A 144,179-nucleotide genomic window follows, 5' to 3' on the forward strand; every position below is an offset into this window, starting at 1 on the left:
CATCTTGGATGTGAAGACCAGTTTCATGAAAAGGAGAGGTCTTGATCATTCCACTTCACACGGTCAGCAACTTTGGTGTCTTTGCAGTTTTCAAGTCTATAGAGCCTTGGAAACCTATCTTTTAGAATTTGAGAATCACACCAGCGATCAGTCCGGAAATGAGTAGCCGCACCATTGCCTATAACCTTGACAAACGAGTTAGAGAAATCGCACCCTAACTTATTTAGGGTGGGTCCGATTTTAAAAATATAAGTTCTATCGTTGGGATGTTTAATGGGTTTTGCTTGATTCAAATTGTTTGGGGAAAGACCAGCATTATGACCATATATACTTTTTATAACACGTACCCAAAAGGAATTAGGGTCATTTAAAAAATGCCACCACCATTTACCTAATAGGGCCAAATTTTTAGCTTTTAAATAGCCGACATTTAGACCGTCTAATTTATATGATGAAAGTAATTTTTTGCATTTTACCCAAGCCATTTTTGTATGATCCGAAGAGCCACTCCAAATACATGCTATTTGTTGTTGTATTGAGCTTGTATAAATACCCTAGTGACTAGCTTAGTTCTTAAGCTAAGCCATTACAAAAACACTTAACCCTTGCATCATTTGTAATCAACACTTACACCTTCACCCTCACACACCTAACCAATTCATTCTCACTTGTAACCTTTCACCTAATGAATCTTGACACATTGTTGTTCTAAATTATGTATTTATATTCATGATAACAACAGCTTAACAATTCATCTTCATCATTATCATATACAGAATATACATACACGCATACATTCATCATCATACAAACTGCAAAACACGAATTAAAGATGAAATGTAACACCCTAATTTCGGGCATAGGTGGAAATGATCAAATTGCCCTTGTATGGTGTTAATAAGTGATTTAGATTATTATATGTTTATGATTATTTGATTGTTTAGTTGAGACCAGTTCGTGACGAGAGTCACATAACAGGTTCATTTGTCTGATTTGGACTCTGTTAGGGCCACTTAACGAAGTACGAAAGATATCTGAAAAACAGGCAAAAACCCGTGTGTTGTGGGGTTTAGGTTTTTAACCCATTAAGCATATCTATCTGTTTCATTTCTTGAGTCTTCCAGACTATTCACACACTAACAACCGTACCTAAAACATAATACCTTGAAACCCTAATCATCCAATCTCGTTTTTGGAGATTGATTTGTGTTAAAAATCAGTTCTAATAGTGTTTATAACTCGATCAAGGTATAAATCGTTCATTTTCATGTCTTAAATCTAAGAATTTGGTGTTTTAAGTTAAGTTTTGTCAAAAGTGCAATTTTGGTGTCAAATGGTGTGATTTGTTGTTGTTTTGATGTAATACTTGTGGGTTTATGTCCCAACTGGTTTTATAAACAAGTTGTGTTCAATTTTGAGGTAATAATCGAGTCCACGATTGAGATTTAGTGAATTTTAACTTAAACCCGTGAGTTTATTGCTGCTACTGCAGCTGAAGAACACAGTCGGCCGACTGTCTAGACAGTCGACCGTCGAAGTGTATCAACCGACCGTCGGACTATGACAGTCGACCGTTTGTGTTTGTAGAGACATTCGACCGTCAGACTAAGAAAGTAGACCGTCGGACTAGAGACAGTCGACCGACTGTCTATGATAGACTACCGATAGTGTGATTTTAAGAAAATTTATGCTAAGTGTTAGTTTTTAGTCGTTATGCTGCCCATGTGTCTAATTTTGATTAGAGCACTTTACTAACTTGGTTTATGTTATTCTCAGGTGATAAGAACAAGGAAAACGATCAGTAAATAGACATCTGAGCTATTGCCGGTAATCGTTGAGTGTGACTGTCTCCGGGTGTAGTATATAGTAGCAAGTTATGCTACTAGGATTTACTATTGTTAGTTGTCTTATGTAGTATTTGTATTGCTGTAGAATTACTGATTATTGCTGTATATTGTAGGGTTGCCTTGCGTTAGCCATAGTAGTTAAGTTGATTGTGTCTGTAGCCTAGTTGTGATCTCTGTTGTTAGAACCTCGATTGGCCAGGTTCCGCTCAAGAGGTGAATCTCGATTGGCTGGGTTCAACTCAAGGAGGTCAACCTCGATTGGTTAGCTTGGGTCCTGTGGACTACTTTCTGTTGAGTATAGTTCGGAATGACGTATTCGTTGCGTGAGGATGACTATTGTGGAGATTCAGTGGTTAGGACTATCGGTAGACCCTGACCTTATCAGCTAGTGCTCGAACGCCCGTACAAGTCGCCCGTCCTCTTGTTTGAGCATCATTGTTGTTGTTGTCTGTTGTATGCTGTTGCTAGTTGTCGTTGTTTGGTACACGTTGGTATTGTATGCTAGACCTTTTAAGTAATTCCATTCACTTAGCTTCGTGCTAATTCCCCTCACCTCCTCCCTTGCAAGTTTTAGATTTTTGGTGCATGCTAGATAAAAGGGAGGGAACTTGTTGAAGATATGTTTGACAGAGGCAACTCTGATGTCTAGTATTTTATAACTGTAATCGGATACTAATGTAACACATGTTGTTTGTAATAATGTAAATGATTGTGATAATTATGTTTATATGTATGAGGAGTACGTTTTGTAAATATGTCTTTCACTATGTTTTAAAAAAAGTACAGTGTTACATGAAATCATACCTTTTCACTTAATACCGACTTTATTAGCATTAATCGAAGATAGTTTTCTAGCTTTCCAATTCGAGAGACGTTTGTTGAACTTGTCTAAAATGGGTGACCAATTTTGATGTTTTTTCATGTTAGTAGTGGTGTAAATAAGTTGAGTCACCCGCAATTTATTCGAGTTCAACTCTCTAAACACGCGATATTGGTCGGGTCTAAATGATCTCGAGACAAAAAATTGAGTATATATTGAAGATCGTTTAATAAACGAGTTTGAGCCTCTTATATCGATCTCAAACAAGCTTCATCTATATGCAATTTTTTATACTCGTAATAATATATTACTGTAATTTATTTAGTAAATACTAGTAACTAGTATTGTACTATTATATATTATATACTTATAAACAAAACAAACTTAAATCAAGCTTAAACTTATATAATATCAAACGAGTCAAACTAAGGATTGATATATTAAGCTTGAAATGACCCGACTCGTTTTCACCCCATAATTATTATTATTTTAATTAGCAAAAGACGTGAATTTAAATAGAATAAATTCAACGATATGATTCATGTGATACAGACCATGACCATTCTAATTATATATATGAGATACGATCTAATAGAATTTTCTGACTAATATATATTGAAGAAATTTTAACAATCAATGAAATCAGAACATACAACAATTACCACCATTAAAACAAACAATCCCTCACTTATTCAAACATTTTGAACCAAGAACTTCACCAAAAACTAGCTGAAACCGAACATTAGAAATAATCCTATAAATAAGAACCCGCAAGAAAATTTCAATATGCATGAGAAACACCCCAAAGATAAAATAGATTACGACAACCAGGATCCACATAAAAATGGCACAAACCCACAAGAGGATTGGATGCACCCTTATAATTTAGTACAGTACTACCTAATTGTTGCATCACTTCCCTGTACCAGCAGTGATGACATACAACATGACCAAATACACCTATTAAGAAGAGTCAAAACAAATTCAGTGCCATCATTGAAAATAGGTAGTCCCTCCGTTTGAATCCATTTAAATTTTATTTTCCCAACAAAATATACGCGGTTTAAAAAATATTATTTTTTTTTTTTTGAACAGCAAAATAAAATTTATTAAGAAGCTAGCAAGACGCTAGAAAAAATTACAAAGAGAATAAAGGATTTTGGAGCCACAAAGACCAATCAATCACAGTCTTATTGTTCCGAAACGAGCACCATTCAAAAGAACAAAGAATAATGAAATCTATAAGGTGTCCTTTCTTAAAAGCCGAGTCTTGGAAGATAATGCTATTTCGTAATTTCCATAAACTCCATAAAGCAGCTAAGATTATACATTCTACTACAATCTTCTTAGTACCCGTTAAACCATTTGTTGAGAACCAAACTTTAATATTCGGCACCTCGTTCCATTGTGGCAGATTATAATCAATCCATCGAGCTAAATGACTCCAAACTTGACGAGCAGTTTCACAATGCAAAAAAATATGTGCATTATCTTCCAAATAGGTGTTACAAGAGGCGCAAATCAAACTCGGCACATCTATATCTCGTTTAGCTAAATTGTGTTTGGTTGGGAGACGGTTTTGAAATAATCTCCACGCAAAAATATTGACCCGACTAGGAACCTTTTTGAACCAAAGGAAAGGAGTATTACCTGGTATGGAGTTAACGTTCTGTATTAATTTCCGAGCACTACTGACTGAAAAAATATTGGAACTATCAGCATTCCATTTCCAGTAGTCAGGTACATTAGTTGGAAGAGTGTTTTGCAAACATGTCAGGAGGTTAACAAGCTGAGAAGTTTCTACACCGCTTCTTGGGGAACGTCTCCACTGCCATACCCAATTATCATTATAGAATCTAGAAGCAACATTGCATGATTTGTCCAACTCAAGAGCAAAAAGTCTAGGAAACCTTTCTTGGAGGGTGGTATTGTCGATCCATATATCGAGCCAAAATCTGATCATGTTGCCGTTCCCAAGAATAAGACTCATGGTCGACTGAGGTATTGTCATATTGAGATGGAGTGAGTTGATATTATGGTTAATGGCAGCCCACACTCCTCCATATTGGGGTTTTATCAGAGGGTGTACCCCGTCGTGTTGAACATTGTGAATCGCTTGTAGAACTTTGACCCAAAGGGAATCTCTATTATGCACGTAACGCCAACGCCATTTATATATAAAAGCAGTGTTCAAGGATGAGATACTAGTGACCCCGAGTCCTCCTTGATATTTCGGTTTAATCACATCATCCCATTTAGACCAATGGATTTTACGGTCGTCGCTATTACCACCCCAAAAGAAGTTGGCGCGCAAGGATTCGATGGTTTTGATCACTTTCATCGGGGCTTTGAAGATAGACATGTAATAGTTACCTAGAGACCCTAAAACAGATTTAATTAGGGTGAATCGACCTCCAAATGAAAGAATATTCGCTTTCCAAGTTGTGAGCTTTTTGCGAACTTTATGAACAACAGGATTCCAACTGTCCGTAAGGTGCATATTAAGCCCAACCGGGAGGCCAAGATAAGTAAACGGGAGGGAGGATGAAGTACATCCTGTGAGTTGCGCTATTCAGGAAACCTCTTCCTGCTGAATTCCAATCCCAAAGAGATTGGATTTGTGGATGTTGATCTGAAGGCCCGACACGGCAAAAAAACAACCAAGAAGGGTTAAAAGGTTAACAACATTAATATCATCCCATTCACCAACGAAGAGAGCATCATCCGCGTAAAGACAATGAGACATAGTAATTTGGCAATTGCCATATCCCACGTTCAGACTTTTGTAAATGCCCGAGTCAATTGAATCCTGAATAGCCACGTGAAGACCTTCCATTCCAATAATGAAAAGAAAAGGGGAGAGGGGGTCTCCCTGTCTTAAACCACGACCAATCTTGAATTCGGAAGTGGGGCTGCCATTAACCAAAACCGAAGAGAAGGAAGATGTGAGGCAAGCCTTTATCCAACGAATCCATCTAGCCCCGAACCCAAGAAAAGAAAGCATCGAGAATATGTAGTCCCAATTTATCGAGTCAAAGGCTTTTTCGAAATCAACCTTGAACATCATTGCTTTTTTCTTCTCTTTCTTACACCATTCGACAATTTCATTAATCATTAGGGGGCCATCGATGATTTGACGGCCCTTAATGAAAGCTGATTGTTCGGGACTTATGATATCATCAATAACGGAAGCTAGGCGGTTAGCAAGAGTCTTTGCCAGTAATTTATATTGAATGCCTATCAAACTAATCGGGCGATAATCTTTAACTTCCAACGGGTTTTCTATTTTCGAAATGAGCGTGATAAAAGATGAGTTACATCCTCTTGGGATGAAACAAGAATCATGGAAGTCATATATGAACGCTAGAATATCATTTTTAACAAGCTCCCAAAAATGTTTCATAAAACGAAAAGTGAAGCCATCCGGTCCGGGGGATTTGTCTGATGCACAAGACCAAATGGCGTTTCTGACTTCATTTTCACTAAAAGGAGATTCAAGAAAAGTGACCTGACGGGCGGTGAGAGATTTTAGGTGCGAGCTTGGGTTCAAGATTTTGACACAATCTGTTGGAGTAAACTTCTGTTGGAAATAACTGAAAAAACAATCCTTAACTTGGAAGGGGTCCGAATGCCAAAGACCATTAGAAGAGATTCCAGGAATAGCCATTTTCCTCCTTTTACGATTTATAAAAGAGTGAAAAAAACTCGAATTTTCATCTCCCAGACTAGTCCACAACTTCTTATTTTTTTGCGCCATGTCCAAGGAATCCATATGATCGATAGCCGAGATATCTTTAAGAATAGAATTGCGCGCAGGTGCCAGGTGAGAAGGATCAGTGCCATTATTAAGGTTTAAATAAATCGCCTCAAGATCCTTCAGAAGTTTTTTTTGGCGATGCTTCTGTCTGCTACATTCTGAGTCTTCCAGGCTTTTAGGCGTGTTTTTACATGCTTGAGTTTATTTTTGAAATCAATGAAAGGATTAATGTCAAGACCTCCATTATATTCATTCCATGCCTCATGAACAATAGCTTCGAAACCGTCTATCTTGAACCATGAATTGAATAGCTTAAAAGGATGCGGGCCGTAGTCGAAGGACTCATTTGTAAGCATGATCGGGCAATGGTCCGACCAAAGGTTTGGGAGAATCAGACCATGGATATTCGGGAACAAATCGAGGGCACCATTGTTAACCAATAGGCGGTCTAGTTTTGACATACTAGTACAAGTCTTATTCATACGAGTATATCTTCGACCACCCAACGGAATATCAAATAACTCACAGTCAGAAATGAAATTATTTAAATCACTTGCAACCCGAGAACAGAACATGGTTCCTAAATGGTCATGCGCATACCTCGTAGCATTAAAATCGCCAAAAAGAAGATAATTCCCGCTGTTAGCTGACATGAAAGACTTAATGAAATGCCAAAGTTGTACCTTTTGAGATCTACCTTGAGGAGCGTAAATATTCACAAGATAACAGTTAGAAGAAGTAGCCAGCCAAATACCTTCCACGATCAGAACGTTATCCATTGAAATAATCCTAATTTTTTTGAAAGAACTAGGGTCCCAAATGGTGAGTAATCCTCCCGAACGACCACGGGCACTTGAAATAGCGACATCAAATTGCATATTGCCCCACAAAGACTTCACCACGAATAAATCAAGACGAGTAAGTTTCGTTTCTTGAATACCGAGGACAGAGATATTATTATCATTGCAAATCCCGCGGATCCATTTTTGCTTTTGAATGAACTTCACCCCTCCTCCAATATTGATGGATACTAGATTCATTAAATCATCTTGAATCCACCCATACTAATAACAACCTTTTGTAAGTCTTTGGAACAATTCTGCATATCGTAACCCAAAGTAGCTCCCAAAGTGTTAAATTTATCGAAGCCTTTAAAAACAGATTCACATGATGATTGTGGATTAGCATAGTTGGAGAATGTTTTATGGTTTTGATTCACATCGTGTGTTGAAATCTCCACATGTTCACTACTGGGAATAGGCGAGTGGAATCTCACACCATTAAAGCCAGGTGCTTTAGAATACGATTGAGTTGATATCTTTGTTTCAGAAGTAGGTGGAATGATATTCTCCTTAGGGGGAGAACCAAGATTGTTGCTGATGTTGTGTTGAAAAGAAGCGTGTAAATCAGACTTAGGCGACTCTTGAAGACGATCAAAGTTACACTCCCCGTAAACAAAAGCTTCATCAGGAAAATCCTTTTTGGGAGTCTCATCAAACGAAGAGTTTGAGATAAAAGTATCACTTGAATCCTCTGAATAAGAATCCTCTAATACACATAGTATTGATGGACTCCAATTAGCAAATTCCTTTACCAAGATCGGATAGTCACAGTTCTTTATATTCACAAACACCCTATCAAAAGGGGGTTGGTAAGATTTGTATTCTGACTAAAAAAAAATATTATTATTATAGTGTACACCCTCCGTCCCATATCTATTGTCCATTATTTCTTTTCTAGATGTTCTAAATTAACAGTTCACTTTTATAAATGCAAAAGAATAATATGATAGAGTTCTTTTGTGCCCCTAATATATACATGTAAGACAAAATGATAGGTAAAAGGTAAAGGATAAAATTGAAAAGTTAACATAAAAGTGCATGTGTCATGTACTTTTTCTTAAATTGTGTGTTTTTGGTTTGGAGACAATAGATTTGGGACGGAGAGAGTCTTTTATTTACGTTTCAGTTTTACACCTTACTTTTTACATATATTTTTTTTTCTCATGACATACTAAAAGGATATAAAAGGATTTCACTTCTTTATTTTTATCTATTTATTATGAAACTAGACAATTAATTTGTGACTTTTCCATAAGAGAGATTAAGGGTTTTACTCCCACGTATTGCAAAAAATATTTCTGTTGTGATTACCCGCCCATTTCATGGGCCTCAGAGGTTTCGAATGTTTATGCGTTTAAGCCTCATCGGAGAGGATTTTATCAACCTGATGCCATATGTGTAGAGACCCGTCCTAATCCATCTGGACGAAGTCTTTAACATTTGGTCTCATTGTGAGGTACTGACTTAAATATGCCATGAACGACTCCGTGTAATATGAGCAAATGCACAGCGGAAGATTTCTTTCATACCTGAGAATAAACATGCTCGTAGAGGACCCGAGTTCACCTGAGAGCGTGAAGATCAAATGAAGAAGAAATATCCGCATCTATTTCTAGAAGATTCGTCAACACCTTCAACAGCTTAAAATTTCGGGACGAAATTTATTTATTGGGTAGGTACTGTAGTGACCCGAAATTTTCCATGTTTATATATATTAATTGAGATTGATATTTACATGACTAAATATTTCTAACGTGTTAAGCAATCAAACTTGTTAAGACTTGATTAAATGAAATAAGTTTCATATAGACAATTGATCACCCAAGTTGACCGGCGATTCACGAACGTTACAAATTTGTAAAAACTACATGTTGTGGTATATATAGACATATATATATAGTTGACATGAGATTATGATGAGTAAGTATCTCACTAAGTATATTAACAATGTGTGATATACATAAGAAATGAGATTACTAAGTTAAGAAACTCGAAAGGATATATATAACGATTATCGCTATGATAACGTCTACTAAATACATATGTATCATATTAAGATATTGATACACTATATTTAACATGATAAAATGATATTTAAATATATCTTTAAGTGTGTTAACAATGAACTACATATGTAAAAACAAGACTACTAACTCAAGAATTACGAAACGAGACTTATATGTAACGATTATCGTTGTAACGATATTTTAATGTATATATCATATTAAGAGATATTAATACATCATAATATCATGATAACATAATAATTTAACATCTCATTTGATATAATAAACATTGGGTTAACAACATTAATTGTGATCGTTAACTTAAAGGTTTCAAAACAACACTTACATGTAACGACTAACGAAGACTTAACGACTCCATTAGAATGTATATACATGTTGTGTTTTGATATGTATTCTTACACTTTTGAAAGACTTCAAGACACATATCAAAGTACTTCTACTTAACAAAAATGCTTACAATTACATCCTCGTTCAGTTTCATCAACAATTCTACTCGTAAGCACCCGTATTCGTACTCGTACAATACACAGCTTTTAGATGTATGTACTATTGGTATATACACTCCAATGATCAGCTCTTAGTAGCCCATGTGAGTCACCTAACACATGTGGGAACCATCATTTGGCAACTAGCATGAAATATCTCATAAAATTACAAAAATATTAGTAATCATTCATGACTTATTTACATGAAAACAAAATTACATATCCTTTATATCTAATCCATATACCAACGACCAAAAACACCTACAAACACTTTCATTCTTCAATTTTCTTCATCTAATTGATCTCTCTCAAGTTCCATCTTCAAGTTCTAAGTGTTCTTCATAAATTCCATAAGTATAGTTTCATAAAAATCAAGAATACTTTCAAGTTTGCAAGTCTACTTCCAAGCTTTCTAATCCATTTCAATTAATCATCTAAGATCAAGGAACCTTTGTTATTTATAGTAGGTTATCTTTCTAATTCAAGGTAATATTCATATTCAAACTTTGATTAAATTTCTACAACTATAACAATCTTATTTCGAGTAAAAATCTTACTTGAACTGTTTTCGTGTCATGATTCTGCTTCAAGAACTTTCAACCCATCCAAGGATCCTTTGAAGCTAGATCCATTTTTATCATTTCCAGTAGTTTTATCCAAAAAACTTGAGGTAGTAATGATGTTCATAACATCATTCGATTCATACATATAAAGCTATCTTATTCGAAGGTTTAAACTTGTAATAACTAGAACATAGTTTAGTTAATTCTAAACTTGTTCACAAACAAAAGTTAATCCTTCTAATTTGACTATTAAAATCAACTAAACACATGTTCTATATCTATATGATATGCTAACTTAATGATTTAAAACCTGGAAACACGATGAACACCATAAAATCGGATATACGCCGTCGTAGTGAAACCGGGGGCTGTTTTGGTTTGGATAATTAAAAACTATGATAAACTTTGATTTACAAGTTGTTCCTTTGAGAAAATGATTTTTCATATGAGCATGAAACTATATCCAAAAATCTTGGTTAAACTCAAAGTGAAAGTATGTTTTTCAAAATGGTCATCAAGATGTCGTTCTTTCGACGGAAATGACTACCTCTTTAGTAATTGACATGTAACTTAAATTTCTGACTATAAACCTATACTTTTTCTGTGTGGATTCTTAAATTAGAGGTCAATATGAAACCATAGTAATTTGATTCACTCAAAACGGATTTAAAATGAAGAAGTTATGGGTAAAACAAGATTGAATATTTTTGATCTTTTTAGCTATGGGAAATGTTTAACAAATCTATAAAAATCATATCCTAGCTAACTTATATTGTATTATATATGTATTCTAATATATTATGTAATCTTGGGATACCATAGACACGTATGCAAATGTTTTGACATATCATATCGACCCATGTATATATATTATTTGGAACAACCATAGACACTCTATATGCAGTAATGTTGGAGTTAGCTATACAGGGTTGAGGTTGATTCCAAAAATATATATACTTTGAGTTGTGATTTATCCTGAGACGTGTATACACTGGGTCGTGGATTGATTCAAGATAATATATATCGATTTATTTCTGTACATTTAACTGTGAACAACTAGTTGTAGGTTATTAATGTAACATCCCGCCTTTTTCCGTTTACTTTTCCATTTAATGATTTAAATTCTGTTATATATTTATAACATCCCTCGTTAATACGCGTTTTAAAAATATCTCGTTTAGGTAATTCACGCACCCGCAACCAAACTCGAGGGACTAGTTTCGCCAAAGTGCCAAAGAGGTGACTAGCTTTTGACTAGTCAACCCCACCTCCCATCCTTTTCATTTCATTTCTCTTTTCTTTCATTACTTTCTTATTTTCTTTCGAATCTCCATTACAAGAATCATCATCTAATTCCAATCGAGCAAGCTTCAATCAAAACAAATTACATATTTGTAATCCTTGCAACTTCCTCTTCGATTCCATACCGATTTCATTACATTTGGTTAACTTTCTAAAATTACTAGATTTTGTGTTCTTGATGTTTTTAACTTATAAATTTTTTAATTAGTGTCTATGGCTCAAGTCTAACATGAATATATGATTTATATGTTCGATCTTGTTATTTTGGTAACTAGCATGAACTTGAAACTTTGGTGTGTTTGATTTGGTGATTTGGTTGTTTGAATGATGTTAAATGTTATAAATGCATGTATTAAATGTGTTCCTAACATCACTAGCTTCAATTTGATGAGTAGGTTGCTTTAGAAAACTCCATAAACTTGATTAGTGATTATGGCGAATTTGAGTTAGGGTTTTGATGAACTTGAAATGCATTTTTGATGAATTGAATGCCATAATTTGTTGTTGGTAAATGGTTAGTTAGATTGTATGCTTGATTACCTACGAAACGGCGTGTCATATGTATGCATTTAATTCCCGAATCATAAATGTGCATTTATAGATTTAAAGCATTAATGGTGTGCATTGATTGATCATTTAACTTAGAAACTCGGTTATTGCAAATGATGTTTTTGGTTGGTGAAATGTATTTAGTTGTGTTCTTTGTCAAATTACCTTTCTAACGATATAAGATGCGAGTTCTAAGTATTTGCGGTTTGCGTTTTATGCATAAAAAGGTTTGGGTTGAGACTTAGAAAACTGAAACTGGCCAGGTACCAGCTCGCGTGTAATGCCGCGGCGCGACCAGCCTTTGTCGCGGCGCGACAATAGGCGTAGTTTGATTCTGACCTTCTTGTCCAAAATACAAAAAATGTTTGGCACGCTATGGACCTCCGATTCACATGAGACTTGTTCTAACATGCTTATATATGAATAAAAACCTCAGAAAAATAGTTCGGGACCCGACCCGAACGTGTTGACTTTTTCGTTGACTTTGACTCGACCAAAGTTTGACCTTTTGTCAAACTTAACCAAATGATTATGCAACCTTCCTAACTTGTTTCTATACTTGTATCTTGCATGAAACTTGACAATTTGATTCACATGCTACATAATCGAGTCATAACGAGCCATAGGACTAATTGAACTTCTTTGATCAAACATGATTACCAATATTGATACAACCTATTTGTTTAGGTCAAGACTAGCATTGTTCTTTGTTCACGTTACTTGTCGAAGTACTTATTACACGTGCACTCAAGGTGAGATCATAGTCCCACTTTTACTCTTTTGAACTTACACTTGGGATGAGAAAACATAAACGTTTCTTTTTACTAAGTGAACACAAGTACAGGAAAACAAACATTCTACATACGAGTTTGAACAAAAATCCTCAATTCGATTATCATTAGTTACACTTGCCGGGTGTAAGCGAGAACTTATGTTATATGGCCATATGGGTTTGACAAACCCTCATTCAAACGGTTCGCTACCGTTTACGAATGAAATATATTTTCGAGAAATAGTGTATGTTCTAACACTATTGTGATGGGGTTCCATGGAAGGAATGTTAAGCATTGATAATTGGGTGCTCGTGAAACAAACTTTTGGAATGTATTACTATTATATCAATGTTACAAATCTTGTGGTTCACTTGTACTTACTTACTTAAACCTATGATTTCACCAACGTTTTCGTTGACAGATTTCTATGTTTTTTTCAGGTCCTTGAACGTTTTGTGATACATGCTTCCGCTCATTACTTTTGATACTTGCTTGGATGTCGAGTATATACATGCATACATGGAGCATCTTTTGGCTACTTTTAAATCGTGTCGCATAGATTTCAATTGTACTTATAACTTTGTAACGTAACTTTTGGATGAACGATTCTTGTAAACTTGGGAACAAATCTTAACTTTTGAAATGAATGCGACATATTTTCGGTCAAACGTTATTTTAAAGACTTATGACCACGTAATGGGACCTAAGTAGTCGGCGTATTAAATGACGATTTTGTCGGGTCACTACAATTAACGAGGATCTTTAACGAGGATCTTTAACGAGGATCTGACTTAATACACTCAAATCTTTAAAACATAATAAAAATAGTTGTATTTATATTTTGATCATACTTTGATATATATGTACATATTTGTATAGGTTCGTGAATCGATCCGTGGCCAAGTCTTATTTCCAAGGAAGGAAATATCTGTGAAAGTGAGTTATAGTTCCACTTTTAAAATCTAATATTTTTGGGGTGAGAATACATGCAGGTTTTATAAATGATTTACAAAATAGACACAAGTACGTGAAACTACATTCTATGGTTGAATTATCGAAATCGAATATGCCCCTTTTATTAAGTCTGGTAATCTAAGAATTAGGGAACAGACACCCTAATTGACGCGAATCCTAAAGATAGATCTATTGGGCCTAACAAATCCCATCCAAAGTACCGGATGCTTTAGTACTTCGAAATTTATATCATATCCGAAGGGTGTCCCGGAATGATGGGGATATTCTTATATATGCATCTTGTTAATGTCGGTTACCAGGTGTTCACCATATGAATGATTTTTATCTCTATTTATGGGATGTGTATTGAAATATGAAATCTTGTGGTCTATTGTTACGATTTGATATATATATATATATATAGGTTAAACCTATAACTCACCAATATTTTTGTTGACGTTTAAAGCATGTTTATTCTCAGGTGAATACTAAGAGCTTCCGCTGTTGCATACTAAAATAAGGACAAGATTTGGAGTCCATGTTTGTATGATATTGTGTAAAAACTGCATTCAAGAAACATATGTCGATGTAATATATTTCTATTGTAAACCCATTATGTAATGGTCATGTGTAAACAGTATATTTTAGATTATCATTATTTGATAATCTACGTAATGCTTTTAAAACCTTTATTGATAAAATAAAGGTTATGGTTGTTTTAAAAATGAATGCAGTCTTTGAAAAACGTCTCATATAGAGGTCAAAACCTCGCAACGAAATCAATTAATATGGAACATTTATAATCAATATGAACGGGACATTTCACACGACAATAAGTGGGTTTGCGTTTGATCGGTCCAAAACAGAAAAACAGTAAACGAATGGGTCGTTGAAGGTTGGGTCTTGGTGGTTTGATGATCTTTAGTAAAAGATGATTTCGGTTTAGTCTAACGAAAACAACAACAAAAAAATAACATAAACTTAGCTGCAGCGTGGGGTGATGGTTCGCTGTCAAACAGGAACGATAAAATAGAAACAGATAGAAGGTATTCGCGTACAGAGGTATGAAGCAACAACAAGATTGCATGGTGTTCGAATAAATGAAGCAAAAACAGAAGATGGATTAAGATGGTATGGTGGTGGGTGTTGTTTCTAAATCGAAGGTGGTGGCGGGTGTAGCGTTGGTGTCAGTTGATGATGGAAGTGGCGGGTTTAAGGAGGGTGGTGGGTTTGTTCATGGGGTGGTGTAGGCTGTTGGGTGTCTTTGGTCTGCAAAGTAAAACGAAGGAAGGGTGTTGTGCATTACATGTAAGTATATGTGTACTATATATAAGTTTCATTGTTAAAGAGATAGACATGAATAATTGATTGTTACTAGTACTAAACGTGCCACAATATAAATCATTAAAATATTATTAGCAGCTGGTTGTTTTAGATTTATATGTGTCGACATGAATATATATATATATATATATATTATATTCTTGTGCATAGTTGACTTGTAATTTAGCTCTGATGACTTGTACGTTGTCACTAGACTAATGTCCCGGTTCCGGTTTTTCGAACGACGTTTCGTACGCTTAGAAAACTAGTACCTTATGTTTCGTGTAATGTACCTTTATCAATAACAAGACTCAAATCAAAGAAAAACTATCCCACTCAAAGTGTAAATTATTCATTTGAGTGTTTTGGTCATTTGCTTCTATAAATCATCGTTTCGTTATATATATATATATATATATATATATATATATATATATATATATATATATATATATATATATATATATATATATATATATATATATATATATATATATATATATATAGTATTATTTTAAATCGAAACGTTTTATATCAAGGTTAATATTATATTTTTATCATTTTGTAAAATATATATATATATATATATATATATATATATATATATATATATATATATATATATATATATATTCATTTAGAAATATAAATTTATATATATTAGAAATATTTATTTAATAATATAATATTTAGTTTTTCAGAACTAATTATATTTCAAAGTATAATTTAAGATCGTTTACATAATAGAAAATATTATATCATATCTCGTTTTCATTTTAAAACTTAAATAGATATAGTTCATTTATGTACTAACGTTTATTTTAACTTCTTAAACATTCTAGTTAACTTATTTAAATATTAATCGAATCAATAAACAAATGTTACTATCGTTTACAAAACATTCAAATTCTATTGAATCGAAAAACGTTTCCGCACATTTGAAAATAGATCAGTCGAATATGATGAAATTCAATTCTCCACTAACTTTTGTCTAACCTTCGTTAATTGACATATTTGATCTTACTTGTAAATCACTTTACCATTTATTCCGAATACCGTTAAAAAGGAACGATTTCTCAAATCAACGTGGACCTCACAACCGAGACCCCTAATCATATCACAATGTATCCGATAAATCAATCATTTGATATAATCTTTTAATTTCGTCGATAAATATATTAAACATATATCGAAACAAATACGGTCATGTAAAGTATTATACATCTAATACTTTGTTAACGTTTTTAAATTAATATAACTATATATAATATATATACATATCTACATACACATAAATGTTCGTGAATCGTTTAGCACAGTCAAATGGTGATTGATTACATGAACATAGTTCAAAAATTTTGAGATTCAACTTTACAGACTTTGCTTATCGTGTCGGAAACATGTAAAGATTAAGTTTAAATTTGGTCAAAAATTTCCGGGTCGTCACAATATGAATTCGTTGTGGGCATTTTCTCATCATAGGCGACATGACCTATGGTTTATACCTGAGAAATGATCGGGTGAGTGAGTTTCGATATTGTGTTCGAGCCTGTCAGTGAATCTTAACCGTCGTTCAAAAGTAATCTGTGACATTTCAAAATTCAATATGAGTAGTTGATAATATGTAACATGGAGAGTAAACTTACCTTTTATCTTAGATTTTTCAAAATAAAATATACTAATTATTAATTTTAATTAATTCCTCAAAAATAAATGGATATTTCCATGTATTCTTATTTGTTGAGCCCGAATTAATTTCTTTTAGTATATTTATACATGTCTGAATAATACATACTCTCCCCGTCTCAAAAAAATAGTCTCGTTTGACTTTTTGTTGAATTTAAGATATAATAATAAATTGTCTAATTTGTCCTTCATTGAATGTAGTTATAAAGAGTAACTAATAAATTGATTGATATATTTAAAGCTAAATTTCTAAAATTAAAATGGACATAATTGGAACTTTAATGATATTTAATGGTTATTTAGATAAAGGTGCAATAATTTTGTGATAAATAAAGATAGAAAGATGGACAGTTTTTTTAAAACGGAGGAATATTATTTTTTTTTTAGTAATATTGGTGATAGTGTATGTTTTACTCTGTAGTACTATTTGTTATCCTTATATCTACCAAGACAACTCACAATTATCAAAAGTAAATAACAATTTTTAAATTATCACAAACTGTCACATTAACGTCACGTTAACATTTACTTCTATCACAAAAATAATTAAAAGATTCACTCTCATCATGTATTAAGACCTACTATATTAATTAATTATACCAACGTATATATTAGAAGGTTGAGGGTACAGCCCATTTTTACTAGTCATCTTGTGATCTTTCTGAGGGCATATGCTTAAAAATCATGAATGAAAAATAACTTGATAAGTACACATGTTTATTTGAAAGAATAATACCTAATTGGAATTGGGAAAGAATAAATATTTTTAACCCATTAATTATAATTTCTCTTTTAATTACTTGTTTTATGTTTTTTATTTAAACCTCATAAAATTTAAGTTTTTTTTATTTAAAGTTTTTTAATTAGTTATAACTTAGTTTTTAATTATAAAACCAACTCTAAGAAGTATTTGTTTTTAATTACAATCTCCCGTAGAAAAAATCTTACTTGTCCTAACTAATTTAAGGTAATTAGGTCAATTTTTATTGATATTTCGACGCCCATCACTTATGTGATACTTCTTATCATCTTTCAATTGTGCCAACGACTTATGATACATTATGCATGATTGAATCTTTTTTTGTTTTGTCAAATATAAGTATACGTTTTTATGTAATTTAATGAAGGATTAAGGCTATCAAAGATACTTTTATTATTTTTTAATGTTGGCTATATAGTTAGAAAAATACCGGTGTACGGTACATACTTTCAAAAAGTGTTTAAATGTAGGCTATTTGTGACTGACCTACGTGTGCAGTCTCTGGAGCTAACAGACGTTAACAATAAGCATTCATAGATCGAATTGATTAGACTTTCAGGAACCTTATTACAATTTCAAGCTTCGTGTTGCATCAGATCGTGTTAAATTTCAACTCTGGACAGTAGATCGAAAAGTCAAAGTTTATGAGATTTTGGTAAATAATTCAATTGGATCGTTCCTCGAATTTCAAGTCTTTGTTTTAGTCCACAAGTGTTGGATGATGGAATTAAAACAACTTTCATAAAGAAATCGTATCCTAAAAACGCCTAAATCTCAAATTTGTTAACGTCCATTAACTTCAGGGACTGCACACGCAGGTAACCGATCACCAATAGCCTTCATCACAAGTTGGAACAATTTGGTACAAATTTATTCCTCGTAAAGTTAATATTTTTTTTGGCGTTTTCGTTTAGACATTATTCCTGTTCGTTGGAACCTATCCGCGAAAGGGTTAGATGTTAGTTCTATTGTTTGCCCGCCTTGCAATAATGGGGTGGAGACGAGAGACCACATATTTTTTGATTGTGTAGTTGCTAAAGAGTTGTGGCAGAACGTTCGAGTGTGGTTCGATTGTGGATTGCCTATTTGTTCATCTTGGGACACGTTTATAACTTGGTTAGAAGGAGTACGATTACAACATAATTCCAAGTGTCGGATCGTTGCGGTTTTTGTTACTACTCTTTGGACGTTATGGCGCTTCCTGAACGACATTGTTTTTCATGATTCGTTTTGTAGCAAAAGTAGTTTATTTGATTTTATTCGTTTGATTACTTTTCGTTGGATTAAAAATAGAGGTCATGTTAATTCTAATTGGAATACTTGGTTATTTATTTCTTTGTAATTACCTTTAACGTCTTGCTAGGGTTCGTTTATCAATAAAATTGTTATTCTTTGGCCGTTAAAAAAAAGAATATTATTTGAAAGTATGTAACAAAAATAAAAGTATTATGCTATTTGGTAGTCTTACTCTTAACTCATTAGTTGCTTGAGTATTGCGGATATTAAATTGCATTTATTAATATTTAATATTTTTATGTATGTATTAATATTTTTTGGAAATTGATATATCCACCTTTTATTTTGATACATCCAACATTATTTCATGAAACTCCCTAAAATACCCTTCATTATCATTTTTATCTTTTACTTTATTCGTCTCTCTCACCTCTACTTTACTCTTTCTCTTTCATCTTTCCTAAAAACTAAAACCCCCATTAAACTTTAAATGTCAATTTCTACAAGATTATGGAGAAGTAAATCACGACACAACCACCATTAAACTCGTTTGTTTCACGGGAACACACGCATACAGGTTTTCATCACCTTTGGACATCGAACGCGCCGTCACGCGTCAAAATGAACTCCGGCGTTTTGATGGTTTTCCGGCAACTTATCGAGATTTTCTAGGCATTTTACGCCTTCTAGCGACCTGTAGTGTTACTCACGCACCCTTTTCAATTCAAAATTTGCTTCTGGCAGTTACCTACTGCCGTCATCCGCTGCTAACAGCCGCCGGACACCTCCTCTTGACCGGAATTCTTTGTTCTCTGTCAGTTTTCTTTTCTTTGCATTATAAAGCATTGAAGACAAAAGTTTAATTGCGATACAGTGCAGCAGCAGGTTTTGAAAGATATTAATTCAAAAAAGTAAAAGAAAGCTCACTAATACTTTTTGTTAAGATATATTGAAGAGCATATAGAAATTATTTGAGAAATTCATGCAAAAGTACATATCTGGAAGTTCATAATCGAGTATTAAAAAAGGAGTTTTCATAAAAGTACAAGAGTTAGTTAAAATTGAGTATGAACAAAATTATTGGAGATGGAAAAAATGAAAAAAAAAAGAGTGTGAGAAGAAAGAGGTGTAATTGTGGGGCTAACCAAAAAAGAGGATAACAAGAATTACTATAATATTACTCGTACTATGATATAAGGGTATTTTGGGTATTTTCACAAAATAATGGTGGATGAATAAAAAAGAGTGTTGGATATATCATCTCCCTTTTTATTTTTATATCACAAGAGTAAATTGCACTTGTTAATATTTAATATTTTTATGTATGTATTAATATTTTTATATCAGAAGAGTATACGTTAATAAAATCTTCTAATACTGTAAACAATTTATTTTACACTTAATATGAAACGGTCGGGGTACATTTAAACAAACTCGATGGGTGTGTTTGACACACCATAAGTTGAGAGCTTATGAGAGCATATAGAAGCTTGAACTTATGATTTTAATAAGCTTCAAGTCATAAGCTTCGTGTGGTAGAGATAAAAAGTATAGTTTATGAAAATCATAAGCTTCAGTTCCAGCTATAAATTCCAGCTTCATCTATAAGCTTCGAATTAAGTTAGTTTAATCCAAACACACTTGTAAAAGAAAGAAAAAAAAAGTTGTAGTGGTATTATCCTCGATTAGAGTAGATGAAGTTAGCTATGATGAGTGGTTAGAAATGAGAAATATGGCAGAAGCAGTGGCACAAACTTCAACGTTTCAGAAACGGAATCCATATTCGTAAGACACGACAATATTTACTATTTGTATTACGACACTCATTAATGCTATCATTCTGGGTTTTCCCCACTTCAAGGAACATGTTCCATTACACCCTGCAACCCAACATTTCCATATTTCATCTCATTATAACTTTTAATTTTCTGTTTTGAATTGTGTTTAAGTATTCTATTCTAAAAATCAACAAAACATTTTATAAATATATTACTGTATTTAATTGATAAAGAAACATGTAAGACCACTTTCTATTTTAACACAACTAAATGGTTCTCGTCTATATCACCGTCACATCAACACTAAAAACTTTGACATCCTTTAACTAATACCTCCATATCTTATACACTCACCAGAAACTTTAACCAATTTAAATTAAATTTTAAATTCACTAAATAAACAAAAAACAAAATAATTAACTAAATAAAAATAAAACATTACATTAATTTATATATTACATAACGTCCTGAAAAATTACAACAATTTAAAGTCCTGAAAAATAAAAAAATTACAATAATAAAAAACGTCTTAAAAGTTAATAATACGATTACATAGATAATTAATTTATCGAGTCCTGTCTCACGTATCCTGATTCATTACTACTCTCGTTATCGTAATTAGATTGGGAAAATATAATTTTTAGATACAACTCAATTCGTTTCGAGCGTATTTTGATTTTCCCGATTATTTCGTACCATTTTTTTCCTTCATAAAAAGCGTACATACTTATGAGTCCTCATCATAATAAAACGACCAATGCCTCAAAATCAACGTTTTCTCTTAAAACGTCGATAAGTGCACTAAATTAAAGCCGCTAACTTCAATATCCTCCAACGATCGTTTCAACCCACCGTATAATGTAATTTGGTCGTCATCAAGATTTCCAACATAAAACACATCGAATGCAACGATGCACTGAGCCATGAAAACAAATGAGAATTTGTAGTGTAAAATTTAATAAGAGAGAAATAGAGGTCGTGTGTGTAAAATTGAAAGATATAGTAGTAAAATTGAATGAAATGGTATTGTATTTATAGTTGAGTAATAATTAATTTAAACAAAATAAATTTTAAATTCAACGGCATGTTACTGTCTAAAGTTTTTTTTTTTTTTTTAATAAAACTAAATGATAGTAGATTTTAGAAAAAAAAAATCCGATCGCACATGTATTCGTTTTGGTTTGTCATGGGAGTGGTTGGTGAGCCACTTGACGGGTTGTTGCCTATCTGAACCAAATGTTAACGAGCTTGGCGGTTGGCTAACTACCGTAGATAGGATACTATCTAAGCAGGTAAAGTAATACGATTTATTTTTGTTCAGACTTCAGACTACTCAAAGAAATAATTATATGCGGACTTTTCTGAGTATTTTTCATAGACACTCAAAGATACCCTTGATCATGAAATCAATTATAAGTACTTTAAACAAGGGATTAACTTCCTTCTTGGGCTTTTTTGATTTATTATTTAAAATTATAGTTTTTTTTTAACAACAGTTTGAGATCATTCACGGACTGAACTCATGATCTCTAACAAAGAGTGTCAGACCATTACCACTTGAACTACAACACAAAATGATTATTTTAAAAAATAGTATAGTACCCTTGGCATAAGAGTTTAATACTTGTTGTAAATGATTGATTGTTAATAATTAATGATTAATGATAATAGTAATGAGATAATCTTTTCGCAAGATGATTGATTTTACAATTTTCTCTAATAACAAATATTTTTTTTGTTTTAAAATGAAATGAAATACTCTCAATGTCATATTATCAGTGTTCATTCAATTTTTTATATAGTTTAAAAAATTATACTAACTTAATTATTCACCAATAAAATATCTCCACTCTTCACTCTAACGTATTCTAATTGGTTGAAATATAAAGTTGACACTTGAAATCATAATTTTCAAAATAATAATGTGAACACTTAATTGGAAGAGGGGAGTACTCCATTACTTTGTCACATATCAATAATCTTGTTTTGACTGTATAAATTTTTACGATTCAACTTAAACTTTAAATTATTTTTTATGTGTTATATAATACGTGATAAATGTTATATCGGTAAAAATATATTTAAAAATTGATTCATTAACATAAATTTTATCGAATAATATTTAATTCAAACATAATTATTTAAAGTTAAAGTAAAAGTAAAAAAAAAAAAAAAAAACTCTAAAAGTCAAAAATGATCATTAATATGTGACGGATGAAGCATCATTTATCAAGATGTACTTGAAGGTTTGCTATATAATTGTGAATCTAAAACAAGCCACATAGTTGATAGGGATAAATGCTTATCTTGTGTACCATATATAGCCACCTTCTTCACCAATTGGTGTTGCACATCATGCACTTCTTACGTCCTAGTTATATATGGAATAATTATATATATTTCGCTTACATTATTATACATATATACACTTCTAGGATGGAATTTCACAAATTTGAAAAGACGTTTTATATATGCATTTTATTGAACCAATACAATACATTCAAGAAATAATCATAAGTCTGCATTAATAATTCTGATTTTATAATGTAAAGAAGAGTCTTTTGCAATTTTCAAAACAAATAGAAGAAAAAACAACATTTTAGGCCCATTTGGCTATAGCTTTTCTCATGTGCCAAAGGTTATTTTTAGTTCATGATGTTTGAGCTTACGTGTAAGTAGTGGGCTTTTCTTTGGCTAAGATACATAAACAAAGTTACTAACTACATTCCATTAAAAATAATTTGCTTCTATATTGAGTCATTATGTTTATATTTATTAGACCACGGATAATGGTGACGCCTACGTGGAGTGAAAGAGTGGTACTTTTTGGGTATGACGCTGACATGGCCATGACGGGGGAATGAAGGAGTTGTAATGGGGGCTTTTGTAAGGGCGTTTGTGGGTGATGTGTAAAAATATAATTGGAGGTTGGATTAAAAAGTGGTGAAAAAGGTAGGAAAAAAATTAAAATAAAAATAAAAAATCACAAACGCGCACGAATTCTTCCGTGCTTTCTTGACAAACGCTCTCTTGACAACTCACGGGCATTTGGGGGGTATGCAGCCCCATTATGGTCATAATCATAATATATACGGAGATATTATATTTAGTAGGAGTATATAAAGTTTTGGGTGCACTAAAAGAATATGCAGCTGACCAATCAAGTGTTAAATAAAAATATTTATTTTTACTTTTTTAACTTCTGATATTAATTTTCAAATGCTTAATTTTTAGGCTTTTTCACCAAAACCTATTTCCCCATATAAAAATATTGTTTTTACCCCATTAAAAAGTTGTGTTTTATGGAATAATATCATATTAAAGTCTAACCATCATTACACGTATCTCATTTTCTTCTTTTTTCTTCAAAAGTTTACCCGAGGTTGGTGTCACCATTGACTAATACAAAATCACTTGATTGCATATTTGAATGCTCATTCAAAGTTTTATTTGATTAATTTAGAACTCACTATATATAGTTATATGATATGATACGATGTTTAGCAAAGTCACATCATCACATACCATGCACATCTTAATCATCGTACAGTGATTAGCTCAACTTATCTTGAGGATCATAAGACAGAACACATCGTCCTAATCTTGTTAATCTATCAACTAATCTTCATTTGCAGTTAACAATGATTAGCTCAAACGATCTTTATATCTAAAACAATCAAAAATGGTCATGAAAACACTCTTCCTCCTTAAATAACTTTAAAAAATCCTACTAAGTTGTATCTTAAATAATACTCCCTCCGTCCCATATTTATTGTCACCAGACAAAAAACACATAGTTTTAGAAAATCCCACTAACTTTATTTCTCCACCAATGAAATTTCTTCTCTCTTCAGATCCACCAATGAAATATCTTCTTTCCTTTCTATTTATGAAAGTGAACAATTAATTTGGGACGTCTCAAAATGGAATAGTGGACAATAATATAGGGACGGAGGAGTATAAAAGTACTCATTAGAAATATAAACTTAAAATGTCAAAAGTTTAATTCAACATTCCACTCAACCTCCCTACCTATTAAAACATGTCTCCTATAAAGACACAAAGACAAACCTAAAATCATATCATATATACTATATTTGCACCATCATTATCAAATGAAACACAACATTATTTATATTTAAAAGTTAACAAATTATCAAAACACACATTTACACTCTCACTACCAACTTTATAGTAAGGAGTCTTTATAGTAATACTTTCTGTTACATTACCTAATGATCATAACCATTTATATAACTTACTTCTATATAAACACTTCATATATAGACTCAAAACTATCATGACAAATATCATTTTGAGATTTCCACTTTTTCTCTCTACATCAATGTCACAAAAAACCACCACCACCATGAAGTTTTCCGACTGTCTACCACCACCATCGCCACCGCACCAACCACCACCACCCGAAAACATTCCTACACTTACACAAGCAATCCATGAAGCTAAATCTCTCTTTAAACTCTCATCACCAATAGGCCTCACGGCTCTAATCCTCTACACGCGGTCCATCGTATCTATGTTGTTCCTCGGCCACCTAAGCAACACTAATACCGAGCTAGCCGCTGGCTCATTAGCCATTGCTTTCGCTAACATAACCGGCTATTCTGTTTTATCCGGCTTGGCTCTTGGTATGGAGCCACTTTGTTCACAAGCTTTTGGGGCCCACAAACGTAAACTTATATCTATTACGTTACATCGAACCGTTATTTTCCTACTTGTTGTCTCCATACCTATAACATTTCTATGGCTAAATTCGTCACGCATTTTAATTTATTTACATCAAGATCCCAACATTACACGTTTGTCCCAAACTTATTTGATATTTTCCATACCCGATTTATTGTCCAACTCATTTATCCACCCGACCCGGATTTATCTTCGGGCTCAAGGTATCACGTACCCCGTAACGATAGCCACACTAATCGGTACTGCGGTCCAATTACCTTTAAACTACATGTTGGTTTTGCGTCTCCGTTTTGGCGTGGCGGGTGTAGCCACTGCGTCCTCGGTGTCAAACTTTGTTGTTTTGGTTGTGTTGGTGGTTTACGTGTGGTGGGCCGGGTTGCATTTGCCTACATGGGCTAACCCGACCCAAGAGTGTTTAACCGGGTGGCAATCCATGATTCGTTTGGCATTACCGAGTTGCGTTTCGGTTTGTCTCGAATGGTGGTACTATGAAATCATGATTTTGCTATGTGGGCTCCTTGTTGACCCGAAATCCTCAGAGGCGTCTATGGGCGTATTGATCCAAACCACTTCGTTTTTGTATGTTTTTCCATCATCGCTTGGGTTTGCAGTTTCGACCCGTGTAGGAAACGAGATTGGGGCTAATAGGCCCGATAAGGCCCGTATCTCTGCGTTAGTATCCTTATTGTTGGCAGGGCTAATGGGCTTATCCGCAATAATATTCACTACATTAATGAAAAGAACATGGGCCCAAATGTTCACAAATGATCTAAATATACTACTGTTAACGTCTAATGCACTACCGATTATCGGGCTATGTGAGCTAGGGAACTGTCTACAGACCGTTGGATGCGGGGTTTTGCGTGGAGTAGCCCGGCCCGCTACCGCAGCTAATGTGAACCTTGGGGCATTTTACATTATTGGAATGCCTGTTGCCGTTGGTCTAGGGTTTGGGCTTAGGATTGGGTTTGTTGGGCTTTGGGATGGGCTTCTTGCAGCCCAGGTTTGTTGTGCTGGGCTTATGTTGTATGTGGTTGGGAACATAAATTGGGAACAAGAAGTAATGAAAGCAGAGATATTAACATGCAAGAATGGTACAATTGGGGAAATTGATATTGCACCTTGTGTTTTAGATTGTAACAATGAAAATGAGCCACCGATATGTATAACTGTCTCCTAACAATGACGATTTAGTTATTTGGTTGACTTTTTAAGTAGTTATAAAGTGTAACGGTACTTAGTTGAATGTAATTAAAATAATTGTATTACGTTAAACAGTGGCATGATTTACACCGTTATTAATTAGGTCAAATGATTACTTTAGTGTACTCATCTCAAAACGGTTTTAATTACACTATTTAATCTAGAAACTTAATTGGAGTAGGTTTTTCTTGAAACATGAGTATTTTTATTTACATATGTGGTCCAATTCAATTATTTCGTAACCGATTCGGACTCTTTATTATCTATTATCTACTCACCTAAAATAAAAACTCTTATGAAAATATCAAGACGTCAATCAATGAATCTTGTTATAGATTTATTCTAATAACTTATATGGTTACACAGAATAGATCAATTATACTGAATTCAACTCTCACAATAATGATCATCATAAATTAAAGTTTTGTGGGTAACCATGTTACAAAAGACGATAGAAGCTATATAACTCCAAAAAATTTATAATAACTATAAATCATACATATAAGTTAGTCTTAATTAATCTTGTTATAATGTTAAGTTAAATTAAATAATGTTAAATTGTTAATCATGTCAAAAGTTAAGATATTGTTTTATAATGTATTAATAAAAAGATGCAAGTAGGGAGACAAACACATGAAAATCACCACCTTATATTGTTGTTCCAAAACATATGTTTCGGCAGGGATATGCAAGCCCTGAAATCAATTTTTATGTTGACTTTGTCAACCCATCCAGCGGTCCCCCGTAGCCCACTGGAGCCTGGCGAAACACCTTCACCCATAAATCACCACAATATGCCAGCGCCCAGATTCGAGCCTGCGTGAAGTCATTGTTCCAACACTTACATATATGGGATCGATGGGATCACAAGGGCCGGGTACCGTTGAAGCAATGCTTCGTTGCTTCACCACCTTATATTAGTGTATATAACTATATAGGATCATCATCGAGGGAATCACTTTTTCTAGAAAAAGTGGGGGAAAGTAATTTTTAAAAAAGAAGAAAATTTAAACATTAAGATCACATGAAAATGAACATTAAAAAAGATACTTTGTAATAAATGTCATTATTTTAATAAAAAAACGCTCGAAGAAATAAATGATAACAGGTAATGTTTTAATTATAGTTTTTTTCATCGTTTATTATTTCATCTTATGTGAAGTTATTTTTTCAATATTTAACCCGATTTAGATGTTTAGGATTTAAGGTTTAGGGTTTAGTGTTTTTGGTTTAGTCCCTAAACTCAAAACCCTAAACTCGTGTTTTGAGTTTAGTCCCTAAACCCAAAACTCTAAACCGCTCGTGTTAAAAATTTAATCTAAACCCTAAACCCTAATTTATAAACCCTAAACCCTACTTTCTAAACCCTTAAAAAACAAACTTTAATTAAAACATTTTATGTTATGTATATTATCATTTATTTTTTCGAGCATTTTTTCGCCAAAAATAAAAAATATTTATTACAAAGTGTCTTTTTAAAATGTTTATATTTTCATGTGATCTTAATGTTTGAAAAAAAATCTCAAAAAAATGAAAGAAAAAAAAACTTACTTTCTCCCACTTCCTCCCAAAAAAGTACTTCCCTCTTGATTAAAACACACTATATGTATATATATATATATATATATATATATATATATATATATATATATATATATATATATATATATATATATACATATATATATGAGAGTAATCAAGAAAGAAGCACTTTTTTGGGGGAAAAAGAGAAGTAAAATTTTTTATCGTTTTTTTTAATTTTTCCACAAATATTAATATTAGGTGAAAATATCAACACTTAAAAAAAATACTTTGTGATAAATGTTATTATCTTAGCGGGAAAAATGCTTAAAGAAATAACTGATAACATACATCATTCATCGTGATGAATGTTATTCTTGGAGCTTTTTTTTTTCATCTTATGTAAAGTTTTTTTTCAAAATTTAACCAGATTTAGAGTTTAGGAATTAGGGTTTTGGGTGAATCCCGTTTAGAGAAAATATGAACATTTAACAAAGACACATTGTGATAAATGTTGTTATTTTAGCAGGAAAACGCTTGAAAAATAACTAATAACATACATCATGAGTAATTATTCCTGATAACATTCATCGTGATGAATGTTATTCTTGGAGCTTTTTTAGCATCTTATGTGAAGTTTTTTTTTCAAAATTTAGCCCGATTTAGAGTTTAGGGTTAGGGTAAGGTTTAGTGTTTTGCGTTTAGGGTTTATGGCACGGGCCCGAAACTCGATAATGCGAAACATAAATTTACAACATTTGTGCAACGCACGAGTTCATAAGTAATAATTTGATAGAAATTCAAAACGTGTTGAAAAAATAATGGAACACACGGGCTCAAAAATCTACCATATCAGTTAGAGAACCAAGTAAGTTTGAATGGTTTTATTTAACAACTATGCAACAGGCGGTCTCAAAAATCTACCATATCACATTTTTGACACATTTCTATCTATAAGTCATAACAATAATTGTTTGATAAACTCAATTAATTCTGTAAGGTTGTTTTAAATTTATATAACCTTTATTATTACACTTTTAACACCCTAACGAGCAACAAAACCCGATCAGAGCTAGTATTTTAGGTTATCGTCCCAAGAGAGCATAGATGCGTTATAAGTTGTTTATAACTTAGCTCTTATTAAAGAACTAAGGATATTTTTATGTCTTTTATTGGATAGATTCTTATCTCTTAGGAAAGAGATGATTTGAGATAAACACAATAACAAAATAAAACAAGAAAGTAAAGATTCAAATTAAACAATTATAAATAAAAGCAGCTACATGAACGATTAACTCATACGAGAATCATATTAGGAAAGTTTCATAACTTATATTAACACAAATCAAGATAACAATCATAGACCAATTATTATCCCTAAGCAGGTTAAGACAAGTGTTGCATATCATTTAATAAGCAGGACTTAAAGCATATACTAGACATGTGATGTGCATGACTAATCAACCTTATGATGCGGATTAACATGCAAATAGACTGACAAATTATATAAGCTATTAAACATCAAGTAGATCAGCTCAAGTTACTAGCTGAAAGTCAATTACTACTTAGTTTTCATGCAATCATTAATTAAACACGTCCAAACAGAGGATCTTCGTCTAAGCCTAACAATATCAAACTCTATTATATAAGTGTAATTCCAACTAAACAAGTTTATCACTATTATGCTATTTAACTTAGTTACATGCAATTCAATTTAACAAGTTTGATGGACTAGATCTAAACAAGTAGCATGAATCGGATAATAGATCGTTGGATCAAGTACTAATCAACCCTAAAATCATGTTATCTAATCATTAAGCATGACAAACAAGTATATTTAAACAAAACAGATTCGAAACAGTTCAAATATCATCACAGAAACTCGACCATACAGATCTGGGAAAGAACCATAAACTGTACGGATGAAGCACTGATGTGACGACCCGGGAATTTCCAAGTAAATTTAAACTTAATCTTTATTTGATTTCGACACGATAAGCAAAGTCTGTAATGTTGAGTCTCGAAAATTTTGAAAACTATATTCAATTATTCAAATTACCCTTTGACTATTTCCGACGATTCACGAACAACTATTTATAAATAGGTATGTATATATTTAAATAAATATATATATGATCTGAAATATAATTTATGATGTAATTGTTAGAAATTAATTATGTAAAAATAATAATTATTATTTAAAACATATCTATATACAAATAAAGTATATTAAAAATAAATATTAAATAATTGTAATACTCATTGATGTTCCGATTGATATTAAACAAGTTAAATTCAAACTGATATTATTTTAAAATAAACGGTGATCCGAATATAAGTTCTATAAATTTTAAGCTCATTAAAGATACATTTAGGAACCATTTGTTGAATTTTAAAACTTTTCATATTTTACTTGGGATTGGGAGAGAATAATTAATGTAATTTTTATTTAATAATTAATGCACGAATTTTATATCATAATGACCAAAATAAATAAATATAGTTAATTTAAAATTTTGAGATTTTTTTTGAAGACTGTTATCCGCCACTAAATTAATCAACGGGACACGATATCGCACTCCGACTAAACTGTCGGCAGCAATAATACAAAATGGTAGCTGGACACTCGAGATATTTATTCCTCCACTTCACTGTTCGTGTATGATTGAAATTACACAGTTTTCATTTGCATCTTTAAAAACTTATAGGTATATATATATTATCATATAGCATGTAGACTATAAACCACTCCATCTTCACTTACACCATTATCACCTTGACTCATCCACCGACAACCACACTTCGAGCCACACGACACCACCACACTCACCAGACCACCATCATCTTCGGTTCACCACCACCTGCAACCGACCACACCACCACGAACAAACATCATCTTTCTTTCTCTCTCTCTTGTTACAACCGCCACACCTCAAATCATCACCATCGTTATCCTTGCTATTTTCTAACCGAAGTTATCATCATCAAAACCACATTTACATACATATAACATTAAAATCGGTACGTACTCTGTCTCTTGTTTTTACTCGACCCAAGATCATAGTCATAACCATGACCACTTCCACCTATAACCGACATCAACCATCGGGAACAATCACCAATTTACAATACTCACCACTTCAAACCCGTTTAAAACATATCAACCATCACCACCACATCGAACCTGAATCACATGTTCGATATATTTATTTTCTCTCCTGTTTTGATTCAACAAAAAAACACCACCACCACTTAACTTATCAACTGCCATACTATTGTTTGTGTCTTGTTCAACCAACCATCGAGTAGCCGGACCACCACCATAACCACCTTGAGCAACCATATCTCTCTCTCTCTCGTTAATTTTCTCTCACTTCTTCGTGAAACACCATAAACAACCAAACCCATTTGAACATTTTTTTATCTGCTATCGTTTTCTGTCACAATCAAACACTTTCATTTGCTTCTGCATGATTATTTTTCATAATCCGAAGCTTGTTAAATTACTACTGCAGCAACTTTCGTTTATTTCCTTCATAACCGTCACCAATCACTACCTTACAACTACTTTGGCTACTGCATCACGTCTCTGTTTCAACTTATATTCAACCATCGATGAAAGAAGATAAAACATGTAGGAATGAAAAGAAACTGATGCAACAAGTTGATTATATTCATAGTTAAAGATTATCAAGTGGGATGTATTAAATATGGTCTCTATTAAAAAGCTTGTCAACATGCTTATTTATAATATTAAAGCATACATGTGGAGCTATATGAGACTTGATGGCCGATAAGAAGAATTACTTAAAAGATGTTAACTGCTGTACTCTTTTTTATTTCTCGTCGAGATTCAGGAAAAATCGAACAGGCCACGAATTTACATATTTGGGCTGTCAGGTATTGGGCCGATTCCTTTTATGAACATTCACTTGGACTTTTGATGTTCTTGAGCCACTAAATACCACTCGGGCTCCTAATGTTCTTGGGCCATTACCGTTGGGATGCTATTGAGTCATCAATAACCATCGTTTTTTTTTTAATTTCATTGTTCGAACTAAACCTGGCAAACTAACTTATTCAACACCAACCCACTTCCTAGTACGATTTCATGATCATGTTGAATGATGTTAGACGATTATGATGATGAAACCGTAAACATGAAATTATGAATGGTGATGATACAATGATTCGAGAATGAAAATAAGATGACGGTGCATAATGATATTTATGATGATAAGTAGTGATGATTAAGATGATGGTAATGTATGTTGATGATGAAGTGGTTATGATTATCGAGTATCATTTGCTCGATTAGTTTTAAGAAGAATAAGGTGAAAACAGAAAATAATTTAAAAATAAAAATAAAATCCTCATAATAACAGAAATGAAATCGCAGATGAATGGTGAGGAGTGTTTGTGTTATACGAGAGGTCGGGGGTTCGAGCCCTGTCTGAGGCATTCTTTTTAGGAAAAAGCTTTTAAAGGTAGTTTCTAGTATTATTATTTTTATTGTTATTATTACTATTAATTGTTGTTGTTATTAAGTTAATTATTATTATCACTAATATTAGTAATATGATTATTAGTATAATTAATAGTATTATCATTAAGTATTATTATTATTATTATTATTATTATTATTATTATTATTATTATTATTATTATTATTATTATTATTATAGTTATTATTACTATTAGTATTATTATTATTATTAGTATTAACATGATCTTAAAATTTTTATTATTATTATTAACATTAGTATTAGTATTATCATTAAAGAACATTATTAGTAGTATCATTATTATTAAAACTATCATTATTATTATCATTATTACTACCTTTATTATTATTTTCATTAACCTGATTTTTATATAATTTAATCCACATTACTTTTATTATCAATATTATTATCATTAATATTATTATTATTATTATTATTACAGTATTATTATCACTACAAACAAAACGGCTATTATTATCAAAATTATTATTTTCATTATCACTCTTAAGATTATTATTATTAATTTACTAAATAATTATGGTATATATAAGAAAAATATATTACATAACTATATTTATATTTATTTTTTTAGAGTTAATTAAGTTATTAATGAAACACATAAGTTACTAAAATAACAAGTAGATCACTAATAATATATAATTTTATTCGATTACAATTATGTGTGTTAATATATATATATATATATATATATATATATATATATATATATATATATATATATATATATATATATATATATATATATATATATATATATATATAAATGATATAGGTTCGTGAATCCAAGGCCAACCCTACACTTGTTCAATATCGTCATATGTATTTTTACTACAAAATACAGTATTGTGAGTTTTATTACTCCCTTTTTAAATGCTTTTGCAATATATATTTTTGGGACTGAGAATACATGCGCTGCTTTTATAAATGTTTTACGAAATAGACACAAGTAATTGAAACTATATGGGTGAATGATCGAAGCCGAATATACCCCTTTTGCTTGGTAACCTAAGAATTAGTAAACCGATCTACTAATTGACGCGAATCCTAAAGATAGATCTATTGGCCTAACGAACCCCATCCAAAGTAACAGATGCTTTAGTACTTTGAATTCATTTTTATCATGTCCAAAGGATTTCCCGGAATGATAGGAGATATTCTTATATGCATTTTGTTAATGTCGGTTAGCAGGTGTTCACCATATGAATGATTATTTTTTTCTCTATGCATTGGACGTATATTTATGAGAAATGGAAATGAAAATCTTGTGGTCTATTAAAATGATGAAAATGATTGATTATGATAAACTAATGAACTCACCAACCTTGATTGACACTTGAAAGCATGTTTATTCTCAGGTATGAAAGAAATCTTCCACTGTGCATTTGATCATTTTAGAGATATTATTTGGAGTCGATCATGACATATTTCAAAAGACGTTGCATTCGAGTCGTTGAGTTTATCAAGATTATTATTAAGTCAATTATAGATGGATATATTATGAAATGGTATGCATGCCGTCAACTTTCGATGAAATGAAAGTTTGTCTTTTAAAAACGAATGCAATGTTTGTAAAATTGTATCATATAGAGGTCAAGCACCTCGTGATGTAATCAACTATTATGAATCATTTATAATCAATATGAACGGGGCATTTCAGTTGGTATCAGAGCGGTGGTCTTAGCGAACCAGGTCTTGCATTAGTGTGTCTAACTGATAGTTGTTTAGATACATTAGTGGGTCTGGACTTCGACCGTGTCTTCATGTCAAAAGTTTTGCTTATCATTTCGTGTCGAAAATTGCCTGCTTATCATTCTTAGAGAATCACTTGCTTATCATTCTTAATCTAGACATATCTTACTGCCTGGATTGCATGAATAGTGTATAGACAAAATTCATATCTTAGCGTATCTGTTACTGTAAACTTTGCCTGATATATTCCATAAATTCCTCCGTAATCTACGCAATCTTTTGTTCTATATATATAGATATTCTATGTAATTAGAATACTATCTGATACCCGAAAGTCATTTCATATCGAAAAATCCTTCATTCAATTGAAACGAAATGGAATTCGCCACTAGTTCAAGTCCCTCGAATTTCGATATGGAGTTTCACCTAAGCTCCGAAAGCAGTGTCACCAGAATGAATCAACCAATTCATCTGATGGGTTCGTAGCCGACTTAATCAATGGAGAAGCGAAGAAGACGATCCCTTCCACCAACCAAATTCACCTCTTGGTGAAAAACCTGAAGCACTTATCGACGAACCTGTCTGAAACACCATATTCACCCTCATTTCCAGGATATCTCGCAATGATTATATGATATCCAAAAATTCTCAACCTTATTCATCCGCTTGTTACAACCGTCAATCATCCCGGAGTAATCGGAGAAGTCAACGAGCTTCGCATCTGAGTAATCAATTTGGAAAACATGGTGCAAAACCTACCAGCTTCAGCAATAGCACCGGAAACACCAGTACCACCAACAGCAACATCCGCAATACAAGCCTCAACATTGCACGCCTCAAACTCACAGTCTGTACCTCCAGCATAATCATCATACTACATGATGACCTACATCGACAATCTTCGTTCTACATGACGTTCTACATCATTTATCTTCGTTCGACATGACGATTATGTAATCTCTAATGTTTTAGAGATTATATATTCTAGTTCTAACGATAAATCAAATGAGATTAAAATCATATTAACTCATTAAATCCATGATTACATCTGAAGAAAATATATATATATATATATATATATATATATATATATATATATATATATATATATATATATATATATAAAGATTGTAATTAAAAATTCTTTTGTACAAACTGTTAATGGTGAAAATATTTTAATGGGTAGGTAATACCCGAGGAATATTTAGAGTTCACATTAATAAGTTACACTGTACATTCTTCGAATCTGATTCAACAGTCATTTACTATCCTACTTACAACCACATAAGTACGAATCCGTTCATCACAGAATAACCATTTTCATTCAATTTCATATTTGGATTTTGACCTATCAGAATCCAACAAGTGGTATAATGAAGAAAACATTGGACAAAATAAAATTTGTTAGAAACAAACAAATTAACTATGAGAAATTCTGTTAAGAATCCACGCTAACAAAGTCCTAGCTAACTGTTCCTATCTAACTGTTAATTCCTTATTACATTTAATTATTGCAGTTTAATTATCGCAATTTATTTATCGCAATTTAAATTCTCTTAATTTTATTTTTTGTTATTTAATTTCTGTTATTTATTTTACGCACTTTAAATATCGGGACACGTATACAAAGTTTTGACATATCATATTGACGCATCTATATATATTATTTGGAATAACCATAGACACTCTATATGCAGTAATGATCGAGTTAGCTATACAGGGTTGAGGTTGATTCTATAATAATATATATACTTTGAGTTGTGATCGAGTCTGAGACATGTACACGGGTCACGATACGTATTAATTAATTCGAATATTATATATTAAACTATATATGAATTATTGGACTGTTAACTGTGGACTATCGACTGTGGACTAATAACATTGGACAATTAAAATGAATTAAAATATTGATTATATACATATGAAACTAAACATTTTTCAAGTTTGCCATTTGATTTCATCTTAAACCTCATTTGTATCTTGACGATTACAATCTGCGTTCAAACCTTTCATGATTCTTGAAAACATCTCAATCAAGAGGATAAACCAACCGCACTTCATCTACAGAAGAAAAGATTGATGCATATAGTTATGCACCTAAAAACACTCGGAACCTGAGTAAACGTTTAACACGTGTCTGTGCTAGCTCCTTTGGCATTGTTATTACCGAAAATAACATTGTAACTCTTTTTCAAATTAGCCAAGTTTGCCTGTCATCATCGTTACCGGGGAACCGTTTATATTCCACCACATTAGCAGTAAAACTTACCAACAACTTCAATGAATTTGGACTTTCCAAAAAAAAAAATAAATAAAAAAATAAAATAAAAATCATTATATTCATTGAAACCTTATTCATATACTCATCCACATCTTGTAACGAGAATTGTCATACTGATGTCGTAGGGGAGTGATATAAAATAGTTATTAATTTTAGCAGAAAATACTATTAAATACGATACAATTTTTACACAAGATATTTATTTATTTAGAGAACGAATATACTTAAACCTTGCTACAACATTATAGGCAGTGTACCTAATCGTACAGTAGTGTAGTTTTTAGTAAGTCCGGTTCGTTCCACAGGGAATCTTTTTAAACAAAGCTTAACGCTATATTAGTTTACTTTTATAAAAATACAAATATATATATAAGTAATATTATTATTATAAAGGGGGGTTTTTACCGTTTAATGACCGGTTTGTCGATTTTAAAACTTTAGTCGCAGTTAAAACCAAATGTAAAATATTAAAAATAAATTCAAGACTTAAATTAAAGCATGAAGTAAATAACGATAAATGAAATTGCGAATAATAAAAGTGCGATAAAATAAACTTGCGATAATTAAAAAGTACGATAATTAAAAGTGCAATTAAATACAATAACAATAAAAATGCGATAATTAGAAGTGCAATTAAATATAAAATAAAGGAAATTAAATATGAAATAAAAGAATTATGCTTATTTAAACTTCCGTAATCATGATGTTTGACGTGTTGATTTTAGTTTTATGCCCATGGGTTAATTGTCCTTTGTCCTGGATTATTTAATATGTCCGTCTGGTTTTTGTCCATAACAGTCCATCAGTCATAAATATAAAGTGCGAGTGTCCTCGTCAAATTATCCTTATACCCGAAGTTAAATATTCCAACTAATTGGGGACTTAAACTGTAACAAGATTTTAATACTTTGTTTAATAATTACACTAGGATGTCGACTGAGTGTAACCCAAGGTTTTAATATTTTGTTATCAATTATACCAAGTGTCCTTTGTACATAATTTCACCCCTGTTTTAATTATTCTAGTGGCTATTAATCCATTCCCGTGTCCGGTTAAATGAACGATTATTCGTACATATAAATACCCCGCCCATCGTGTCCGATTGAGTGTATATGGTAATTTATAGGGACGCCCAATTGTAAATCTTTATATTAACATTAACAAACTATCATTTAGTTAAACAAATATAAAGCCCATTAATAGCCCATAGTCTAATTTCCACAAGTGTCGTTCTTTTGTCCAAGCCCCAATTATGGTACAAAGCCCAATTACCCAATTTTAGTAATTAGCCCAACATCATGATTACTTCGTTTTAAATAAGCATAATAATAACTTAGCTACGAGACATTAATATAAAAAAGTTGAACATAACTTACAATGATTAAAAATAGCGTAGCGTTACACGGACAGAATTTCGACTTACACCCTTACAATATTCGCTAACATACCCTTATTATTAGAATTATAATTAAAATTAAAATTAAAATATAAATTATAAATATAAATATATCGTATGAATGAGGAGAAAAAAGATGATGAAAATGATCAGATTTCGGTTTGCTTTATAGGGAGTTTTAAAACTGGGGGCTCCGCGACTCGCGGCCATTTTGGCCTTCAAACTCTGCGAGTCGCGGAGAATGAAATTACAGCTCACAACTTTGGAGTCTTTCTCTGCCGACGGTTTTTATTTATAAATATAATATATATATAATTAATATAATTAATTATATATTATATTATATTTATATACATAGTTAACTTGTAATTTTTAGTCCGTTGCGTCGAGCGTTAAGAGTTGACTCTGGTCCCGGTTCCGGATTTTCGAACGTCCTTGCGTACAATTTAATATCTTGTACTTTGTGTTTTGAATCTTGTACTCTTGTAATTTCGAGACGTTTCTTATCAATAATTGGAACCTTTTTGATTGTCTTTTGTACTTTTGAGCTTTTTGGTCATTTGCGTCTTCAATTCGTCGAATCTGTCTTTTGTCTTCACCTTTTATTATTTAAACGAATATCACTTGTAAATAGAACAGTTGCAATTAAAAGCTTGTCTTTCTTGAGGAATAATGCTATGAAATATATGTTCGTTTTTAGCATTATCAAATATTCCCACACTTGAGCGTTGCTTGTCCTCAAGCAATATCGTCTTGAAATACTAGAATCACTTCTTTATTCTTCACACTTTGTACATCAGTGATTTCTATACGGTGATATAAACAATGGTAGTAATGATATGGTTTACAGTCCCACATGACTATAAAAATTTAGATCCATTAAGGAAATTGGATCTTTATGAAAACATTTGATCTTTTGAAAATTAAATCTAGTTTTTACCCTAGATAAGTTTTCCGGGATAACCCTTTACCGGTGTTTGCAAAATATTTTTGTGGGTTTGGTGGGTTTCAGATTTGAAAATTTTAGCTCAAAACTTATGGTTTTGTGTCACCCACTTGCTAACCTTGTATTTGGAAAGCAACACGTCCAGTTTACTTGTCCCGTATATTACCTTTCGGTAAACTACCGTCCGGTTGTAAAGGAAAGCGTTGAACAAGCAACTGTTAAGGCAATGTCCCCTGACATGCTTTTAATTATGGTCTATAACGTGTCGGACGCAATTACTATCCTTGGTAGGAGCAATAGTAAAGCTCACCCTTATAATTTTTCGATCTGGCACAAGGTCCTGTCTTTGACCATGCTATGCAACCACCGTTCTTACGGTTGACACCCAATTTAGTTCAGGTGACCTAATGAATTCCAGGTGAATTCCTAGGATTTAACGTTCAATGGTAATGAACGCATTGAAAATAGGGTTTTCAGAAAACAAATCGGTTTGTAATTTTGATCAAAATATTTTCTCGTTCAAGCTCGAGTTTAGATATCATTGAATTCCATGAGTTTGTAATTCTCAATCTTTAAGGTCAATCTCTAGGATTGAATAATATCAGTCTTAAAAGCTGATTTTTAATTTTTAAGGAGATTATCCTTTCTGGGGATCTGATTCATTAGTCTTATCCAGCTAATTTGCATGGTGCCCCCCCATTGTACGAGATAAATCCTTCTCATGGTTAGGATAAATCTGACCACTTGGCGACCCTGTTTGATGCTGAGGTCCGTGGATTTCCTGCTGATTTTAGTGATGACTTTTCTGGATTTTTCGTCAACCTACAGCTGGCCTGGACGACAACTTCATGACCTAGATCAAGAAGCGCGTTTCTTTTTCGGAAGACTTTACTTTCTTTTAATGATGGAATTGATTCATCGTGTAGATCCATCTCTTCTTTTCTTTCATCGGGTAAAACAGTTTAGTTTAGTCCAAAGCAAAAGTATTTTCAGTTATTTGTTACAGATATATGTGACATATGTTTAAGATAACTTGGTAAATTTTCCCACACTTGGCTTTTATTTTCCTTTTTATCGTCCTCTATTCCATTTTAAATGAATTTTAACATTTTAGTTTGTTTCTCAATTTATGTCCTTTCCGAGGTAACAATAATTTCGGTGTTAAAACCTAGTTTTATCGTTCATAAGTATGTATAAACATGAATTTGAGTTCATTTAATTGAAATTTTTTTTTTTAAAATTTTACTAGAATTGGGTAGTCAGTATATAAGACTAGGGCTGTTCTTTATTATCAGAGAGCACTAGATTCTAATACAACTACTACTTTACTAGTATTTTTAATGGTAACCAAGTGTATAAAGTAAAAAATTTTAAAATCCGAAAGAATTTAACCCCTTCCCACACTTAAGATCTTGCAATGCCCTCATTTGCAAGAAATCAGTAATTATTTAAATTATTGAGGGTGATTTGTGTGAAAATGATTAAATTTTTACCAAAGTTTCCAAATATATTGGCATTTGTTTGCTGAATGATAAATGGTGCACATCATTGGTTCATTCCGTCTTGTTGTTATTTCACATATATTTTGCATCTTGTCGTCAAAATTAGTTGCTTTTGCTGAACTTAATGCCAGTCTTTGAAAATGCGTTGTTTTACCCTGTTGTGTACATAAGATAAACTGCAAACATATATACATATTTTTGAAGTTTGGTATATTACCCCACATTCAAAAATTATTAAAATCTAAGAATAAAAGTTAGATAATTATAAAAATGATTACAATATTAATAAAAGCATTAAACGTATCAATAATTACAAATTACAAAAAAAAAATAAAAAAATAAAACTAAGTATACTAAGGATGATACTGGTACCAATAGGGGTTCCAGGCATAACCATAGGTGCTATAGAATGCTTCGGCAGGGTTATACGTAGGATATGGTGGCTGCATCTCTATAGACCAAGGAGGGAAGATGGGTTTCGGTGTAGGAATATAGTTTCTACCTATATGTTGGCAATGAGCTATGATTTGGTTCTGATGAACTTGCCAATCTTCAAATGCTCTCTGTCTAGCATTTTCGTATTCCTGAGAAGCTATAAACCTTTGCATTTCTTGCATCTCATTCCCCCCTCCTACATTACCTTGTGATGTCGAGCGAGGTGTATATAAAATACTATTAATTTTACACGAAATACGTTACAAATTACACAAGTTTTAATTATTTATTTACAAAATGGATATACCTAAACCTTGCTACAACACTATAGGCAGTGTACCTAATCGTAGAGTAGTATAGTTTTTAGTAAGTCCGGTTCGTTCCACAGGGAGCGGGCTTATTGCACACTATATTTTTAAACAACTATATTTGTACAAAATATATATAATTATATAAAATAATATATAAAAGGGGGTTTACCGTTTAATGACCGGTTTGTCGATTTATATTTTAAGCGAAGCGTATAGTAAATGATGATATTTAAATAACAATAAAATAAATAACCATAATTAAAATGACAATAAATAAAAGTACGAGGAAATATGAAATAAAATATATTATGCTTATTTAAACTTCCGTAACCATGATGGTTGACGTGTTGATTTTAGTTTTATGCCCATGGGTTAATTGTCCTTTGTCCTGGATTATTTAATATGTCCGTCTGGTTTTCGTCCATAACAGTCCATCAGTCATAAATATAAAGTGCGAGTGTCCTCGTCAAATTATTATTATACCCGAAGTTAAATATTCCAACTAATTGGGGATTCGAATTGTAACAAGGTTTTAATACTTTGTTTAATGAATACACCAGGTTATCGACTGCGTGTAAACCAAGGTTTTACTACTTTGTTAACAATTACACCAATTACCCTTGAATGTAATTTCACCCCTGTTTTAATTATTCTAGTGGCTATTAATCCATTCCCGTGTCCGGTTAAATGAACGATTATTCGTACATATAAATACCCCGCCCATCGTGTCCGATTGAGTGTATATGGTAATTTATAGGGACGCCCAATTGTAGATCTTTATATTAACATTAACAAACTATCATTTAGTTAAACAAATATAAAGCCCATTAATAGCCCATAGTCTAATTTCCACAAGTGTCGTTCTTTTGTCCAAACCCCAATTATGGTACAAAGCCCAATTGCCCAATTTTAGTAATTAGCCCAACATCATGATTACTTCATTTTAAATAAGCATAATAATAACTTAGCTACGAGACATTAATTTAAAAAGGAGAACATAGCTTACATTGATTATTTATCGCGTAGTGTTACACGGACAGAGTTTCGACTTCAAAAACCCGTAAAATAACCTTTACATAACCCGAACTAATCTAATATAACACTAATATATACTATATATATATATATTTATTTATTTATTATCTTATGGAGTATTATTATTATTATTATTATTTATTTATTTTTTATTTTACATGCAGAACTCGAGAGCTTTTATAGCCAGAACTGAAATTCACTGCTCCGCGAGTCGCGGCCATTTTGGCCTTCCAGCTCCGCAAGTCGCGGAGGTTCCAAAACCAGCCCACAAGTTCAAGATCCAAGGCTGCCGACGGTTTTTATTTAAATATATATAATATATAAATAATTTTTATAATTATTTATATATTATATTATATTTATATACATAGTAGACTCGTAATTTTTTTTTCCGTTGCGTCGAGCGTTGAGAGTTGGTTCATGTACCGGTTCCGGATTTTCGAACGTCCTTGCGTACGCTGAGATATTTTGTACTTTGCGTTTCGTAACTTGTACTCTTGTCACTTTTAGACGTTCCTTATCAATAAATTGAACCTTTTTAATTGTATCTTGTACTTTTGAGCTTTTTGGACCTTTGCGTCTTCAATTCGTTGTTTTCGCCTTTTGTCTTCGCACTTATTTAATATAAATGAATATTACATGAAAATGGAACAATTGCAACTGAAATCTTTACATATCGGAGGGATATTGATACTAAATATATGTTCATTTGGAGCACTATCAAATATCCCCACACTTGAACGTTGCTTGTCCTCAAGCAATACAGAACTTGAAATAAAAACATACATGAATTACTTTTTTATTCATCACACTTTGTACATTAGTGATTTTGATATGGTGGTATAAACAATGATAGTAACGATAGAACCATGGTTAAAGGTGGGTGTGTCATCCACAGTTGCCTCGGGTTTAGGTCAACGACACTTGCAATCAAATAGCCGATTTACTTTCGGTTTCCAAAGCAAAGTGCACATTTGAAAGGCGGTTTACAGTCCCACATGACTATAAAAATGTAGATCCTTAAGGAAATTGGATCTTTATGAAAACATTTAATCTTTTGAAAATTCAATCTAGCTTTTACCCTAGACAAGTTTTCTGATTTAATCCATTCTTTGGTGTTGCAAAATATATTTGTGGATCAATATTTTGGCTAAAAACTTTTAGGCTCGTGTAATCCACTGCTATCCCGGTATCGGAAAGCACACATCCAGTTTACTTGTTCCGTATATTACCTTTCGGTAAACTACCGTCCGGTTGTAAAGGAAAGCGATGAACAAGAAACTGTTAAGGCAATGTCTAATGACATGCATTTGTTCATGGTCTAATTACGTGTCGGATGCTAGTACTATCCTTGGTAGGAGCAATAGTAAAGATCATCCTATGATTTTTCGGTCTGGCACAAGGTCCTGTCTCCGACCATGCTATGCAACCACCGTTCTTACGGTTGACACCCGATTTGGTTCAGGTGACCTAATGAATTCTGTTGAATTCCCAGGATTTTACGTTCAATGGTAATGAACGCATTGAAAATGAATTTTCAGAAAACAAATCGGTTTTAATTTTGATCAAAATATTTTCTCGTTCAAGCTCGAGTTTAGATATCATCGAATTCCATGAGTTTGAATTCTCAATCTTTAAGGTCAATCTCAAGGATTGAGTAATATCAGGCTTAAAAGCTGATTTTTGATCTTTAAGGAGATTATCCTTTCTGGGGATCTGATTCATTAGTCTTATCAAGCTAATTTGCACGGTGCCCCCCCATTGTACGAGATAAATCCTTCTCATGGTTAGGATAAATCTGACCACTTGGCGACCCTGTTTGATGCTGAGGTCCGTGGATTTCCTGCTGATTTTAGAGATGACTTTTCTAGATTTTTCGTCAACCTACAGCTGGTCTGGACGACAACTTCATGACCTAAATCAAGAAGCGCGTTTCTTTTTTCGGAAGACTTTACTTCCTTTAAATGATGGAATTGATTCATCGTGTAGATCCATCTTTCATTACAGTAAATCGGGTAAAACAGTTAATTTAGTCCAAAACAAAAGCACTTGCAATAAACTTTACAGAAACATGTGATAGATAGTTTTTAATTGAATAACTTGGTACATTCTCCCCACACTTAGTTTCTTTCTTTGCCTTTTTATTCTCCTTTATTCTATTTTAAATGAATTCAATCGTTTTAGGGTGTTTCTCAATTTATGTCCTTTCCGAGGTAACGATAATTTCGGTATTAACACCTAGTTTTCATCGTTCATAAATATGTATAAACATGATTTTGACTTCATTTAGTTGAAAATTTTTCAAATTTTCACAAAATTTGGCAAATAAACTAAGTGCAAACCCGAGAGAATTTATAACCCTTCCCCACACTTGAGATCATGCAATGCCCTCATTTACATGAAATCAGACTATAATTATAAATTCATGAGGGTGATTAGTGTAGAAAAGTAATTAAAAATACCCAGTTTGTAATTACAAAGCTCGTCGAATGATAGATGGCGCGCCTCATCGTTCATTCCTTCATGTTTTATCACACATATTTTTCTTCAAAAACGGTTGCTTTTCTGAACTGTTTGCTAATCTTTAAAAATACGTCTTTTGCCCTAATTTATTATGCATGTTTATTAACGAGTTATGCACTAACCCGAACCCCTAATTTAACGTTAAGTGGGGTTAAACTTCCCCACACTTAGCTGACGATATGTGAAGTCAGTAGAATAAGTTCCAAGAATTAAAATAGTGAGCCAGTTATTTACATCTCGGGTGGTATATATTATATCAATGGGTTTAAAGTTTAGACCCACCCGATTGTCACTACTTAATTCTTTTTTAAGTGTAGCTTTTAGTAAATGGATATGTCTCTTTTCTGGTTCTTGGTCAAATGGATCGATATACACCGACATACATATTTCTATAGGGTGGACAATTCCTAACATTTCCTTCCTTTTATTCTCAGGATCAAAGTTTTCACCTCTATTACCCAATTGGGTGAAATTCGAGGTGTCATTATCTATTACAGCTCGTAGTTCATTTCCGGTGGATGACTCGTCTATTGAGAATATTGTGTTGGAAGGTTGTGGAATGGTGAAGTTCGGTTTGGCCTCGGGGGTAAAATTTTCAACGTTATCGTATTCCCAAGAGTACCAATTTGTCACCCTTACTTCTTCTTTATCCATTGATGGATCGATGATTTCGTCGGTAGAGGCTAATGGGTCGATATGTTGTGAAATTGGTAAGACTGAATAAAAAGTATCATCGGGATAGTTGGTGATTTCGGAGCTCTCGAATTCATCAAAATTCGATGATATGAGATTTTCTTGCACACGACTCCTCAGATCAAAAGGTGTGTAGTCTGATAGAGTTTCAGCTTGCCGGTTTACAAACTCTCTCATTTGTTCATTTTGAGCATTGAGTTCTTCGAGTTTGATTTTCATATAATCTAAAGAATTTTCAGGCACATAATTTTCCTCGTCTTCTGGTTGTTGAGTTTGGATATATTCTTGGGAATAATCCCAATTTGAATTGTATTCTTCGTAATCGTTCCATTCAGGTTCCGTGGGTGCGTAATTTTCCATAGGAACGTAATAGTAACATTCCCATGTTGAGTGATAATCTCCACAAATTTCACAACCAGTTAGTGTTTCGTCGTTCGTGATCCAAGATTGACCGAATGAATTTTTATCAACACTCGTTTGAGAGTATTGATTTAATTGATTTCGGATATCAAAAAGAGTTTCCATAGCCTTGTTTTCAAAATTTTCCATTTTATTGCGATGGCCAGATTTTAGCTACAATGTGGTGCATTTACTAATTATCCTATTAGTTATAAAAATAGAAAAACTTATATAAGTTGTCCAATTAATAGACTTTTCTGCTTTTGCCCACGTTTCGAATAGCCAAAAGATGCAGCAGGGAGCCAGAACCCTTTAAATCGGAAGCTCACAACTCAGCCACTAACAAATCCAACTATTACTACGAAGCAGAAAATTGTCAACGTCCATTAATTTAACCACTTAAATAATTTTTCTTTCCGTTTGAGATAAGAAATAGAGAAAATTTCTAAGTCCTAAAAACTAAAGCGTTGAGAAATAAGAAAGAAAAAGAATGCGCGTCGAAAAAAAACGTCGAAAAATAAAAATAAGAAAAGAGCGCGTCGAAACTTAAAAGTCTAAAAATTAAATCTAAAAAGTTGCGCTTAAATGTATTAAAGCTTACAGGAATTCTATATCCAAAACGGCAATAACTTAATTAGGCACTAAAATCTAAAAACTGCGTCGCAAAATTCTAAAGCACCTAAATCTTAGTCTAAAGAAAAAGCACTTAAGGGATTTTACGGCAAAGCCTAAAAATCTAAAAATAAAAATAAGCTACGGCAAAATACTAGAACTTAAAACTAGCTACGAACAATAACGATACAAATATTACACAAAAATATTATTTTTTATACAAATAAAAATAAACTTAAAGTTGTAAAAAGTACAATTTTTATAAAAATATTATTTTTATATTTTTATTTTTATATTTTATAAAAGTATTAATTTTTTATATATTAAAATTAAATATAATTAATTATAACTAATTAATTAAAACTTAAAACTAAATTATATTAATAATAAACTAATTAGGTTTAAATAATAATAAATAATAATCCGTAATTAATGCGATTTTAGGGTTTCTGTCAGCTCGTCAGGGCGGCTCCGCGAGTCGCGGTTCCACTTGCCTTACAACTCCGCAAGTCGCGGAGGATGTAAAACGTTTTTTTTTTTTTTTTTTTTTTTAATAAATTTTATATTGTTTTTCTAAAAATATATTTATACAAATATATATTAAAAATATAGCGTTTCACCGAGTCCCCGGCAGCGGCGCCAAAAACTTGATGTCGAGCGAGGTGTATATAAAATACTATTAATTTTACACGAAATACGTTACAAATTACACAAGTTTTAATTATTTATTTACAAAATGGATATACCTAAACCTTGCTACAACACTATAGGCAGTGTACCTAATCGTAGAGTAGTATAGTTTTTAGTAAGTCCGGTTCGTTCCACAGGGAGCGGGCTTATTGCACACTATATTTTTAAACAACTATATTTGTACAAAATATATATAATTATATAAAATAATATATAAAAGGGGGTTTACCGTTTAATGACCGGTTTGTCGATTTATATTTTAAGCGAAGCGTATAGTAAATGATGATATTTAAATAACAATAAAATAAATAACCATAATTAAAATGACAATAAATAAAAGTACGAGGAAATATGAAATAAAATATATTATGCTTATTTAAACTTCCGTAACCATGATGGTTGACGTGTTGATTTTAGTTTTATGCCCATGGGTTAATTGTCCTTTGTCCTGGATTATTTAATATGTCCGTCTGGTTTTCGTCCATAACAGTCCATCAGTCATAAATATAAAGTGCGAGTGTCCTCGTCAAATTATTATTATACCCGAAGTTAAATATTCCAACTAATTGGGGATTCGAATTGTAACAAGGTTTTAATACTTTGTTTAATGAATACACCAGGTTATCGACTGCGTGTAAACCAAGGTTTTACTACTTTGTTAACAATTACACCAATTACCCTTGAATGTAATTTCACCCCTGTTTTAATTATTCTAGTGGCTATTAATCCATTCCCGTGTCCGGTTAAATGAACGATTATTCGTACATATAAATACCCCGCCCATCGTGTCCGATTGAGTGTATATGGTAATTTATAGGGACGCCCAATTGTAGATCTTTATATTAACATTAACAAACTATCATTTAGTTAAACAAATATAAAGCCCATTAATAGCCCATAGTCTAATTTCCACAAGTGTCGTTCTTTTGTCCAAACCCCAATTATGGTACAAAGCCCAATTGCCCAATTTTAGTAATTAGCCCAACATCATGATTACTTCATTTTAAATAAGCATAATAATAACTTAGCTACGAGACATTAATTTAAAAAGGAGAACATAGCTTACATTGATTATTTATCGCGTAGTGTTACACGGACAGAGTTTCGACTTCAAAAACCCGTAAAATAACCTTTACATAACCCGAACTAATCTAATATAACACTAATCTATACTATATATATATATATTTATTTATTTATTATCTTATGGAGTATTATTATTATTATTATTATTTATTTTTTTTTTATTTTACATGCAGAACTCGAGAGCTTTTATAGCCAGAACTGAAATTCACTGCTCCGCGAGTCGCGGCCATTTTGGCCTTCCAGCTCCGCAAGTCGCGGAGGTTCCAAAACCAGCCCACAAGTTCAAGATCCAAGGCTGCCGACGGTTTTTATTTAAATATATATAATATATAAATAATTTTTATAATTATTTATATATTATATTATATTTATATACATAGTAGACTCGTAATTTTTTTTCCGTTGCGTCGAGCGTTGAGAGTTGGTTCATGTACCGGTTCCGGATTTTCGAACGTCCTTGCGTACGCTGAGATATTTTGTACTTTGCGTTTCGTAACTTGTACTCTTGTCATTTTTAGACGTTCCTTATCAATAAATTGAACCTTTTTAATTGTATCTTGTACTTTTGAGCTTTTTGGACCTTTGCGTCTTCAATTCGTTGTTTTCGCCTTTTGTCTTCGCACTTATTTAATATAAATGAATATTACATGAAAATGGAACAATTGCAACTGAAATCTTTACATATCGGAGGGATATTGATACTAAATATATGTTCATTTGGAGCACTATCACCTTGCTGTTGGTTTCTCTCCACCTGTGGATGTCTACCATGGTATCGTACTGCGGCGTTATTTCGCCTCTTCAAAACTTTCGCACCATGGTATACATTTAAACCTATAGTATCGCGGGGTTCTGGTTCTTCTACTAATAATCCCCCCCGACTTATATCCACACCGAGATATTCACCAATCAAAGTAATAAAAATACCATCTCCTATTATGCTATGCGGTCGCATCCCCCGAACCATAGCTGATAAATAATAACCCACACAATACGGTATACTTACAGCGCTTTGTGGGTCTCGAATACACATATGGTAAAACAAATCCTGTTCATTTACTTTTTCCTTGTTCTTACCCCTTTGTGTAATCGAATTAGCTAAAAACCTATGAATCACTCTTAATTCGGCTCTATCTATATCCAAATAAGAGTAATTTCCCCCTTTGAAACGGTGATGGCTTGTCATTTGACTCCACACACCGTGTGTATCAAAATTTTCATCTATCTTTCTACCGTTTAGTATCAACCCTCTACAATCGGCAGATGCTAACTCCTCAGGCGTATATATACGTAAAGCCTGAGTCATGTCCAGTAAAGACATGTGGCGCATCGAACCGCCTAACAAAAATCTAATAAAAGAACGATCGGTTAAACTAGCTACCCGATCATTCAACTCTATACTACACAAAAATTCTTCACACCATACTTTATATTAATTTTTCAAATATTTACAATTTTAAAAATATTGTTTTTACAAAGTTTACAATATTAATTTAAGATTTATATATTAATTTTAAAAACATGGTAAAAATAAAATTAAAAATCTTTTTGTCTTTTTATCCCACTTTAATCAATCAAATATTATCAAAAATATGCGCCCCTCTTTTCGGTAAAGTAATTTCGGTTCCAAGACCTAGTTTAACTCATTACGAATTTTTGAAATATTTTGGGTTGATTGTTTAAAGATATTTATACCTTAAGAATAAACGTTAAATTTCGCAGTGATGTAATAAATTTTTGAATGATATCAATAATTTCGGTCGCCAAACCTAATTTTATTCAATACCAATTTAATACTTTTTAGCGAACAAATTAGCGTTTATTATCAAAAGGTTAAAAATAAAAATAAAAATAAAAACTATACAGACATACCTGTGAAATACATTTCTTAGTTATATGATCTATCCCATTCATAAGATAGTCGGTTTAATTGGTTTTCCATGGCTACATAGGCGTAACCTCGAGCATTCAGTGTCTTTTCTTCTAAACATATGAACGGTCCGTCTCTGCATAAAGTAACAAATTCGGTATTTGAATAGGTTTGATTATTTGAACATTTACCTCCATGTGACCATTTTCCGCATTTGTGACATCTTTCTAGGTGTCGTGCTCTTCTTTTCGCTGCAGATTTTGATTTTCCTTTACCAAATTGTAACTTATTATCTTCGCATCTGGATTCTTTTCTAACTCCGTCCATTCTTTCTCTGATTACTGATACTATTTCACTTGATAGTATGTCATTATTTCTTTTAGTGATCAAAGCGTGTAGCATTAGATCATGGTTTAGTTCACAGGCAGTCTTCATTTTGTAAAAACCTAAAAAAATAAAAATTCAGAATGGGGGGAGAAGACTAGTTCTTTAGGGTCTGCTAGGGAAAGACCATTCGGGTTCCATTTTCGAGAACTACACGAAAACAGACAATCTAACTCTAACAGAAATACATACTATCCTTTAAAGACTTGATTCTCCCCACACTTAGTTAGCTGTGGTGTCGAAATTGTGATTAACTTCGTTGTCGACTTCCATCGGACCATGTATGTAATGTTTAACTCTGTGACCATTAACTTTAAATTCAATCCCATTTGAATTTATTAATTCTATCATTCCGTATGGGAAAACTTTTTTGACTATGAATGGTCCAGACCATCTTGATTTCAATTTTCCAGGAAATAGCTTGAATCGTGAATTGAAAAGAAGAACTCTGTCTCCTTCTTTAAATTCTTTTGAACTTCTGATTCTTTTATCATGCCATTTCTTCGTTCTTTCCTTATAGATTAACGAATTTTCGTATGCTTCATGTCTTAATTCTTCTAATTCGTTTAGTTGACTTAATCGTAGACGTCCGGCTTCATGTAAATCAAGATTACATGTCTTCAAAGCCCAAAATGCTTTGTGTTCAATTTCTACTGGAAGATGACATGCTTTTCCATAAACAAGTCTAAAAGGTGTGGTTCCAATTGGAGTTTTGTAGGCTGTTCTAAAAGCCCAGAGTGCATCCTCCAATTTAATGGACCATTCCTTCGGATTTGATCCTACGGTTTTCTCTAGAATACGTTTTAAAGCTCGGTTGGTATTTTCAACTTGTCCACTTGTTTGTGGATGATATGCGGTGGAGATTTTATGAGTTACTCCATATCTTTTAAGAACTTTCTCAAGTTGATTATTACAGAAATGAGTACCCCGATCACTTATTAAAGCTTTCGGTGTTCCAAACCTTGCAAAAAGACGTTTTAAAAAGTTGACTACAACTCGTGCATCGTTAGTTGGGAGAGCTTGTGCTTCCGCCCATTTAGATACATAATCAATGGCTACGAGTATATATAGATTATTATGAGATTTTGGAAATGGACCCATAAAGTCAATACCCCAAATGTCAAATACTTCACATACTTGGATGATATTTTGTGGCATTTCATCACGTTGACTTATTTTTTCGGCCCTTTGACATACATCACAGGATTTGCAAAGAAGGTGTGCATCTTTGTAAATTGTAGGCCAATAGAATCCAGCATCATAAACTTTTCTTGCTGTTAGTTGAGGCCCATAATGCCCTCCTGTTGGTCCTGTGTGACAATGGTTTAATATTTTACTAGCTTCATCTCCAAATACACATCGGCGTATTATTCCATCGGGATAACTTTTAAACAGATGTGGATCTTCCCAAAAATAGTGTTTTATATCACTGAAGAATTTCTTTCGTCTTTGGTACGATAATCCTTTTTCAAGGAATCCACATACTAAGTAGTTTGCATAGTCTGCAAACCATGGGATTTCATTATAATCTATCTTCAATATATATTCATCAGGAAAGTTGTCTTGTATGGCCGATTCATTTAGAACTTCTAACTCAGGATTTTTAAGACGAGAAAGATGATCAGCGGCGAGATTTTCTGCTCCTCTTTTATCTCGGATTTCAATATCAAACTCTTGTAAGAGTAAGATCCAACGGATTAATCTTGGTTTAGCATCTTGTTTTGAAAATAGGTATCTAAGAGCAGAATGGTCGGTATAGACCACCGTTTTTGCTAGAACGAGATATGATCGAAATTTGTCAAAAGCAAAGACAATAGCAAGGAGTTCTTTTTCAGTAGTTGTATAGTTTGTTTGTGCTCCTTGTAACGTCTTACTAGCATAATATATAGGTTGAAATCGTTTTTCAATCCTTTGTCCTAAAACGGCTCCCATTGCAAAATCACTTGCATCGCACATTAGTTCAAATGGTAGATTCCAATTTGGTGTTATCATGATCGGTGCATTAGTGAGTTTCTCTTTAAGAATATTAAAAGATTTGATACACTCATCTGAAAAGATGAATGGAGCATCCTTTTCTAGGAGTTTATTCATAGGAGTGGCAATTTTAGAAAAATCTTTTATGAAACGTCGGTAAAAACCGGCATGCCCTAGAAAACTCCTAACTCCTCTAACATTGGTGGGATGTGGAAGTTTAGCAATTACATCTACTTTAGCTCTTTCCACTTCAATTCCTTCTTTTGAAATTTTATGTCCAAGAACGATGCCTTCTTTAACCATGAAATGGCATTTCTCCCAATTAAGTACTAGATTTGATTGTTCGCATCTAAGAAGCATTCGTTCAAGATTAGCTAGACATGATTCAAATGTATCACCGAAGACTGAAAAGTCATCCATGAAAACTTCCATGCATTCTTCTATCATGTCGTGAAAAATCGCCATCATGCACCTTTGAAAGGTTGCAGGGGCGTTGCAAAGTCCAAATGGCATGCGTTTGTAAGCAAAAGTACCATAAGGGCACGTGAATGTGGTTTTCTCTTGGTCCTCGGGTGCTATTGGAATTTGAAAATATCCGGAAAATCCATCTAGAAAACAATAGTAACTATTTTCGGCTAATCTTTCCAACATTTGGTCAATGAAAGGTAAAGGAAAGTGATCTTTTCTGGTGGCGTCATTTAATTTTCTATAATCAATACACACACGTCATCCTGTTACAGTTCTAGTAGGAATAAGCTCATTTTTCTCATTTGTAATGACAGTCATGCCACCCTTCTTAGGCACGCATTGAACTGGGCTTACCCATGGACTATCAGAGATTGGATAAATTAAACCTGCATCTAGCAGTTTAATAATCTCTTTCTTAACTACATCTTGCATATTAGGATTTAGTCTTCGTTGGCATTGCACATACGTTTTATGACCTTCTTCCATAAGGATTTTATGTGTGCAATACGAAGGACTTATTTCTTTAATATCATGAATCTTCCATGCAATGGCTGGTTTATGAGCTTTCAACACAGAAATGAGTTGTGATTTCTCATTTTCAGTAATAGAAGACGATATTATTACAGGTAATTCAGATTCACCATGTAAATAAGCGTATTCCAAATGGTTTGGAAGTGGCTTTAACTCTAATTTCGGAGGTTCTTCTATCGATGATTTGTATCGATATCTGTCTTCTTCTTTTAGCATTTGAATTTCTTCTGTTGTTGGTTCATATCCATTAGCTATAAGTGTAGCTAACATTTCAGCTTCATCAATTGGTTCATTACCTTCTCCTAAAGAACATTCTCCTGTTCCTTGTAATTCTGGAAATTCTTCTAATAATTCTGCATGTGCATCTATAGTTTGAATATAATAACATGTATCATCTGCAGATTGTGGTTGTTGCATTGCTCTATCAACTAAAAAGGTAACACTCTCATCCTCTATACTTAGGGTCAGTTTCTTACCGAACACGTCTATCATTGCTTTAGCCGTGTTTAAGAATGGTCTTCCTAATATGAGAGGAACTTGAGAATCTTCTTCCATGTCCAAAACAACAAAATCTACTGGAAATACTAAAGTACCAACTTTAACTAGCATGTTCTCCATTATCCCTCTAGGATATTTTATTGATCTATCGGCTAGTTGTATGCTTATTCTGGTTGGTTTCAATTCTCCAAGGTCTAGTTTAGCGTATAGTGAATACGGCATTAGATTTATACTAGCACCTAAATCTGCCAATGCTTCTATTGAACTAAGACTACCCAGAAAACATGGAATTGTGAAACTTCCTGGATCAGATAATTTTTCTGGTATCTTATTCAACAGCACTGCTGAACAATTAGCATTCATAGTAACAGCCGAGAGTTCTTCCATTTTCTTTCTATTTGAGATTAGATCTTTCAAGAATTTAGCATATCTAGGCATTCCTGAAATCACATCAATGAAAGGAAGATTTACATTTATCTGTTTAAACATATCCAAAAATTTGGATTGCTCGGCTTCAAGTTTCTCTTTCTTCATTTTACTTGGGTAAGGAAGTGGTGGTTGATATAGTTTAACATAAGGTTTATCCTTAACTGTGTTATCTTCATTAACCTTTTCAACTACCGGTTCTTTTTCCTTATCTTGATCAGGTTGTGGTTCTTGTGGAGTAGGAATGGCTTCATCAGAAGTTACAGGTATTTCCGGTGATTTAAGTGTTGTACCACTTCTTGTGGTAATGGCTTTAGCTGTTTCATTCCGGGGGTTAGCATTTGTATCACTAGGTAGACTTCCCGGTTTTCTTTCACCTATTAACCTTGCTAGGTTACTTACTTCTTGTTCCAGATTTTGAATAGAAGCTTGTTGATTTCTAAATGCTTGAGCATTTTGTTCATTGGTTTGTTTCTGAGATGTGAAAAACTGTGTTTGAGTTTCAACTAGCTTTGTCATCATATCTTCTAAATTCGGCTTTTTATCATTGGTTTGTTGTGGTGGTTTGTTTTGAAAATTCGGTCTTTGCTGATTATAAGTATTATTGGATACTTGTTGATTGCTAGGACCTTGTTGGTTGTTGTATGGAATATTTCGGTTATAATTTTGGTTTTGATTGTAAATAGGTCTTGGCGGTTGATAATTATTCTGATAATTATTTCCAGGCCTCTGGTTTATGTATGAAATATTCTCTCTTTGTTCCATTGTTAATTCAATACTGAGACAATCTTTTGTCAAATGTGGTCCTCCACACTGCTCACAACTAATTCGTATTGAGTGAATATCCTTAGTCATCTTTTCCATTCGTCTCTCCACAGCATCTATCTTTGCGGAAATGGAATCTAAGTCATGGCTAGAATCGGCTCTAGCTGCTTTAGATGATCTAATGATATCTTTTTCTTGGTGCCACTCATGTGAGTGGGAAGCAGTGTTATCAATAATTTTGTAAGCATCAGTTTCGGTTTTCTTCATAATAGAACCACCAGCTGCTATATCTATGTCTTTCCTTGTAGTGATGTCGCATCCTTGGTAGAATATTTGTACTATTTGACAGGTGTCTAAACCATGTTGCGGACATCCTCTTAATAACTTTCCATATCTTGTCCACGCCTCATATAGAGTTTCATTCGGTTTCTGTGTGAACGTAACAATTTCTGCTTGAAGTCTTACGGCTTTAGATGCAGGAAAGAATTGTTTAAGAAATTTGTCAACTAAAACATCCCATGTATCAATCGCCCCTTCAGGTAACGATTCCAACCAATCTTTGGCTTCTCCCTTTAAAGTCCAGGGAAATAACATGAGATATATCTGTTCATCCTCCACTTCTCGGATTTTAAATAGTGTGCAGATCCTATTAAAGGTACGTAGATGTTCATTTGGATCTTCCTTCGGCGCACCACTAAATTGACATTGATTAGTCACCATGTGTAGAATTTGTCCTTTGATTTCATAATCTGGCGCATTAATGTCTGGATGAGTAATTGCGTGACCTTGGCCAGTGCGTTTAGCTCTCATTCGGTCTTCCATACTTAAAGGTTCCAGATTCTCCATTATTGAATTTGTTGAATCGGAATCACTAGATGATTCTGATTTAATGGTTCGTTCCTCAACAATCTCTGTTTGAATGATTGGTGGTTCCGGAGGAAAGTTTAATGGTTCAGGATCTACGAACCGTTCCTGAATATTCTCCGGATTCTCAATTGTGAGGTCGGGTTCAAAAAATGGATTATCGGAAATTTGAACTGAAGTACTTGGTTGACTGGATGACGATTCTAAAGAAAAATCAACGGCGGTTATATTTGCTAAATGTCTTGATCTAGTTACAGGTGGTGAACGTACAAAAGGTGGTGAACGTCTTGCTCGGTGCATTCACTGAATATCCTATTAGTTTTAAAAAGGAAAGAAAAATTATAATAAGTTATCCAATTAATAGACTTTTCTGATTTTGCCCACGTTTCGAATAGCCAAAAGATGCAGTAGAGGGGCAGGATTCGTTTGGTCTCAATATAATTGAGGACTGTTTGGCTCCAATAACCCGGTCCACGTACAAATCCAACTATTACTACGAACCAGAAAATTTTGATGTCTATCAATTTAACCACTTAAAATAAATTTTCGTAATTTTAAGAAATTTAGATAAGAAGTAGAATAAAAATCTATGTCCTAAAACTAGAATAGCGAGAAATAAGAAAGAAAAAGAGTTCGTCGAAAAAAAAAGATCGAAAAAGAAAAATGGTTGAAAAATAAAAGGTGACGGAAAAATAAAAGAAACTTATAAAACTTAAAAATACTTGACTAACCTAACCTTATTACTACAACTAACTTAAAATTGTAATCGCAAATTGAAATTACTAATTGGAATGATAATTGATACATAGTAAAAGGTGTCTAAAAATATTAAAGCTTACAGGAAAAACTATATCCCAAATGGAAATAACTTAAAAAGAAACTAAAACTTAAAAAGGCGTCGCAAAATTCTAAAGTACCTAAATCTTAATCTAAAGAAAAAGCACTTAAGGAATTCTACGGCAAAGCCTAAAAATCTAGAAGTAAAAATAACTATGGCAAAAACTAAGTTTAAAATTAAATATGAGCTAAAAATATAAATATTACGCTACAACGATTAAAAAGGGACAAAATATAAAAATATACAAAAAGTTGTAAAAATTACAATTTTTATAAAAATATTATTTTTATATTATTTATTTAATAAAACTACTAATTTTACAATTTAATAAAACTAATTAATACTAAATACATAAATTAAATAAAAAGTAAAAGTTAAAATAAAATTAATTATAATAATAATAATAATTAGGGTTAATAATAATAATAATTATTAAATACCCCGTAATTAATGCTGAATTAGGGTTCTGTTGCGTGTCAGAGTCACTCCGCAAGTTGCGGTATTTAAAACATCAAACCCCGCGAGTCGCGGGGTTCAGAATTTCAACTGACAGGTTTAATCTTCAACGCGTTTTTCTTTATTTATTTATTTATTTTATTTTCTGTTTTTAATTTTTTCCTGTTTTTTTTAAAAAAAATATGTGTATAAATAAAACTTATATTTAAAACTTAAATAAAAATAGAATCACTTTATAATTTTATAAATAAAAATCTTAAAACTAGATTTATATATATATATTTTTTATATTTATATGTTTTTAAATAAAAAACAAAATACTTAAATAAAACTTATGTTTTTATAAAAACAAAGAAACTTTATAAAACTTAAATATTTATCAAACTCCTAAAAATATTTATATTTTTGTTTTTCTTTTTATATTTTCGAATATTTAAAACTTTTTTTTTTCTTTTTTTTTACAAAAACGGATTTTAATAAAAGTAAACTAAAAATCTTTTTTTTTATATTAGCGTTGCGCTTCCGGCTTTTAAGAGAGTTCCCCGGCAGCGGCGCCAAAAATACTTGATGTCGTAGGGGAGTGATATAAAATAGTTATTAATTTTAGCAGAAAATACTATTAAATACGATACAATTTTTACACAAGATATTTATTTATTTAGAGAACGGATATACTTAAACCTTGCTACAACATTATAGGCAGTGTACCTAATCGTACAGTAGTGTAGTTTTTAGTAAGTCCGGTTCGTTCCACAGGGAATCTTTTTAAACAAAGCTTAACGCTATATTAGTTTACTTTTATAAAAATACAAATATATATATAAGTAATATTATTATTATAAAGGGGGGTTTTTACCGTTTAATGACCGGTTTGTCGATTTTAAAACTTTAGTCGCAGTTAAAACCAAATGTAAAATATTAAAAATAAATACAAGACTTAAATTAAAGCATGAAGTAAATAACGATAAATGAAATTGCGAATAATAAAAGTGCGATAAAATAAACTTGCGATAATTAAAAAGTACGATAATTAAAAGTGCAATTAAATACAATAACAATAAAAATGCGATAATTAGAAGTGCAATTAAATATAAAATAAAGGAAATTAAATATGAAATAAAAGAATTATGCTTATTTAAACTTCCGTAATCATGATGTTTGACGTGTTGATTTTAGTTTTATGCCCATGGGTTAATTGTCCTTTGTCCTGGATTATTTAATATGTCCGTCTGGTTTTTGTCCATAACAGTCCATCAGTCATAAATATAAAGTGCGAGTGTCCTCGTCAAATTATCCTTATACCCGAAGTTAAATATTCCAACTAATTGGGGACTTAAACTGTAACAAGATTTTAATACTTTGTTTAATAATTACACTAGGATGTCGACTGAGTGTAACCCAAGGTTTTAATATTTTGTTATCAATTATACCAAGTGTCCTTTGTACATAATTTCACCCCTGTTTTAATTATTCTAGTGGCTATTAATCCATTCCCGTGTCCGGTTAAATGAACGATTATTCGTACATATAAATACCCCGCCCATCGTGTCCGATTGAGTGTATATGGTAATTTATAGGGACGCCCAATTGTAAATCTTTATATTAACATTAACAAACTATCATTTAGTTAAACAAATATAAAGCCCATTAATAGCCCATAGTCTAATTTCCACAAGTGTCGTTCTTTTGTCCAAGCCCCAATTATGGTACAAAGCCCAATTACCCAATTTTAGTAATTAGCCCAACATCATGATTACTTCGTTTTAAATAAGCATAATAATAACTTAGCTACGAGACATTAATATAAAAAGGTTGAACATAACTTACAATGATTAAAAATAGCGTAGCGTTACACGGACAGAATTTCGACTTACACCCTTACAATATTCGCTAACATACCCTTATTATTAGAATTATAATTAAAATTAAAATTAAAATATAAATTATAAATATAAATATATCGTATGAATGAGGAGAAAAAAGATGATGAAAATGATCAGATTTCGGTTTGCTTTATAGGGAGTTTTAAAACTGGGGGCTCCGCGACTCGCGGCCATTTTGGCCTTCAAACTCCGCGAGTCGCGGAGAATGAAATTACAGCTCACAACTTTGGAGTCTTTCTCTGCCGACGGTTTTTATTTATAAATATAATATATATATAATTAATATAATTAATTATATATTATATTATATTTATATACATAGTTAACTTGTAATTTTTAGTCCGTTGCGTCGAGCGTTAAGAGTTGACTCTGGTCCCGGTTCCGGATTTTCGAACGTCCTTGCGTACAATTTAATATCTTGTACTTTGTGTTTTGAATCTTGTACTCTTGTAATTTCGAGACGTTTCTTATCAATAATTGGAACCTTTTTGATTGTCTTTTGTACTTTTGAGCTTTTTGGTCGTTTGCGTCTTCAATTCGTCGAATCTGTCTTTTGTCTTCACCTTTTATTATTTAAACGAATATCACTTGTAAATAGAACAGTTGCAATTAAAAGCTTGTCTTTCTTGAGGAATAATGCTATGAAATATATGTTCGTTTTTAGCATTATCACATACCAATTACCGAGAATCGGCAATCAGTATTTCGAATCTAGTAGCATTTCTACATTAATAGTTATATGTATACATATAACAATTATCTCCTAGAATTACGATCTTCAATTCTGAAATTTTGAAAAGCACCCAGCCTACGAATCAATACATTGAACTTTGAAAAAGCTGAATGAAGTAGCAGAAACTGTAGGCAACCGTAAATGACCTTAATCGCCGGAAGTTTGATGATAAAGAATAGTATATTGGAAAATCTCAAAAAAGTTGGAACTGGAAAACGGATTGAGCTAACCACGAAGAAGACCAAGGACAAATACAAGGACCATACCCTATATTCGAAGAATCCAGGTAATTTTGGATCCGTTGAAATCTTTAGAGAATATCTTGCTCTGAAGTCATGTTAAAATCTTGCGAAAAAATTTTCTTCATCAACCTTCGAACTTGGAAATTCCAAAATATCATCATAAATATCTTCGATATTTCTGAGGATATTTTCCTAAATATTCTCGTCCGAAATTATATACCTCTTCGTGCTTCCTGTGTTTCATTATATTGGAAACTTCTGTAAAATTTAAGTCTAATTTATGAATGAATTCTGGAGAAATGTAAAGAAATTGATGCATGAATTAGTATAATATAATGACACTCGATCAATGTGATTATATTACAGTAAGTCATGTTGAGTTTGCTAATGGAACGTGATGATTCACAGATCATACCGTCATCATGTGCCATGTTACACGACTCTTGTATTCTATTTAACCTCAAAAATATCAAGAAAATATTTTCTTGATGATTCGGTCTTTTTTCGGATATTCTGGTAATTTGACAAATCAAATTGTGCTAATACATTCTTTCTTGTTTAGAACATGATGTTCATTCGAAACTCCATACTTACGAATTCTTGACCATTACTCGCTTTACTGGAGGTAGAGAAGATAATAGAAAGGCAAAGAGCTCCAAAATATAAGAGAAAATGTAAAGCCCAATAACAACACAGAGGTTACAAACCATGGATATTAATACGAATAGCAATATAAAGACACGGTATAATTAAGAATAGTATCACCCAAGGTAATAGTAGAAGTAAACAGATTTTTCTGGTGGAAGATTGAAAAGAAGGATGACAGAAATGATAATTAAAAAAATATCAAGGATTAGAAATGGATTAAGCATTTTCACAATCTTTTGGATGTATGAGCTAAGAAAGAAAGTATAGGAATGGTGAGGATAATGGAACGGAAGAGTTTAATTTATAATGGAAATATCAGACAGAGTAATCGAGGCAGATCACCGTATTTAATTATAGAGATCTTAATTTCCTTATTAGCCGAAGAAGCAAATCTTTTAGATTTAGAAGATTTGCTTTAATCCCTTGAATTCCGAAAATCCACCGTGGCTACGTCAAAAGTTAAATCTCTATCTCGATCTGTTGTAACAGCTTCACTCGAGTAGTCGAATCGTTTTATCTATATTAACCAATAATGATAAAACTCTATTTATCAGCTCATATTCGTCAGAAAAACATTCTTATTGTTAGCCATGACGACCTCACTCAAATTTCGGAACGAAATTTCTTTAACGGGTAGGTACTGTGACGACCCGGGAATTTCCAACTAAATTTAAACTTAATCTTTATTTGATTTCGACACGATAAGAAAAGTCTGTAATGTTGAGTCTCGAAAATTTTGGAAACTATGTTTAATTATTCAAATTACCCTTTGACTATTTCTGACGATTCACGAACAACTATTTGTAAATAGGTATGTATATATTTAAATAAATATATATATGATCTGAAATATAATTTATGATGTAATTGTTAGAAATTAATTATGTAAAAATAATAATTATTATTTAAAACATATCTATATACAAATAAAGTATATTAAAAATAAATATTAAATAATTGTAATACTCATTGATGTTTCGATTGATATTAAACAAGTTAAATTCAAACTGATATTATTTTAAAATAAACGGTGATCCGAATATAAGTTCTATAAATTTTAAGCTCATTAAAGATACATTTAGGAACCATTTGTTGAATTTTAAAACTTTTCATATTTTACTTGGGATTGGGAGTGAATAATTAATGTAATTTTTATTTAATAATTAATGCACGAATTTTATATCATAATGACCAAAATAAATAAATATAGTTAATTTAAAATTTTGAGATTTTTTTTGAAGACTTTTATCCGCCACTAAATTAATCAACGGAACACGATATCGCACTCCGACTAAACTGTCGGCAGCAATAATACAAAATGGCAGCTGGACACTCGAGATATTTATTCCTCCACTTCACTGTTCGTGTATGATTGAAATTACACAGTTTTCATTTGCATCTTTAAAAACTTATAGGTATATATATATTATCATATAGCATGTAGACTATAAACCACTCCATCTTCACTTACACCACTATCACCTTGACTCATCCACCGACAACCACACTTCGAGCCACACGACACCACCATACTCACCAGACCACCATCATCTCCGGTTCACCACCACCTGCAACAGACCACACCACCACGAACAAACATCACCTTTCTTTCTTTCTCTCTTGTTACAACCGCCACCTCTCAAATCATCACCATCGTTATCCTTGCTGTTTTTCTAACCGAAGTTATCATCATCAAAACCACATTTACATACATATAACATTAGAATCGGTACGTACTCTGTCTCTTGTTTTTACTCGACCCAAGATCATAGTCATAACCATGACCACTTCCACCTACAACCGACATCAACCATCGGGAACAATCACCAATTTACAATACTCACCACTTCAAACGCGTTTAGAACATATCAACCATCACCACCACATCGAACCCGAATCACATGTTCGATATATTTATTTTCTCTCTTGTTTTGATTCAACAACAAACACCACCACCACCACTTAACTTATCAACTGCCATACTATTGTTTTTGTCTTGTTCAACCAACCATTGAGTAGCCGGACCACCACCATAACCACCTTGAGCAACCATCTCTCTCTCTCTCTCGTTATTTTCTCTCACTTCTTCGTGAAACACCATGAACAACCAAACCCATTTGAACATTTTTTTCTCTGCTATCATTTTCTGTCACAATCAAACACTTATTCAACAAGAACCATCAGTTTTTTTTTTTTAATTTCATTGTTCGAACTAAACCTGGCAAACTAACTTATTCAGCACCAACCCACTTCCTATTATGATTTCATGATCATGTTGAATGATGTTAGACGATTATGATGATGAAACCGTAAACATGAAATTATGAATGGTGATGATACAATGATTCGAGAATGAAAATAAGATGACGGTGCATAATGATATTTATGATGATAAGTAGTGATGATTAAGATGATGGTGATGTATTGTAGTGACCCGAACTTTTCCGTGTTTATATATATATTAATTGAAATTTTTATTTACATGATTAAGTGTTTTCAACATGTTAAGCAATCAAACTCGTTAGGACTTGATTAATTTAAATAGGTATCATATAGACAATTGACCACCCAAGTTGACCGGTGATTCACGAACGTTAAAGCTTGTAAAAACTATATGATAACATATATATGGTTACATATATATTTAGCATGATATTATGATAAGTAAGTATCTCATTAGGTATTTTAACAATGTGTTATATACATAAAATTGAGTTTATTGAATTAAGAAACTCGAAACGATATATATAACGATTATCGTTATAACAACGTCTTACTAAATACATATGAATCATATTAAGATATTGATACACTATGTTTAATCATGATAAATGATAAGTAAACATGTCATTAAGTGTATTAACAATAAACTACATATGTAAAAACAAGACTACTAACTTAATGATTTTGAAACGAGACATATATGTAACGATTATCGTTGTAACAACATTTAACTGTATATATATCATACTAAGATATATTAATATATCATAATATCATGATAATGTAATAATTTACATCTCTTTAGATATAATAAACAATGGGTTAACAACATTTAACAAGATCGTTAACTTAAAGGTTACAAAACAACATTTACATGTAACGACTAACGATGACTTAACGACTCAGTTAAAATGTATATACATGTAGTGTTTTAATATGTATTCATACACTTTTGAAAGACTTCAAGACACTTATCAAAATATTTCTACTTAACAAAAATGCTTACAATTACATCCTCGTTCAGTTTCATCAACAATTCTACTCGTATGCACCCGTATTCGTACTCATACAATACACAGCTTTTAGATGTATATTGTGACGACCCGGAAATTTTTGACCAAATTTAAACTTTATCTTTATATTAATCCGACACGATAAGCAAAGTTTGTTATGTTAAGTCTTAAGGATTTGAAACTATATTCATATATGCATTTAACCTCGACTAAATTTCAATGATTCACGAACCACTTAATGAACGTATATGATTAGATATGTTTATGTATAAATATATTAACTTGAAAACGTTACGCGTTAAACTATCTTTCTAAGCAAAATAAAAATAAACTTTAAAAAATAAATAGTTTTGAAAAACTAAATGTTATACTATTAAATAAAAGATTTTGGATACAAACTTATATTTCTAAATATGTAACTATATATTTTTACTTAGTCATAAAACGTCCTAATTTAAAATAATATATTTTGGTAAACAACGAGTCACTGATTTATAGAAGCAAATGACCACAACACTCAAATTTTATAAGATACATTTTCACAAAGTAAATTTTTGATAAAAAAGTCAAATTATTATTAAAAGTACACGTCGCATAATGAAAAAGGCTAGTTTTCTAAATGAACGAGAGTGCGCTCAAAAAATCGAAAGTGGTACATGAGTCATGAGACCACGACCGTGTCATTTTTGTAAAAATTATATTTTTACCATGTACGTAAATATAATATAATATTTAATTAATTCTAAAGATTAAATATATTATATATTAAATAATATATATAAAACATTACATTACGTATGTTATATGTGTCAGCAGATAAATTGAGATAAATTGTAGTGCATATGAGCTGTCAGGTGTGCTCATGCATCGCATGAGTTGTTTTGGGAGTTCACATCTATAAAGCTCAATTCGTTCTGGATTTAAAAACACACATACATCCGATATTACTCCCTTTGTTCTTAATTATATATTATTATTATTATTATTATTATTTTTATTTTTATTATTATTATTATTATTATTATTATTATTATTATTATTATTATTATTATTATTATTATTATTATTATTATTATTATTATTATTATTATTATTATTAAAATTAATACTATTATCATTAGTAATAATTATATATAAAATACTACGACAAGGTGCTTTTCAAACAAGTTTTGCGAGTAGGATAGTGTTAAGAAAATTATGGGTTATAGCTATGGAGGTGATGGGTATGGTTCATGGGTATGCTCGTGAGGTCAAACTAGTGTTTAGCATCTCCGTTGCGTGTACGTACCTTTCCTGCAATATTGAACCACAATATTGATACGTGAGTTTTCATATTTTTTTATATTAATAGTGTATACATGTCTAGTGCTCGAGTCTTTATGTGTATGCTTGGTTTTAGTCTCTAATTTGTCCGTTTAAGGTTTTGTTGTTGAATCCCAAATTTTATATGTATGCTACAAAATGAACTTGTTATTTTCATGCTTATGAAATGTTTGTATTTATCTATATACCGATTTCAACTGATGGTAGCTTATTGTGATTTTTTTTTACGTAATCATCACATGCAAATATGTGACTTAGAATACCACATAAACACAAAGTAAATAACTTATAAAACCTCAAATCATTAATACTAATTTTAAATATGTTGTAATTACTTATTGCTAAATTGCTATTGTTATTGTTATTATTGTATTTCCTTTTATCCTTAATAGTTACGGTTGTTATTAGTGTAATTATTATGATCGAACACTATATAGGTATAGTGTATTATATTTGCCTTTATTTAACCTTTAAGCGGGTTAGTTTTTGGTTAAATATTTTTTTTGTTATAGGAAATTTCTAATGACAGCCCTTAGGATTTATATTGAAAATTTGTGACGGGTCCAATATAAATAGACACTATAGAGTAAAACTTGTTTACTTGTATTTTTAAAAAAAAATAATAATTAAATTTGTTCTATTTTTAAGAAAAACTACATGTCTCGTTTTATTATTATTATTATTATTTTTATTTGTTTGATTTTCATTCTAAAATTTAAATTTAAAAATTACTCCTCTTTTAATAACTATTTATTTCTTTTAAATTTATGTAATGTATTAAATATAATGAGTTGGTCCAAAAATAATTGTGGCCAGTTTTAGTGAACGTGACTAGTATGTGGCCCTCTTGTTATTTTATTCACCATCACCTCAATGTACAGATTTCTTATGACGGCCTACTTTTCAAACATATATAAGATTTAATATTCGCTAATTAACATTAGTTCTCACCATTATTATTAAATTTTAATTCGATCAATAATTTGTACTAGGAGATATTGATCAAATAAAATACAAACATTCATGATTAAACTTAGTGAACTATAATCCTACTGCCAACAAATAATTATAATGTGCAATTACATATGAAACCATTAATGTTATTTTGTTTCACATGTCACCTTTTACTTCAACTTTAAATGAGCATGATTAATATTATAAGTTATTATATTATATGTCAGATTCGAGCATTAGGATTGTGATACACTATGACCTGACCTAGATTAATAGACACTTATTGACCAACATATGTTCTCTAGGTTGAGGCCTACGGATTACTTGCATTCCGATTTTCGGTCATATCTCCGTGATTTATTTGTTATGCTACAAATGTGAGTTTCATTTACCTTTTTACCCTTTATATTTTTGGGCTGAGAATACATGCGCAATTTTTATAAATGTTTTTACGAAATGGACACAAGTAATCAAAACTACATTATATGGTTGAATTATCGAAATCGAATATGCCCCTTTTTATTAAGTCTGGTAATCTAAGAATTAGGGAACAGACACCCTAATTGACACGAATCCTAAAGATAGATCTATCGGGCCCAACAAGCCCCATCCAAAGTACCGGATGCTTTAATACTTCAAAATTTATATCATGTCTGAAGGAGGATCCCGGAATGATGGGGATATTCTTATATGCATCTTGTTAATGTCGGTTACCAGGTGTTCAATCCATATGAGTGATATTTTTGTCTCTATGTATGGGACGTATGTTTATGAGAAATGGAAATATGAAATCTTGTGGTCTATTAAAATGATGGAAATGTTTATTTATGTTAAACTAATGAACTCACCAACCTTTTGGTTGACACTTGAAAGCATGTTAATTCTCAGGTACGAAAGAAATCTTCCGCTGTGCATTTGCTCATTTTAGGGATATTACTTGTAGTCATTCATGACATATTTCAAAAGACGTTGCATTCGAGTCGTCGAGTTCATCGAGATTATTACTAAGTCAATTATAGCAAGATATATTATGAAATGGTATGTATGCCTGTCAACATTCGATGAAATGAAAGTTTGTCTTTTAAAAACGAATGCAATGTTTGTAAAATGTATCATATAGAGGTCAAATACCTCGCGATGTAATCATATGTAATGTTCTCGTCTATATGGATTTGGTCGGGGCACTACAGGTGGTATCAGAGCGGTGGTCTTAGCGAACCAGGTCTGCATTAGTGTGTATAACTGATAAGTCGTTAGGATGCATTAGTGAGTCTGGACTTCGACCGTGTCTGCATGTCAAAATTTTGCTTATCATTTTTGTCGAAAATCATCAGTTTATCATCCTTAGGAAATTACCTTCTTATCATTCTTAGTCTAGACACATCTTACTGCAATGATTGCATGAATAGTGTATAGACAAAATTCATATCTTAGCATATCTACTAATCCATATCTTAGCGTATTTGTCACTGTAGACTTTATCTGACACGTTTCCTTAATTTTCTCCGTAATTCATGGGATCTTTGGAAGTATGTATAGATATTCTATATATAATTAGAATATCATTCGATATTCGAAAATCATTTCATATCAAAACCCTTTAACTGATCGTGAGAGATGGATCCTACACCTAGCTTGGATTCCATTAGTTCCGGAAGCGATTTCGAGATGTATATTGAAGCAGACTCAGAAGTCAATGAATCAGAAGTGCCTCAACCATTTAGTTATTTTTCTTTCTGGAGGAGATGGGGGTGGGTCCGAGACTTACTCACTCGATGGATAAATGAAGAAGGCGAGCCCTACCACGAACCAAATTTACCTCCTAACATAGGAGAAAATGATGTACTCACCGGTGAGCCTATGCGCAACACTGTATTCACCCTTCTTGCTAAAGTTTTCCACCTCGAAGGTCGCATTACTGCAATCTCAGAAAATATTCAACCTCTACTTCCGAATACCAATCGAAGGGGAATATTAGAAGAAGTTAGGGAACTTCGAATTGATAATCAAGATCTATCGAATCAGATGAGTGGATGGATAGAAATGATAGAGGGAAGGATAGAAACCCTGACAAGAATGGTGCGTGATCTACAAGCTATACTTACTACACCAACATCATCACCAATCTCAGCACCAACAACACTTGTAGCACCGACAGCAATAGTACCACCATCAGCAGCACCAGTAGCATAACCAATACCGACAACAACATCATCACACGTCTCAACCTCGCAATCTATACCTCAAGCATAATCATCGTTCTACGAATCGTTCTACGAATCGTTCTACACAAACTATTTTCGTCCTTCGTGATGATTATGTAATCTCTAATGTTTTAGAGATTATGTACTCTAGTTCTAGCCGTAAATCTGATGAGTTTAATATCACAATGACTCATTAAATCCATGATTACGTCTGAAGAAAATATATATGTATATATGTTTTCATAAAGATTGTAATTAAAATTTTTATTGTACAAACTATTAATGGTAAAAATATTTTAACGGGTAGGTAATACCCGAGGAATATTTAGATTCCACATTAATGAGGTACACTGTACATTCTTCGAACCTGATTCAGCAGTCATTTACTATTCTACTTACATTCACCGATATACGAATTTATTCACCACAAAATAACCATTTACATTCAATTTCATATTTGGATTTTGATCTATCAGAATCCAACAAGTGGCATAATGAAGAATTAATTGACACAATAAAAATTGATTAGAAACAGACTAATTAAAAATATGAAATTTTGTTAAGAAACCACGCTAACAAGATCCTAGCTAACTGTTCCTAGCTAACTGTTAATTCCGTATTACATATTATTTATCGCATTTTATTTATCGCAATTTTAATTCTCGCAATTTTATTTATCGTTATTTAATTTCTGTTATTTATTTTACACACTTTAAATATCGGGACACGTATACAAGGTTTTGACATATCATATCGACGCATTTATATATATTATTTGGAATAACCATAGACACTCCATATGCAGTAATGAACGAGTTCTCTATACAGGGTTGAGGTTGATTCTACAATAATATATATAGTTTGAGTTGTGATCGAGTCTGAGACATGTACACGGGTCACGATACGTATTAATTAATTCGAATATTGTATATTAAACTATATATGAATTATTGAATTGCTAACTGTGGACTATCAACTGAGCACTACCAACATTGGACAATTAAAATGAATTAAAATATAGATTATAACATATGAAACTAAACAATTCTTCAAGTTTGCCACTTGATTTCATCTTAAACCTCATTTGTATCTTGACGATTCCAATCTGTGTTCAAACATTTCATGATTCTTGAAAAACACATCAATCGAGAGAATGAACCAACCACACTTCATCTACGGGAGAAAAGATTGGTCATATAATTGTATACCTGAAAACACTCGGAACCTGACTAAACATTTAACACGTATCTGTGCTAATTCTTTTAGTGTTATTATTACCCAAAATAACTTGGTGATTCCTTTCAAAGTAGCAAATTTTGTCACAGCTCCAGCAAGTCAACTTCGAATTTTCATTCGAAACAATCTTATTATAACTTTGTTATATATGCGTGCTCTTTATTGTTACCGGGGAACCTTTTATATTCCACCATATTACCAACAGCCGTACCAGTAACCTCATTGCTTCTTGGCTTAAATCTGTCTGATAAATCATTATATTTATTCATTGAAACCCTATCATATACTCATTCGCATCTTGTAACGAGAATTGCCGTACCAAACACCGAGAATCAGCAATCAATATTTTGAAATCTCGCAGCATGTCTACATCAACAGTTATATGTAAACATATAACATTTATCTCTTAGAATTATGATCTTCCATTCTGAAATTCTGAAAAGCACCCAGGCTATAAATCAATACCACAAATTCTGGAGAAAAAAAAAAAGCTGAATACAGCAGCAAAAAAACTGTACACGACCTTAACCGTCGAAAGTTTGATGATAAAGGATGGAGTATTGGAAACATTCAATAGAAAATTTAGTACCGAGAAGCGGATTATGCGAAACTATGAAGGAAGCCGTGGACAAATCACAAAGAATAAGTTTGACTTCAAAGAATTCAAATGATTCAATGTTTGTTAAAGTCTTTAGCGAATATCTTGCTCCTTACTTTAAACCCTTGCGGACGATAGTTTCTATCATCCTCTGATCTTAGATACTCCGAGATATTATCGTATCTTTCATTATAAATATCCTCGATATTTCTGAATATATTTTCATAACTAATCTTATCTGAAATCATTAATCTCTTCGTGCTATCAGTGTTACATCATATAGAAACTGTTAGTTTCTATATTCTGTAAACTTTCGAGCTTAAAATATGAATGTTATTGAAGTAATGTTGGGAATTGATGCATGAGTTAGTATAATATAATGACACTTGATCAACGTGATTATATTACAGTAAGTCATGCTGAGTTTCTAATGGGACGCGATGATTCACAGATCATAACGTCATCATGTGCCATGTTACATAACTCTTTCATTCTGCTTAACTTCTGAACATATCAAGAAAATATATTCTTGATAGTTCTATTCTCAGTGATTCAGGTAATTTGACAAAACAAATCGTGCTACTACCTTTTTCTTTCTACCTTGTATATTATGATAATTCGAAACTCCATACCTATGAATTATGGACCATTACTTGCGAAAAGTAAACAAAAGCATGAAGCTCCAAAATAGAAAGGGGGTATAAATCGCAGTAAATAAGAGAGCGCATTAACTGTGGATGACAATAATTATAGGAGACAGAAGCAGGGACATTGAAATATAAGGGAAGATATAAAATCCAACAACAACGCAGAAATTACAAACCATGGATATTACTACGAATAGCAATATAAAGACACGGTATAATTAAGAATAGTATCACCCCAAGGTAATAGTAGAAGTAAAAAGATTCTTCTGATGGAAGATTGAAAAGAAGGCTGACAGAAATAATAATTAGAAAAATATTAGGGATTAGAGCTGGACAAAGCATTTTCACAATCTTTTGGATGTATGAACTAAGAAAGAAAGTATAGGAATGGTAAGAATAATGGAACGGAAGAGCTCAATTTATAATGGAAATATCAGACAGAGTAATCAACACAGATCACCGTATTTAATTATAGAGATCTTAATTTCCTTACTCGCCGAAGAATCAAATCTTTTAGATTTCGAAGATTTTCTTTAAATCCCTTGAATTCCGGAATTCAACCCTGACTTTGTCAAAAGTTAAGATGAATCTTTACTTTCCCATTTCACTCTTTGGTGATAGCTTCATTCGTACTCTTCGAATAATCGAATTATTTTTATCCATATTACTCAATGATGATAAAACTCAATTTATCAACTCATATTCGTCATGAAAACATTTTCATTGTTAGCCATGACCACCTCACCCAAATTTCGGGACGAAATTTCTTTAACTGGTAGGTACTGTGACGACCCAGCAATTTCCGACCAAATTTAAACTTTATCTTTATATTAATCCGACACGATAAGCAAAGTTTGTTATGTTAAGTCTCAAGGATTTGAAACTATATTCATATATGCATTTAACCTCGACTAAATTTCAATGATTCACGAACCACTTAATGAACGTATATGATTAGATATGTTTATGTATAAATATATTAACTTGAAAACGTTACGTGCTAAACTATCTTTCTAAGAAAAATAAAAATAAACTTTGAAAAATAAATAGTTTTGAAAAACTAAATGTTATACTATTAAATAAAAGATTTTGGATACAAACTTATATTTCTAAATATGTAACTATATATTTTTACTTAGTCATAAAACGTCCTAATTTAAAATAATATATTTTGGTAAACAACGAGTCACTGATTTATAGAAGCAAATGACCACAACACTCAAATTTTATAAGATACATTTTCACAAAGTAATTTTTGATAAAAAAAGTCAAATTATTATTAAAAGTACACGTCGCATAATGAAAAAGGATAGTTTTCTAAATGAACGAGAGTGCGCTCGAAAAACCGAAAGTGGTACATGAGTCGTGAGACCACGACCGTGTCATTTTTGTAAAAATTATATTTTTACCATGCGCGTAAATATAATATAATATTTAATTAATTCTAAAGATTAAATATATTATATATTAAATAATATATATAAAACATTACATTACGTATGTTATATGTGTCGGCAGATAAATTGAGATAAATTGTAGTGCATATGAGCTGTCAGGTGTGCTCATGCATCGCATGACTTGTTTTGGGAGTTCACATCTATAAAGCTCAATTCGTTCTGGATTTAAAAACATACATACATCCGATATTACTCCCTTTGTTCTTAATTATATAATAATATTATTATTATTATTATTATTATTATTATTATTATTATTATTATTATTATTATTATTATGAAAATTAATACTATTATCATTAGTAATAATTATACATAAAATACTACGACAAGGTGCTTTTCAAACAAGTTTTGCGAGTAGGATAGGGTTAAGAAAATTATGGGTTATAGCTATGGAGGTGATGGGTATGGTTTATGGGTATGCTCGTGAGGTCAAACTAGTATTTAGCATCTCCGTTGCGTGTACGTACCTTTCCTGCAATATTGAACCACAATATTGATACGTGAGTTTTCATATTTTTTTATATTAATAGTGTATCCATGTCTAGTGCTCGAGTCTTTATGTGTATGCTTGGTTTTAGTCTCTAATTTGTCCGTTTAAGGTTTTGTTGTTGAATCCCAAATTTTATATGTATGCTACAAAATGAACTTGTTATTTTCATGCTTATGAAATGTTTGTATTTATCTATATACCAATTTCAACTGATGGTAGCTTATTGTGATTTTTTTTACGTAATCATCACATGCAAATATGTGACTTAGAATACCACATAAACACAAAGTAAATAACTTATAAAACCTCAAATCATTAATACTAATTTTAAATATGTTGTAATTACTTATTGCTAAATTGCTATTGTTATTGTTATTATTGTATTTCCTTTTATCCTTAATAGTTACGGTTGTTATTAGTGTAATTATTATGATCGAACACTATATAGGTATAGTGTATTATATTTGCCTTTATTTGACCTTTAAGCGGGTTAGTTTTTGGTTAAATATTTTTTTTGTTATAGGAAATTTCTAATGACAGCCCTTAGGATTTATATTGAAAATTTGTGACGGGTCCAATATAAATAGACACTATAGAGTAAAACTTGTTTACTTGTATTTTAAAAAAAAAATAATAATTAAATTTGTTCTATTTTTAAGAAAAACTACATGTCTCGTTTTATTATTATTATTATTATTTTTATTTGTTTGATTTTCATTCTAAAATTTAAATTTAAAAATTACTCCTCTTTTAATAACTATTTATTTCTTTTAAATTTATGTAATGTATTAAATATAATGAGTTGGTCCAAAAATAATTGTGGCCAGTTTTAGTGAACGTGACTAGTATGTGGCCCTCTTGTTATTTTATTCACCATCACCTCAATGTACAGATTTCTTATGACGGCCTACTTTTCAAACATATATAAGATTTAATATTCGCTAATTAACATTAGTTCTCACCATTATTATTAAATTTTAATTCGATCAATAATTTGTACTAGGAGATATTGATCAAATAAAATACAAACATTCATGATTAAACTTAGTGAACTATAATCCTACTGCCAATAAATAATTATAATGTGCAATTACAAATGAAACCATTAATGTTATTTTGTTTCACATGTCACCTTTTACTTCAACTTTAAATGAGCATGATTAATATTATAAGTTATTATATTATATGTCAGATTCGAGCATTAGGATTGTGATACACTATGACCTGACCTAGATTAATAGACACTTATTGACCAACATATGTTCTCTAGGTTGAGGCCTACGGATTACTTGCATTCCGAGTTTCGGTCATATCTCCGTGATTTATTTGTTATGCTACAAATGTGAGTTTCATTTACCTTTTTACCCTTTATATTTTTGGGCTGAGAATACATGCGCAATTTTTATAAATGTTTTTACGAAATGGACACAAGTAATCAAAACTACATTATATAGTTGAATTATCGAAATCGAATATGCCCCTTTTTATTAAGTCTGGTAATCTAAGAATTAGGGAACAGACACCCTAATTGACGCGAATCCTAAAGATAGATCTATCGGGCCCAACAAGCCCCATCCAAAGTACCGGATGCTTTAATACTTCGAAATTTATATCATGTCCGAAGGAGGATCCCGGAATGATGGGGATATTCTTATATGCATCTTGTTAATGTCGGTTACCAGGTGTTCAATCCATATGAATGATATTTTTGTCTCTATGCATGGGACGTATGTTTATGAGAAATGAAAATATGAAATCTTGTGGTCTATTAAAATGATGGAAATATTTATTTATGTTAAACTAATGAACTCATCAACCTTTTGGTTGACACTTGAAAGCATGTTTATTCTCAGGTACGAAAGAAATCTTCCGCTGTGCATTTGCTCATTTTAGGGATATTACTTGTAGTCATTCATGACATATTTCAAAAGACGTTGCATTCGAGTCGTCGAGTTCATAGAGATTATTACTAAGTCAATTATAGCTAGATATATTATGAAATGGTATGTATGCCTGTCAACATTCGATGAAATGAAAGTTTGTCTTTTAAAAACGAATGCAATGTTTGTAAAATGTATCATATAGAGGTCAAATACCTCGCGATGTAATCATATGTAATGTTCTCGTCCATATGGATTTGGTCGGGGCACTACATATATACTATTGGTATATACACTCCAATGATCAGCTCTTAGCAGCCCATGTGAGTCACCTAACACATGTGAGAACCATCATTTGGTAACTAGCATGAAATATCTCATAAAATTATAAAAATATTAGTAATCATTCATGACTTATTTACATGTAAACAAAATTACACATCCTTTATATCTAATCCATATACCAACGACTAAAAAAACCTATAAACACTTTCATTCTTCAATTTTATTCATCTAATTGATCTTTCTCAAGTTCTATCTTCAAGTTCTAAGTGTTCTTCATAAATTCTATAAGTTCTAGTTTCATAAAATCAAGAATACTTCCAAGTTTGCTAGCTTACTTCCAATCTTGTAAAGTAATCATCCAACCTCAAGAAATCTTTCTTATTTACAGTAAGATATCTTTCTAATATAAGGTAATACTCATATTCAAACTTTAATTCAATTTCTATAACTATAACAATCTTATTTCGAGTGGAAATCTTACTTGAACTTGTTTTCGTGTCATGATTCTGCTTCAAGAACTTTCAAGCCATCCAAGAATCCTTTGAAGCTAGATCTATTTTTCTCATTTCCAGTAGGTTTATCCACAAAACTTGAGGTAGTAATGATGTTCATAACATCATTCGATTCATATATATAAAACTACCTTATTCGAAGGTTTAAACTTGAAATCACTAGAACATAATTTAGTTAATTCTAAACTTGTTCGCAAACAAAAGCTAATCCTTCTAAATTGACTTTTAAAATCAACTAAACACATGTTCTATATCTATATGATATGCTAACTTAATGATTTAAAACCTGGAAACACGAAAAACACCGTAAAACCGGACATACGCCGTCGTAGTAACACCGCGGGCTATTTTGGGTTTGATAATTAAAAACTGTGATAAACTTTGATTTAAAAGTTGTTTTTTTGGGAAAATAATTTTTGTTATGAACATAAAACTATATCCAAAAATCATGGTTAAACTCAAAGTGGAAGTATGTTTTTCAAAATGGTCATCAAGACGTCGTTCTTTCGACTGAAATGACTACCTCTTATAAAAATGACTTGTAATTTATATTTCTGACTATAAACCTATAATTTTTCTGTTTAGATTCATAAAATAGAGTTCAATATGAAACCATAGCAATTTGATTCACTCAAAACGGATTTAAAACGAAGAAGTTATGGGTAAAACAAGATTGGATATTTTTTGATTGTTGTAGCTACGGGAAATATTGTAACAATTCTATACAAATCATATCCTAGCTAACTTATATTGTATTATACATGTATTCTAATATATTATGTAATCTTGGGATACCATAGACACGTATGCAAATGTTTTGACATATCATATCGACCCATATATATATATTATTTGGAACAACCATAGACACTCTATATGCAGTAATGTTAGAGTTAGCTATACAGGGTTGAGGTTGATTCCAAAAATATATATACTTTGAGTTGTGATCTAGCCTGAGACGTGTATACACTGGGTCGTAGATTGGGTCAAGATAATATATATCAATTTATTTCTGTACATCTAACTATGGACAACTAGTTGTAGGTTACTAACGAGGACAGCTGACTGAAAATATTTAAAACATTAAAACGTATTAAAAATGTTGTAAATATATTTTGAACATACTTTGATATATATGTACATATTTGTTATAGGTTCGTGAATCGACCAGTGGCCAAGTCTTACTTCCCGATGAAGTAAAAAAACTGTGAAAGTGAGTTATAGTCCTACTTTTAAAATCTAATATTTTTGGAATGAGAATACATGCAGCTTTATAAATGTTTTACAAAATAGACACAAGTACATGAAACTACTTTCTATGGTTGAATGATCGAAGCCGAATATGCTCCTTTTGCTTGGTAGCCTAAGAATTAGGGAACATATCTAATTTTGAGAATTATTGCACGCTTAATTGACGCGAATCCTAAAGATAGATCTATTAGGCCTAACGAACCCCATCCAAAGTACCGGATGCTTTAGTACTTCGAGTTTTATATCATGTCCGATGGATGTCCCGGAATGATGGGGATATTCTTATATGCATCTTGTTAATGTCGGTTACCAGGTGTTCACCATATGAATGATTTTTATCTCTATGTATGGGATGTATATTGAAATATGAAATCTTGTGGTCTATTATTACGATTTGATAAATATATAGGTTAAACCTATAACTCACCAACATTTTTGTTGACGTTTAAAGCATGTTTATTCTCAGGTGATTATTAAAAGCTTTCGCTGTTGCATGCTAATATATGGACAAGATTTGGAGTCAGCATGCTTGTATAATATTGTTTAAAACTGCAATCGAAATTTACTTTGTTGTAACATATTAATATTGTAAACTAATATGTATTGGTAGTGTGTAAGTGTGATATTTTTTAGATTATCATTTCTGATAATCTAAGTGGTGTCCTTTTTACCTTGTCGATAAAATAAAGGTTATGGTTTGTTTTTAAAAACGAATGCAGTCTTTGAAAAACGTCTCATATAGAGGTCAAAACCTCGCAACGAAATCAATTAATATGGAACGTTTATAATCAATATGAATGGGACATTTCAGTTGGTATCCGAGCTTTGGTCTTAGAGAACCAGAAATTTGCAGTAGTGTGTCTTATCGAGTTTGTTAGGATACATTAGTGAGTCTGGACTTCGACCGTGTTTTCTTTAAAAACGATTGCTTAACACTTTTGTTGGAAACTATATATTATTAACATGTAAATATTATGTGATATATTAACCTCTTAATGTGTTTGATATTGTGTGATAGATGTCTACCACTAGTACAAATCCCATCAACTCACCTAATAATAATGAAGAGTCAAATATACTTTGGGAAGATTCACAAATTTCCGAAGAGGAATCAGAAGAGGAGGAACTGGAAGAGGAAGAATCGAAAGAAGAGGAATCGGAAGAAGAGGAACCGGACGAAGAAGAGGTTCCAGAGGAAGAAATATTGATACCTACAGTAAATCGATTAAATAAAAGAAAATCCTCAACCAACGGACCAACGTTAAAAATGGTCAATGGTGTTTCCGCCAAGGAAGCAAAATATTGGGAAGATTACCAATTTTCCAATGAATCAGATCTCGATGAGGATTCCGATGATGTTATAGAAATTACCTCGACCCAATTTAATAAAACGAAATAAAATAATAAGGGAAAAGGTATAAAAAAAGAGAAACCCGATTCCAACCCCGATGAACTTTATATGTATCGGCAACATCCGTATTTCCTAAAATGTATCAATGACCCGGGAACCTCTAAACCACCAGGTTTTTCTAAACCATTGTGGAAAACGATGGCTCATATTAGAGGAACACCATATATTCCTAGAAAATTAGGAAAACGAACCATATATTCCTAGAAAATTAGGAAAACGAACCAAGTCTGAAGAAGAAGAAACCAGTGATTCAGATTAGAGGGTTGTAATCATGTTGTGTATTATATGTATTGTAGTGTGCTTGTACTTTTATGTTCTATGTAAAAATTGCTTGTATTATTTGTTAATTATCTTTTACGAATCTAATCCTTGTCTATTTTACAGTATAAAAACAAAATGGACGTTAAGGGTAGACAACCGAATATTTTAGAAGATCTACTAGAGGATATGATTGAGGAAATCTTGTCTAGAGTCGGTCAGAATTCATCAACACAATTAATTATGGCAAAATTAACTTGTCAAACATTTGAAAGACTTTTCAGAAATGCCTTAGTTTATAAAAGGCTTTCCTTTGATATGTGGGGTATATCACATTGGGGAGACCGTAAGTTACGCCGTGTTTTCTTTAAAGCGTTAAATGCGGGGAACCCAAATGCAATTTTACGCTACGGGTTAAGAACCTATTTTGACTCAACATATCCCAACATAGGATTTCGTGAATTAGAAAGAGCTTCTAACATGCAACATAAAGAAGCATGTTATGCTTACGGGTTAGTGATGTTCGCTTCTTACCAAAGTGAGAAAAAGAACATCGGATTGCAACTTTTAAATAAAACCTACCCACAAGTGACAGATTCAGTAGTTGGGGTGAGAAACAAGGTTTTTAGATTATTACGGGGCTGTTGGACATTACGAAACCCTCGTCCTTTTAGCGACATTACAACATGCTGCCTAGCCAATGGTCATAACGGTTATTTTCCACAAGACCAAGGATGGGAAGTCGTCTTAGTAAAACCAGAATGCATGACTTGTTTCTGGACTTATGAATTACGTGTCTTTATTTCCTTTGCTGAACAACTTGCGTATTAACTAGATTTATCTTCAAAACTGTCCTGTATCAAAGTGTACTATATGTCATGTTATATGTAATATAGCGATGTTGTAAGTTTGAAGAATATTTGTATGTGATATATTATTATAATCAGTTTTTCATATGGAATTGTAGTAGTTGAATTGTATATTAGCTACTGAGTATGAACTTAACGGGTAGGTAGTACCCGAATTTAAACTTATAAAACGCTAATATGAAGAAAAAGCTTTTATAAATGAGTTCATATTATGCTACGAAATACTATTGACTACTCTTAATATTCTGTATGATTAACTCGATTCAGTTGGCTATTTTGAAGGAAATGGCACCGACTACTCGACACACCATGAATATGAGCGAAGAGGAATTTCGTACCTTTCTTGCTGCAAACATAGCCGCAGTACAGGCTGCGCTACATACTAACAATAACTCTGAATCAAGCAATGCAGCTAACGGTGCAAGAAATCGTATAGGATGCTCCTACAAAGAATTCATTGCCTGCAAACCTTTGGAATGTGATGGAACCGAAGGACCAATTGGATTGAAACAGTGGACTGAGAAAGTCGAATCGGTGTTTGCCATAAGTAAGTGTACTGAAAAGGACAAAGTTAAGTACGCTACGCAATACCTTCACAGTTACTGCGTTAACGTGGTGGAACACCTATCTTGAACAGGTAGGACAAAATGCTGCTTACGCACTACCGTGGTTGGCATTCAAGCAATTGATGAATGAGCAATACCGTCCTAGAAACGAAGTCAGTAAGCTTAAGGTAGAGCTTAGAGAGTTACGAACACAAGGGTTCGACATTACCACGTATGAACGACGATTCACAGAGTTGTGCCTATTTTGTCCAGGAGCATTCAAAGATGAAGAAGAGAAGATTGACGCACTTGTAAAAGGGTTACCAGTAAGGATTCAAGAAGATGTGAGTTCACACGAGCCCGCTTCCATACAAAAGGCAAGTCGAATGGCTCATAAACTCATAAATCAGATTGAGGGAAGAATTAAAGAGCAGGCGGCCGAAGAAGCCAACACGAAACAACTCAAGAGGAAGTGGGAGGAAAACGGTGACAAGAGTCACCAGTACAACAACAATAACAATTACAACCACAATCGAAACAACTATCCCAACAACCGCAACAACAATCGCAACAATAACCGCAATCCTAACAATAACTACAACAAACATCCCAACAACAACAACTACAACAACCATTTCAATAACAATAACAATCTCAACAACAACCTCAATAACAACAACGGCAACAAAAACCAAAAACAGCCATGTCATAGGTGTGAAGAAAATCATCAGGGGTTTTGCACGACATTTTGCAACAGGTGTAAAAGAAATGGTCATAGCGCGATAAAGTGTGAGGTCTACGGACCAAAGTTTAACAGAACTAAAGGAACAAATTGTGTCGGAACAAGTAATGCCGGAACAAATAGTGTCGGAGCAAGTAATACCAACGCTGTTTGTTATAAATGTGGAAAACCAGGCCACATTATTAGAAATTGCCCGAATCAGGGGAATACTGAAGCGTCGCGTTCATATCAAATATAAACGTCACATACTCATTGGTGTCATTGCGAGGTATTGACCTCTATATGTGACATTTTTCAAAATCTGCATACGTTTTTATAATACAAACCATAACCTTTATTATAATTGAAGGTTCAAACAGCATAATAATGATTATCATTTAGTGATAATCTTAGTTTTACAAACTTTACATTTGATAATAACAATACGATTTCCAACATATTTCACATTACAAATCTTCCGATATGCAGTTTTATTTTTGACATAAATATGCATACTCCAAATCTTGCTTAAATTCGGCATAATGCAGCGGAAGCTTTTAATTATCACCTGAGAATAAACATGCTTAAAACGTCAACATAAAGTTGGTGAGATGTAGGTTTAATGCTAGCAGCGTTATAAATATAGACCACAAGATTTCATATACACAAACGTTTTAATAAAAATATTCTAAGTGGTTGAGCACTTGATAACCATACTTAACATTTAATCAACGTCGCATATTCCCTTTATTATGAAATCTCACTACACCGTACCAAGTATAGTTACCGAAATGAAGTACTGTGCAACCGTTGAATACTGGTCGTCCAGTCCGGTTGGGGTTGTCAGGCCCGATAGATCTATCAACAGGATTCGCGTTTACAATACCGCATGTAAATAGTAGTTACCAAGTTACAAGGAAGTATGCCAGTGGTACAACTCAACGTAGAATATATATATATTTTTATCACTTGTGTCCATAACGTAAATCATAAAATGCATGTAATCTCATCCCGAAATATTTAGAGTTTAAAAGTGGGACTATATACTCACTTTTGTCTTGAAGATATACGACTTGGTCTCCGATAGATATCACGAACCTAACCATATATAATATATCAACATGTTTTCTTTTCAAATAATCGTTACATGTATACTTATAATACTTTTAATATCTAATTGTCCGTAGTTAGCAGTCCGATATTAGTGGTCCACAATTAGTTGTTCAATAAAATAAATAAAGACCCCATCGTATTCGTATTGATCGGAATTAATCTCGACCCATGGTACCATGTTTTCAAATGATGTGTTGCGTACATAAAGTACCGTGTTGTCAAATGACGTGTTGCGTACAATCATGAGGTCTTATGATTAATCTTCTCGTGTTGTTTACGGGTGGTCCTGAAATATGTAGAATTAAATCATGAGTAAATATATATGAAATATCATATTAATTAGCAAAGATATGATTAGTTTAGTTTTACTCCAATTAATTTCGTAGCTAAACTAGCTTCGGATACCCAATTTTGTTTTAGCCGTAGTTTCTTCAATATAACTTCGTTTTTGTTGGTTCAACTTGCCACTTTCTTGGATCGAGTCATTATTTATGAATATGAACTGTAAATACCTTAGTTTGTGTGACGACCCGAAAATTTCTGACCAAATTTAAACTTTAATCTTTATATTATTCAGACACGATAAGCAAAGTTTGTTAAGTTAAATCTCAAGAATTTTAAACTGTGTTCATACATTCATTATAACCTCGACCAAATTCTGACGATTCACGAACCGTTATATATAAATAGATATGTATATGTATATATATATTATAACTTGAGAATATTAATAAAGTATTAAACGTATAATACTTTACACGAACGTATTTGTTTCAATATGATTTTCGACGAAAAAAATATATTAAATGATTGAATTATTAGAAACATTGAATTATGATTACAAGTCTCTGTTGAGAGGTCCACTATGATTTGAGAAAATCTATTCCTCTTAACGATATTCAGAATAATTTGTAAAGCTATTTATAAATAAAAATAAAAAGTGTCATTTACGAAAGTTAGACAAAAGTTAGTGGAGAATTGGTTTCCATAATATTCTATTAATCTATTTTCAAACGTACAAAGACGTTTTCAGTTTAAAAAGAACTTTATTATTAAAAGGTATATAACTTTTATAAATATCTAGAATCACTTTTGACAACTCATTACTTAACCAGTATAATAAATATAACGATATTTATATTTTATTTCATTAAATATATATTACGATTTAAATTAATATTATATATATTTATACGCGTATTATACATACATAATTTTTTATACTTTTACTATACTTTAACTTTACCTTTACTTTACTTTTACTTTACTTTAACTTTAATAATTCATACTTTAATAATTCACTTTAATAATTCATACTTTAATAATTCACTTTAATAATTCATACTTTAATAATTCACTTTAATAATTCATACTTTAATAATTCATACTTTAATAATTCACTTTAATAATTCATACTTTAATAATTCACTTTTATAATTCAAAAATCTATTATAAATAGAATTCAATAGGTTTCATTATTTCATAGAAACTTGAAAATATATTTCTCTAAACTCTCTCAATTGATATATATATATATATATATATATATATATATATATATATATATATATATATATATATATATATATATATATATATATATATATATATATATATATATATATATATATATTGCTCTGTATTATTTCAAGATATTATTAGTATACATAAAATATTACGACGGAGTGCTGTCCGAGTGATTTCAAAATAGTTTTTTTTTAATGAGTCGAAGCTAAGGAAATTATGGGTTATAGCTATGGAGGTGATGGGTATGGTTCATGGGTATGCTCGTGAGGTCAATCTAGTGTTTATCATCTCCGTTGCGTCTACGTACTTTCCTGCAATATTGAATCTCAATATTGATACGTTCGTGAATCCGTGGCCAACCTTGCACTTATTAAATGACGCTATATGTATTTTTACTACGAAATACAGTATTGTGAGTTTCATTACTCCCTTTTTATATATATTTTTGGGCTGAGAATACATGCGCTGTTTTATAAATGTTTTACGAAATAGGCACAAGTACTAAAACTAATTCTATGTGGGTTTAAACTAGAAATATACCCTTAGCTTGGTAACATTAAACTACTTGTCTATGTACGGTAGGTGCGAATCCTAAAGATAGATCTATTGGGCCTGACAAACCCCATCCTGACTATGGGATGCTTTCGTACTTCGAAGTTATATTAAACACACCGGGTCTGGTGTACTTCAGAGGGTAAAACATGAACTCTAAGGCTTGTTACCGGGTGCCTACAACTTATAGAATACTTTTATACACTTGCGAGTGTACATATATTTATAAACAGAAATCTTGTGGTCTATTAATATATTGAAATGATTGTTATGATAAACCTGTGAACTCACCAACCTTTTGGTTGACACTTTAAAGCATGTTTATTCTCAGGTATTAAAGAAATCTTCCGCTGTGCATTAGCTCATTTTAAGGATATTACTTGGAGTCATTCATGGCATATTTTGAAAGACGTTGCATTCGAGTCATTGAGTTCATCAATATTATTATTAAGCCAATTATAGTTGGATGTATTATGAAATGGTGTGCATGCCGTCAACTTTCGTTGTAAAGAAAGTTTGTCTTTTAAAAACGAATGCAATGTTTGTAAAATGTATCATATAGAGGTCAAATATCTCGCGATGTAATCAACTATTGTGAATCGTTTATAATGTATATGAACGGGTCCTTTCAGTTGGTATCAGAGTGGTGGTCTTAGCGAACCAGGTCTGCATTAGTGTGTCTAACTGATAGTCGTTAGGATGCATTAGTGAGTCTGGACTTCGACCGTGTCTGCATTTCAAAAGTTTTGCTCATCATTCTTGTCTTAAATTACCTGCTTATCATTCTTAGTCTAGACACATCTTATTGCATTGATTGCATGAATAGTGTATAGACAAAATTCATATCTTAGCGTATCTGCTAATTCATATCTTAGCGTATATGTTACTGTAAACTTTGCCTGACATATTCCGTAAATTCCTCCGTAATCTACGAAACCTTTTGCTCTATATAATTAGAATACCACCCGATAGCCGGAAAATCATTTCATATCAAAAAATTCTTTATTCAATCGTACGAAATGGAATTCGTCATTAGTTCAAGTCCCTCGGATTTCGAAATGAAATCCCACTCAAGTTCCGAAAGTAGTAAGTAACATCACCATCAGCCCGTAGTATGATATTGTCCGCTTTGGACACAAGCCGATCACCGACGAGCTACCCGCGCACGAGTACAACCCCGGATCGCACTTCTACCTCACGGATTTGCTTCTCGGGTAAACACCCTCAAAACGCGTCATGTCAGAGTGCGCAGCACAACTGGTATGATACTGTCCGCTCTGGGCCACAGGCCGATCACCGACAGGCCAACTTGCCCCGGATCGCACCTACCCGCACGGCTTTAAACGCGTCTTACCAGAAGAGGTATCCACACCCTTATAAGGAGTGCTTTGTTTTCCTCTCCCACCGATGTGGGACGAGTCTGTTACAACTCTCCCCCCCTTCGGGACACTGCGTCCCTGCAGTGCACATCGATGCGGGCCCCAGCTCTGATACCATAAGTAACATCACCATCAGCCCGTAGTATGATATTGTCCGCTTTGGACACAAGCCGATCACCGACGAGCTACCCGCGCACGAGTACAACCCCGGATCGCACTTCTACCTCACGGATTTGCTTCTCGGGTAAACACCCTCAAAACACGTCATGTCAGAGTGCGCAACACAACTGGTATGATACTGTCCGCTCTGGGCCACAGGCCGATCACCGACAGGCCAACTTGCCCCGGATCGCACCTACCCGCACGGCTTTAAATGCGTCTTACCAGAAGAGGTATCCACACCCTTATAAGGAGTGCTTTGTTTTCCTCTCCCACCGATGTGGGACGAGTCTGTTACATAGTGTGACCGGAATGGATTAACAAATTAGTCATCATCTATTATGGATGAATTGGGGATGGGTTCGTAGCCTCCTTAATCATTGGAGACAAGAAGGAGGTGATCCCTTCCATCCACCACATTGCCCTCTTGGCGAAGAACCTGAAGCACTTACCGGCGAACCTATCCGAAACACCATTTTCTCTCTTATTTCTAGAGTATCTCATCACGATTACATACTACACCAAATTCTAGATTTTATTTATCCGCTCATCCGAACCGACAATCACCTCGGTGTAATAGAAGAAGTCAACGAGCTTCGCGCTCGGGTAGTGGCTTTGGAGAATATGGTGCAAAGGTTACAAACACCAGCAGCAGCACCAGCAGCATAAACAGTACCACCATCAGCAACACCAACAGTACCATCACCACCACCAACAACAACATCCACATCCCACACCGCAACATCACAATATGTATCTCAAACATCAACGTCATACGCCCTGTAAATATCCAGGAATATCAACAACAACAAACGATGAAATATTAATTCATAAACTTCATTGAAGAGATATCTCTGCGGCAGTTATGTAATCTCCAAAATCTTAGAGATTATTTAATTCTGACCGTAAATCGGATGAGTGAATGGAGATGGTAGAGTAGAAACTTTGATCGAAAATGGTGTACGATTTACAAGCTAGAATTGTTTTACCAACAGTATCAAGAGGACCGTAGCATCATCAACACAGTCAGTGCCGTCAGTATCGTCAGAATCAACAGCACCTGTAACATCACAAACTCTGTCAGTTCAAGAATCATTGTGGACATCATTACGAATCAACAACAAATATATTGTATCAACGAGTTATGAAGTATTAACTCATTTCCAATCGAAAGATTTATATGTATATTTTATATGTATAAATTTTTAAACCATAATAAATCTTCCCGTACTAAGCTATTATGTGTGAATCTTAACTACTCAGTTAATTCATATTACAAATATGCAATGATGTACGTCCTTCGTCTGCAACTTAACCATCGTTAATTACAATCTCTGTCTCAATTCAATAAAAAATCCAATTTATAATAAATCAAGTGTATTATTCGAATATATGTTTGATTTTACGCTTTCATCATCGATGTACTCGAAACTTTTCAAATAACATCATTCGTACCTTGCGAAGTTCACAAGAATTTCACGAAAACCAACAAATAACAAAGTAATGATTCATAATTTCAATATTATTGAATAAATACTTATGCAATTTATAAAGTTTTAGGGATTACTCAATTCTAGTTCCAACCATAAAACAAATGAGTTTAATTTAATATTAACTCATTAAATCTATATTACATCTAAAGAAAATATACACATATATTTTCACAAAGACTGTAATAAACTTCTTTTGTACAAAATATTAATTGTGAAATTTTTTTTAACGGGTAGGTAATACCCGAGAGATATATAAATTCACAATTAATATATTACATTTTTCGAAACTGATTCAGCAATCATCAACTATACTCCCTACTTTCACACCAATATCCATTCTTTCATATAAATCAAAACAATCATACTCATTCAAATTCAATTACATATTCTGATTTTGAAATCGCATAATTCAATTCGAAATATAACCAGTATCATCACTCTTAGATTCCTATATCTTTCAAAGCTATACTTTGACTTCAAAACTGTGTTAGAACATCATATGTATTAACGATTACAATATGTGCTCAAACCCTTCGAAATTCCTGAAGACACTTCAACTAAGGAACAATCGAGATGATGATCCAACCACATGTTACCCACAGTTATACACCTGAAAAACTCTCAAAACCCAAGTCATAGTTCGACACGTATCCGTGTTATACCCTTTCGCATTTACTAGCTAAAATAACTTTTCAATTCCGTTTCAAAATAGACAGTTTTGTCACAGCTCCAGCAAGTCATCTTCGGCTTCTCAATCAAAACAGTCTTATTATAACCTCGATAGATACGTTGCCCTTTCGCCAACGTTACCGGGGAATCGTTTATATTCACTACATTAGCAATAAACTTACCAATAACTTCATTGATCTTTGACTTTCCAAAAAAAAAATCATTATAATTATCGAAACCCTATCATATACTCATTCGTACCTTATAACAAGAATTGCCATACAAATTATTGAGAATTAGCAATCAGTATTTTGAAACCTCGCAGCCTGTCTACATCAACAATTACATATACACACAACGTCTACCTCCAAGACTTACATTCTTTGAATGAGAAATTTCTGAAAAACACCCTAAACTGCGAACCAGTTCTCGAAATTTTGAAAAATGCTGATGAAGCAGCAAAAACTGTAAACGACCTTAACAGTAAAAAGTTGGATGATAAAGGATAGTATATTGGCAAAGCTCAGAAAAAGAGAAGCTTTGGAACTGGAAAACGGATTGAGCAAAGTATGAATGAGGCTGTGGACAAATCACAAAGGCTGAACCTGCCTTCAAAGAATCCAAATGATTCAGTACTTGCTGAAGTCATTAACGAATACCTTGCTCCTGACTCTAAACCCTTGCGGACAATATCCTTCATCATCCTCTGATATTAGACATTCTAAGATATCATCGTATCTTTCATTATAAATATCATCCATACTTCTGAAGATATTTTTATAATTATTCTTATCTGAAATCATTTACCTCTTCGCGCTATCTGTATTATATCATAAAAGAAACTATTTTAGTTTCTAAATTCTGAAACATTCGAGTTTAAAATAGGAATATTCTTGAAGAAGTGTTGGGAGCTGAAGCATGAGTTAGTATAATATAATGACACTTGATCAACGTGATTATATTACAGTAATTCATGCTGAGTTTCTAAATGAAACATGATGATTCACAGATCATAACGTCATCATGTGCTATGTTACACGACTCTTGTATTCTCTTTGATCTCTAAATATCAAGAAAATATTTCTTGATGATTCGGCCTTTTCCGAGGTATTCTGGTAATTTGACAAGTCAAGATCGTGTCATTACAATTTTCTTCCTAGAACATTAACAATGTTCATTCCGAAATTTATATCTGCGAATTCTGGACCATTACAAGCGGTGCTTAATCGCAAGAAGAAGAAACGGAAGGACAAAGCTCCGAACTAGAAATGGGAGTATAAATCATAGCAAATAGAAGAGAGCATTAACTGTGGATGACAATGATTATAGAAGAAGCAAGGATTTTGAAATATAAGGGAAGATATAAAACCCAACAACAACCCAGAAATCACAAACCGTATATATCAATGCATATAGCAATATTAAGACACGGGAGAACTAAAAACACTATAAAACCAAGAGTATAGTAGAAGTAAATAGATTCTTCTGGAGGCAGATGAAAAAGAAGAGCGACAGATATGAAAGTGAAGAGTATATCAAGAATCAGCACTGGATGAAGCATATTGACAAATACTTTAAAATATGAGTTGAGAAGGTGTGAGTTGTAAGAAAACAAATGAGGTGTATTTATAGTGAAATATCCGACAGAGAAATCAAAATGGATTATCGCATTAATTCGAAGAGGATCATAATTTCCTTAATCGCCGAATAATCAAATCCAATATAGATTACAAAGATTTTCTTTTCGGAGATCAATCTTGATGACGTCAAAAGATACGACGAATCACTATTATCTTATTTCATTCATTTACGATAACTTCACTCATACGATTCGAGTAATCGAATTATTTTATCCATTCTTCTTGAACATGATAAAACTCTATAATCGTTATAATAACATTCTCATTGTTAGTCATGACGACCTCTATCAAATTTCGGGGACGAAATTTCTTTAACGGGTAGGTACTGTGACGACCCGGAGATTTCTGACCAAATTTAAACTTTAATCTTTATATTATTCAGACACGATAAGCAAAGTTTGTTAAGTTAAATCTCAAGAATTTTAAACTGTGTTCATACATTCATTATAACCTCGACCAAATTCCGAGGATTCACGAACCGTTATATATAAATAGATATGTATATGTATATATATATTATAACTTGAGAATATTAATAAAGTATTAAACGTATAATTCTTTACACGAACGTATTTGTTTCAATATGATTTTCGACGAAAAAAATATATTAAATGATTGAATTATCAGAAACATTGAATTATGATTACAAGTCTCTGTTGAGAGGTCCACTATGATTTGAGAAAATCTATTCCTCTTAACGATATTCAGAATAATTTGTAAAACTATTTATAAATAAAAACAAAAAGTGTCATTTACGAAAGTTAGACAAAAGTTAGTGGAGAATTGGTTTCCATAATATTCTATTAATGTATTTTCAAACGTACAAAGACGTTTTCAGTTTAAAAAGAACTTTATTATTAAAACGTATATAACTTTTATAAATATCTAGAATCACTTTTGACAACTCATTACTTAACCAGTATAATAAATATAACGATATTTATATTTTATTTCATTAAATATATATAACGATTTAAATTAATATTATATATATTTATACGCGTATTATACATACATAGTTTTTTATACTTTTACTATACTTTAACTTTACCTTTACATTACTTTTACTTTACTTTAACTTTAATAATTCATACTTTAATAATTCACTTTAATAATTCATACTTTAATAATTCACTTTAATAATTCATACTTTAATAATTCACTTTAATAATTCATACTTTAATAATTCACTTTAATAATTCATACTTTAATAATTCACTTTTATAATTCAAAAATCTATTATAAATAGAATTCAATAGGTTTCATTATTTCATAGAAACTTGAAAATATATTTCTCTAAACTCTCTCAATTGATATATATATATATATATATATATATATATATATATATATATATATATATATATATATATATATATATATATATATATATATATATATTTGCTCTGTATTATTTCAAGATATTATTAGTATACATAAAATATTACGACGGAGTGCTGTCCGAGTGATTTCAAAATAGTTTTTTTTTTTGAATGAGTCGAAGCTAAGGAAATTATGGGTTATAGCTATGGAGGTGATGGGTATGGTTCATGGGTATGCTCGTGAGGTCAATCTAGTGTTTATCATCTCCGTTGCGTCTACGTACTTTCCTGCAATATTGAATCTCAATATTGATACGTTCGTGAATCCGAGGCCAACCTTGCACTTATTAAATGACGTTATATGTATTTTTACTATGAAATACAGTATTGTGAGTTTCATTACTCCCTTTTTATATATATTTTTGGGCTGAGAATACATGCGCTGTTTTATAAATGTTTTACGAAATAGGCACAAGTACTAAAACTAATTCTATGTGGGTTTAAACCAGAAATATACCCTTAGCTTGGTAACATTAAACTACTTGTCTATGTACGGTAGGCGCGAATCCTAAAGATAGATTTGTTGGGCCTGACAAACCCCATCCTGACTATGGGATGCTTTAGTACTTCGAAGTTATATTAAACACACCTGGTCTGGTGTACTTCAGAGGGTAAAACATGAACGTTAAGGCTTGTTACCGGGTGCCTACAACTTATAGAATACTTTTATACACTTGCGAGTGTACATATATTTATAAACGGAAATCTTGTGGTCTATTAATATATTGAAATGATTGTTATGATAAACCTGTGAACTCACCAACTTTTTGGTTGACACTTTAAAGCATGTTTATTCTCAGGTATTAAAGAAATCTTTCGCTGTGCATTAGTTCATTTTAAGGATATTACTTGGAGTCATTCATGGCATATTTTGAAAGACGTTGCATTCGAGTCATTGAGTTCATCAATATTATTATTAAGCCAATTATAGTTGGATGTATTATGAAATGGTGTGCATGCCGTCAACTTTCGTTGTAAAGAAAGTTTGTCTTTTAAAAACGAATGCAATGTTTGTAAAATGTATCATATAGAGGTCAAATACCTCGCGATGTAATCAACTATTGTGAATCGTTTATAATGTATATGAACGGGCCCTTTCAGTTTGCATTCGAAATCACAGGTTATAGGTCAAACTTTGGTGAATCTTATGAAAGTGATCATTTCCGTTGTAAAAACAACATCTAGATGATCATTTTTACAAAAATACTTACACTTTGAGTTACACCATGAGATTTTTATATATTAACATATTCATAAGAAATATCATTTTTCCAGAATATAAACTTCCAATTCAAAGTTTAGGATGGTTTTTAATTATCCAACCCAAAACAGCCCCCGGTTGCACTCCGACGACGTAGATTCAGTTTTAAGGTGTTCTTTGTAAAATCAAGTTGTATCTTGTTAAGTTAGCATATCGTTATGATATATTACAGGTGTTGAAGTGTTTTAAAAGTCAAGTTAGAAGGATCTATTTAGTTTGCGAACAAGTTTGAAATCATTCAAACTATGTTCTTGTTGTTATATATATTCGTAGTAAGATAGTCATATATGAATTGAACAAGATGATGAACCAAGGTTATACCTCAAGTATGATGAAGAAAGTTACTGAATAAACAAGATATGAACTTGTTCTTGATGACTTGGAAGATTAAGAAGTGAAATCATGAAAAGAAACAAAGGTTGTAAGTAAGTTTATATCTTGATTTAAGATAAATAACTTACATGAATTGAATCAAAGGTTAAACATAGTTTTACCTTGATTATGAAGCTAAAAGATGGTGAAAATGCTTGGAGATGATCAAGTATGATGTTAGGAGTATTTTGAGAGAGAATTTGGAGTGTAAGTATGAGAAAATAGAATGGAAAAATGGGGTGAAATCAAAAAAACGAATTTACTTGTTATATAGAAAAAAAATCCTTAAGTTTGTTTTTTAGCTCATTAGTCATACAAGTTGATAAATAATGGTTCCACATGTTTTTGACTCTAATATGGCTGCTAAGAATGAATGATTAAAGGTGTATATACCAATAGTAAATACATCTAGAAGCTGCGTACAATACGGTTACATATACCCTAGGTATACGTGTAAAAATCTTGAGGAAACGGAACGAGAATTCAAATATAACTATCTTTTGTGAATATACTTATATTGTTTTATGTATTTAAGCCCTTTAAAAGTAATTAAATACGTATTTATACGATACTTGTATAAGCATTATAGGTTATAGGTATATATATCAAAGAACGTTACGTATAGTTACCGTTTTGAAAACTTTAGTTAGTAGTCTCAAAGTATACTTATAACTCATTATTATTAGTACACAATGATATGTTAAACCATCCTTAGGTCATGTTAAATATGTATAAATATGTATATGTACACAATCGTATAATTATTGTATGTTATATAGTTCGTGATATCATCGGTCAAATTGGACGGTCAAACGTTGTGTAAAACTCTTTTCAAAAACACAAGACTCAACAATTTGGATTGCTTATCATGTTGGTAATGTTTAATTTATGTAAATATTAATCTCATATGTATAAAACGATCGGAAAAATCTGGGTCGTTACAAATACTAATGGGCAGGGCCGTGGAAGAGTTTTCAATATTAATGCGGCAGAAGCACAGGAAGACCCGAAGCTTGTTACGAGTACGTATCTTATTGACGATAAATCTGCTTATGTTTTATTTGATTCAGGTACTGATAGAAGGTATATGAGTAGAGAATTTTGTGCTAAATTAAGTTGCCCATTGACGTCTTTGGATGATAAATTTTTACTCGAATTAGCAAATGGTAAATTAATTTTAGCAGATAATATATGTCGGGATAGAGAAATTAAACTGGGTGATGAAACGTTTAAAATTGATTTAATACCAGTCGAGTTAGGGAGTTTTGATGTAATAATTGGGATGGACTGATTGAAGAAGGTAAGAGCAGAGGTCGTTTGTTACAAAAATGCGATTCGTATTATGCGTGAAAAAGGAAAACCTTTAATGGTGTACGGAGGAAAGAACAACGCGAAGTTAAATCTTATTAGTAGTTTGAAGGCGCAAAAACTAATAAGAAAACGTTGTTACGTCATTCTAGCACACATCGAGGATGTTAAACCTGAAGAAAAGAACATCAGTGATGTTCCCGTCGCAAAAGAATTTTCCGATGTATTTTCGAAAGAATTACCGGGATTACCCCCACATCGATCCGTTGAATTTCAAATAGACCTTGTACCAGGAGCTGCACCAATAGCTCGTGCTCCATACAGACTCGCACCCAACGAAATGAAAGAATTACAAAGTTAGTTACAGGAACTTTTAGAGCGTGGTTTCATTCGACCAAGTACATCACCATGGAGAGCTCCTATTTTGTTTGTCAAGAAGAAAGATAGTGCATTCAGATTGTGTATCGACTACCGAGAGTTGAACAAACTTACCATCAAGAACTGTTACCCATTACCGAGAATCGATGACTTATTTGATCAACTACAAGGCTCGTCGGTTTATTCGAAGATCGATTTACGTTCTGGATATCACCAAATGCGGGTGAAAGAGGATGACATTCCGAAGACTGCTTTTAAGACGCGTTACGGTCATTACGAGTTTATGGTTATGCTGTCTGGATTGACTAGCGCACCAGCTGTGTTCATGGACCTGATGAACCGAGTGTGTGGGCCATATCTTGACAAGTTTGTCATTGTTTTCATCGATGACATACTTATTTACTCAAAGAATGATCAAGAGCACGAAGAACATTTGAGAAAAGTGCTAGAGTTGCTGAGAAAAGAAAAATTGTACGCTAAGTTTTCAAAGTGTGCATTTTGGTTGGAAGAAGTTCAATTCCTCGGTCATATAGTGAATAAAGAAGGTATTCAGGTGGATCCAGCAAAGATTGAAACCGTTGAAAAGTGGGAAATCCCGAAAACTCCGAAACACATACGCCAATTTTTAGGGCTAGCTGGTTATTACAGGAGATTCATCGAAGATTTTTCCAAAATAGCAAAACCCTTGACTGCATTAACGCATAAAGGAAGGAAATTTGAATGGAAGGATGAACAAGAAAAAGCGTTTCAATTGTTGAAGAAAAAGTTAACTACAACACCTATATTGTCATTACCTGAAGGGAATGATGATTTTGTGATATATTGTGACGCCTCAAAGCAAGGTCTCGGTTATGTATTAATACAACGAACGAAGGTAATTGCTTATGCGTCTAGACAATTGAAGATTTACGAGCAGAATTATACGACGCATGATTTGGAATTAGGCGCGGTTGTTTTTGCATTAAAGAATTGGAGGCACTACTTATATGGGGTCAAAAGTATTATATATACCGACCACAAAAGTCTTCAACACATATTTAACTAGAAACAACTGAACATGAGACAGTGCAGGTGGATTGAATTGTTGAATGATTACGACTTTGAGATTCGTTACCACCCGGGAAAGGCAAATGTGGTAGTCGACGCCTTGAGCATAAAGGACAGAGAACCCATTCGAGTAAAGCTATGAATATAATGATTCACAATAACCTTACTACTCAAATAAAGGAGGCGCAACAGGGAGTTTTAAAAGAGGGAAATTTAAAGGATAAAATACCCAAAGGATCGGAGAAGCATCTTGATATTCGAGAAGACGGAACCCGGTATAGGGCTGAAAGAATTTAGGTACCAAAATTTGGAGATATGAGAGAAATGGTACTTAGAGAAGCTCATAAAACCAGATACTCAATACACCCTGGAACGAGGAAGATGTACAAGGATCTCAAGAAACATTTTTGGTGGCCGGGTATGAAAGCCGATGTTGCTAAATACGTAGGAGAATGTTTGACGTGTTCTAAGGTCAAAGCTGAGCATTAGAAACCGTCAGGTCTACTTCAACAACCCGAAATCTCGGAATGAAAATGGGAAAACATTACCATGGATTTCATCACTAAATTGCCAAGGACTGCAAGTGATTTTGATACTATTTGGGTAATAGTTGATCGTCTCACCAAATCAGCACACTTCCTGCCAATAAGAGAAGATGACAAGATGGAGAAGTTAGCACGACTGTATTTGAAGGAAGTCATCTCCAGACATGGACTACCAATCTCTATTATCTCTGATAGGGATGGCAGATTTATTTCAAGATTCTGGCAGACATTACAGCAAGCATTAGGAACTCGTCTAGACATGAGTACTGCCTATCATCCACAAACTGATGGGCAGAGCGAAAGAATGATACAAATGCTTGAAGATATGCTACGAGCATGTGTTATTGATTTCAGAAACAGTTGGAATCGACATCTACCGTTAGCAGAATTTTCCTACAACAACAGCTACCATTCAAGCATTGAGATGGCACCGTTTGAAGCACTTTATGGTAGAAAGTGCAGGTCTCCAATTTGTTGGAGTGAACTGGGGGATAGACAGATTACAGGTCCGGAGATAATACAAGAAACTACCGAGAAGATCATCCAAATTCAACAACGGTTGAAAACCGCCCAAAGTCGACAAAAGAGCTACGCCGACATTAAAAGAAAAGATATAGAATTTGAAATTGGAGAGATGGTCATGCTTAAGGTTGCACCTTGGAAAGGCGTTGTTCGATTTGGTAAACGAGGGAAATTAAACCCAAGGAATATTGGACCATTCAAGGTTATTGATCGCGTCGGACCAGTAGCTTACCGACTTGAGTTACCTCAACAACTCGCGGCTGTACATAACACTTTCCATGTCTCGAATTTGAAGAAATATTTTGCTAAAGAAGATCTCACTATTCCATTAGACGAAATCCAAATCAACGAAAAACTTCAATTTATCGAAGAACCCGTCAAAATAATGGATCGTGAGGTTAAAAGACTTAAGCAAAATAAAATACCAATTGTTAAGGTTTGATGGAATGCTCATAGAGGACCCGAGTTCACCTGGGAACGAGAAGATCAGATGAAGAAGAAATACCCGCACTTATTTCCAGAAGATACGACAACAGCTCCAACTACTTAAAATTTCGGGACAAAATTTATTTAACGGGTAGGTACTGTAGTGACCCGAACTTTTCCATGTTTATATATATTAAATGAAATTGTTATTTACATGATTAAGTGTTTTCAACATGTTAAGCAATCAAACTTGTTAAGACTTGATTAATTTAAATAGGTATCATATAAACAATTGACCACCCAAGTTGACCGGTGATTCACGAACGTTAAAGCTTGTAAAAACTATATGATGACATATATATGGTTACATATATAGTTAACATGATATTATGATAAGTAAGTATCTCATTAGGTATTTTAACAATGTGTTATATACATACAATTGAGTTTATTGAATTAAGAAACTCGAAACGATATATATAACGATTATCATTATAACAACGTCTTACTAAATACATATGAATCATATTAAGATATTGATACACTATGTTTAATCATGATAAATGATAAGTAAACATGTTATTAAGTGTATTAACAATGAACTACATATGTAAAAACAAGACTACTAACTTAATGATTTCGAAACGAGACATATATGTAACGATTATCGTTGTAACAACATTTAACTGTATATATATCATACTAAGATATATTAATATATCATAATATCATGATAATGTAATAATTTAACATCTCTTTAGATATAATAAACAATGGGTTAACAACATTTAACAAGATCGTTAACCTAAAGGTTTCAAAACAACATTTACATGTAACGATTAACGATGACTTAACGACTCAGTTAAAATGTATATACATGTAGTGTTTTAATATGTATTCATACACTTTTGAAAGACTTCAAGACACTTATCAAAATACTTCTACTTAACAAAAATGCTTACAATTACATCCTCGTTCAGTTTCATCAACAATTATGCTCGTATGCACCCGTATTCGTACTCGTACAATACACAGCTTTTAGATGTATGTACTATTGGTATATACACTCCAATGATCAGCTCTTAGCAGCCCATGTGAGTCACCTAACACATTAATCATTCATGACTTATTTACATGTAAACAAAATTACACATCCTTTATATCTAATCCATATACCAATGACCAAAAACACCTACAAACACTTTTATTCTTCAATCTTCTTCATCTAATTGATCTCTCTCAAGTTCTATCTTCATGTTCTAAGTGTTCTTCATAAATTCTATAAGTTCTAGTTTCATAAAATCAAGAATACTTCCAAGTTTGCTAGGTTACTTTCAATCTTGTAAAGTGATCATCCAACCTCAAGAAATCTTTTTTATTTACAGTAAGATATCTTTCTAATATAAGGTAATACTCATATTCAAACTTTTATTCAATTTCTATAACTATAACAATCTTATTTCGAGTGGAAATCTTACTTGAACTTGTTTTCGTGTCATGATTCTGCTTCAAGAACTTTCAAGCCATCCAAGGATCCTTTGAAGCTAGATTTATTTTTCTCATTTCCAGTAGGTTTATCCACAAAACTTGAGGTAGTAATGATGTTCATAACATCATTCGATTCATATATATAAAACTACCTTATTCGAAGGTTTAAACTTGAAATCACTAGAACATAGTTTAGTTAATTCTAAACTTGTTCGCAAAAAAAAGTTAATCCTTCTAACTTGACTTTTAAAATCAACTAAACACATGTTCTATATCTATATGATATGCTAACTTAATGATTTAAAACCTGGAAACACGAAAAACACCGTAAAACCGGACATACGCCGTCGTAGTAACACCGCGGGCTGTTTTGGGTTTGATAATTAAAAACTATGATAAACTTTGATTTAAAAGTTGTTCTTCTGGGAAAATAATTTTTGTTATGAACATGAAACTATATCCAAAAATCATGGTTAAACTCAACGTGGAAGTATGTTTTTCAAAATGGTCATCAAGACGTCGTTCTTTCGACTGAAATGACTACCTCTTACAAAAATGACTTGTAACTTATATTTCCGACTATAAACCTATACTTTTTCTGTTTAGATTCATAAAATAGAGTTCAATATGAAACCATAGCAATTTGATTCACTCAAAACGGATTAAAAACGAAGAAGTTATGGGTAAAACAAGATTGGATATTTTTTGATTGTTGTAGCTACGGGAAATATTGTAACAATTCTATACAAATCATATCCTAGCTAACTTATATTGTATTATACATGTATTCTAATATATTATGTAATCTTGGGATACCATAGACACGTATGCAAATGTTTTGACATATCATATCGACCCATATATATATATATATATATTATTTGGAACAACCATAGACACTCTATATGCAGTAATGTTGGAGTTAGCTATACAGGGTTGAGGTTGATTCCAAAAATATATATACTTTGAGTTGTGATCTAGCCTGAGACGTATATACACTGGGTCGTGGATTGTTTCAAGATAATATATATCAATTTATTTCTGTACATCTAACTATGGACAACTAGTTGTATGTTACTAACGAGGACAGCTGACTGAAAATATTTAAAACATTAAAACGTATTAAAAATGTTGTAAATATATTTTGAACATACTTTGATATATATGTACATATTTGTTATAGTTTCGTGAATCGACCAGTGGCCAAGCCTTACTTCCCGACGAAGTAAAAAAACTGTGAAAGTGAGTTATAGTCCCACTTTTAAAATCTAATATTTTTGGAATGTGAATACATGCAGCTTTATAAATGTTTTACAAAATAGACACAAGTACATGAAACTACTTTCTATGGTTGAATGATCGAAGCCGAATATGCCCCTTTTGCTTGATAGCCTAAGAATTAGGGAACATCACTAATTTTGAGAATTAGTGCACGCCTAATTGAGGCGAATCCTAAAGATAGATCTATTGGGCCTAACGAACCCCATCCAAAGTACCGGATGCTTTAGTACTTCGAGTTTTATATCATGTCCGATGGATGTCCCGGAATGATGGGGATATTCTTATATGCATCTTGTTATTGTCGGTTACCAGGTGTTCACCATATGAATGATTTTTATCTCTATGTATGGGATGTATATTGAAATATGAAATCTTGTGGTCTATTATTACGATTTGATAAATATATAGGTTAAACCTATAACTCACCAACATTTTTGTTGACGTTTAAAACATGTTTATTCTCAGGTGATTATTAAAAGCTTCCGCTGTTGCATGCTAATATATGGACAAGATTTGGAGTCAGCATGCTTGTATAATATTGTTTAAAACTGCATTCGAAATTTACTTTGTTGTAACATATTAATATTGTAAACCAATATGTATTGGTAGTGTGTAAGTGTGATTTTTTTAGATTATCATTTCTAATAATCTAGGTGGTGTCCTTTTAACCTTGTCGATAAAATAAAGGTTATGGTTTGTTTTTAAAAACGAATGCAGTCTTTGAAAAACGTCTCATATAGAGGTCAAAACCTCGCAACGAAATCAATTAATTTGGAATGTTTATAATCAATATGAACGGGACATTTCATGTATGTTGATGATGAAGTGGTTATGATTATCGAGTATCATTTGCTCGATTAGTTTTAAGAAGAATAAGGTGAAAATAGAAAATAAGTTAAAAATAAAAATAAAATCCTCATAATAAAAGAAATGAAATCGCAGAGGAATGGTGAGGAGTGTTTGTGTTATACGAGAGGTCGGGGGTTCGAGCCCTCTCTGAGGCATTCTTTTTAGGAAAAAGCTTTTAAAGGTAGTTTCTAGTATTATTATTTTTATTGTTATTATTATTAATTGTTGTTGTTATTAAGTTAATTATTATTATCACTAATATTAGTAATATGATTATTAGTATAATTAATAGTATTATCATTAAGTATTATTATTATTATTATAGTTATTATTACTATTAGTATTATTATTATTATTAGTATTAACATGATCTTAAAATTTTTATTATTATTATTAACATTAGTACTAGTATTATCATTAAAGAACATTATTAGTAGTATCATTATTATTAAAATTATCATTATTACTACTTTTATTATTATTTTCATTAACCTGATTTTTATATAATTTTATCCACATTACTTTTATTATCAATATTATTATCATTAATAATATTATTATTATTACAGTATTATTATCACTACAAACAAAACGGCTATTATTATCAAAATTATTATTTTCATTATCACTATTAAGATTATTATTATTAATTTACTAAATAATTATGGTATATATAAGAAAAATATATTACATAACTACATTTATATTTTTTAGAGTTAATTAAGTTATTAATGAAACACATAAGTTACTAAAATAACAAGTAGATCACTAATAATATATAATTTTATTTGATTACAATTATGTGTGTTAATATATATATATATATATATATATATATATATATATATATATATATATATATATATATATATATATATATATATATATATATATAAATGATATAGGTTCGAGAATCCAAGGCTAACCCTACACTTGTTCAATGTCGTCATATGTATTTTTACTACAAAATACAGTATGGTGAGTTTCATTACTCCCTTTTTAAATGCTTTTGCAATATATATTTTTCGGACTGAGAATACATGCGCTGCTTTTATAAATGTTTTACGAAATAGACACAAGTAATTGAAACTACATTATATGGGTGAGTGATCGAAGCCGAATATGCCCCTTTTACTTGGTAACCTAAGAATTAATAAACCGATCTACTAATTGACGCGAATCCTAAAGATAGATCTATTGGGCCTAACGAACCCCATCCAAAGTACCGGATGCTTTAGTACTTCGAATTTGTTTTTATCATGTCCGAAGGATTTCCCGGAATGATAGGGGATATTCTTATATGCATCTTGTTAATGTCAGTTACCAGGTGTTCACCATATGAATGATTATTTTTGTCTCTATGCATGGGACGTATATTTATGAGAAATGGAAATGAAAATCTTGTGGTCTATTAAAATGATGAAAATGATTGATTATGATAAACTAATAAACTCACCAACCTTTTGGTTGACACTTGAAAGCATGTTTATTCTCAGGTATGAAAGAAATCTTCCGCTGTGCGTTTGCTCATTTTAGAGATATTACTTGGAGTCGATCATGACATATTTCAAAAGACGTTGCATTCGAGTCGTTGAGTTCATCAAGATTATTATTAAGTCAGTTATAGATGGATATATTATGAAATGGTATGCATGCCGTCAACTTTCGATGAAATGAAAGTTTGTCTTTTAAAAACGAATGCAATGTTTGTAAAATTGTATCATATAGAGGTCAAGTACCTCGCGATGTAATCAACTATTATGAATTGTTTATAATCGATATGAACGGGGCATTTCAACTGAATCCGGCGACTTCTTTCCCATCAAGCCGGCGGCTTGAGGGTGAGGCCGGTGGCTTCATCTGATTCTCAGATGAAGTTCAATTTTCATCCACGTAACCACTATGAACGTTTAGTTCATAGCAGAAGATGAACAGAAAAGAATACAGTAAATAAGATAAATAAAATAATAAAATAAGGATAGAATCATATCTTAAAAAGAAGGTAGATGTAAACTAACTTGAATTAAAACTTGAATCTTGATTACAAAGACTAAATCTAACCTAAGGGTTTAGAGAAAAACCCTAAAAAAAATGACCTAACCAGAATTATTGAATTCTGAAAACTAATACATATGAAAACTGAGACCAGAGGCATGTATTTATACTGTTTAAGTTCAATGGCCAAGCCGGCAGCTTCAGTGGGAAGCCGGCGGCTTGCCTTGAGTTGGTGACTCCTTGTGCAAGTTAAACTTAATCCGCAAGCTAAATCTTTTAACCGTCATACTCAAGTCGGCGGCTTCAGGCCAGGCCGGCGGCTTCAAAGATCCGCCAGATCTTTCTGATTTTGTCTTATTTTGTTTCCTTTTTTACTTGAACTTGGTGGATAAGTTGAGAAATCGTGTCAACCAGGCCGGCGGCTTCAGGATGAAGCAGGCGGCTTCCTTTGCCTTTTTCTTGATCAACAAGTTCTTCCAATTTTATATCGATTCTGGAACATTCTGGTGTATTCAGCTCCAAGCCGGCGGCTTCCTTGTATCCTTGTCGGCGGCTTCATTTCGCCGATTTGCAATTTTCTTTATTTTTGATCTTTTTTAATACATAACTTTGATAAAATCATTAGAAATACCTTTTTCTCATTTTTACCCATTTTAGCATGTTTTGGCATTAAAATGACTCAAAAATATTAAGATAACTCATCAAAATGTTATTAAAAAACTGTATAATTTAGGAGTTATCACTTAGAAACACTTTTTTGGGGGGAAGGGGAAGTAATTTTTTTTTCGTTTTTTTGAAAAAAAAATTCAGGCATTAAGATCACATGAAAATATAAAGACTTAAAAAGTACACTTCGTGATGAATTTTATTATTTTGACGCGAAAACGCTCAAAGAAATAAATGATAATATTCATTGCAATGAATGTTTTACTTCTGATTTTTTTTTAAGGGTTTAAAAATCAGGGTTTGAAAATCAGGGTTTGGAAATTAGAGGTTAAAAATTAGGGTTTAGCTATTAGGGTTTTGGGTTTAGAAATTATGGTTTTGGGTTTAGAAATTAGGGTTTAGATTAAATTTTAACACGAACGGTTTAGAGTTTAGGTTTTTGGGTTTCGGTTTAGGACTTAGGGTTTTGAGTTTAGGGACTAAACCCAAAACCCTAATCCCTAAATCCTAAACCGTAAATTCTAAATCGAGCTAAATTTTGAAAAAAAAAAAATTCACATATGATGGGAAAAAAATGCTCGAAGAATTAAATTCATGAATAACATTACGCATGATGCATGTTATTAGTTTTTTTTTCAAGCGTTTTCCTGCCAAAATAATAAAATTCGTCACAAAGTGTCTTTTTGTGTTCATATTTTCGTGTACCCTTAATGTTGAAAAAAAATTTCGAAAAAATAAATTTTACTTCCCCCAAAAAAATGTTTTCCACTTGATATATATATATATATATATATATATATATATATATATATATATATATATATAACAACAACAACAACAACAAAGTCCAATCCCACAAAAGGGGAGTATGAGAAAGATAAGATGTAAACAATTTTTTCCATATCTTAGAATAAAGCGAAGTCATTACTTCACTTATAGTGAAACACCTCTAAAATAGACTAAGACAAAGCTAGGTTTTGAACCTATGACATGCTAATTACACATGTGATCTATTAACCACTCAACCATAATTGATACATATATATATATATATATATATATATATATATATATATATATATATATATATATATATATATATATATATATATATATATATATATATATATATGTATATATATATGTATATATATATATGTATATATATATATATGATAATGCTAAAAACGAAGTTATATATTTCATAGCATTATCCTTCAAGAAAGACAAGCTTTTAGTTGCAATTGTTCTATTTATAAGTGATAATTGTTTAAATAATAAAAGGTGAAGACAAAAGACAGATTCGACGAATTAAAGACGCAAACGACCAAAAAGCTCAAAAGTACAAAGTACAATCAAAGTGATTCAAATTATTGATGAGAAACGTCTAAAAGTTACAAGAGTACGAGCCGCGAAACGCAAAGTACAAGATATTAAATCGTACGAAAGGACGTTTGAAAATCTGGAACCGAACTATCAACGCGCGACGCAACGGAGCTAAAATTACAAGTCAACGATGCACATGAATATAATATAATATATATATAATTATATATAATTATATATATTATATTATAAATATTAAATATTATGCAGCAGCCCACGTTTTTGTTGCTTGGTGAGCTGGAAAAGCAGGCCATGCGATCGCATGGCTTGGTAGCCTTAAATTCATGCGGTCGCATGAGCTACTGTAGTTGGCCATGTTCTATAAAAAGTCAGTTTGCTCGACGAATTGTGTACATCTTTTTATATCTCTTACTCTCTCAATATATATTTATATTTATTTTATAATTATAATTTTAATATTAGATTAATAATAATAAGGTTATGGTAGCGAATGTTGTAAGTTTGTAAGTCGAAATTCTGTCCATGTAACACTACGCGATTAATACTCATTGTAAGTTATGTTCAATCTTTTTAAATTAATGTCTCGTAGCTAAGTTATTATTATGCTTATTTAAATCGAAGTAATCGTGATGTTGGGCTAAATATTAAGATTGGGTAATTAGGCTTTATACCATAATTGGGGTTTGGACAAAAGAACGACACTTGTAGAAATTAGACTATGGGCTATTAATGAGCTTTATATTAACTAAACGATACATCATTAAATTAATATAAAGGTTACAATTTGACGTATCTATATATAACCACATACGCTTAATCGGGTACGGTGGGCGAGATATCTATAAATACCAATAATTGTTCATTTTACCGGACACGGGGATTGATTAATAGTCAATGGACTCGTTGAAACAGGGGTGGATTACATTCAAGGGTAATTGGTGTAATTGTTAAATAAGTATTAAAACCTTGGACTACACACAGTCGATAACCTGGTGTATTCATTAAACAAAGTATTAAGACCTTGTTACAGTTCGAATCCCCAATTAGTTAGAATATTTGACTTCTGGTATAAGGATAATTTGACGAAGACTCTCGCACTTTATAATTATGACTGATGGACTATTATGGACAAAACCGTATGGACATATCGAATAATCCAGGACAAAGGACAATTAACCCATGGTAATAAATTAAAATCAACACGTCAAACATCATGATTACGGAAGTTTAAATAAGCATAATTCCTTTATTTTATATCTTATCGCACTTTTAATTATCGTACTTTTTAATTATCGCAATTTTATTTATCGTCATTTTATTTATCGCACTTTAAATTATCGCACTTTTATTATCGTTATTTACTTTACGCTTTAAATTAAGTCATTTGTATATTTAATATTTTACATTAGTTTTTAATTGCGACTTAAGACATAAAATCGACAAACTGGTCATTAAACGGTAAAATCCCCCTTTTATAACAATAATAATATTACATATTTATATATTTATACAAATATAGTTTAAAATAAATATAGCGTTAAACTTGGCTAGCTCCCTGCGGAACGAATCGGACTTACTAAAAACTACACTACTGTACGATTAGGTACACTGCCTATAGTGTTGCAGCAAGGTTTAGGTATATCCACTCTATAAATAAATACATAACTTGTGTAAAATTGTATCGTATTTAATAGCATTTCGTAGTAAAAATATAACTATTTCGTATACACCTCGCATAACATCAAGTATTTTTGGCGCCGCTGCCGGGGACCAACTTAAACGCCGAAGCGAAACGCTATTTAAAAAAAAGATTTTCTTTATTAAGTATTAATTTATTTTTGTAAAAATACGTTTTAAATACAAAAATATAATATATATATATATATATATATATATATATATATATATATATATATATATATATATATATATATATATATTACTATATTTTTACATTTTTAAAATTAAAGAGTTTGTATTTTTTCTAGTTACAAAAAACTAATAGGTAATTTTTAAAATATAAGCTTTTATTTATATAAATATTTTATATAAGTTAAAAATAGAAAAAAAAATATAAGTAAAAAGAATCGGGCCTGGTACTGTAGCAGCCCATAATCTGGCCTGGTACCCGAAGCCACGCGACCGCATGGTATTAAAAGACTCAGCTCATGCGATCGCATGAGCTGATTAGACAGGTCAGGTACCTTTGACCAATGAATTAGGGTTAGTTTTATTAATAATTAATTACAATTAGGTTTTAATTAAAATAATAATTATTTTAAATTAGTTTTATTTTTAGTTTTAATTAGTATTATTAAGTTTGATAATTATTATTAAATATATAAAACTAATACTTTTATAAAAAAAATATAAAAATAATATTTTTATAAAAATTGTATTTTTATAACTTTAAGTTTTATTTTTATATTTCGTATCTTTTTAATCGTTTAATCGTAATTTGTATATTTATCGTTCGTAATTAGTTCGAAACTTAGTATTTTACCGTAGTTACTTTATTTCTAGATTTTTAGGCTTTGCCGTAAAATCCCTTAAGTGATTTTTCTTTAGATTAAGATTTAGGCGCTTTAGAATTCTACGACGTCGCTTATCGCTTTAGTATTTAATAGATTTTAGTGCCTAATTAAGTTATTGCCGTTTTGAATATTGTTAACACCTATTTCCTTATGAGGTAAGGCTTAGTGTGCCAACACGATACTAGAAGTAATCTAGCTTTAGGTGGGCGAGTGTTGCCGATTGATGTTTGCCCTTGGGAAATTATCCCTGCAGACCCGGTTCACAAGTATAGAAACTTGTGGGGTGGCTTAATCAATCTGTCGTCTGTAGAGCGTAGAATTGCTAGCCGAATGACTTCTAGTGAGAGAAAGTGTTAGAGAGAGAAAGAGATGAAGTCTCTGCTCTCAAGTTTATCAGAGTTTCTGAATTGTGCAAAATGACGACCCAAGGGGTCTATTTATAGTGTCAGATCCACCGGATTGTTCGGGGACACGTGTCAGATGATGATACGTTCTGTTACTTGTGATCCGAAATTTATGCTGAAAGTGGCGTTCTCCGGCCAGGGCTTACGCGCTAGGCGGCCTTCAGGGCTTACGCATGACGGAACAACCTGTACAACGGAGAACGCTGGATGGATAATTCCACAAAACTGTTGTTTCCAGTCTTCCTGATGCTACTTTTATGCAACCATTATGCCTTTTATGCGTGTATACGATAGGATACACCATTAAGTCCCCCCAGTTTAATGACTTAAGCTTTTAAAAAATGATTAAGTTGTTAAACTTTTGATAACTCTTCCGAAACAAGCCTTTTCATTGCCCATTTGCATCGGGGAAAATATTACAGGCATTAAATGCAGACGAATTTTATTGACACTGTGATGATTAAATTTAAATGGTTGAGATTCTCCACGCGCCTCCAGCTGGAAAAAGTGTTATTTTGTATCCCACGTTTAAACTTACCCGTACAGGTGTCATAATCGTGTCCATAAAAATTGCATTGATGAATTTCTATATAAATCGTCAAAACCTTTTATCTTCGCTGTTTTACCTTTATACCAGATCTAAAATACACTTTTCTGCCCAAATCTTCATCCTTTCTTCAAGCTTTTCTTTCAGCTTTTTAAGGTTTTTCAGCATTCAAGGTCAGTTATACCCCATCTTACTTGTTATTTCTTAGTTGTTGATACTTTTATACTTTATTGTCATGGCTTCTGCACCGAGTACTGGCCAAGTACATGCAGAGCCTTCTTCTTCAAATGCTGCTGACATTTCGGAAGTTAGCACGATGGCTTCATGACTGACAGGAGAATACTTAGACGGTTTGAAGATTGCCTTTCGCCATCTTAATCAATACAACCCTGTTCTTGCTACCAACACACAAACTGCCAATAATCCTCCTGACGGAAAAATTACTTTATACACCTTACAACTTACTCACGGCAACCTCCGTGTTCCCCCTACTAACTTTCTCCTTCGCCTTCTTAGATATTATAAGGCATGCCTTAGCCAAATGCATCCCCATGGCCTTCAAAAAATTATCCTTTTTGAAATGTACTGTAATGCCAGCAATATTAAGCCTCGCATTAAAGTTTTTATCTCTTTGTTTAGAATTCGTACAATTAGCGACTGCTGCTTACTATTGATAGTAAACGAAATACTCATTTTGTTGGTACTAATAGAGTATCAAACTTGAAGGACTGGAAGAGTCCATTTTTCTTTGTTGATGAGACTGTTATTCCGGAGGAGTATTCCGTTATCCGGAAATGGGGTGCTATTGATGCTGGTGTAGGAAAAGGTGTTAAGATTTCTGCCGCAGAGCAGCGGATAGTAAATAGTTGAAAGAGCTCCGCGTTCTGCCCAGATCATACGAGAAGTATGAGGGGATTCTTGTGCTGTGTAGAGTGAGTCAAGAATGGCCAAGCACTTCTGTGCCAGTACTCCGTGAGAAGAATCAGGGTAGGATGTGATATGATCATCCTAATATATTTATAGATGCTTGTCTATTGTTTACCATGTTTGCTTATATTGCTGTCCATGTTTAATTCTTGCAGCCAAATCCGAGATGTTGGTTCGCTCTGCTCTTTTATCCCTCGATCTTGAGGATGAAGTGGAGATCACTGACCGTGCTAAAACTGCTAAAGAGCTAGAGGCAGAGAGGGCTGCAGCTGAGGCTAAGCTGCTACTGACGCTGCTGCTGCTGCTGATGCTGCTGCTGCTGAAAAGGGTGAAGAAATCATTGTTAGCAGTTCTAACAGTGAGTCCGGGTCTGAATAGACAGACACTGAACAGACAGCGGAAATGACACCACCACCGCCGAGCAGCAGACATCAGGCTCGGTTGACATCACGGGTGAAACAAACCCCACTCCTCCTCCAATTAAAAGGACAAGGAAGAAGTGCATAGGCTCCAAGAGGGCAAAAAGTACTGAGGGGAGCCAAAAGCAGAAACGCAGAAGAAGTATGTCCATTCTGCTCTTTCTTGATAATGCACATGTCTTTGCTTATAACTGTTATATTTGTTCATAATGCTAATTTGTTTATGTTAGTGATTTTAACAGAGTCTGATGATAGCCAAGGAAAGGCTACTGAAGGCGGTGAGCAGAGGTTGGAGGAGAACCTTGAGAGTGCAGGAGATAAAACCCTGAAAACTCCTGACCAAAACTTTGCTCGATTTGAGGAATCTGAATTCCATGAAGAGAGGCAGGAAGACAATGCCTCCTTTCATTCTCCTCCACCTAATACCACTAACCCTGCTATCACCTCATCCAATGTGCAAGAGCCGTCCCTTCCTGCTCATGTGTAACACCCCGCTTTTCCGTACACGCTTAAAGGTACACACCTAATCAATTATACGTCTATAACTTGCTCGTTATGTGGCTAAGTTAGCTAACATGTTAGTTACTTGAGAATGTGTATATTATAAATGTTGAATGCATGCGCGAACGTGTTAACCTACGTGTCACGATGGCATTGAGTCGTGTGAGACTCAAGGTTGGGGTTAGTATGTGTATTAAAGTGAGCGTTTGGGTTATTAGTTATGGAAACCTTGGAAAATTGATTAGCTAGTCGAGGGCACCAGTTTCAGGCAATTGTCGCGCCGCGATACAGGGCTCCGCGACGCGACACATCAAGCAAAGATTTGATCAGAACTTGGATTAAAGGGTGCTGTTTTTCATGTGTTTCGTCGCGCCGCGACGTTTACTGCCGCGCCGCGGCAGGCCTGCTGGCCAGGTCCCGGTTTTAGGTTAAATTAAGAGATTTTGAGGGGAAAAATGGTAAATGGACGTATAGATCAGATGGGTGCATTAAATCTGGTCCACTAGTTCATTTATCTCATTTTCCTTTTTCATTTTCTTTCAATTTCTCTCCCAAAACTCTAACACCCATTTGGATTCAAAGTGAGATTGAGAGAGGAAGGATTTAGGGTTGATCTTTGGAGCAAGTATTAAAGTTGTTCCTTGTGACTCTAGCTACGTGGTGATAGTCTCGGTAAGTTCTAACTCTAAGTTTCGAGTTTTAATTAATTATGGCTAGGGTTTGGTTAATAGAAGCTTGTATGACCCATTTGGGAGTAAAATGGGTGAATTTGGGTTAGGTTGTTGTAATGAAACCCTAATGGCCATAATCTAGGGTTTTGGCCTTGTAATTGTGAGTTGAAAGTGTTAATGATATTAAAAGCATTAAACATTTGTTAAAATTAAAAGAGATGTCATTTGGGTTATGTTTGACTAGTTTGGATGTGAAAGTGTCAAAATGGGTCAAGAATGTACTAGTTGACCTAGTTTGGGTAAAATGGGTGTAAATTACCCTAGGTGGATGTCAATTGAGGCTAGTAGACTTTAATGCACTAATGTTGGTAACTAAAGTCGAGTCTTGGCCATTAAGAGGGCGGTTGTGATGTAGTTGGGTCATTTAATGCGAATTGAGTCATTAAATGCCCAAGTAATTGTAATGTGGTTAATTCCACTAGTTTATGTATTGAATTGGTACTTAATGTATTAGGTACTTGGCTTTGAGTTTGGAAGCGAATATTCATCATCCTTGTGTCAAGGTGAGTGGAATAATTATGCGTGAACGTATATAATGTATTTATTTGTGTGGTATGAATGTGGAAGTGTCGCGGTGTTCAAGACACCACATTTTAGGTAACGAGTAGTATTGTCGCGGTGCTTAAGACACTACTCATTGTGTAATTGACTTGTGGAATTGTCGCGGTGTTTAAGACACCACAATGTCATGAGAGTGGAAGTGTCGCGGTGATCAAGACACCACTCATTGTATTGAATGAAGTGTGGATTCGTCGCGGTGTTTAAGACGCCACATTGTTGTAAGGGTGAGTTAGTCGCGGTGTTTAAGACATCACCCGGGGGACTAGTGATTACGCGGTGTATAAGTAACACTAGTGGATGTTATGAACTCCAACGGACTTACATGTACCGTTCTCTTGTATACTTGGTTAACCATGGTTGTGCGAATTGTACTTAGCATATTATATTGTGAACTATATGCTATTATTGTTGCTAGCGTAATGTGGAACGTGGATAGTAGTTTATGCATGATGGATTGCATGTTTGTTGAATTGCTAGCTCGTATGTGGTATTGTGTAAGTGTATGCAAGTAAGTAGGTTATATATGATCATGTATAATTATTGCATTCACTAAGCGTTAGCTTACCCCTCTCGTTGTTTATCTTTTAGTTGCAGGTGAGGATAAAGGGAAGGGGATTGTCGGGCACTAGATGCCCTTGATGATGTGCTTGTAGGGCTTTTGGAAGTTGGCCACCTTTTGGGTAGTTTAGTCCCAAACCATGCTCGTCGGGTCGTTTGGTTAATAAACTACCATTGTATTCGGTCAAACTTGTATTAACTTAATTAACGGCCATTGTGCCTTTTGTAAACATTGGTAATGGTTGTACGGTTTAATGAAACTTGTGAGTTGGTCTACATATTTAATTGGCGCATAAATGTGTATATTATAAAAAAAAAAAAATTATAGCGTACGGAGTACGGGTTGGGTTGTTTCAAGTGGTATCAGAGCATGGTCTAAGGGATTTAGGCGACTTGAGATAGGTGCCTAGACTTAGACTTTTATGTGTATGCGCTTTTAGGCGGGACTTGTACGACTTCGGGTCGAATCGAGAATTGTAGTGCGTAGGTTTATATGAACTAACCATGCACTAATTGATTTGTGTTGTAGATGGAATCATCGAGCGAGACAGATGTTGTACTAGCAAGTTAATGCGACGTGCTCACGTAGTAATGACTAGCTACCCTTACTACGGGTGCAAATCGTGTCAAACAAGCGATGTACGACGATTGTCGAGCGAGATGGGGTGGTATGGTGTATATATATATATATGTGTCATGTCTCTGGGTTCGTCGTTTAATCTTTTCCATTTTATAGAATGAAGATGAGAAACGGACACGACACCGATAATGGGGGCACGAGCGAGGACCCCGAGTTCACGGCCAAGGTTGAGGCCATCTTTCAACGCCAAAAGGCGGAGTTTCGCTAAGATGTTAAGAAGATGTTTCTAGACACGATTGACGAGCACGTCGTCACTATGGTTAAGGAACAAATTAAGATTGCTCTCCAAGAAGAAAATGTGGGGAAACGAGACTTTTTCTTCAAGAACTTTAAGGATGCTCAACCTCCTACTTTTGAAGGCGATAGGGACCCACTTAAGAGTGCCCGGTTTATCTCCGATATGGAGGGGGCTTTTCGTACATGTGAGTGCCCTAACGATAAAAAGACAAGGTATGGTTGTAGCATGCTAAGAGGTGATGCCAAGCTATGGTGGGATGCAAAGATTCAAGTCTATGGCGAAGAACAATGCATGGACTTTTCTTGGGATGAGTTTAAGGAAGAATTTTTCGAAGAATACCGAACTTCGGCCGATCTCACTAGGCTTAAGGACGAGCTACGTTCTCTGAGGCAAGGGTCAATGGATTTGAACACTCTCAAATCCGTGTTTTGTCTAAGACTCAATTTTGCCCGGAGTATGTCGGGAATGATAAGATGTTAAAGGAAGATTTTTATCGGATCTTGAATGATAGTTATCAAGAGAAGATAAGTGTGAATGTGGTGAAAAGCTTTGATGAATTGTTTAACATGGCCAAGGGCTTCGAGGCGCTTGTGATGAGGAAGAATAGCCTTACCTTGGGCAAGAAAAAGTTTGAAGCTACTAGTCAATCTAATTTTTCTAGCAAGAAGTTTAAGAAAGGCTCCGAGAGTGTGGGGAGTGTGAAGAAAGGTGCTTCGGGGGATTTCCCCTATTCTTGTCATAATTGTGGACGAAGGGGGCATATGGCCCGTGATTGCACCAAACCATCCTCTACTACAAAATTCACTTGTTACAATTGTGGGAAAGAAGGACACAAGAAGACCGAGTGTCCTGAGTTGGTTAATGATCATGTCAAGCGGTTAGAGAAGGCGGCGGGTACGGGCTGGGGTTGAAATTATTTGATGACTAATGATGAAGCTAAGCAATTGAACGAGGTTGTCTCAGGTACTTTCTTGGTTAACTCTAAACCGGCCAAGATATTATTTGATAGCGGTGCTAATTTGTCTTTTGTGTCGCCTCGATTTGTATCTAAGTTAAATAAACCGCTAGTTAAGTTGAGTCGTCCGGTTGAAGTCGAAATAACGGATGGCAAGACGGCGCTAGTGGTTGATGTTTGTAAGAATTGTGATGTTGTGTTTGGTACCGAAACCTTTAAAATTGACCTCATTCCGATGACCTTGGGTGAGTTCGATATTGTTGTTGGTATGGATTGGCTCGATCGTTATAGAGCCGATGTTGCATGCCATGATAAGTTCATTCGTGTTAGGACCCCAAGTGGGGGAGAGTTGATTATTCATGGCGATAGACGGAGGAGACTCGTACCATTGTGCACGTATGCAAGGGCACGACGTTTTCTCAAGAGCGGTGCCTTGTTTTATCTTGCTCACGTAGTTGATACTCGTGATGAGCCACCACCTATTCGTAAGATTCCGGTGGTTAATGAATTTGAAGATGTCTTTCCGGATGAATTACCGGGTGTTCCGGAGGAAAGACAAGTCGAATTTCGCATCGAGTTGGTTCCGGGAGCTACTCCCATTGCTAAAACCCCTTATCGTTTAGCGCCGACGGAGATGCAAGAATTGCTTAATCAAACCCAAGAGTTGCTTGAGAAGGGTTTCATTCGACCGAGCTCCTCGCCGTGGGGTGCTCCGGTTTTGTTTGTGAAAAAGAAAGATGGAAGCATGCAAATGTGCATCGACTATAGGGAGTTGAATAAAGTGACGATCAAGAATCGTTATCCATTACCTCGGATCGACGATTTATTTGATCAACTCCAAGGTGCTACGTATTTTTCTAAGATCAATTTACGGTCCGGCTATCATCAAGTGCGGGTCCGTGAGGAAGACATCGAGAAAACGGCCTTTCGGACGCGTTACGGGCATTATGAGTTTGTGGTTATGCCTTTTGGTCTCACGAATGCACTGGCGGCATTCATGGATTTAATGAACCGAGTGTGCCAACCTATGTTGGACAAGTCGGTAATCGTGTTCATTGATGACATACTCGTTTATTCCAAGAGTATGAAGGAACATGAACACCATTTACGTGAAGTGTTGAAGACGTTGCGAAGGGAGAAATTGTATGCTAAGTTCTCCAAATGTGAATTTTGGCTAAGGGAAGTTCAATTCCTTGGTCATATTGTGAATCAAGAAGGTATTATGGTAGACCCGGGGAAGATCGAAACGGTGAAAAGTTGGAGTCGACCGACTACGCCTACGGAAATCCGAAGTTTTCTCGGATTGGCCGGTTATTATCGTCGGTTTATTCAAGACTTTTCTAAGATTGCTTCTCCTTTGACGAAGTTGACGAGGAAAAATGTTAAATTTAATTGGGAAAAAGAACAAGAAGTCGCCTTTCAATTGTTGAAAGAAAAGTTATGTCAAGCTCCGGTGTTGGTGTTACCGGAAGGGATTGAAGACATGGTGGTTTATTGTGATGCTTCGTTGAATGGGCTCGGGTGTGTTCTGATGCAAAGAGGTAAAGTCATCGCTTATGCCTCTCGATAATTAAAAGAACACGAAACGAGATACCCGACTCATGATCTTGAGATGGCGGCGGTAGTGCACGCGTTGAAAATTTGGCGCCATTACTTGTATGGTGTCAAGTGTACGATATATTCGGATCACAAAAATTTGAAACATCTTTTCACTCAACGAGATTTGAATTATCGTCAACGTAGATGGATGGACGTGGTGAAAGATTATGATTGCGTGATACTTTATCATCCGGGTAAGGCGAACGTTGTTGCGGACGCCTTGAGTCGAAAGAGTACACATCCGGCGATAAAGGTGGGATCGTTACGTTTGATTATCACTAATGACTTTCTTGAAAAGATGGGTGAAGATCAAATAGAGGCTTATGTTCACAATAAGCACACGGAATGAATCGTTGGCCAATCGGAGTTCATTACAATGGGCTCGCGTGGCTTGTTGTCCTTTCAAGGAAGGGTGTGGGTACCCAAGATGGGGGATTACCGGCGAATGCTACTTGATGAAGCACATAAGTCCAAGTATTCCATTCATCCGGGTACAACGAAAATGTACTATGATTTGAAGAAAGATTATTGGTGGCCCGGCATGAAACGTGATGTGGTTAAGTATGTTGAACAATGTGTCACGTGCTTGCAAGTCAAAGCCGAACACCAAAAGCCTTACGGTAAGTTACAACCATTGGAAGTCCCGAAATGGAAATGGGAGCACATTACCATGGACTTTATTACCAAGTTACCGAAGACGGCGCGAACCCAATACGATACGATTTGGGTGATTGTTGATAGATTGACGAAGAGTGCCTTGTTTCTTCCCATTCGGGAAACGATATCATCGGAGACTTTAGCTAAGTTGTTTATAAAGGAGGTGATATCAAGACATGGGGTTCCGGTATCTATTGTTTCGGATCGAGATACTCGCTTTACATCTCGGTTTTGGAACAAGTTTCATGAAGATATGGGTACTCAATTGAAAATGAGCACGGCGTATCATCCTCAAACGGACGGTCAAACCGAGCATACTAACCAAACGCTAGAGGATATGTTAAAGGCGTGTATTATTGATTTTGGTGGAAGTTGGGACGAGCACTTACCCTTGGTGGAATTCTCATACAATAATAGTTGCCACACTAGTATTGGGATGCCACCATACGAGATGCTCTATGGGCGTAGATGTCGAACTCCCATTTGTTGGGGAGAAGTGGGTCAACGAGAAATCGGAAGTTCCGATTTGGTTTTGGAGACGAATAATAAAATTGAAATGATTCGGGCTCGACTTAAAGTGGCGCAAGATAGACAAAAGTCTTACGCCGATAAAGGTAGAAGAACGATTGAGTTTCAAGAAGGTGATATGGTGATGCTTAAGGTTTCTCCATGGAAGGGTGTGATTCGGTTTAGGAAGCGAGGAAAGTTAGCTCCTCGGTTTATTGGTCCTTTCAAGGTATTGGCACGTGTTGGTGAGGTTGCTTATCGATTAGAGTTACCCGAAGAACTTGCGGGAATTCATAATACGTTCCATGTTTCCCATCTTCGCAAGTGTCTTGTGGATGACTCGACTTGGGTGCCATTGGATGAGATTACTTTGGATAACAAGTTAGAGTATGCGGAAGAACCGGTTGCAATCCTTGATGAAAAGGTTAAGATGTTGCGGAACAAGGAAGTTAGAACCTTCAAAGTGCAATGGCGACATCGAAAGGATTCCGAGTTTACATGGGAATCCGAAGAGTTTGTTTTGGCTTATCTTCCAGCTTGTCATGCGGCTTGGATCGCGAGGACGCGCTCCGATCTAAGTGGGGGAGAGTTGTAACACCCCGCTTTTCCGTACACGCTTAAAGGTACACACCTAATCAATTATACGTCTATAACTTGCTCGTTATGTGGCTAAGTTAGCTAACATGTTAGTTACTTGAGAATGTGTATATTATAAATGTTGAATGCATGCGCGAACGTGTTTACCTACGTGTCACGATGGCATTGAGTCGTGTGAGACTCAAGGTTGGGGTTAGTATGTGTATTAAAGTGAGCGTTTGGGTTATTAGTTATGGAAACCTTGGAAAATTGATTAGCTAGTCGAGGGCACCAGTTCCAGGCAATTGTCGCGCCGCGATACAGGGCTCCGCGAAGCGACACATCAAGCAAAGATTTGATCAGAACTTGGATTAAAGGGTGCTGTTTTTCATGTGTTTCGTCGCGCCGCGACGTTTAGTGCCGCGCCGCGGCAGGCCTGCTGGCCAGGTCCCGGTTTTAGGTTAAATTAAGAGATTTTGAGGGGCAAAATGGTAAATGGACGTATAGATCAGATGGGTGCATTAAATCTGGTCCACTAGTTCATTTATCTCATTTTCCTTTTTCATTTTCTTTCAATTTCTCTCCCAAAACTCTAACACCCATTTGGATTCAAAGTGAGATTGAGAGAGGAAGGATTTAGGGTTGATCTTTGGAGCAAGTATTAAAGTTGTTCCTTGTGACTCTAGCTACGTGGTGATAGTCTCGGTAAGTTCTAACTCTAAGTTTCGAGTTTTAATTGATTATGGCTAGGGTTTGGTTAATAGAAGCTTGTATGACCCATTTGGGAGTAAAATGGGTGAATTTGGGTTAGGTTGTTGTAATGAAACCCTAATGGCCATAATCTAGGGTTTTGGCCTTGTAATTGTGAGTTGAAAGTGTTAATGATATTAAAAGCATTAAACATTTGTTAAAATTAAAAGAGATGTCATTTGGGTTATGTTTGACTAGTTTGGATGTGAAAGTGTCAAAATGGGTCAAGAATGTACTAGTTGACCTAGTTTGGGTAAAATGGGTGTAAATTACCCTAGGTGGATGTCAATTGAGGCTAGTAGACTTTAATGCACTAATGTTGGTAACTAAAGTCGAGTCTTGGCCATTAAGAGGGCGGTTGTGATGTAGTTGGGTCATTTAATGCGAATTGAGTCATTAAATGCCCAAGTAATTGTAATGTGGTTAATTCCACTAGTTTATGTATTGAATTGGTACTTAATGTATTAGGTACTTGGCTTTGAGTTTGGAAGCGAATATTCATCATCCTTGTGTCAAGGTGAGTGGAATAATTATGCGTGAACGTATATAATGTATTTATTTGTGTGGTATGAATGTGGAAGTGTCGCGGTGTTCAAGACACCACATTTTAGGTAACGAGTAGTATTGTCGCGGTGCTTAAGACACTACTCATTGTGTAATTGACTTGTGGAATTGTCGCGGTGTTTAAGACACCACAATGTCATGAGAGTGGAAGTGTCGCGGTGATCAAGACACCACTCATTGTATTGAATGAAGTGTGGATTCGTCGCGGTGTTTAAGACGCCACATTGTTGTAAGGGTGAGTTAGTCGCGGTGTTTAAGACATCACCCGGGGGACTAGTGATTACGCGGTGTATAAGTAACACTAGTGGATGTTATGAACTCCAACGGACTTACATGTACCGTTCTCTTGTATACTTGGTTAACCATGGTTGTGCGAATTGTACTTAGCATATGATATTGTGAACTATATGCTATTATTGTTGCTAGCGTAATGTGGAACGTGGATAGTAGTTTATGCATGATGGATTGCATGTTTGTTGAATTGCTAGCTCGTATGTGGTATTGTGTAAGTGTATGCAAGTAAGTAGGTTATATATGATCATGTATAATTATTGCATTCACTAAGCGTTAGCTTACCCCTCTCGTTGTTTATCTTTTAGTTGCAGGTGAGGATAAAGGGAAGGGGATTGTCGGGCACTAGATGCCCTTGATGATGTGCTTGTAGGAGCTTTTGGAAGTTGGCCACCTTTTGGGTAGTTTAGTCCCAAACCATGCTCGTCGGGTCGTTTGGTTAATAAACTACCATTGTATTCGGTCAAACTTGTATTAACTTAATTAACGGCCATTGTGCCTTTTGTAAACATTGGTAATGCTTGTACGGTTTAATGAAACTTGTGAGTTGGTCTACATATTTAATTGGCGCATAAATGTGTATATTATAAAAAAAAAAATTTATAGCGTACGGAGTACGGGTTGGGTTGTTTCATCATGTTAGCATGCTAAAAGCGTTTATTGAGAGTCCTGCCACTAAGGATAAAGAATTTTCAACTCTTCTTCAGGTATGAATGATAAAAACCTCCTGCATGTATATGCTTGCAATTTATTAATGTGAGTTGCTTGAAATTAACCATAAAATTTTTCTTCTACAGGGTTATGCTATCCCTGAACTAAAACCCCATTTCACCACTCTCTGCTCTGAGCAGCTCAGGGAATCAACTGCTGCAGCTCATGTATTGCTGACCAACCATCTGGATTCCGTGCTGCAACTGCAAAAGCAACAGGAGTCCATACTTGCCTTTGCCCGTACTGAGATTGCTCAAGGTGCAAATACTTGCAAAAGAGCAATTGATGCTGAACGTGCCTTGACTGATGCTCAGAATACATTGAAGGCTAGAGAACCTGAGCTGAAAAGTGCTCAGGATGCCGTTGTTGCTCTGCAAGAGGAGAAGGACAGGTTGGTTGAGACGACCCGACCCAATCCATAGGGACGAATACAATAACATATGATAACATTGCGAGGTACTTTACCTCTATATGATACATTTTACAAACGTTGCATTTATTCTTAAAAGGCAAACTATCATTACATCAATATTTGACATTTTCGTCTAACATTTCATAATATCCAAATGACCTAATCTGTCATTTACTTATTTATATTCTCTATTGAACTCCAATGACTCGAATGCAACGTCTTTGTATCATGGCTTAAAAGGTCCCAAGTAGTATCCTTAACATGAGCTAATGCACAGCGGAAGACTTAATTCATACCTGAGAATAACATGCTTTAAAACGTCAACATAAAGTTGGTGAGATATATAGGTTTGATGCTAGCAGCGTTATAACAATGGAACACAAGATTTCATATATAAACATTTTAATAAAAATATTCAAAGTGGTTGAGCACTTGGTAACCATACTTAACATTTAATCACGTCGCATATTCCCTTTATTATGAAATCTTACTACACCGTACCAAGGTGTAGTCACGAAACGAAGTACTGTGCAACCGTTGAATACTGGTCGTCCAGTCCGGTTGGGGTTGTCAGGCCCGATAGATCTATCAACAGGATTCGCGTTTACAATACCGCTGTAAATAACAGTTACCAAGCTACAGGGAAGTATGCCAGTGGTACAACTCAACGTAGAATATATTTTTCAGTTACTTGTGTCCATAACGTAAAACATAAAATACATGTATTCTCATCCCGAAATATTTAGAGTTTAAAAGTGGGACTATATACTCACTTTCATCTTGAAGATATGTAATTTCGACTTGGTCTCCGATTGATATCACGAACCTATCCATATATAGTTTATCAATATATTTCTATTTTAAACAATCGTCACATATATATACTTTTTATACTTTTAATAGTTTTAATAATTTCTTAGTCCGTAGTTAGCAGTCCGATGTTAGTAATTCAATTTTAATGGTTCATTTTTAGGTGTTTAATAAACCCCCAATGAAATAAATAAAAACCCCCATCGTATATGTATTGGTCGAGATTAATCTTGACCCATGGTACCGGTGTTGTCAAATGACGTGTTGCGTACATAAAGTACCGGTGTTGTCAAATGACGTGTTGCGTACAATCATGGGATCTTATGATTAATCTTCTCGTATTGTTTACGGGTGATCCTGAACCATATAAAATTAAATTATGAGTACATATATATAAAATATCATGTTATTTTAAAAAGATGTGATTTATTTAATTTTCTCCAATTATTTTCGTAGCCAAACTAGTCTTAGATATCCGATCTCGTTTTGGTCATAGTTTCTTCGTTACAACTCCGTTTTCGTTGATTCAACTTGCCACTTCCTTGGATCGAGTCCCTCTTTAAGACTATGAACTGTAAATACCTTAGTTTGTATTCGAAATCACAGGTCATAGGTCAAACTTTAGTGAAACTTATGAAGTTAATCATTTTCCATCATGTAAACAACCTTAAATGATTATTTTTCTAAAAATACTTATACTTTGAGTTAAATCATGAAATTTTTATGTGTTATCATATTCATAGTAAAAATCATTTTTCCAGAAAATAAACCTCCAATTCAAAGTTTAAGATGGTTTTTAATTATCCAACCCAAAACAGCCCCCGGTTGCACTCCGACGTCATAAAAACAGTTTTTAAGGTGTTCTTTGAAAAACCAAGTTATACCTTGTTAAATTAGCATATTTTTAAGTTATATTACAGGTCTTGAAGTATTTTAAAAGTTAAGTTAGAAGGATCTATTTAGTTTGCGAACAAGTTTGAAATCATTCAAACTATGTTCTAGTTTATAAACTCTTATATATATAGCTATAAATATATGAATTGAAAAAGAGTTGAAGTAGAGTTTTTACCTCAAGTTTAAAATGTAAAGTTGCTGGAAAGAAGTAGTAAAATAAAAGTTGAGAGAGTTCTTGCAAGTGTGTGTGAAAATTGGAAGTAAAATTTGGAAAATGAATGTGTAAAAATGAGTTAGAAATGGTGCTTATTTATAGGCTTGAAAATTTGGTTTTTTAGTGAAAATATCTAAGATAAGTTAAAATTTATTATGTCATGAATGACATATTATTCCAATAATTGAAGATTTCTATTGGTATATACCAATAGTAAATACTTCTAGAAGCTGTGTATAGTACCCTAGATATACGTATAGGATTATTGAGGAAACGGAACGAGAATTCAAATATAACTATCTTTTGTAAATATACTTATATTGTTTTATGTATAAAAGCCCTTTAAAAATGATTAAATACATTACTTATACGATATATGTATAAACATTATAAATCATCAGTATTTATGTCAAATAACGTTACGTATGGTTATTGTTTTGAAAACTTAAGTTAGTAGTTTCAAAATATACTTATGACTTTTTGTTATTAATACAAAATGAGATATTAAAACATCCTTAGATCATGTTAAATATGTATGTATAATTATCATATATTGTATAGTTCGTGATATCATATATTGTATAGTTTCAAAATATACTTATAACTTATTGTTATTAATACAAAATGAGATATTAAAACATCCTTAGATCATGTTAAATATGTATGTATAATTATCATATATTGTATAGTTCGTGATATCATATATTGTATAGTTTCAAAATATACTTATAACTTATTGTTATTAATACAAAATGAGATATTTAAACATCCTTAAATCATGTTAAATATGTATATATACATATATATACACAAACGTATAATTAACATATATTGTATAGTTCGTGATATCATCGGTCAAACTAGACGGTTAAACGTTATGTAAAACTCTTTTCAAAATCATAAATCTCAACAATTTAGATTGCTTATCATGTTGGTAAGTTTTAATTTATGTAAATATTAATCTTATAAGTGTAAAATGATCGGAAAAATCCGGGTCGTTACATTACCCACCCGTTAAAGAAATTTCGTCCCGAAATTTGGTAGAGGTTGTCATAAATAACAATAGGAATGTTTTCATGACGAATATGAGGTATTAATAGAGTTTTATCATTATTGGAAGATATGGATAAAACGATTCGGTCATGTGAAGCGCACGAGTGAAGCTATCACAAAAGAATGAAATGAGTGAATATAGAATTGTTTTAACCGATGTCGAGATTAGGATTGATTTCCAGAATTTAAGGGATTTAAAGAAAATCTTATGTAATAAGATTTGGTTCTTCGATGATTTAGAAAACAGGATCTCCTTTGATTTAATGCGATAATCTGTTTCGATTTCTTTATCGGATATTTCACTATAAATCCACCTCCTTCCCTTTCTTACTTCCATACCTCACATCTCTTACTCTTCCTCCTCTAATTCATACCTTAAGGTATCCTTTAAAATGCTTCATCCCGTTCTGATTTTTGTTATACTTCTAACTTTCATATCTTTCATTCTTCTCTTTCATCTACCGCTAGAAGAATCTATTCACTTTTATGATTTTCTTGGAATTATAATGTTTCTAATTCTCCCGTGTCTTTACGTCGCCATACGTATTGATACACACGGTTTGTAGTTTCTGGGTGGTTATTGGGTTTGATATCTTTCCTTATATTTCGATGCTCCTGCTTCTGTTTTCCATAATCATTGTCATCCATAGTTAATACTCTCTCCTATTTGCTGTAATCTATACCCCAATTTCTATTTTGGGACTTTGTCCCTTCGTTTCTTCTTCCCGTCCTTGAGTCAAGCGATCAATAGTTCGAAATTCGTAGGTATAAAATTCGGAATGAACATAGCTAATGCTCTAAGAAAGGAATGGTAATGGCACGATTTTGATTTGTCAAATTACCAGAATATCCAGGAACATAGAACTATCAAGATGATTTGTTCTTAATATGTTTCGGAATTGGATAGAATGTAAAAGTCGTGTAACATGGCACATGATGACGGTACTGTGAATCATCATATTCCATTAGAAACTTAACATGACTTACTGTAATATAATGAAGTTGATCAAGTTTCATTATATTATACTAGTTTATGCATCAGTTCCCAACACTGCTTCAGAACATTCCTATTTTAAACTTGAAGGATTTAGAAACTAACATAGTTTCCTTTATATTGTAACGCAGATATTACAGAGAGATAAATGATTTCAGATAAGGATAGTGGTGAAAATATCTTCAGAAATATTGAGGATATTTATAATGAAAGATATGATAATATCTTGGAATTTCTAATGTCGAAGGATGATGATGAAGATTGACCCGTAAGGGTTTAGATTCAGAAGCAAGGTGTTTGCTACAGAATCGTCATAATTCTTTGTGTACAAGTTTAGTCCTTGTAACTTGTTCAGAGTCTCCTTCATGGTTTGTTCAATCCGGTTTTCAGTACCAATTTTCTATCGAGCGTTCCTAACACTTCCTTCTTTTATCATCAACATTTGGTCATTAAGACCTTCTACAACATGCTGCTTCGTCAGTATTTTCAAAGTTATCGGATCTGGGTCATTGGTTATCAAACCAAGATGGTTTAAGGAGAATTGTATTTTTAGATGATTAAACGCTGATGGTAATATGATGGAATATAAAAGGTTCTCCGGTAACGATGGCGAAAGAACAACGTATATATATATATCGAGATTGTAATAAGAGTAGTCTTACTGAGATATCGAAGTGGAGCGGTGACAAAATTAGTTAATTGAAAAGGAATCGCGTGATTGTTTTTGCTAATGGATGATAAGGAATTCGATGCGGATACGTTTTAGCTATAACTTCGAGTTCAAAAATTTTTAGGTGCATAACTGTATGCATAAATCTTTATTCCGTAGACGAGGTGCGGCTGGTTGAACTTCTCGATCGAGATGTTTTCAAGAATCATGAAAAGTTGTGAATGCGAATTGTAATCGTCAAGATACAAATGAGGTTTAAAATAGAATCAAGTGGCAAACTTGAAGGATTGTTTAGTTTCATATGTAATAATCATCATTTTAACTCATTTTTAATTGTCCAAAGTTAGCAGTCCAATAGTCCGATTGTCCAATGGTTCAATAAATTCATATATGAACTAAATATATAATATTCGAATTACTTAATACGTATCGTGACCCGTGTACTGGTCTCGGTGTCGATCACAACTCAAAGTATATATATATTTTGGAATCAACTCCGACCCTGTATAGCCAACTCCCACCTTCACATATAGAGTGTCTATGGTTGTTCCGAAATATATATATAGATGGATCAATATGATAAGTCGAAACCTTGTATACGTGTCCCGTTATTTAAAATGCGTAAAATAAATAAATATATATCATGACCCATTATACAACGTGTTGTCTCAGAATTAATCCGACGTGTTGTTGTACATGTGTCCCGACGGTATGTAAAGTACAGAAATTAAAATTGCAAGAATGTAAATTGCGATAAATTAAATATTAATCAGTTAGCTGGGAACAGTTAGCCGGAACAGTTAGCGTGTAATCCTATCACAATTTCAATTAGTTAATTCATCCGTTTCTAACAATTTTTATTTTGCCAATGTTTCTTCATTATGCCACTTGTTGGATTCGGATAGGTAAAAATCCAAATATGAAATTTAAATGGAAATGGTTAATCTGGGGTGAACGGATACGTATATCGGTAATTGTAAGTAGGATAATAAATGATCGTTGAATCAGATTCGAAGAATGTACAGTGTAACTTGTTAATGTGAATTCTAAATATTCCTTGGGTACTACCCACCCGTTAAAATATTTTCATCATTAACAGTTTATACGAATGAAATTTTTAATTACAATCTTTATGAAAATATATTTGCATATATATTTTCTTCGGAGGTAACTATGAATTTAATGAGTCAATAAAATATTCAACTCATTTGATTTATCGTTATTACTAGATTACATAATCTCCAAAACATTAGAGATTACATAATCGTCATGTCGAACGAAGAACGATACGTAAAGAAGAGGTAATCGGTGTAGAATGATATGTAGAACAAAGATCATATTCGAAGTTCAGATGATGATGTTGAGGTACGAGGTGCGGATGTGATTGTTGGTGGTGGTAATGATACGGTTGGTGTTGATGCTGATGATGTTGTTGACGTCGATGATGCTACTGGTACTGAAGATTGCGAGGTTGATGTTGTTAACGGTACTGGTTATGCTGCTGGTGCTGCTGCTGGTGTTTGTAACCTTCGCACCGTGTTCTCCAAAGCCGTCACACGAGCGCGAAGTTCATTAATTTCTGCTAGTACACCAGGATGATTGGCGGTTGGAGTGAGCGAATGAACAAGATCCGAAATATGGGATAGGATATAATCGTGACGAGATACTCGAGAAATGAGAGAGAAAATGGTTTCTCGAACAGGTTCGCCGGTAAGTGCTTCAGGTTCGTCGCCAATGGGGCAATTCGGTGGGTGAAAGGGATCACCTTCTTCTTGTCTCCAATAATTTAGTATACTACGAACCCATCCCCAATTCATCCAGAATAGATGATGAGAAATTGGTTGATCCATTCCAGTGACGCTGCCTTCGGAGCCCGAATGGAAATCCATATCAGCGTAGCTGTCGGAGTCGGAGGAATTCGAACTGGACGCGGAGTTCATCTTGTACAGTCGGGGAAATGAATTTTTGGTTTGGAATAGATTATAGGAGTTGGGTTTGGTATTCTTCAATACATAATTTACATATGTATTTATAATACTCAAAATCCCGTGAATTACGGAGAATCTTTGAAATTCGTCAGGCAATGTCTATAGCAACAGATACGCTAGGATACGAATTTTGTCTATACACTATCGATGCACCAAATGCAGTAAGACGTGTCTAGACTTAAGAATACTAAGCAGGCAATTCTTAAGGATGATAAGCAGATGATTTTCGACTAGATATGATAAGCAAAACTTTTGACATGTAGACACGGTCAAAGTCCAGACTCACTAATGCATCCTAACAACTACCAGTTAGACACACTAATGCAAGGCCTGGTTCGCTAAGACCAACGCTCTGATACCACATGAGACGACCCGACCCAATCCATAGGGACGAATACAATAACATATGATAACATTGCGAGGTACTTTACCTCTATATGATACATTTTACAAACGTTGCATTTATTCTTAAAAGGCAAACTATCATTACATCAATATTTGACATTTTCGTCTAACATTTCATAATATCCAAATGACCTAATCTGTCATTTACTTATTTATATTCTCTATTGAACTCCAATGACTCGAATGCAACGTCTTTGTATCATGGCTTAAAAGGTCCCAAGTAGTATCCTTAACATGAGCTAATGCACAGCGGAAGACTTAATTCATACCTGAGAATAACATGCTTTAAAACGTCAACATAAAGTTGGTGAGATATATAGGTTTGATGCTAGCAGCGTTATAACAATGGAACACAAGATTTCATATATAAACATTTTAATAAAAATATTCAAAGTGGTTGAGCACTTGGTAACCATACTTAACATTTAATCACGTCGCATATTCCCTTTATTATGAAATCTTACTACACCGTACCAAGGTGTAGTCACGAAACGAAGTACTGTGCAACCGTTGAATACTGGTCGTCCAGTCCGGTTGGGGTTGTCAGGCCCGATAGATCTATCAACAGGATTCGCGTTTACAATACCGCTGTAAATAACAGTTACCAAGCTACAGGGAAGTATGCCAGTGGTACAACTCAACGTAGAATATATTTTTCAGTTACTTGTGTCCATAACGTAAAACATAAAATACATGTATTCTCATCCCGAAATATTTAGAGTTTAAAAGTGGGACTATATACTCACTTTCATCTTGAAGATATGTAATTTCGACTTGGTCTCCGATTGATATCACGAACCTATCCATATATAGTTTATCAATATATTTCTATTTTAAACAATCGTCACATATATATACTTTTTATACTTTTAATAGTTTTAATAATTTCTTAGTCCGTAGTTAGCAGTCCGATGTTAGTAATTCAATTTTAATGGTTCATTTTTAGGTGTTTAATAAACCCCCAATGAAATAAATAAAAACCCCCATCGTATATGTATTGGTCGAGATTAATCTTGACCCATGGTACCGGTGTTGTCAAATGACGTGTTGCGTACATAAAGTACCGGTGTTGTCAAATGACGTGTTGCGTACAATCATGGGATCTTATGATTAATCTTCTCGTATTGTTTACGGGTGATCCTGAACCATATAAAATTAAATTATGAGTACATATATATAAAATATCATGTTATTTTAAAAAGATGTGATTTATTTAATTTTCTCCAATTATTTTCGTAGCCAAACTAGTCTTAGATATCCGATCTCGTTTTGGTCATAGTTTCTTCGTTACAACTCCGTTTTCGTTGATTCAACTTGCCACTTCCTTGGATCGAGTCCCTCTTTAAGACTATGAACTGTAAATACCTTAGTTTGTATTCGAAATCACAGGTCATAGGTCAAACTTTAGTGAAACTTATGAAGTTAATCATTTTCCATCATGTAAACAACCTTAAATGATTATTTTTCTAAAAATACTTATACTTTGAGTTAAATCATGAAATTTTTATGTGTTATCATATTCATAGTAAAAATCATTTTTCCAGAAAATAAACCTCCAATTCAAAGTTTAAGATGGTTTTTAATTATCCAACCCAAAACAGCCCCCGGTTGCACTCCGACGTCATAAAAACAGTTTTTAAGGTGTTCTTTGAAAAACCAAGTTATACCTTGTTAAATTAGCATATTTTTAAGTTATATTACAGGTCTTGAAGTATTTTAAAAGTTAAGTTAGAAGGATCTATTTAGTTTGCGAACAAGTTTGAAATCATTCAAACTATGTTCTAGTTTATAAACTCTTATATATATAGCTATAAATATATGAATTGAAAAAGAGTTGAAGTAGAGTTTTTACCTCAAGTTTAAAATGTAAAGTTGCTGGAAAGAAGTAGTAAAATAAAAGTTGAGAGAGTTCTTGCAAGTGTGTGTGAAAATTGGAAGTAAAATTTGGAAAATGAATGTGTAAAAATGAGTTAGAAATGGTGCTTATTTATAGGCTTGAAAATTTGGTTTTTTAGTGAAAATATCTAAGATAAGTTAAAATTTATTATGTCATGAATGACATATTATTCCAATAATTGAAGATTTCTATTGGTATATACCAATAGTAAATACTTCTAGAAGCTGTGTATAGTACCCTAGATATACGTATAGGATTATTGAGGAAACGGAACGAGAATTCAAATATAACTATCTTTTGTAAATATACTTATATTGTTTTATGTATAAAAGCCCTTTAAAAATGATTAAATACATTACTTATACGATATATGTATAAACATTATAAATCATCAGTATTTATGTCAAATAACGTTACGTATGGTTATTGTTTTGAAAACTTAAGTTAGTAGTTTCAAAATATACTTATGACTTTTTGTTATTAATACAAAATGAGATATTAAAACATCCTTAGATCATGTTAAATATGTATGTATAATTATCATATATTGTATAGTTCGTGATATCATATATTGTATAGTTTCAAAATATACTTATAACTTATTGTTATTAATACAAAATGAGATATTAAAACATCCTTAGATCATGTTAAATATGTATGTATAATTATCATATATTGTATAGTTCGTGATATCATATATTGTATAGTTTCAAAATATACTTATAACTTATTGTTATTAATACAAAATGAGATATTTAAACATCCTTAAATCATGTTAAATATGTATATATACATATATATACACAAACGTATAATTAACATATATTGTATAGTTCGTGATATCATCGGTCAAACTAGACGGTTAAACGTTATGTAAAACTCTTTTCAAAATCATAAATCTCAACAATTTAGATTGCTTATCATGTTGGTAAGTTTTAATTTATGTAAATATTAATCTTATAAGTGTAAAATGATCGGAAAAATCCGGGTCGTTACATTGGTAGATGCTGAAAAGAAAACGTTTGTGGAGGAGCAGGTGAAAGTGAGTGAGCTAGAGAAGGAGTTGAGTGCGGAGAGGGAAAAATCTGCTGATCTTCTCCGGAGGGCGGAGAAGGGTGAGAGTAACTTTGCTGAGCTTAAGAAGGGGATACCGGGTGTGATAGCGAAGGTGCTTGGATCCAATCTTATGGGGATCCCTACAATGATTATGTTGAAGCTGTTCGCACCCACTTCATTTCTGATGTTACCAACAAAATTACCAAACTCTTCCTGCTGGTATTGCTAATCTGATGCTTCCTGGAACTCTGGAGAAGGTCAATGAAGCAAAGGACAAGTTGGTTAACCTGAAGATAGACGTGTATGATGAAGTATGCAGCAGGGAGGAGTCATCTGCTCAGGATGTGCTTAGTGTGGAATTTTCATAAATTTGTAACTATTTGATGAACAATCATTTGTAATAAACTTTGACAATTTGGATGCCATAAATATATGCTATTGTAGTGATAATGTTTATTTGTATGCTTGCACCAAATACTTTGATGCTTGTTGTTTATGACCGATTTGCTATGCACTAAGCAAACAATAAATTCTCTATGTTCAATTGTATATTGTATATTCGAGCAAAGCATTTTGAAAAGTGTTTAAGGTAATTCATTTTTGGATGTCTTGCATTGTTAACTTCAGTTGAATGAGCAACATATCAAAAATTCACTTTGCAAACATTATGCCTTCAAATATTCAGTAGGATACTCGTAGTCTGTTATACGCTTTCCGTCATCAAATTACTGAGGAATAATTATGAAGTGTTTTTGAAGAGTGATTATAAAATAATCTTTCCGCCATACGCCTTCCGTCATAAAGTTTATGAGGAATTTTTTTTTGAAATATTGTGTGAAGATTAGTTATGAGTTAGTGACCTGTCCGTCATACGCCTTCCGTCATAAAATATATGAGGAAGAATTGTGTGATATATTTGGCCTTCATAAAATATAAACTTCTTTCGTTCTGTGAAGTAAGTTTTTTATAATGTTTGTCATGACAAGTATCTGATTTTTGTATTTTGACTCGGTGCGTTCTACTAAAACTTTAACGTTTTATAGCCGATCCCTTGTGCCTTTGCTGGCCGGCACAAAAGCTTCCGCCATCGGAGTATAAAAATACTCTCCTTCTGTGGGCAGGATATAAATGCAATGTTTTACATTTGTCACAGGCAGCACTTTGCATAAGAAAAATCTAAAATTTTATTGATCAGTACTGTGCAATACATAAACAATTGATGACGAATTTAGGTGGATCAAGCCTAATTAGTACATCATGAACATTTAGTGTATGCAATTGAAAACATAGGCACTGTAAAGATGACCACAATGGTCTACAGTATATTGATAAATTTTGTTCTTCAGAAATGCTAACAAACTGCTCTTATTGAAATGATAAATTTTGTTCTTGATAAAATGCTGGAATTTGTTTCTTCACACGCTAAGCGCCTAGCGCTGTCCGGCCTGAACACTTGATTATGTTATAAAGAACTCCTGAACCTCATCCTCCCTGAACAACCTATTACACCTCCTCTGATTCATATTGCCTTCTGGTAAGTTTGCAAATGTGGATCGTTCCCTTGTTGGTGCCACATACTGTGAGTGTATGGCGGCTACTCCGTTCGGAGTTGGGAATCCGATCTCTGCATGAGCTGTTGATGTTATCGCTCCAAATTTAGCTAACGCTGCCCGTCCAAAAAGGACATTAAATCGAGAGTTGCCATCCAGAATAGTGAAATCGATTGTTTCGGTTCTCAATAGTGGAAATGTTCCCAAAACGACCTCCAAACGAATTCACCCCATGGCATTCACCGGCGCTCCCGTCAAGACTGAAACCTTCAAACTCGTCCACCTAGCCCTATCCTGCACATGCTTTGGAAAAGTCTTCAAATAATGCCAATAAATGATATCAGCTTCACTACCAGTATCCGTATAGATATGGCTGATGAACTTGTTTGCAATTTCTGCTGAAATGACCACTGGCTAAACGGACAAGGCTCAATTTTGAATTGATTGAAAAATGATTGGAGCATATCTCCAGCTATCAACATTGTTATTCGACTGCTCACTGCCCTCATAGTGACTACCATTCAACCACACCATCTTGATTACAACATCTGGAGTTGGCTCACGCTCCGTGATCCGATCTCCGTACTGGTTTCTATTATCTCTTCCGCCATGCTCTTCCCTTCTACTGTTATCACCTCGACGACCTCTTCCACCATCATTCTTTTGTCATCCAAATTTCCTGCGAGGATCATTTCTCCTATATTGTTTTCCTGGCAACAAGTGGTTTAACTCTCCTGCTTTGATCTTTGCGATGATTTCTCTCATCAGAGATTTGCAATTATTTGTATCATGACCCATGCCTCATGAAAGTCACACCATAGTTCACTTTTTGGACCCTCTCTTTCCTCCATGGGTGCTGGAGGATTGAAAGTAGTCCAGATTGGCTCAGTGAAAAGAATCTCTTTTGGAGTTTTAGTCAGCGCCATTATCAATGGATGTCTCTCTATTGGCCTTTTATTGTGATAAAAATCATTGGGATGATTGTTGCCTCTCCATCCACCATTGGAATTGCCATTCCTCCTCTGATTTCTGTCAAAGTACCGTCCTCCGTTGTGCGGTTTGCTACTGCCGCTTCTATCAAACTTGCTTAGTCCTCGCTCACCAGCTCGAACATGTTTTTGTGCAACTTCCAACGCCTGATGCAGAGTTTTTGGCAAGTCATACCTTAATGTATGAACAAGTGCACTAAACCTTCGCTGATCCAAACAAAAAATGAAACTGGACACTAGCTATGATTCTGGACAATCAGGTATCTTTTGTGCTTCAAGCGTGTATCGCTTCATGAAATTACTCAAGGACTCATTATAATGCATCGTTATCTCATGTGCATCAAGGTGTGTCAAAGTGCAGCTACGAAGATTTTAATATTGCATAACAAACTTTGCACGAAGATCCAAATAACTTGTAATACTCCTTGACGGTAAGCTTGCAAACCATTCCCTTGCCATTTTCTGCAACACCATTGGAAACATATGACAAGCTACCTCGTCATCCTAATGTTGTAACCTCATTACACCCTCAAACATGGTAAGAAAATCTTCAGGATCCGTTGTACCATCATAAACTCCAATTGCAGGTATGCCAAGATTTCTAGGCAACGGATAGTTAGCAATTCGATCAATAAAACATTGAGTAGATTCTGCCATAGCCGGTGGCTTTGTAGCTTGCTCTCCAGTAATTAGTGCGAAAAAATTATCCACAGCCACAACACGGACGGCGGGCTGCGCTAAGCGTTGCTTATACTTTGCCGAAGCTGTCTGCTTAAGGATGTCATTTAAAAGCAATACTGCCTGCTTCTCAGACATGAACTCATCTTTGTCATCAATCTTATCGTCAGAATCATTATTAATATAACTCAAGTCATTATCATCCTCAGAGTCATCAATAAGACTGCCCAGCTTGTTAAGTAGTCTGGATAACCTGTACTTTGATATAGATTGCCTTTTCATGATTTGCTTGTCTTTGCCATCCGCCATCCGTCGAAAAGGTATAAATGATGGACATCACCGTGGTTGCATCAATGGTCACCTCACTGGATTAGTGACAAGGTTTGGAAGCCTTTCTGCACTTTTGGTTATTGTTTCTTCGATTACTGGTCTTTTCTCTGAATTAGTTGTCAAATGCTTAAGCCTTTCTGCAGTTTCAGCAACTGTTTCTTCAATCGTACCGTCCGGTGGTGGAACAGGTACATCTTCAACAGTTATCATGTCTTCAGTTAATGGATTGTTGACTGCTTCAAGTACATTTATGAATGGAACTTCAGTTGTTTTCGTTCCTTTTCCGTTTCGCGTGTTCTTTGCATTAGTGGATGGCGCCATTGTTAACACCTATTTCCTTATGAGGTAAGGCTTAGTGTGCCAACACGATACTAGAAGTAATCTAGCTTTAGGTGGGCGAGTGATGCCGATTGATGTTTGCCCTTGGGAAATTATCCCTGCAGACCCGGTTCACAAGTATAGAAACTTGTGGGGTGGCTTAATCAATCTATCGTTCGTAGAGCGTAGAATTGCTAGCCGGATGACTTCTAGTGAGAGAAAGTGTTAGAGAGAGAAAGAGATGAAGTCTCTGCTCTCAAGTTTATCAGAGTGTCTGAATTGTGAAAATGACGACCCAAGGGGTCTATTTATAGTGTCAGATCCACCGGATTATTCGGGGACACATGTCAGATGATGATACGTTCTGTTACTTGTGATCCGAAATTTATGCTGAAAGTGGCGTTCTCCGGCCAGGGCTTACGCGCTAGGCGGCCTTCAGGGCTTACGCATGACGGAACAACCTGTACAGCGGAGAACGCTGGACGGATAATTCCACAAAACTGTTGTTTCCAGTCTTCCTGATGCTACTTTTATGTAACCATTATGCCTTTTATGCGTGTATACGATAGGATACACCATTAGATATAGAATTCTTTTAAGCTTTAATACCTTTAGACGCAAGTTTTAATTTTTAGTTTTTAGACTTTTGAGTTTCGACGCTTTACTTTCTTTTTATTATTTTTCGACCTTTTATTTTTCTACGTTTTTCGACGCGCTCTTTTTCTTTCTCATTTCTACGCTCTAGTTTTTAGGACACAGATTTTTTTTTCTTCAAAATTTCGACGAAAAATTATTTTAAGTGGTTAAATTAATAGACATCCAAAATTTTCCGGTTCGTAGTAATAGTTGGATTTGTTAGTGGCGAGTTGTGGGCTTCCGATTTAAAGGGTCCTAGCTACCTGTTGCATCTATTGGCTATTCGAAACGTGGACAAAATCAGAAAAGTCTATTAATTTGATAGCTTATATAATTTTTTATCTTTTATAACTAATAGGATATTCAGTGAATGCACCGAGCAAAACGTTCACCACCTTTTATACGTTCACCACCTGTAACTCGATCAAGACATCTAGCCAACATTGTCGCCGTTGATTTTTCTTTAGAATCGTCATCTAGTCGACCAAGTACTCCGATTCAAATTTTCGATAATCCATTTTTTGAACCCAGCCTCACAATTGAGAACCCGGAGGATATTCAGGGACAATTCAGAGATCCTGAACCATTAATCATTCCTCCTGAACCATAAATCACTCATCTAGAGATTGTCGAGGAAGAAACCATTAAGTCAGAATCCTCTAGTGATTCAGATTCAACAAATTCAATAATGGAAAATCTGGAACCTCTAAGTATAGAAGACCGAATGAGGGCTAAACGCACTGGCCAAGGTCATGCAATTACTCAACCAGACATTAATGCACCAGATTATGAAATCAAAGGATAAATCCTACACATGGTAACTAATCAATGCCAATTTAGTGGTGCGCCGAAGGAAGATCCAAACGAACATCTTCGAACCTTCAATAGGATTTGTACTCTGTTCAAAATCAGAAAAGTTGAGGATGAACAGATATATCTCATGTTATTTCCCTGGACTTTAAAGGGAGAAGCCAAAGATTGGTTAGAATCGTTACCTGAAGGGGCGATTGATACATGGGATGTCTTAGTTGAAAAATTTCTTAAACAATTCTTTCCGGCATCTAAAGCCGTGAGACTTCAAGGAGAAAATGTTACGTTCACACAAAAGCCAAATGAAACTCTATATGAGGCATGGACAAGATTTGGAAAGTTGTTGAGAGGATGTCCGCAACATGGTTTAGACACTTATCAAATAGTACAAATATTCTACCAAGGATGCGACATTACTACACGAAAAGACATCGACATAGCAGCTGGTGGTTCCATTATGAAGAAAACCGCAACTGAAGCTTACAAAATTATTGATAACACTGCTTCCCACTCACATGAGTGGCACCAAGAAAAAGACATCGTTAGATCATCTAAAGCGGCTAGAGCCGATTCTAGCCATGACTTTGATTCCATTTCTGCAATGTTAGATGCTTTTGAGAGACGAATGAAAAAGATGACTAAAGATATTCACGCAATACGAATTAGTTGTGAGCAGTGTGGAGGACCACATTTGACAAAATATTGTCTCAGTATTGAACAAACAATGGAACAAAGAGAGAATGTTTCATACATGAACCAAAGGCCTGGAAATAATTATCAAAATAATTATCAACCGCCAAGACCAAACTACAATCAGAATTATAACCGAAATATTCCATACAATAACCAACAATGTCCTAGCAATCAACAAGTATCCAATAAGACTTACAATCAGCAAAGACCTATTTTTCAATTAAACCACCACAAACCGATGATTAAAAAAACAAATTTAGAAGGCATGATGTCGAAGCTAGTTGAATCTCAAACGCAGTTTTTCACATCTCAGAAACAAACTAATGAACAAAATGCTCAAGCATTTAGAAATCAACAAGCTTCTATTCAAAATCTGGAACAAGAAGTAAGCAACTTAGCAAGGTTGATAGGTGAAAGAAAACCGGGAAGTCTACCTAGCGATACAAATGCTAACCCCCGGAATAAAACAGCTAAAGCCATTACCACAAGAAGTGGTATTACACTTAAACCACCTGAAATACCTGAAATTTCTAATGACTCTATTCCTACTACATAAGAACCACAATCTGAACAAGAGAAGAAAAAAGAACCGGTAGTTGAAAAGGTGAATGAAGAGAACACAGTTAAGGCAAAGCCTTATGTTAAACCATACTAACCACCACTTCCTTACCCAAGTAAAATGAGAAAAGAAAGACTTGAAGCCGAGCAATCCAAATTTTTGAATATGTTTAAAAAATAAATGTAAATCTTTCTTTCATTGATGTGATTTCAGGAATGCCAAGATATGCTAAATTCCTGAAAGATCTAATCACAAATAGAAAGAAAATGGAAGAACTCTCGGCTGTTACAATGAATGCTAATTGCTCTGCAGTACTGTTGAATAAGCTACCAGAAAAATTATCAGATTCAGGAAGTTTCACAATTCCATGTTTTTTGGGTAGTCTTAGTTCAATATAAGCATTGGCAGACTTAGGTGCTAGTATAAATTTAATGCCATATTCACTATACGCTAAACTAGACCTTGGAGAATTGAAACCAACACGAATAAGCATACAACTAGCCGATCGATCAGCAAAATATCCTAGAGGGATAATGGAAAACATGCTAGTTAAAGTTGGTACTTTAGTATTTCCAGTAGATTTTATTATTTTGGACATGGAAGAAGATTCTCGAGTTCCTCTCATATTAGGAAGACCATTTTTAAACACGGCTAAAGCAATAATAGACGTGTTTGGTAAGAAACTAACTCTAAGTATAGAGGACGAGAGTGTTACCTTTTCTACAGTTAGAGCAATGCAACAACCGCAATCTGCAGATGATACATGTTATTATATTCAAACTATAGATTCACATGCAGAATTGTTAGAAGAATTTCCAGAATTACAAGGAACAGGAGAATGTTCTTTAGGAGAAGGAACTGAACCAATTGATGAAGCTGAAATGTTAGCTGCACTCATAGCTAATGAATACGAACCAACAACAGAAGAACTTCAAATGCTAAAAGAAGAAGACAGATATCGATACAAATCATCGATAGAAGAGCTACCGACATTAGAGTTAAAGCCACTTCCAACCCATTTAGAATACGCTTATTTACATGGTGAATCTGAATTACCTGTAATAATATCGTATTCTCTTATGGAAAATGAAAAATCTCAACTCATTTCTGTGCTAAAAGCTCATAAACCAGCTATTGCATGGAAGATTCATGACATTAAAGGTATAAGTCCTTCGTATTGCACACATAAAATCCTTATGGAAGAAGGTCATAAAACGTATGTGCAACGCCAACGAAGACTAAATCCTAATATGCAAGATGTTGTTAAGAAAGAAATTATTAAAGTACTAGATGCAGGTTTAATTTATCCAATCTCTGATAGTCCATGGGTAAGCCCAGTTCAATGCGTACCTAAGAAGGGTGGCATGACTGTCATCACAAATGAAAAAAATGAGCTTATTCCTACTAGGACTGTAACAGGATGGCGTGTTTGTATTGATTATAGAAAATTAAATGACGCCACCAGAAAAGATCAGTTTCCCTTACCTTTCATTGATCAAATGTTGGAAAGGTTAGCTGGAAACAGTTACTATTGTTTTCTTGATGGTTTTTCCGGATATTTTCAAATTCCAATAGTACCCGAGGGCCAAGAGAAAACCACATTCACGTGCCCTTATGGTACTTTTTCTTACAAACGCATGCCATTTGGACTTTGCAACGCCCCTGCAACCTTTCAAAGGTGCATGATGGCGATTTTTCATGACATGATAGAAGAATGCATGGAAGTTTCCATGGATGACTTTTCAGTCTTCGATGATACTTTTGAATCATGTCTAGTTAATCTTGAACGAATGCTTATTAGATGCGAGTAATCAAATCTAGTTCTTAATTGAGAGAAATGCCATTTCATGGTTAAAGAAGGCATCGTTCTTGGTCATAAAATTTCAAAAGAAGGAATTGAAGTGGATAGAGCTAAAGTATATGTAATTGCTAAACTTCCACATCCCACCAATGTTAGAGGAGTTAGGAGTTTTCTAGGGCATGCCGGTTTTTACCGATGTTTCATAAAAGACTTTTCTAAAATTGCCACTCCTATGAATAAACTCCTAGAAAAGAATGCTCCATTCATCTTTTCGGATGAATGCATCAAATCTTTTAATATTCTTCAAGAAAAACTCATTAATGCGCCGATCATGATAACTCCAAATTGGAATCTACCATTTGAACTCATGTGTGATGCAAGTGATTTTGCAATGGGAGCCATTTTAGGACAAAGGATTGAAAAATGATTTCAACCTATTTATTACACTAGTAAGACGTTACAAGGAGCACAAACAAACTACACAACTACTGAAAAAGAACTCCTTGCTATTGTCTTTGCTTTTGACAAATTTCGTTCATATCTCGTTCTAGCTAAAACGGTGGTCTATACTGACCATTCTGCTCTTAGATACCTATTTTCAAAACAAGATGCTAAATCACGATTAATTCGTTGGATCTTACTTTTACAAGAGTTCGATATTGAAATCCGAGACAAAAAGGGAGCAGAAAATCTCGCAGCTGATCATCTTTCTCGTCTTGAAAATCCTGAATTAGAAGTTCTAAATGAATCGGCTATACAAGACAACTTTCCTGATGAATATCTTTTGAAGATTGATTATAATGAAATTCCATGGTTTGCAGACTATGCAAACTACTTAGTATGTGGATTCCTTGAAAAAGGGTTGCCGTACCAAAAACGAAAGAAATTCTTTAGTGATATAAAACACTATGTCTGGGAAGATCCACATTTGTTTAAAAGTTGTCCCGATGGAATAATCCGCCGATGTGTATTCGTAGATGAAGCTAGTCAAATCTTAAACCATTGTCATACAGGACCAACAGGAGGGCATTATAGGCCTCAACTTACAGTAAGAAAAGTTTATGACGCTGGATTCTATTGGCCTACAATTTTCAAAGACGCACACCTTCTTTGTAAATCCTGTGATGCTTGTCAAAGGGCCGGAAAAATAAGTCAACGTGATGAAATGCCACAAAATGTCATTCAAGTATGTGAAGTATTTGACGTTTGGGGTATTGACTTTATGGGTCCATTTCCAAAATCTCATAATAATCTCTACATTCTCGTTACCATTGATTATGTATCTAAATGGGCGGAAGCACAAGCTCTCCCAACTAACGATGCACAAGTTGTAGTCAACTTCTTAAAATGTCTTTTTGCTAGGTTCGGAACACCGAAAGCTTTAATAAGTGATCGGGGTACTCATTTCTGTAATAATCAACTTGAGAAAGTTCTCAAAAGATATGGAGTAACTCATAAAATCTCAACCGCTTATCATCCACAAACAAGTGGACAAGTTGAAAATACCAACCGAGCATTAAAACGTATTCTAGAGAAAACCGTAGGATCAAATCCAAAGGAATGGTCCATGAGATTGAAGGATGCACTCTGGGCTTTTAGAACAGCCTACAAAACTCCAATTGGCACCACACCTTTTAAACTTGTTTACGGAAAAGCATGTCATCTTCCAGTAGAAATTGAGCACAAAGCATTTTGGGCTTTGAAGACATGTAATCTTGATTTGCATGAAGCTGGACGTCTACGGTTAAGTAAATTAAACGAATTAGAAGAATTGAGACATGAATCCTATGAAAATTCGTTAATCTATAAGGAAAGAACAAAGAAATGGCATGATAAAAGAATCAGAAGTTCAAAAGAATTTAAGAAAGGAGATACAGTTCTTCTTTTCAATTCAAGATTCAAGCTATTTCCTGGAAAATTGAAATCAAGATGGTCTGGACCATTCATAGTCAAAAGAGTTTTCCCATATGGAACAATAGAGTTGATAAATTCAAATGGGATTGAATTTAAAGTTAATGGTCACAGAGTTAAACATTACATACATGGTCCAATGGAAGTTGACAATGAAGTCAATCATAATTTCACCGCCCAAGAAAACCCTCAGAATGAAAACATAAATATGTTATCAACGACATGTGAAAAACCAAAATTGAAAGACGGGGAAGCTTCAAATTGGAGTGATGAAGAAGAATTCCTATACAAACCTCCCATTCCAAGAAATGAAGAAAAATGTGAACAAGAAATTCAAGTAGAAGTGAAAGAACCAAGAAAAGATCACCCAGAAAAGGTTAACAAACCAACTCTACTTACTAAAGTAGGAGACCCAGGTGAATTTATCATTTCTTGCTTGCTTAATGATGGTGCTATGTATAATGAACTCGCAGATTTAGGAGCAAGTACAAATGTTATGCCTCTTTCCTTATACAAAAGATTAGGTGTGGGTAAATTAAGACCAATCAAAATAGGTGTTCAATTATTTGATCAAACCATTAAACACCCGGTTGGAATAACAAACAATTTACTTGTTAAAGTGGAAAGTTTGACCTTTGTTGCAAACTTTATAGTTATTAATATAGAGGAAGACCTTCATATTCCTCTAATTTTAGGTCGCCCATTTTTAGCAACCACCGAAGCATTCATTGATGTAAGAGAAGGTAGAATGACACTTAGGGATGGTGACAAATCGGTTACCTTTTTGAACCGAAAGTTTAGATCTCCACCAACCAAAACTGTTGAACCAATAAAAACGCCTATGTGTGGGGAAGATGAAGAAACACCTAATGATAACCCGATAACAAAGAACCCCGTTATTGATACGAAATTAGATGAACCCATTTTCAACTGTTCAACGAAGAAACTTTATAAACGGATTCAAGATGCTAGGATTAAGGGGAACTTTAAGTTATGTAACCGATTAGTATCCAATTTGTCGCCTAAAGAAAAAGCAATGTTAGTTGAATTTGTGAAAGTTACAGAGGAAATCAACAATTGGCTTGAAGCAAAAGTCAGAGATATACAAGTTGTTGATATTCCAATTGAAAATGAAGTTAATCACAATTTCGACACCACAGCTAACTAAGTGTGGGGAGAATCAAATTTTTTAAGGATAATATATATTTCAGTTAGAGTTAGATTTTCTATTTTTGTGTAGTTCTCGAGAATGAAATCCGAATGGTCTTTCCCTATCAGACCCTAAAGAACTAGTCTTCTCCCTCCATTCTGAATTTTTATTTCTTTTAGGTTTTACGAGATGAAGAATTCCTTTGATCTGAACCATGGTCTACTACTACACGCTATGATTACTAAACGTAATAATAACATCTTCCCGAGTGAACTGGTATCATTCATAAGAGGAAAAATGGATGAAGTAAGGAAAGAACTCAGGAAAGATCATCATAAGACACATTTTGGTAAAGAAAAATCAAAATCCGCAACAAAAAGAAGAGCACGACACCTTGAAAGATGTCATAAATGCGGAAAATGGTCACACGAAGGTAAATGTTCGAACAATCAAACATATTCAAATACCGAATTTGTTACTCCATGCAGAGAAGGACCGTTCATATGTTTAGAAGAAAAGTTATTAAAGAATCGAGGTTACGCTTATGTAGCTATGGAAAATCAAATCACAGGACTCTCCTATGAGTCGGCTAAAGCAGATCTCTGAGAATTCTATCTCACAGGTAAGTATGTACAGTTTTTATTTGTTTTTATTTTTATTGCTTTTAACCTTTTGATAATAAACGCTGAATCGTTCGCTATAAAGTATTAAATTAATATTCAATAAAATTAGGTATGCGAAACCGAAATTATTGATATCATACAAAAATTTATTACATCAATGCGAAATTTACCGTTTATTCTTAAGGTATAAATATCTTTAATCAATCAATCCAAAATATTTCAGAAATTCGTCAGGAGTAAAACTAGGTTAAATAACCGAAATTACTTTACCCAAAAAGAGGGGCGTATATTTTTGATAATATTTGATTGATTAAAGTGGGATAAAAGACCAAAAAGATTTTTCATTTTAATTTTTATCTTGTTTTTAAATTAATATTAAATTATTATTGTAAATTTTTAAAATCAATATATTTAAGTTTTTAAATATTTTTAATATTTTCAATATAAGTTTGTAAAATTAATATATAAAAATATTAATAATATTAATATGAATTTTTAATTTTATGCATTTTAAATTTAAGTTTGGTGTGAATTAAAAAAACAAAAATTTACTTTATTTCATTAAGTTAAAATTTTGATATTTAAAAATTCGTCGTGAGTTGAAGACTAGGTCATTGAACCGAAATTGCTTTATCCGAGGGAGGGACGAGAAATTTTGTTGTCATAATTTTTAAACTTATTGATTTAAAGTATGCCAAAAATATTTGAAAAACCCAAAAATCTTTGCTTTTAAAACAATCGCTTTAAAATGACAAATTTTAAAATTTTGTCGAGGGACGGACTAGGTCAACGTACCGAAACGCCCTCAATATAAAAGAAAACAAATTTTTAAAATTAATTATTTGTTTTATAAGTAAATGGTTTTATAAAAAAAACAACAAAAAAAAAAGATCAGACCCCATGCGATCGCATGGGGATTACACTGCCAACCCATGCGATCGCATGGGCTGGAAAATCTAGTCAAGAACAAAAGGCAGCGAGCTGGTCTCTGCTCCTCACTCTACACACACATACACACGAACACATACACACATAATCACCAAAAATCATCAATTTTCAACCAAAATTCACGAAATTCGTCACAATAATCCGCTATAAACATGTCTTTTCTCAGATGGGGAAGCAAGAAGGTAAAAATTTCACCCCTAAACTCATAAATTTCCTACTTTTTGTGATAATTTTAATTAATTTCAATAATTTGATTTTGTTAATTTCTAGTGTAATTAGAGTTAAATTGTTAGTATATTATGCATGTATAACATAGAATGATGCTATTTAACATGATTTGAAGCCAAAAACTTCAAAATTTTTATAAATCTAGGGTTTGTATTCTTGAGCAATTTGGGGCTTTTTGATATAAATAGGTTATGGCCAATTTTTGTCATGAATTATTGCTAAATTAAGTAGTGTAATATGTTTAGGTAGCTAAATGATCCAAACTTTGATCCTAAACATGATTTTTGAGAATTAAAGTGGACTTTTAAGTCTAAAACTCATGAACTTGATTAATTTGATATAAATGCCATTTGAAACTTGTTTAATTACTAGTAATGATTATTTTAACATGTTATTTGAGTGGAATGCTTATGAACTTTGTATACATTTTCATATATGCTTATTTGAAAAATTGTAGAATTGATAAAAATATGAAAATGAGTATAAGTTTAATATGGATTAAACATGTTATTATAATTGCTTTAATTTGTTATTTTGCTAACACTAATGCATATTTGAATGCACAAATTTTGTGTTTAATGTGTTTTGCAAAGAAATACAGATACAGACGGTGCATCATCGTTTAGGCAACCTGATCCGAAACCACAGCCAGAGATGCAATATCACGAACCGGAACACCAACCTGAACAACAACAACATTATGATCAACATGTGCCGTACTATGAGCCGGAGCCACAATTTTTTATTGCCTACATAGTATTTTCTGTTCACCATATAATAGAACACCCAACAATTTATGAAGAACAGTTGCATCCCAATTTAAGGATTGATAGAAGTTGGAGAGATTACCCGACGTACCAAAGTAACAAATTTAAGCTTTGGACCAAAAATGTAGAAGTTCCAAGGGTAATAGATTGGGAGCCTTTGAAAAGGGTCCACCTAGCTAACCCAGTTAGGCAGAATCTAATCCAAAGGTATGGCAGCTCTTCTTTTTCCGATTGGGAACGTTTATTTACCACTCGTAGGCCTGTATATAAAGAGTGGTGTGTTGAGCTAATGAGTACTATAGCTTTTAATAAGGATGTAGATAGGTTAGACGATAAGAGTTTTCTTAGATTTTTACTTGGCCGTAGGATGTACAGGATGTCCATGCTGGACATGACCAGGGCTTTACAGATTTACACTCCCGCTGAATTACTATCACCTGATTGTACAAATTTGATTTATCATGGTGAGCGGGTAGATAGAAATTTTGACGCTAACGCCATCTGGAGGCCTATGCCAAATTTTAATGTGTTTACGCGGGGAGGAAGACACTCCTATTTAGATATTAATAAAGCCGAGCTTCGTATAATACATAGATTCTTAGCAAACTCGATTACACAAAGAGGTAACAAAAGGAGAAAATGACCTTACACGATTTATTTTACCTTAAGTGCATTCGAAACACTAGAAGCTTTGTTAATATCCCCTACTGTGTTGGTTTTTATCTGTCTAAAATGGTGGAAGGTATACAGGAAGGGGGAATAATAGGAGGAGGTATTTTTGTTACTCTCATTGGAGAGTATTTGGGTGTAGATAGGGATCAAAGGGGTCTGATGATGGTATGTAGGGAACAGGACGAGACTTTAGGTTTGCAAGTCTATCAAGGTGCAAAGGTATTGACTAGGAGACGCAATCAGGCAATACAATATCAGGGCCGCCATCCACAGGTAGAGAGGGGTTCGAATGAGGAAATGGAGAAAGCGGATGACATTAGGGATGTCATTAGGG

The 144,179-nt window shown here is 33.3% G+C and overlaps 2 protein-coding genes across 2 annotated transcripts; one reads left to right on the top strand and one right to left on the bottom strand.

The window, feature by feature from the left end:
- Nucleotides 1-6,543: 6,543 nt before the first annotated feature.
- Nucleotides 6,544-7,464, bottom strand: LOC139853778 (uncharacterized). Its single transcript, XM_071843137.1, has one exon. The coding sequence runs from the start codon at nucleotides 7,462-7,464 to the stop codon at nucleotides 6,544-6,546; it is 921 nt and encodes a 306-aa protein (XP_071699238.1).
- A 17,583-nt stretch (nucleotides 7,465-25,047) lies between these two features.
- Nucleotides 25,048-109,437, top strand: LOC139853779 (protein DETOXIFICATION 51-like). Its single transcript, XM_071843138.1, has 3 exons — nucleotides 25,048-26,572; nucleotides 108,687-108,899; nucleotides 109,181-109,437. Exons 1-3 carry the CDS (start codon nucleotides 25,048-25,050, stop codon nucleotides 109,435-109,437), a joined length of 1,995 nt encoding a protein of 664 aa, XP_071699239.1.
- Nucleotides 109,438-144,179: the final 34,742 nt, after the last annotated feature.

The sequence above is a fragment of the Rutidosis leptorrhynchoides genome, chromosome 6, assembly GCF_046630445.1.
Source record: "Rutidosis leptorrhynchoides isolate AG116_Rl617_1_P2 chromosome 6, CSIRO_AGI_Rlap_v1, whole genome shotgun sequence".
Classification (NCBI taxonomy): domain Eukaryota; kingdom Viridiplantae; phylum Streptophyta; class Magnoliopsida; order Asterales; family Asteraceae; genus Rutidosis; species Rutidosis leptorrhynchoides.

What these genes read in the sequence shown, in the direction of transcription:
- LOC139853778 (XM_071843137.1), bottom strand. Translation starts at nt 7,464, where the DNA reads ATGAATCTAGTATCCATCAATATTGGAGGAGGGGTGAAGTTCATTCAA.
- LOC139853779 (XM_071843138.1), top strand. Translation starts at nt 25,048, where the DNA reads ATGTCACAAAAAACCACCACCACCATGAAGTTTTCCGACTGTCTACCA. An exon ending in TGAAAATGAGCCACCGATAT is followed by an intron (nt 26,573 to 108,686) that starts GTATAACTGTCT and finishes TAATTCTTGCAG; the next exon opens with CCAAATCCGAGATGTTGGTT. An exon ending in AGTTCTAACAGTGAGTCCGG is followed by an intron (nt 108,900 to 109,180) that starts GTCTGAATAGAC and finishes TGTTTATGTTAG; the next exon opens with TGATTTTAACAGAGTCTGAT.